This window comes from Bacillus rossius, chromosome 3, assembly GCF_032445375.1.
Source record: "Bacillus rossius redtenbacheri isolate Brsri chromosome 3, Brsri_v3, whole genome shotgun sequence".
Taxonomy (NCBI): domain Eukaryota; kingdom Metazoa; phylum Arthropoda; class Insecta; order Phasmatodea; family Bacillidae; genus Bacillus; species Bacillus rossius.
In genome coordinates, this window is record NC_086332.1 from 15,333,753 (window position 1) to 15,477,931 (window position 144,179).

The following is a 144,179-nucleotide window of genomic DNA, read 5'->3' on the forward strand; positions in this document are numbered from 1 at the left end:
TCCATGTAGAACCTGCCTCAGGCGGGAAACTACACGTCGATTCTCATTTTTTCAACTATTAATTTCGTTAGATAATCTTGCTTGTTTTTTTTTATTGCCATACAAAGAAACGATGAACGCTTCGAGACTCAAACATTCGGAGAAATAGATGGAAACTACGTGACAGTTTTCAGAAGAGGTTCTTATCACACTTTGGGACTTATCGTGGTAAGAAGGACAATTCACCCAAGATTCCAGTGGGTTGTGGTCCCCGTGTACACGACGCCAGTGACTGCGTGTGTTCAGTGCTGCTTCCTAGCTGTTCACGCCTTTTCGGTACACTACACACACTGTCCAAGCACAGTCGACTTGAATGTTCACTCCACTGACAAGGGGAGAGCTCGGAATGAGAGCACTCGAGCGAGGCGAATGTTTCACGCGACTGTTGCACAACAGACGTTACAGTAAAGGTGTCCTTCACTTGATACTATGTGCGAAATTTCAAGCATGTTGAGTTTCAACTTTTACCATTACGGGACTGCAAATTTTCTTGGTTAGAATCCTTGATCGATATTTAATAACCGCAGATATATCTACAACTAGGTTATTTGCTATAAAAAAATGTAACAAGAATTCAAGTTTTTTTTTGCGTAAGACAGTGTCATTAAAGTGAGTACATGAATAAATATTTTATAAAATGAATTACCTTTGCATGTTTACGTAAGCCGGCTCCCAGTTTGAATCCCGAGTAAGGTATGGGTGTAAATTTGCATAATCTAAATTCATCACAAATCGGTCGAAATCAAACTAAACTCTCAATAAGAAGAAAATAAAGGAGGTATTTTTGGCTCGTTGGTAATGAGACATATTAAATTGGTGCAGTAGAATTCCTGGAACACGTTTTTGTTAAGTCCGGAAGCCTTGAAGAACACAGAATGTAAATGTTGATTGATGTTGCACTAGTTTGTTAGCTATGTTCACTGGTAAATGTATGTGATATACTAATTTATTTATTAGTTACAACTACATGATTGGGAATACAGGACCTGTCACTGTTCTTCAGTCTTGATAGTCATTATTCTTTACGTTCCCAGCAATTCAAGAAACAGTGAGAATCCGTGATATTTTTTTTTTGAACACGATGAGACGCAAACCTAGGATCGTTACATATATAATATATATGTGGTTACGTTTTAGTTAAATAAAGTTTAAGGAAGTTCGAGATAGTGATCAGAAATGAGGCATGGCTGAACGTGAAAAGTTACTTGTTTGTGTATATTTTTGTTTTTGTTTTTAGAGTGCCTGAAATGATTTTATATTTTTAAAAGAGTATGAAACAATGTCTGGTTGAAACTCGATCACTCTGTCAAATGACAGTTAGAACAGTAGTACGATCTTGACATTTTCCTTTGTTCCGTATTCATAATATTAAAATTAAGAAAGCTAGAGAGTGAAAAATTTTAAATAAAAATTCGTAAACATATATTAATTTTTGTCGTATATATTGACCGTAGCGCAGCATTACATGGAAAATTGTATGTGTGTGTATTCTGACACTACCTAGCAGAAGAATAGACTAATAGGTCTATTAAATATAGATTTAATAATGGTACTAATCATTAATTAGAGTTTAAAACATTCATTTTCTGGTGACTCCAACCAGTGAGCGGCGGAAATTATTTTTATCCCTAACCTAGATAAAACTATGTGTAGTTGTAGGAGGGGTCCGGGTTAGGGAGGGACCTAGGTTTGTCTCAGGCCAAAGCCTATACGCCTAGTCATGCATTTAAATGCAGGGAAGGGTTGGTTAATGCATCGTGTGCTTGGAGGGGATTGACCAACCATGGCAGCGATTGATGCCATGACTAACTCATTAATCTTATATCTAGAGTAGCTTAAAACAAGCGGCTTTCCTCACAAAATTTTATAGATTATTCCCAAAATCTTAACAATGAAAGAAATGTATGTGATTATTTGCAAACATTTTTACTAAATAAATATATACAATAAATTTGTCAGGCGCACAAAATAATATTTTGATAATAAAACCGTTTAAGAATTATTTTTTTAAGTGGATATGAGTAGGCTTTTTTTAATTGTTAGTATTGTTCAAGCATCTGATTTTAAAACTTCTGTTTTGGAGTGATCGAGTATATATTTTACCTTGATGAAATCACACATTTCATTTCATGAGGCAGACAATTAAAAAAAATGGTTTGACACGCACCTTTTTCATTTTAACTAACACTTTCATTTACTACGGTTAAATCTATGCTTAGAATAATTGAATAATTTCACCTTATTCAAAATAGCTCCAATTATTTGAGGATATTTGATACAATCACATCTTTATTTGAAATGAGTAAAGATATTAAATTTACCATCCAACGTATTGGTTAATTCTTATTTTACTTAGAATAACTTTTAATATCTCAGAAGTTTTTACCTCTCTTCTCTTTTCCCACACGGATGACCATATAAAAATACAGTAGCCTACTAAGCAAATATGGCAATTACCGTTAACCAAAGGAAAACCAAACTTATTCGTTCTTTTTTTCTTTTTACCGCAGATGTGAATTCAAAAATAACTATAACAAATTTATACTTATATTGAGTTTACATTATTCTTTCCAATACTGATTTAATGGATTTCATAACTTTTTTTGTTAACTAATATTTACCTCTGTTACAACTAAGAGGTTATATTTCGGAGATCGTTGAATAAGAGACGGTAGCTAACGGTATGTTTATTTATCATTTCTGACATCTTAAATTTAGTTTGATTTGATCCGAATATGTTATTTTTTAATGTTAAAACCATATTTAAAATATTCACCTTTTAAAAATTAGAAATTTAGCAAATTGTAAAAATGTGTTAGTCGATTTTGCATGTTTATAAATCATACCACATAATTTACACCCTGCTTAATTAGATTCAGAGATAAGAATTATATAATAAAAAATTTTACTGCAGTTCCAGTCTTTTTGAGGTCGATTATAGAAAAATGGTAAAAGTTAAAACATATTAAATCATTATTTTGAACGTTAATCTTGCTCAGAGTATTACCTTAGCCTTAATTTTCTTGAATATGTGACATATTACTATAAATTTAACGTGTCTCTGTTTCATTGCTAGTAGAGTATCAAAAAATACTAAAAGTACTTTATGCAATTAATTTTTAACGTTATTTAAGCTAATTGTATTACATCCAGCTTTGTTTGCTATGGCGATGTGAATTTTTTATGGTAAAACAGAACTTACTCCCTTTTCACATCCTTAAAAGCGACAAAATCCGGAAATTGAAAAACAGAATTTGTAACTCTATATGCTTAATTTTTATTCTTAATTTCTAGCCCTCAGATCTAGTAGATTCGGAAATGTGCAGTTTTTTTTTAAACCAAACATAACACCTTTATCGCCCTTTGGGGTTGAAACTCGAAATAAGTTTAAAAAAAACTTAATATTTTATTATTTTTACCATTAATTACTTTCTGAAATAAAATTTTAAAAAAATAAATACAACTTTTACAACCCCACTAAAAATGAATTTAAAAACGCTAAAATAAGCAATACATAGCTTTAGATTCAAGTTTATTTGGTTTATAACTTCTTATTATAATTTTTTTAAAAACACACATATACCTTTTACCAACATTAGAGTATGAATGTCGCAAACTGGTAATACGTGGTTGGTTATTTTCGTGTTTATTATTCGTACCCAAAATAATTTAGTACACTTAAATTATTACAGAGATATAATTAATAAACATTAAACCTTAATAAACCGGTTTTTAGCTCTGAAGGTTTGCATTTTGCAAAGTGGTAAAATTGTAGTTGGTATATTTCGTATGTTTATTACTGGTAACTATAATAATTTATTATGTTTAACTACATTCATATAGAAATTAATCTTAACATACATACTCTTTTTAACCTATTTGAGGTTGTATTTCGAAAAATGTAAAAATTGTGGTTGGTAGTTTTTGTACATTTGTTATTGCCACACAAGTTTTTTATTATGCTTGATTAAATTCGAAGTTATATTTATTTATCTTAAAAACATATGTATCCCTTTTTCACTCCTTAAGGCTGGATTTCACAAAATGATAGAATTGTGGTTGGTAGTTTTTTGTGTGTACACGATTTTTTTTCAGATGCTGGGAAAAAGCCAAGACAGTGGCGAGAAAAGTGAAGCAAGCAGGAGAGGCAACATGCTATGGCAACAGGTGGTGGTACTGCATTTGTATCGCCACCTGAAGTGCAAGAATTGGTAACTGGTGTTTCCACAATTCAACCTTATATTGACCTGGAAGTAGAAGCATCATGGGACAGTAACAATATACATTTTCAGGAAAGTGAATGTTTAAATATCATGCGTTGAAAATAGACCTCTATTTACTTGTGTTGGTTCATGTCTTCAATGTATTTTAAAAATTAATTAATTGATTTGTAAATACTAATGCATTATACATAACCCTATTGTAAATGTGTATACAAACTGCCACAATTCTAATGCTCACGCCGGATCTAACATCAGTGTTCAGAGTTTAAAGTTAAGAATTACGAGTTGCGAAAGTATACAAACTCATACTAATGTATGCAAAATTATGGAAAAGCTTATGAGAAAGTATGTAAAGGAATAGACCAACAGACTAAAATCTTTCTTTAAAAAATACCATGTTAATCGCATTAGAACGTTTAACTCTATAGAATATTTTGGAAAACTCGTAAATTACAAACACTCTTTTCGTCACAACTTTATGGCATCAATTAACTCACTTGTGAAAATCAAAATGTTAACATTTATTAAAATTATTCATAAAATATTCTGTAATCATAAAGAAAATTACAGGCAGCAGTTTTGTCGCAACTTAATTGCATAAATATGCTTGAACCAGCAAATTAAAAGTAAATTAAATGTAAAGATATTCGTTGTGTTGATTTGTTTCTTAACATCATCTGTCTATTACGGGAAAGTTTTCGGGCAGTTAAAAGAATAAATTATTGAATTTTTTTAAAGTCTGGTTTTATGAGGACCTTGCCGAGAAACCGGTTCGATTGACGTCAGTTGGCTGCACAACCGGTTCTACTTACGTCAATGGCAGAACCAGTTCCGCGCACCCTCTCCAAAGTACACACAACACATGACACGGTAATCATAGAGGATCTTGGAGATAACCGCAGGAAGCAGAAATGGTTACGAACACAGCATTTTTCGTCAAACTCAGATTATTGATTACGTTGTGACAGTGTGTATCGTAATCTTTGAGTACGAACACACATTTCGGACGGTATTTATCGCACCCGTGCCACGTTTTATACCACGTGTGTATCAGTTCTTGGTGTGAAAAGAATATCAGTAATGTAATTTAACTATAATTTTAACATAGATGGGTGTGTTAGGAGGCAAACCTGTTTACAGTGAGGTTTAACGTACACAACATTTGAGGTTAGGAACTGTTACCGCAGCAATTATATCCACGGCCATAAAGATATAGGTTAAGCAACTGTCTGTCCTTTCCCTTGGCGTGTCTCGTCAGCTTAGTGAAGCTCGCTGCAACCTGCGAACTAACGGCGCTAGTAGTAGCTTAACCCATCATTAACATTGTGATAAATTATAGTTTAGTATAAAATATGATGTTCCAAATTCCATCTCAATTTTGGAAATTTGTTCCTAATTTACTATTTAGTCATTTATTTGGGTGCTTGGTAAATGCTTAATCTGAACCAATGCCTTAAAAGATTTCAGAATTTGTTAGTCAAGTGGAAATGTTGTTTCAGGAATATGTTTAGTTAATTTTCAGGACAGGGACGTTGATGCCGACCTCCGTAGCGTAGTTTGGTGCACACCGGCCTACGGTGCAAGGAGTTTTGGGTTCGAGTTCCGGGTAAGGCATGGATGTAAATTTGTAAACGCTTAAATTTACCATCGAAATGTCAAAGTCAATAAAACTGTCTCACTAAACTGTCGAACTATAAGATATAATAAGTAAATAAACTGGGAGTGTTGGTTGGTTGTTGATAAATATCACTAGCCAGCCAAATATTAAAAGAAAAATTGGTTGTCTGTAAAGTCGGTTTACGGATGATAGTTTAACGTGACAACGTCATAAAAAAACATTGATGAAATGATTGCATACTTTTATAAATATAATTGAATAATTTTTATTTTAATAATAAAAGAATAAATACTTGAAATTATACTAGTAATCAGATTTTTAAAATACAAGAATAATTAACCTTTATTGCCAAAATTGTTTTTGTAATAAGCAATGAAAACCACATTAACTTTTCACTTCACTTTATAAACAGTCAACGAAACAGTTCACGTGTAGATGATTTGTAATTAATTTTAAAAACTGGCGTTTAGCTATAAAGTTTAAATATAATTTTGAACAAGTTTTCATATAAATAAACTGTAATCAAATGTATATCATAAATTATATGAATCGCCATAATTTTTTAGTCAATTGTAACATAACCTATTATTACTGCACTCGCTGACAGCGTAACGGAACAATGAGCGTAACGGGACACAGCGTAACGGAACAATGTGCGTAACGGGACACTTTTTCGTGTGTGCAGTCGGCGTTCATCGATTTATTAGACGTCGTCACGTCAAAAATTTCTCAGAGGTCAAACGCATGGCCTGGCGCTCTGTCGGCTCGGGCTCGATACCCACTGGTATTGTTTTATCCTACATGTTAATTTTTTTTTAATTCTTACAATATTAAACTATTAATTGCAGATCGTAGGTATACTTAAGCCGATAATGTATACATTTAAAATTAATAAATTTAACATAGTAATTTTATTTAAATTAGGTTATATATTTAAACAGGAATTGTTTTAAATGGTTAAGTTTTGAATTTAATTTATTGTAGAAACCTCACATAATAATATAATGTAACTGGTTATTTAAACATATTAGAATTCTGTGATTAATGTTCTGAGAAGTAAACAAAAATGAATATGTAAAAAAATAGCATAAGGTATATAACTTTATCCGGCCGAAAGGCAGGCCACGCCCCTGACATGGCAATATTTTAAAACTTATTCCTGAAACATCACTTCAACTTAACAACAAATTCGGAAACAATTTATGGCATTGTTACATATTAAGCATTTACCAAGCACCCAAACGAATGAAGGAAAAAAAAATAGTAATCTGGAAAAGAATTTTCTAAAATATTGAGATGGAATTAGGAATAATATATTTTATATTAAATTCTCATTTAATACATTTTTAATGTTGGGTTCAACTTCTACTAGCGCCGTTAGTTCGCTGGCCACCGCCACCTTCACTACGTAACTATATGACCGTGCTTAAATATATGGTTTTATGTTTGCAACATTGATGACATATATTTTTTACTCTTGGTTTAAATGAAATAATTTTGGAACACAGTTTTAAATGCTTGAAACAAAAATAAAAGGGGGAGTTGTCATTAAAGTCGGTTTACGGACGATAATTTGACGCGATAACGTCATAAGAAAACATGGATGAAAAATTGCATACTTTTTTAATTTTCAAATATTATTTACAGTTTTTGCAAATTTTTATTTAAATAATTTGTTTGAATATAATCACTAACAATTATTTAAAAAGCCCGCCTTAACCTGTTTGATATTACGGAAGATCTTCTCGCACGGTGGTTGGCCGGTTCTTGCACGCTCGGCTCAGGGCCAATACAAAGTAGAGCACTCGCCTCACGAACCCGGCGTCTGGATGTCCGCTCCAGGACGCTGCTGTGGCGAGTAGTCTCGTCGTCGCCTGCCGCGTCACGCGCTACTCGTAGTCGGCGATCCACACGTGTTCCTCGACGGACACTGAAGGCCCCGCAGGAGGCTTGAGCAGCTCAACGAAGAAGGGCCGCAACCCAGCGAAGAAGGGCCGCAACCCAGCTGTACTCGTCAGCTCCCAGGACGCGGCGACCTAAGCACAGGGTCTACGCGAGACACTGCGTAAGTTGTCGTATCGTAGGTGGCACCGTTGGTCGGAATCGCGCAGTCCGTCTCACCCCGAGACTTAAGTCGCTGCTGTGGTAAGTCGTCTGAGTCAATTTTCACAATCTCTGCTCTTCCTTAATTCCCGACTCCCTCCAAAGACTCTCCTTGAAAGTTTTTTTTTTTTTTAACTCGTTTGCTTGAATCCCTGAGTATGTATCATGTTGAGTACCACCGAGAGACTCGTGCAGTTTGATATGGAGTACCTAGTCCACTGTAATTTTACCTCCTGCTTAAGTGATGGAATTTATTATAATCTTATATTTATTTGCTGCTCAGTCTCAAAACCTAGTGTCCTCTTACCATCAATTTGACATAAACCCTTGTTGTTCGGTCTTTTCTTGAACTCGCTAACCCTCTTACTCGCCTGGCGAGTAAAAAAAAAATGTCACAGTCGTCGGCGAAAGTTTTTCACCCCTCAGGCGATGTTTTCCCCCACGCCCAAAGGGAACCGATTCCGCTGCGCGAGTTTTCCCACACAAAAGTCGCCCAGCGAGTAGCAACTCGCTACACGAGTGGCACTAGAGAGAGTATGTTGACCGATACCTGTTACTTTTTTTTCGTGGGGCAAAGTCCGTTGAGCTCTTTGGCTGCTATCGCACCCAGTCCGAACTGACCACTGAAAAGTTAGAGCCCGGCTTACCAGGGTTTCAGGCTAAGTCCGAATCAGCGCGCAGGTCAGACAGCGTGACGGTAGGTGTCGGTGTTAGGTGGGCGAGAGCTTCCGACTCCCTCCAGAGACTCTGCTTGAAAGTTTTTTGACGTGACAACGACTAATAAATCGATGAACGCCGGCTGCACGTACGAAAAATTGTCCCACTACGGATGTCCCACTACGGATGTCCCACTACGGATGTGTTTACGCATGCGTGGCATCTCTCTGGTATGTTGCGGACGGTACAGAGAACTCGGCCGGCACGTGGCGGCGTACTGCTCAGGTCTCACCCCGCCATGCTGCAGGGATAGGCGGGTCGCGCCGGTTGGGACACGCCTGCGCATGTCGCCACACACGGCTTGGGGCAGACGACAACATAGCGGGGTTCGAGGTTATTGTTGTGCACCGCGCCACGGGAGTATATTCGCAAGGAAATGGCGTTCTTACAAGTACGTATTATTTTAATTACTAGTGTAAATCAGTATATTTAAACAGTGTTGTATGAGTATTGTTTTAGCTGTTTAGCTAAATATTTATTGCTGGTATGATACTTTTCACGCTTTAGTTTGACATTGGTAATTATTTGTCATGAGTTATTATTTGATCAACTAAATCACACACCGTATTATTGTTATAAGCCCACGAGCGTGTAAATATTTCGAGTCCAACAGAGAATATGCTAGTTAAAAAAATTCAAACAAAATTCGTGCGTGGAATATTAACAATCTATAACATTTGAAACAGGTGATTACATTATGGCCCCTTGGCTGTGAGGTTAGCAACGCTGATTACCAATCGATAGGTTAACGGATCAAATCCCGACTGCTGATTATTTTTTTTGTACTAGTAAAAATAAATAAGGCGCGCTCGACACTTCAAAAGTAATAAATATAGGTATTTAAATTAATGAATGCAATAAAAGAAAATTTATTAATTAAATTGTAGATTTCATTTCACTCCTTTGTATCCATACAAAATAGTGATAATTCAATAAAAATGATTCAGTGTTATTCATAAAAGTATTCAGATGTATATTTTATCATACAAAAGATAAAAAAAATTAAAAAAAAATTCTTCCTCAAAGAATATAATATATTTAATGCCTAAATGGTTTGGTGGCAAAAACCTATCACGGCTCAGCCTCAGGCCAAATATGATATTTCATTTTCTTCTGGATCAATCATTTCATCAATGTTTTGTTATGACGTCACGTTAAACTATCGTCCGTAAACCGACTTTACAGACAACCAATTTTTGACGTGACAACGTCTAATAAATCGATGAACGCTGTCCTGATTTTTGTTTTTTTTTTTCCCTAGCCTAAGTTAATTCTAAGTGTGTAGAGGAGGGTCCAGGTTAGGGGAGGACCTAAGTGTGTCCCAGGCCGAAGCCTATACACTCTACCATGCGGGTTTTGAACCATGCGGGAGAAGGGCGCGTGCATCGTGCGCTTATTGGGGTTTACTGGCCAGCCATGGTTGCGATTGGCGCCATGACTGACGCCCCATTGGTCGCCTAGCTTAAAAGCTAGCTAATGTGACCCAGGTAAAACCTGCATAGACACAGGGAAAACCCTGGGCCGGGTCATGCGGGGATCAAATATCATGCATTAAAGCAAGCAGGTAACTACTGGACAAGAGGGAAGAAGGGTCCAGGTAAGAAGAGTTGGAGGGGCTGAAAAATTAACCATGCTGGAGTTGGGTGCTTGGGCCTTGCGGCCCGCATTTAAAAGTTGGGTACTCCTGGGTTATTATTAACCAGGGGCGCATTCGCCCCCAGGGGCGGGCGACTTCACTCTTCAGCCCAGCCACAGCTGCCCAGGCAGCCACAGTTAAAAACATAAGTGGGCAGACGAGCCAGTAAACCGGCTCGAACTGCGGGCGCACGGAGCGAAATACAGCCTGAAGTTGCACCATCTTCATCTTCCTTCTTCAGGTCAACAGCAGAGTACTTTTCAAGCCAGGGTGGGGGGAGGGAACCAACCTCGCCACCCAAAATCCCCGAGACGGTTGAAGGTCGCGCCGCTCGAGGCTACTGCTGCCACACCTACAGCAGCCCCAGCTGAAGGTCCCTGATGTCTTCCTTCAGAGTTCCGATGCTGTTCAGTTCCGTTGCGCGCGCGACAGTTCACAGCTCCGCAAGTTCCAGCCCGCAGTTCGTCTACACTTCGCTACTGTGGCACATCGAGCTCCCCTGCGGTGCCTTCGCTGACGAAGCTGCTTCCTGCCACGCGCAGAGCTACATTCAGGCTACCTTTCACCCCGATAGCCGTAATAACGACTCCACAGGCCGGCCATTGGTCCGCGGACTGCTATTGGTTATTCGCAGCCACCCCAGCGAGATTGCAACTCTCGAGCTGGGCTCCCGTATCCGCCACCCGCGGGACGCGGTCGGTAGCAGTTGGCGCTGCTAGGCCGCCTCCCGTACGCACACAAATCCCACACGCACTGCCAGCCTTCGGTTATCCAATAGGGCGCAGGGAACTCCCAGCCAACAGCCCGCGAGAGAGATGCGCACGCCCCGAGAGACGACCGCCGACCACGCTGTCCTGTTTATTATTTTTTTTTTTTTAATTTTTCCTAACCTAAATTAAAACTAAGTGTGTTTGGGAGGGGTCTGGATTAGGGACAGACTCTAAGTGCGTCTCAGGCTGAAGCCTATACGCTCTAATCATGCAGGGGTTAGCCATGCGGGAGAGGGTGCATGCATCGTGTGCTAGGAGGGGATTGGCCAGCCATGGCAGCGATTGGCGCCATGACTAACTCCCCTCACTGCTTATTCTAGACTGTCCTGTTTACGCATGCGTGGCATCTCTCTGGTATGTTGCGGACGGTACAGAGAACTCGGCCGGGGTTCGAGGTTATTGTTGTGCACTGCGTCACGGGAGTATATTCGCAAGGAAATGGCGTTCTTACAAGTACGTATTATTTTAATTATTAGTGTAAATCAGTATATTTAAACAGTGTTGTATGAGTGCTGTTTTAGCTGTGTAACTAAATATTTATTGCTGGTATGATACTTTTCACGCTTTAGTTTAACATTGGTAATTATTTGTCATGAGTTATTATTTGATCAACTAAATCACACACCGTATTATAGTTATAAGCCCACGAGAGTGTAAATATTTCGAGTCCAACAGAGAATATGCTAGTTAAAAAAATTCAAACAAATATCGTGTGTGGAATATTATTAATCTATAACATCTGAAACAATTTTTTCCAATATGGCCTCGTGGCTGTGCGGTTAGTGACACTGGGATCAAATCCCGGCGGCTAAATTAATTTTGTACTTGTAAAAATAAATAAGGCGTGCACGACACTTCAAAAGTAATAAATATATTTGAATTAATGAATGCAAATAAAAGAAAATGTATTCATTAAATATTGTAGATTTCATTTCACTCCTTTGTATCCATACAAAATAGTGATAATTCAATAAAAATGATTCAATTTTTTTCATAAAAGTATGCAGAGTTAGATTTAATCATACAAAAGATAGAAAAAAAATTCTTCCTCAAAGAATATAATATATTTAATTCCTAAATGGTTTGGTTCCAAAAAACTATTACGGCTCAGTCTCAGGCCGAATATGATATTTCCTTTTCTTCTGGATCAATCATTTCATCAATGTTTTGTTATGACGTTGTCACGTTAAACTATCGTACGTAAACCGACTTTACAGACAACCAATTATCTTCTGGATCAAGCATTTTATCAATGTTTTGTTATGATGTTGTCACGTTAAACTATCGTCCGTAAACCGACTTTACAGACAAACAATTTTTTTTTCATGTATTACTTGATTTCACGTTACTCTTGCACTTTGTATTATTATTCTTAGACTCTTATTTTGTGTTACTAGTAAGGTTTTAGTGTGCATTCATGCTACTGTTCCCCTGCTTGATGGTGGCCATGGCGGGCAGAATATTCGAGTTGGTCAGCTCCTACTCCCTCTCCTGGCGGGAAAGGCGGTGGGGAGGTGGATCAGCTGACCTGTCTCGTGATGTCTCCCACCACTGCTGTCTTGCTCCTGCTTCGAGCTGCTCTTCTGGAAACTTGCCAGGAGGCTAGGCAGCCCGCGCTGCCTTGCTGTACTGTGGATGTCGTAAAAATAGAAGTAAACGATCCGAAAACTTAAGTGCACACAGCTTTTAATTTTGTGTGTAAAAAACCACCGTAACAACTATAACTGTTTAAATAATCGTCATTGTAGTAATATTATATGTATGTAAATAATATGATCAATAAAGAAAAATTTACGGAAAAATGTTATAAACCTGCAACGTAAAACTCGCCTACACCACCAAGTGCATATTAATCAAAATATACTAAAGGATAGAGCACTGCAGATATTGGTGTTTGTCCTCGTCCTTTTATCTGGTTTTCGCGAGACAGTTTCACTAGTGAATGCACATATCAACCACCCGACAAGATTTTAACCTCCCTCAAACACTCTTCAAATCTTTAATTCAGTATTTTAGTAATGCTTCAGTGGAGCCTTATCAGAGTATATTTTCTCCTGTCCTCATCCAAACTGTGCAACTTACATATGAGATAGCATGACTATCACACAATCGGGCAAACTTTCTCTACAGACGTTACCATTGACGTTTTCTTTACGTCAGAATGCGCACTGGTCCCAGTTGTTTTAAGATATATTCTATACCAACATATATTATGCTAAACACTGGGCATTATTTCAATCGTTAAAATTTAATTTCAGTTGAAAGCAATATTATTGTTCTGTGCCCAGTAGTCAACATCGGTATATTTTTGCCGTGCGCAAGATGACGGGAATAGAAACCAGTTATTGATACGTCGGAACTGTTTTGTCATAGGAAACTGTGATCGTCGGTGCTGTCATTGGGAAGTTAGGCATTATACCTGCCTATTCGACATCGGTGAATTTATGTTTTCATTTTTATTGCTTATTTTTCATTCTTGAATTTTTGACGTGATCACGTCTAATAAATCGATGAACGCCGCCTGCACGCACAAAAAAGTGTCCCGTTACGCTAATTGTTCCGTTTCGCTGTGTCCCGTTACGCTCATTTTATATTGCTCTTTGCTAACCTGAACCTCCTAGCATTGCGACCGAGTCAGTGGCGTAATTCTGTTTTCATGCATGTCAATGTAACATTTTCATTTCTCTTTGCTAACCCGTTTCTCCTAGCATTGCTGCAGAGTCCGTGGCGCAAATATATTATTTTCGACTGCATTTTGGTGTTGGGTAAGCCATTTTCCTTCACATCATCCTTGAAACACTCCCATTCGTGTCCTACTTTTCCTATCATTGTCCTATCCTTAACAATATCACACAGATTTCAAGAAGTTAAAAAGCAAACATGTATAAAAGTTATAGTTAAAATAATCTGTTCGTTAAAGTAATAAACATATTTGAATAATGAGTGAAAATAAAAGTAAATTTATCAATTAAATTGTAGATTTCATTTCACTCCTTCTTTGTATCCATACAAAATAGTGATAATTCAATAAAAATAATTCAATTTAATTCATAAAAGTATGCAATCATTTCATCAATGTTTTGTTATGATGTTGTCACGTTAAACTATCGTCCGCAAACTGACTTTACAGACAACCAATTTTTTTTTTTTTTTAATTCGTTTGCTTGAATCTCTGAATATGTATCCTGTTGACTACCACCTAGAGACTCGTGGAGTTTGACATGGAGTACCTAGTCCACTGGAATTTTACCTCCTGCTTAAGGGATAGAATTTATTATAATCTTATATTTAAATTAAGTTGGCTTTGTACTTTGCTTATAGTTATGCTAACTAGGCCAACTGATAAGCCACCACACTTTTGAATGGCCAGTTATCCAGCAGCCGATCGTACAAAACACTTATTATATAAACAGACTTGACTTATATTTATTTATATTTTATATTTTTTTAAATTTTTGTTGGTTTTTTTATTTTATTAATTTTTGTTTTAAGTATTTTTAGTTTATTTTGTTAAAATTTTTATGTTAATGCCTTGTTTTGGTTGTGCTTTTTACCTAATTTGGTAAGTGTGTTCCGGTTTTCCTAATCTAGTGTTTTGGTTTATCTTATAATAGGTACTCTTAACTGATATATATATATATATATATATATATATATCACATGTTTTCAATGCCTACCCCCACCTGGGTAATAACTCGCTTAGATAGGGCTTACCTACTGGATTCTAATGGCATCGTCAATACATGATATAATATAACATACAATACACTATAGGATAAAAACATGCACCTTTCTAGGGAAGGCTACCTGCATTTTGCAACTACTCATAACTTTAATTTTTTTCCCTACTGATTCTCCACTTGTCTATGCTTGGTTTTGCTTAAACCCTACTGAATCTCTGTTTGTGGTTATGCTTGGTTGATGTTTTTAATTTGTTGACCTGGTGGGCGTTACCCCTTTTTTAGAATTCCTGACGGGCTCCTCCAGCTAACTTGATTTGATGTAAGCTTTTGGGGATACGCCATTGCTAAAGCACACGTATGTATTTAGAAGAAATTTACAAAAATACAAAATCACAAATTAAGCAAAAAAAGCTATAGTCAACAGGATACAAACACCCTATAATATTCCATAACAGGAATATGGTCAACAAACAAAGAAAAACAAAGTAAATAGACTAACAGAACGAAAAAACCCCCACAAATGATGTCAGCACAAAAATATTGAACCAAACAATTTCAGCACAACAGTTGAAACGTGACCAAACCACAGAAAAACGAAAAGACGAAATAAAAACAATAGTTTTCCAAAAAAACAGAACAAAGGGGAAAAAAACCACAAATGATGACAGCACAAAATATTTAACCCAAAAAAATTCAGAGTGGCGTTCGAGATTGGTATTCACCCCCGCCATGTCTTCCTTGATTAGAGCTGTGTAGAGGTGCGATTAGTTCAGTTTCCTATTGTCCTTGGTTTTGTAGATCCCTGAATTTTGCACAGCAGGGTTGGTGTGTCTTAGGATTGGTGGTAGAATATTTCCATTAGTTATTCGATCCTGTGGCAGATAGTTGGCAATTTTTTAATGTTTTTTTCATGTATTACGTGATTGCTCGTTACTCTTGCAATTTGTATTATTAATCGTAGACTCTAATTCGGTGTCACTAGTAAGGCTTTTATGTGTATTCATGCTGTTTTTCCCCTGCTTGATGGTGGCCATGGCAGGCAGAATATTCGAGTTGGTCAGCTCCTACTCCCTCTCCTGGCGGGAAAGGCGGTGGGGAGGTGGGTCAGTTGACCTGTCTCGTGATGTCTCCCACCACTGCTGAGCCTTGCTACTGCTTCGAGCTGCTCTTCTGGAAACTTGCCAGAAGGCTAGGCAGCCCGCGCTGCCTTGCTGTACAGCGGATGTCGTAAATAATAGGGGTAAACATTCCGAAAACTTCAGCGCACACAGCATTTCATTGTGTGTGTGTGAAAAGACACCGCAACAACTATAACTGTTTAAATAAACGTCATTGTAGTAATATTATATGTATGTTAATAATATCACCAATAAAGAAAAATGTACGGAAAACATATTATAAACTTGCCACGTAAAACTAGCCTACACCTTCAAATGCATATCAATACTAATATCATAAATGCGAAAGTATCTCTGTATATCTGTCTGTCTGTTTGTTTGTTACCTTTTTCCCGGCTGAACGGATCGTAATGAAATTTGGCAAGGAGATAGATTATATCCTGGGGATGGACATAGGCTATCTTTTGTCTAAAAAAAAAAATTGGTTGTCTGTAAAGTCGGTTTACGGACGATAGTTTAACGTGACAACATCATAACAAAACATTTATGAAATGATTGCATACTTTTATGAATAAAATTGAATTGTTTTATTGAATTATCACTATTTTGTATGGATACAAAGGAGGAGTGAAATGAAATCTACAATTTAATTGATATATTTACTTTTATTTTCACTCATGAATTCAAATATGTTTATTACTTTAACGAAGAGATTATTTTAAGTATAACTTTTATACATGTATGCTATTTAACTTCTTCCAAGCTGTGTTATTCTATTAAGGATGGGATATATAGACTTCCGGATCAAGCTGATAGCAGAAGGTTTAATATACCGGCGTGTAATGAGGTTTGTGCTGATTTTACACTAAATGCTGATCAAAGCTTTCCAGAAAATCAAATGATAGTTCACCAGCGCAATAAATACATTGTCTCTTTCAATAATGTTGATAAGCGAGTCGAGCCATTTACTTACCCATTATTTTACCCAGCCGGCACGGATGGTTTTAGCCCAGATTTGCAGTTACAAACGCCTTATGCCGGACACAGTCATTTATCTCGGCTTGGACTGGCACAATACAGACTTTCGTTTCGACCAGAGTTTGCTAAATTTTTAACAGAATCTCCACCAACAGAAGTACCCGATGTACGGGAACATCCATTTAATGCACTGCATTTTGGGGGTCGATTATTTCAACAATATTTAGTGGATACTTACACCCGTGTAGAGCGTGACCGTATTCAATGGATAAAATACAACTAAAATAAGATTTGCTGAACATCATACGGGAGTAACAGTATCATTAATCAACACGCCGAAAGAAAGAAAAAGCCACAGTTGGTGAAAAGATTATTTACCCTTCTCTTTATCTTGTTCGACGAAGTATTACACGGAAAATTTTGAAGATACAATGTCTATTGTTTGACGGCTTGGATCATCTGATTTATTTATCGCCATGACATCGAATCCTAACTGGCCAGAAATAAAACAGGTATTGCAAATAAATTCAGAAGATGGAACAATCTTGCAACAGCTTCCACAGGATCTAACTGATATCGTGGCTCGAGCTGCTAAGTTACAATTTGACCAAATAATAGAAGATTTTGATAAAAATAAAACAAGTCTCTGGAAAGGTATCGGCTTTTTTATACACTATAGAGTTTCAGAAACGAGGATTACCACACATGCATCTGCTTATAATTATGACATCTGATGACAAGATTCATCAACCAAAACAGCTCGATGACTTAATTTCATCCGAAATACCCGGAATAGATGACTTAGAGTTAAGAGAATTAGTACTCCAATGGATGATTCACAACCTATGTGGCGATTTAAATCCCAATGCAACGTGTATGGTTCATATAAACGGAAGAACAAAATGTCGATTTGACTTTCGAAAATCGTACCAAAAGTTACATCTTTAGTAGATGACGGTAAACCAAGGATGGTATACCAATGATAACCCTTCACTCATCAAAAGGACAATTGGTATGCACTATGCAGCGTCACCAATTTCCCGTTATATCTGTATTTGCCATGACTGTCCACATATACCAAGGGAAAACTTTCGAATTTGTTGGGATTGACTTAAAGTCAAGTCCGGTCTTCATGCATGGCATGTTATATGTGGCATTTTATAGAGTTAAGCGACCAATTACGTTAAAAGTCCACCTTCAAAAGGAAAATCCTCGACATACCCGCAATATAGTATGGAAGGAAGTATTAGATTAAGACCCGATTTCAAAATTTAAAACTGTGATGATAAAAATATATATACTTACGTTCTTCATTGATAAACTGTAAAAAATTAAGTATTTGTTTGTAATAAAATATTAAACTAATTGCAATCGTGATTTTTTATTTAAATAACCAGTTCATATTTTATTATTACTGTGTCGGTAAGATCGAAAAATATTATTCATATTTCATCATTTCATCAGTTTGTAATTCGTATTTAAAAATATTTTAAAAAAACACAATTTACCAACAAAAAAACCGAGAAATCTCGGTCATCCAGGTACTACATCATTATCTGTAAACATTCAAGTCAAACATTCAGTTTTTAAGCGTCATCGTCTGAATATATTCCAAAATTACAAAATATTCTTAAAATTGTACACTAATCTCCGCCAGAATCTCTCGTTGCGTCGTTATGTGAGATGTGTCAAGTGTAATGTAGCACTGAACCAGTTACGTGGACGTCAACATGAACCGAAAATGAGTGTAACTAACTGCTGCTCGACACCTGCCTGGTATTGCGTGGCGGCGGCAGCGAGTTCCTACTCGCTCTGCGAGTCGTGTTGTCCGAGCGTACTCGTCCACCGCCGGGCTTCTCAGTCACCAGGTACCATCGTGAGCCCCTGACGAGACTCCGACAGCTGGGCGGATCACCTCGCAGATTGCTGGTGGCAGCCAAGTCCAGCGAATACTGCGCATGCAGACTCATACGAAAGTACAGTCCACTATATGACCACGCATAAATTCTCTTCAGTATTGCTGTTGAAATGTAATCTGACAGTACGCAGTAATTATAAGACTTGCGTTCTCTCTCTTCTCTCTGAGTCAAACAGCCTTACGTAACTATTGTGAACACGGCGGGTGCATTTTCTGAATTCGCTGTAAGTCTTATATTCCCCTGAATAAAGTCATAGAGTCCGAATCTGCATAACGACATTTTCAACACGTTAGCATAACAGTTCTTACGTATGTTACGTAATCTTACGTATTCACCCTAAACATTTCTGATCACATCGGGAAAATACACTAAGTCCATACAGGGTTAAAAATAATTGGTTGTCTGTAAAGTCGGTTTACAGACGATAGTTTAACGTGACAACGTCATAACAAAACATTAATGTTATGATTGCATACTTTTATGAATAAAATTGAATTATTTTATTGAATTATCACTATATTGTATGGATACAAAGAATGAGTGAAATGAAATCTACAATTTAATTGATAAATTTACTTTTATTTGCACTCAATAATTCCAATATGTTTATTACTCCAACGAATATATTATTTTAACTATAACTTCTTCCAATCTGTGTTATTCTGTTAAGGATAGGACGATGATAGGAAAAGTAGGAAGCGAATGGGAGTGTTTCAAGTTTAATGTGCCTCGAAAAAGTCAAATCGATGGTTGTTCCAATCGAGTGGAAGAGAGATAAATGCAGAGAAAGCGTACAATAAGCGTAACGGGACACAGCGTAACGGGAAAAAGTGCGTTACGGGATACTTTTTGTGCGTGCAGCCGGCATTCATGGATTTATTAGACGTTGTCACGTCAATAACATATAATACGACCAATTACTGACAAGTTCAAGGACACAGTTAACATAAACACTCCTTTAGGAGTTAAGTCCAAACGTCATTCCCGATAAACGTAAGTCCAGTCGTGCCCCAACAATCCCCCCATTGGCTCAAGACTAGTTCGGTCTTGGAATATTTCCGCCTTTCCTCATGCAGTGACCAGCAAATGAAAATTTTCTTTCACCTGCAGTATGGAAAATATTCAATCACCAGCAGCTGGACTTAATCTCTTGTTGACATACCATACTTTGACGTGGAGCCGAGGTCGGGTAGTGTGACGTTCTGGTGACTAGTTGTAGCTTCTGGTGGCGTAGCGACGGCGTTCTTCTTCAGGGCGGCTGCTCTTGGCAACAGCTCTTCTTCGAGCGTCCGACGACTCTCTTCTGCGGGGCTTAAATACTCGTCCTGGCGAAAAGACAGACCAGCCAGGACATTCTATCTTCTGGTAGCAGAGATTTCCGCCTTCCTGGATGACGCCATAACAGTAAACATTGGGCAGAAAACTATTTTGGTTTTTCTTGTTTCCTCTCGCGTGCCGCCTCGCAGAGTGCCTGTATTTTAGGCTTCCTCCAGGACACGCGAGTATCGCGGGGTGCCTGCTCCACAGGCTGAAAGAACTATAGACAAGACAGCTCCCATGAGGATGTGCTCTCAGGGCTCAAGAAAGTATTTTTCACCCTAAAATTTACAGTCCATTTGGCATAAAAAAATTTTTTGTGTGTATCCTTAGTTTCACGAAATTGACTATACACGGGTTTATTTTACTAAACGTGGTTCCGCCATCTTTGTCCCACATTTCCGTTCAACGACTTCCGTTCCATTTTCAAGAAATAACTCCTACTAAATGCCGTATACCGAGAGCTAAGATGTTTACACATCAAAAATTGGTTGTCTGTAAAGTTGATTTACGGACGATAGTTTAACGTGACGTCATAAAAAAACATTGATGAAATGATTGCATACTTTTATGAATAAATTTGAATCATTTTTATTAAATTATCACTATTTTGTATGGATACAAAGGAGGAGTGAAATGAAATATACCGTTTAATTGATAAATTTACTTTTATTTGCACTCATTAATTTAAATATGTTTATTACTTTAACGAAGAGATTATTTTTACTATAACTTTTATACATGTTTGCAATTTAACTTCTTCCAATCTGTGTTATTCTGTTAAGGAAAGGACGATGATAGGAAAAGTAGGAAACGTATGGGAGTGTTTCAAGTTTAATGTGCCTCGAAAAAGTCAAATCGAAGGTTGTTCCAATTGAGTGGAAGAGAGATAGATGCGGTACAAGCGCACAATGAGCGTAACGGGACACAACGTAACGGAACAATGTGCGTAACGGGACACTTTCGTGCGTGCAGCCGGCCTTTCATCGATTTATTAGACGTTGTCACGTCAAAAATAAGTGTAACCTTTATTCAGAGAAATGCAGAGCACTCAGTTCACTAGCTGCACGCAACAAATCTACATAAAAGAACGCTCACATCAAAGCCAAAAGTGATCTGAAGGCGGCAGCGAAGCAACGAATCCATGGCCGGTCTCCTCCCGTGAAGGACCACCCCCCAGGGCTGAAACAGTCGCTCAGCCAGCCGACTTACCTTGAGACGTGGACGAGCTTGATTGTCCTGGAGGCACAGCGGCCTCGTGTGCACTGGAATAATCTCGCAATTGCGGCCTCGGGTGAAAGGTCAGGCAAGGAAATATTAAACTGAAAGGTAGACAAGGCTGGGAAGGGGAGCCACCTCAAGCCATCATCGTTCAAAGGGAAGCTGCGTCGTCATTCGCTCTTCACCCAAGCACTACATATTCTTGAAGGGACTCATGTCTCGTATCATTTCTAAGTGTCAATGACGTAATTGCTTGATTTTTTTTTTTGTGAATGGTAACCAAAATATTCATTGCTTTAATTTTATTTATAAGGTCAATAATTTTAACAAACTCCCGTGCTCGTGTAGGCAACAATTTAGGTAGTGGGTGTGTGATATCGCTTTAATATCAATGTTTGAAATCAAAATTAGAATGATCACTCCTTCCCCTTTCATTTTTGTTTAGCAATGCTCGCTTTTTGATTGCATTTTTACGGCTCTTCGCAGTGAGTTCCTTTCAAATTATTTTAAAACAATTTTAGCATTATTATTCACGTAGCTACGGATTGTTGTGGTGACCAATTGCTAACCAGAGCAACTTCAGCTTTTACGTCGTACACAAAGTCCATATATCAATACGTCCTTGGTTCGGTAGTACCATTTGTAAAGTTATGTAGGCAAATTGTAAGCTAATTATGGCGTCTTGGGCAGACGACAAGAATCTGTGTATATCATATCTTTAGTCTGTGTTTGTCCGAGTGATCTGTACACCTAGCTGTTGGGCCAAAGGTCCCAGGTTCGATCATTGATGGGGTCAAAGAGAGTTTTCACTTTTTCTATGTATGTGGTCCTTCACCTCCATTCCGCAGATAAAAATGGAAAACCACCATAATATCACTCTGCTGTGTGTACCACCACCTATAGATGTGAGGGAGAACAATTTCCGAGGAAATTTTTACCTTCTTACATTTTTATGGAAAATAATTTTCTCATATTTTCCAGATTTTTTTTTTCCTATTACCAACATATATTTACGTAATTAAAGAACGATTGATATACGCAATAAAGAATTATTTCCTACAGATTGATAGGCACTTTTAAACAACAATATTTTGTTCCTATCAATATTGGTAGAGGCTAGCAAGATTCCTAACTAACTCTCAAATGTTATGTGAGCCACCAGGTGGTAAAGAAATACAATATGCATGTTTTGTTTTGTTTGTGCAAAAATTTGATAAAATTGAATTTGTGAGTTTATTTTAAAGTATAACTTGGTTGGAAAACAACAGAAAATTTTTCCCAAAATATATTGAAGTCTCTACCACCGCCGTGGTGAGGCTGGGAGACGAGCAAGACAACGTGGTAGTCAGAACACAATGAGTAGCAAATGGGCGGAGAGAAGACACCTAGGCAACACCCAAATGGACGGTATTGCGGGTGGCGTCGAACAGGAGAGAACTGCATTTGTGCAAGCACTGTGCGTTCCGTATAATACTGTTCATGGCATGAACGTGCGTGCTACATCATCCATTTTTCGGCCAATTTCGTCCTCCGGCTGAAACAGGTACGACACGGGAACAAGCCGATGTCCATTTCAGCGAGTAGATAAACATGCGCCATTTGAACGAATATCGCGACTGCATAACATCCGGCTGAGATACCCGATTTTACACTGGCGGGTGGATGATTTTTTTTGGAAAGAAAATTTTCTTTAAGTGATCAACAAAAAAAAACTCATATTTAAATTAATCGTCTGACCTATCAATATTCCATTAGATGGCTCACATATTCAAAATATATATCGCTGTTATTCACGATGTCCTCTTGGTCTGCTGCCATTGGCCAGTCTGCATGGGGATAGGGAAACACTGTGGACGTTTACTCTGTAATAACTTTAATCTACAATCCAATCAAATTTGATCATTTTACTCCAGTTTAAGATTGTTTATTTAAATGTAGTTTATGTCTATCTGAAATAATCAAGCTTTATATCACTGAAAGATTTTTTGAAATATGTACATAGTAGTATGTAAATGGGGCTCCGAGTGCAGGCGCCAAGGTGTGGTGCCTGGGGTCCCGACCGCCATCTTGGATTGTGACGTCACGACGGCCATCTCGGATGGTCGTGACCTTGACATTTGACCTTGACTTTGAATTTGACCTTAAAATTCTTCCAAAATTTGCCCAAAATTCCTCAAAATTAGCCAAAAATCGCCTAAATGTCCATTTTTTTGGAAATAATCCCTCCAAAAATGCTCAAAAATTAGAATATCGAAAATCCTCAAAAGTATTTTTGCCTTAGAAAGAACTCAAAATCCTAAAAACGGCTTAAGCATCCATGTCTAAAGCCTCCGATAAGCAATCTTTTTTAGGAATAAGGATACTATGACCGCCATCTTGGATTATGACGTCACCGTTGCAATTTCCGTTACGGCCGCCATCTTGAAAATCTTTATTTATTATCCGATTTTATGAAAAAAAATTAAATTTTATAAAAAATTTAATTAATAAAATTTTAATAAAAACTATTTAAACATACATTTACGACATGGAGGTCGGAGTCCTCGGTTCGAAACCGACGAGGTCAAAGAAAAAATGGCAACATATCCTTCCCTCACAATGGCTTCTGGCAGACTGACCGCACTAATTTTTTCATAGCATATATACCATCAGGTAGTATGACATAATGTCCGCCACCTTGAAAATCCTTAATTGTTATGTTAGAAAATCAGGAAAAATTTTCAAAATCATTAAAAAAATTAATAAATCGAATTAAATAATAAAAATATTTAAAAACACCGTTGAACTTTTCGTTACGGCTTCCATCTTGAAAATCCGTAATTTCAATGCTAGAAATTCGGGAAAAAATCCAAAATTCATCAAAAAATTCACTCATTAAGGAAATGATTGATTCGAAACTTGGTTAGATTCCTGGGCGATACAAAAAATAATAATTTTATGTAAAAAATACTTCAAAAATGACAGGTTCGAAAATAAAACACCGCAAGTTCTTTCACAGACATAATATATATTACATAATATATATTTTACTACACGGACACTTGCGAAAGCCAGCAATTTTATAAACATGTAGGTACGCATAGGCGTGAATAGGCTAATTCTTAGCTCCAATCGGTTTATACTAGACAGAGACCAACCAGAACCTTTACAGACATAGTCCTCTTCTTGACAGAGTTTCTGGATACCGTTTTTAACAGTTTGCTTCACATCGTCAGAACTGTAAATTACTGCAGCCGATGTCTTGAATGTGACCTTGAAATTTGACCTTAACCTTGGAATTTTACCTTGACCTTGAAATTTGACCTTGGCCTTGAAATTTGACCTTGACCTTGAAATTTGATCTTGATCTTGAAGTTTGACCTTGAAATAAAACCTTGAACTTGAAATTTGACTTTAACCTTGAAGACCAACATGGATCCGACATTTTATGTTCAGAACATGCTACCAGGAGCTACCACCTGCTAGTGGTCATTGCCACCATCTCGTTTTCGTCTGCTGGAGGACACCATCTTGGGTGTGTACTCGTCTTACCATCATTACCATCATGCCAGTTTTATTCTTACCCGCTAGAGTGGAGTAATCATTTATTATTACTGAAGTGCCAGCCATCTTGAAATTTGGGCGCCATCTTGGAATTGTGTAATTATTTAGCTAGAAATGCGGGAAAAATTCCAAAATTCTCCAAAAAAAAAACGTACAATCAATTTACATATTGAATCAATGGATTCCTCTCCTCGGTTCGATTCTTGACCAGTGACATATGTAACTAAATATTAAATATATTTAATATTTTGTTTACCATTACCTTTCGTGGAATTTATCATTCATTCACTCTACGAAAAACAACTCAAGTCAAAATACCTGACTATCTAAATAAATACAGTGCCGCTATGCATTTCATGAAAGTCTAGTTTTGTGATACTTAGATTAACCTTTAAAATGTTCATGTACTAAACCATCCATACATATACACCAAGCGTCTTCGGACCGCAAGATCGGGTCATGAACAATGTCAGACATATAGACCATGAACGCAGTACACACAGGAAAACGGAATTTACACATAGGAAAACGGAATGTACACACAGTACACACAGGAAAATACGGAATGTACACACAGTACACACAGGAAAAAACGGAATGTACACACAGGAAAAAACGGAATGATCACATACAGTAGCGGAAACCAGGCTTAGTTGGAAATCAGAATACAAGAAATAAAATATACATTTTTAAAATATAAATAATTCAATTATTTTTCAATAGTACACACATGTCAGTTAAACAAATGATTATTGTATTGTATTATTATATTCCGCAGTTCTTTAAGTATGGTCGATACTTCCACGATATGCGAGTAGTTTCCTCTATGAACAGATGCCACCAACAGTCTTAGCCGGTCAACCAATATGTTTGGATCTTTCCATGAGGTATAATCAATCTCTTCTGCCACCATCTTCCTTGCACGTTTATATTAAATATTATGATATCTGGTGTCTTCCGTTTTAACGCCAACCTCAGGGTAATTTTCATCATTGAGCCAGTGATCATTACAAGCTTGATCAGATTTATTTAATATATCACGACGTTTCCATCGTTTTGATCTCAGGACACTATCACAGTCTTCGATCTTGCCTGCTTTAGCTGCTTCAGCACAGTCTTAGATCACGTCACCAGCTTCAGAGTCACTGTAGCAATCACCGTAGAAGGCATCGTCTTCACCCAGATTACCGTAAGAATTCGATATCGTTGATGTCGAAGTGTCTTCATCGTCTTCATGCTTCCTTTTTAAGAGTCCCATCATTTTTACAAAGCATGGAAGATCTACTAAATATAGACTTGAATGTATACTCACTTTTCACGGTGTTGATACTTCCATTAGTTTCAGTCTTCCCGAAGCCATTAGCATCCTTCATTTTATGTTCTTCATCACGATCGGGTGAGCTAATACCATCACGCTCAGGACAAGGAAAATTATTGTCGTAAATGCAGATCACTCTTCTTTAGTCTAGTAGATCCATCGATGCCCTCTATGCCGTAAGTAGGCTTGGCTTTACATGTTCTACCATAACATGTGCGTCTCTGCCTGAGGACGGGAGCAGATAGCAGTTCCCGAAACGTCGCTTGTTTCTGTTTTGGTAAAACTATTGTATATTTTTTTGTCTTTTTGTTTTGTCGTGTTTTTGTCTCGTTTCAACTGTTGTGCTGAATTATTTTGGTTTCAATATTTTTGTGTTGTCATCATTTGTGTGTTTTTTTTGTTCACTTAGTACTTTTTTCTTTGTTTGTTGACCATATTTCTGTTTCGGAATATTTTGTGGTGTTTATATTATTGTTGACAACAGCAATTGTTTGCTTAATTTTGTGTGTGTTTTGTCTTTCTTGTGTATTTTTATTTATTTTATTTATTAGTTTTTCTTCAACAGAAAAAGTTCTTAGCAATGGCGTATGTCCAAAAACTTACATCAAGTCATGTTCTACCATGTCTTTTTAATCTGTCAATTCGTGTTAACAACCTGCTACACCGATTACAGCTTAACGTTTTGCGTAGTGGGTTTTTAACACAATCATTCTTCTCATGACTTCTAGTATTCCTTCTTATGACAAAATCCTTGCTGCAGTATCTACAGCGGCTGCCTTCAGATTCAGCAGCAGATAACAAACCATGATCCATGGTAGCTTCTGTGCCTAATTTTAGATGCAAAACTATAAGAGTTTTAAATTGAAACTATCACGGGATTTACTATAAACATAGGAAAACCCTAACAAGGAGGAAAAAGAACATTTGCAGGTGGTTCGTAAATTAGCTGCTAAGTAGAATTCTTTCCAATGATAATTTATTAACAAGCCCAATAACAAACAAGTATTTCATTGAATCTCAAACTGACATGTGTCACAAATAAGCCGGGTCCTTGTGATGTCGAACAGCTGATACATGATCCATTGATCCCACTACAACACAAGACAGACGAATTAACACTCTGTGAATAATTATGAAACATGTACAAACAATAGCCTTAATTCTGTCGAGGCGTGAGCTCGTCACAGCCTACGACCAGTACGCCGTCAATCTAAACTGCAGAGGCTTGCAAACTACAAAGTGTTAGTCACACCAAACATTCATAACCTTAATAACTAATTCTCTTAACATTAACTCCAAGTCCTTAGTCCATGTACATTGTACGTTACAAGTGGTTACATTTATTTCGGTTACCTTATTATAGCTCACAACCCTTGGTTAAGATTAACAACACCCACACTATTACAACGTAACATAGCACGAGACTATGTCTATACAATCAGTTTTATGTTTCTCTTCCGCCGCTACCACGCGAAGCCCCCTACACATTGCTTTCGTAACACTTAATTCTTATCGTGCGCGCCGTCACTTGTGTCCGCAAATAGTCATGCCGTACGTACTATCTTCGAGTCGTTATGGCTACGATTCTTCATCACATGATGTGGAGAGTTAAAGTCCGTATAATAGTTTTTAAGTGACGTGATTGGGTCGAGATAGTTTCACTACACCAGCTCGCTCGGCCCTCACGGAAGTTGCTATCGCGTGCCCTCTTGGCCTTTTCGTTGGACCATCGAAGTAGTTAATAACCACTCTGAAGAATTTTATGCCAAATACAGCGACGCTTCATCTTAACTGTCTAAATTCCGGTTTACAACTCGGAGAGGTCTCACCCAGTCGAAGTCTTCTCGGTCCTCGGGCGGCAGCAACCCCGCGGTTGATGACGGGGTAGGCCGGTGAGCGGAGTCGGAGCAGCGTGGCAGCCTGCCCGCTTGATGTCCCAGTTGTTCTGCTCCCTGGTTGACTTGGCGCATGCCCTTTTATACGCGCTGACTTCCCTGACGAGCTGGATGAAGAACAGTCTCGTCTATTCGGGGGAAGCCAGCCCAACTTTAATTTCCGCTCAGATCCGCGCGCAGCCGACTGCGCACGAACTCGCCCGACGACGGCAGACCTCCTGCCGCAGCGTTTGAACGGCCGCGCGCTCACTGTTGCGCAGGTGGTATTCATTGACAAGTCAGGGGCACTAACCTTTGCATGTGTACGCAGGTACACACGTTACAAAACCATTACTTAAATAGAATTTTTGAATTATTTCGTCAGTGAGAGTTAATTTATCTCATGCAAAGGTACTTGTTCCAAGTAGTTCTGCTTTTCAACAACAGATGACGCCACGTGTTGCTTGCAGATAAATAATATTTATTTCTTTTATGCGGGATGCGGGATGCTCACTAACGATCGCAAAGGAAGGATGGCTTCGCTAGACAACAAGGAGAAGGAAGTTCGTCCTTCGTGATAGTGTTTCTCATCCGTCTTATTACATATTTTTGGAATGAGTAATGTTTTTTTTAGAAATCCACCTTATAAAAATATTGTCAGTTGCAATTATTATTAGTAGCAGCAGTTATCGGAGTTGATAAACTCCGCGAAAGATAATGGAAACCAAAATATAAAATTTATTTAATATTAAGTTACACTTGTCACTGTTCAAGTATCGAACCGAGTACAGGTATCCATTGATTCAATATGTAAATTAATTGTAAATTTTTTTGGAGAATTTTGGAATTTTTCCCGCATTTATAGCTAAATAATTACACGATTCCAAATGGCGCCCAAATTTCAAGATGACTGGCACCTCAGTAATAATAATTGATTACTGCACTCTAGCGGATTAGAATAAAACTGGCATGATGGTAATGATTGTAAGATGAGTACACACACAAGATGGTGTCCTCCAGCAGACGAAAACGAGATGGTGGCAATGACCTCTAGCAGGTGGTAGCTCCTGGTAGCATGTTCTGAACATAAAATGTCGGATCCATGATGATGGTCTTCAAGGTAAAAGTCCAGTTTCAAGGTCAAGCTCAAATTTAAAGGTCAAGGTCAAATTTCAAGGTCAAGGTCAAATTCAAGGTCACGGTCAAATTTCAAATCAAGGTAAAATTTAAGGTCAAGATCAAAGTTCAAGGTCAAGGTCAAAGTTCAATCCCAACAGTTGAGGACAAAGGTATGGTGAACAGAAAATTATACTAACATGGCGTCAGCACACTCTAGCAGACGAAAACAAGATGGCGGTCTCCAGCGGATGAAGACAAGATGGTGGACATGACGTCATACCAGCTGACGATATATATACCTTGGTATTGTTGTTTGGTCAGTCTGTACGTGGCTTCTGTGGGGGAAGGATCTGTCTGTTTTTTTTCTTTGCTCTTAGCGGTTTCGAATTTAAGGACAGAATCGATCTAATCAAACAGTATTCTAATAAGTAAATGTTTTGATGAATTTTGGAACTTTTTCGGAATTTCTAGCATTGAAATTACGGATTTTCATGATGGTGGTCGTAACGAAAAGTGCAACGGTGTTTTTAGAGATTTTTATTATTTAATTCGATTGAATGATTTGTTTAATGATTTTTAAAAAAATTGCCGAATTTCTAGCATTAAAATTACGGATTTTCAAGTTGGCAAACATGATGTCATACTACCTGATGATATATATATGCTATGAAAAAAGTGTTGGGGGTATGTCTGCCAGAAGCCACTGTGAGGGAAGGATCGTTCGCCTTTTTTATTTTATTTTTGCCTTCACCGGGTTCGAACCGATGACTCCGAACTCAATGACGTAAGGTAACATTTTAAAAATATTTTTTATTAAAATTTTATTAAATGAATTTTTTAAATTTTTTTTCATTATATTTGGATAATGAATATAGATTTTCAAGATGGCGAACGTAACGTAAATTGCAACGGTGACGTCATAATCCAAGATGGCGGTAATGGTATCCTTATTCCTAGAAATGGCTTATCGGAGGCTTTAGACATGGATGCTTAAGCCGTTTTTAGGATTTTGTGTTCTTTCTAAGGCAAAAGACTTTTGAGGATATTCGAAATCGTAATTTTTGAATTATCAAATTTTTTGAGAATTTTTTTTCCCAAAAATATGGAAATTTTCGCAAATTTTGGACAATTTTGGCCATTTTGAAGGTCAAAGGTCAAGTTCACACCCACCCAAGATGGCTGCCGTGACGTCACAAACCAATTGGCGGTCGGCACACGGCACCACAGCCAGAAGCCAGTTTCAGGACCGACATTTACATACTCCTGTTTCTAAATTCAAGTAACCACAAACATGTTCTTGTTATGATCACTACTAAACAGCTCAAAGAAGAAATTTCGTATCTTGATGAATGTGATGCCGGCCACAATGTAGAAAATGTTATTAAAAATATTGTATGTCCTCAAATGCACTTTTAAAAAACTACTGTGTGAAAAAGAATGACACTTGCAAGAAAAATCCAAAAAATCGAAAAATTTCAACCCTCACAACTAGTCTTTGTAACCGCTCGTCTGCGCGGGCGATATGGCACGTCGTCCCCTCCTTCCTTCCCCCTCCTATAGTATGCCTGCTTGCTTCTCGCCTCCTCTCCCCCGTTCGGCGCATGCGCGCTGCGCGGCGTTTATGTTATAAAAGCTGGAGATTTCGAATTATTCGGTCTTGTTTGTCTTGTATCTACTAGCTCGTCTGATCTCTTTTAGTCTCTTTGAGAGCTCGAGTAATTGTTAGCCAGCATGTAGTCAGTCAGGCTTTAACTTTGTACGACGTGCGCGACCTCGGGGGAAAGAAAATGTAAGTTAGAGTGAGGCGGTGGCCCTTGCCATAATGTAGACGTTTGTTAAATTTTGTGTATTTTGTCTAAATTCCCTTTCGATCGCCACCTAGAAAATTACGTTTGGATTTCATGTAACTTAACTTAATTTAACTTCACTTTGTTGGTAACTGTTCTCCCCTGAGTCGTCGACGTACGTAAAACGTAACGTAAATAATACATTTTAAGAAAATTTAACTTACTTTTGTAACGCACGTAATGCGCATAAGGCAATGGGTTTTCCCAGCATATTGACAATGTAATTTGGCAGTTTCAATGCGTCTACCTTGTGACGCCCCCTTTTGATAGCCCTTAATGGGACTGCGCATGTTTTGTACCACGTTGCGCCGGCGTAAACTCTCACCTTTTTTGTGGCCTTGATAATGGCTCGTTCACTTTTGCTGTGTATGTTAAACACTTTAAAAAACCACATTGGTTTTTTTTTTACGTAAATGATCACCTTGTTATTTATTTTTGTTTGGCTTTATTAAAACTTTATTACTGTTAAAATTTTGTTGTTGTGTACAAATACCCGTCCTCAATCCTTGCCATGCTATGGCGTCCCACCCCGTCCCAATGCATAGAGGCATTACAGTATGTAGTGCGGATTCAAGACCAACTTGAATCTAAGAGTTAAATGTGCTGTACAAATACCTAATTGTGGTCACCAAAACTAATCTGCGTGGTGAGCTCAATAATTACTCTATGTGCAGTTGAAATATGATATCACATGTGATTTGCATGCAAAAAAACTTTAAATATTTTTATTTAAATAAAAAAGTATATTCGTTTTCACATTCTGAAAGGGGGTGCATTGTAATTATATTTATTATGTAAATACAATATTTAAAAATGATATTCCTTGTCACAAGAGTGTTTTTATACCTACCTCTATTTGCTATGATTTATTTATATATATAGATTTTTTTGTTTAGTTAGTATAATCTACGAGTGTCTTGTGAATTCAGTGTTGTGTTTGTTTTAATTATTTACACAATTTTTCTCCAGTATTTGATTAAAATTTCTACGTTTCTCATGTTTCAAACTGTTTTAAAAAGTAATTTTTCTTTTACGTTTAAATTTATAAATGTATTGGTAGGGTCGCAAAATACTGAAAAGTTAATGTTAGAATTAAGATAAGTAACATCGTAAACAGTTTTCTGCAATGAGTAAATCATATAATGTAATAAATATTATTTGTCTACAAAATCGTTACAATGTATGTGTTCATGTTATGTATATTCATAGGCCTAACGGCCAATTGGATTCCTATCTTTTTTTGAATCAGCGCTATTTTGAAATGATTGGAGTGGTAGTTGACAACATATTCTGTTGAGAGGTCCAAAAGTTGAAAAACATCGCTATTAGCAAATTAATTATCCATATGTGTGTTTGAAATCTTTTTAGCAGGCTTTGTTTCATTTCGATATGAGTCTTTTATAAGTAGCGACAAAATCATTATACCCCTTGTGTTTTGTACCAGATGAGTGACATCGTAAGGAATTCATTGTTGTGTATATTTTAGTAATGTTCAGAATTGTTTACTTATTTAGTTAAATTTTGTATGTTTTTCATATATAAAACTGTTCAGTACCAAACTTGGATGTTATTTGGTACAATATTTATCAGTAACTGCAGTAATTTGTATTGTGTAATTTACACCCCTAGCAATCTTATAATGGTCAAACCTCCGTAAAAATAATACTTAACAATGCTAACCGATTTTTTAATTGTAAAACTGGCCGTGTTGTAATAAATGCATTATTTTCAAACAGTTATTTTCTTTATTTTAAAGTGTGTTATTTGCATTTTAAGTTAGGCTGCGTATTGAAGGAAATAATATGTTACAATTATAAAATTGGGAAACATCTGACTGCTCTCCTGACCCACTCGATATTACGAGATGACGCACTACTAAAAATATGTCCCAAATACCCTACTTGTCTGTCCCAGTCACAGGTGCGAAAGCCCTGAAACTAAAATAATTAGTTTGTTGTTTAATATCCTTTATTTAATAACTTGCCAGTATGATACAGTAAAATATGAGGAATAAGTTACTCGAATTTAAATTATCTTCCAGAACTAATGTAAATAGTGAGAAAACGCACAGCAGCTTAATTTATGACAGTCTTTGAAAAGTAAGATGTAACCATTTTGCAAACATTAGTGTAGAATGTAGGAGTGCAATAAATTCAAGTGTAATCACAAGTAAAGAGTTGCGTCAGCTTACCTAAATACCACAGTTCTATAGTGTGCGGGAAGGTAATTTACCTACTCCTATAAAAAAAACATCTACTGATTTGTTTCGTTTGTTAGAAGGACTTAAATAATTAAAAACCATAAAGTGTGAAAACGGGAAGGGGGGACAAGTTTAGGCTAACGTAGATACATTCTTTTAATCGAGTAAGGAGTTAGCACATGTTCAATTAAACTCAAATTTTTCTTATTCCAATTTTTGAACAGTCTGTCCACTTGGAATTTGGAAAGATAAATTTTAATTATTTCTCTGTAGCTTGAAATTCTCATAATTTGTGTATTCCATTACACCTCATGCCCATAAGATTCTTTTAGGAACCCAGGAATAAATAATTTTGCCTCATTTTTACACAAAAAAAATTTCCCGTTCAACAATAATAACAAATAAAATTTTAATTTCTTGAAACACTACAAAGTAAGTATCAGTTACATACGAGAGAAGAGATGGTTTATTAGTACTTTTTCTCTGGTTGACCAAATTCACTTGAAACCGTATTATGACAACAAAGGTGGATCATCAAGTGCACTTGTTTTATGGTCATTATAGTCTTTCATCGTCGGATGAAGATGATGTTTACATTTAACCATTAAAACCAATTACTGCTAAAATATACTAATCACTATGTACTCTGCTGGTATTGTAACAATATCATGTGAATGATGTTCAAAGTTTGTTCTGTAACAGCAAAACTGTCTTCAGCAATGAATTATGAAATGTAATAAAGTTAAGTCTTGTTATAATATCGTTTATTATGTGTAGGTTTTTTTATGTTATGTAGCTATATTCAGTCATAAACTGAAAGTCCATTTGGATGTTTTTTTCGTAACCGAACTAAAACTAAGCGTATTTGTTTGGGAGGCGTCTGGGTTAGGTAAGACTCTAAATGCGTCTCACTTATTACTGCTGGAATCAGTGTCATTCTAAAATAATTCCAGTGGTAATTATTTTGCTTTATAAACATATTGTCAACATAAGTTTTAAAACAGCCAAAACAGTTTATAGATAATAAATGGAATGAGAGAATTATTTTTAATTATTTCAGCAGAGTTCGTTTGTTTCGATGAGCTTAGATAATCTGAACTAGCTTCTTGACAAGCAACCTAAAATTCATTAACATAAAGAAAATAGAGTTTGCTTGGGTGGCCTGCTGTCTTGATAAAAAAAGTCTATAACTGTGTTTATTAACGAAACTAGCACTGCTGTGAGGAGAAACGTGTTTACAAATCATCCAAAGTATATTTTAAAAGCTCAATTTATAAAATATAATAATTTAAAAAATTACTATGGCTATAAACGTAAAGTCAATTTCTTAAAACCGTATTATAACACTCTGATACGTTTTTGTGATGCTTATCTTAGCCACACATTTTCATTCTCAAAAATATTAGTTATAATAACATTAAACGATTAAATTTTAAACGATTGACGAATACGCTTTAATAAAATGTGTCTAATACTATATTAGACAAGCTAAGATTGTGTGTGTCGATTTCCTCTTCGAGAAATTACTGATTTTGTAATCCGGCTTTTAAATCGCATGTCTTAACTAGTTAAATTTTGATCCACAATTATTTTTAATGTTGTGTGTGACGTCCATATAGTGAGACAGAAATATAAGAGTATTGAAGTAATAAAATAACAGCGAAAAGCAGCTGAAACGCTGTGAAACAGGCGCGCCGTAGAGCGGAGCGAGGGACCACTCTTGATGACGTCACGCGCTTGAAAGCAAGCCTTGTGTCCAGAGGGTGTTGTCTTTCTGAATTTTGTCCTTGAGGAGGGAGGGGAGAAGGGAGGGAAGAGGGACAAGAAAAAGGAGAGGGGGATTGTGTCGGTATATAAATCTGGCTGCACGCACTCCGAGAGGGATATTTTCTTGCCGCGGAGGTAATGGGTCGCATTTTAAGCTAAGTGTATTTTTTATGTAGGCTGTTTATTTGTTTCTCTTGCGCGTGTGTTCGTTTCGCTCGACTACCTACCTGATTCTGATTTGTTGCCATGTCGAGTGCATTTTATAAGTCGCCGTTATTGTATTTTCCATTAGTGTTTCGAGCATTTTTTCATGTGTCACGCATTAAAGTTTAAATTAAACGTAATACGAACAATTTTGGCTCATTTTGTTCCATGAGCTGGTTCTACAGTCGTCGAAGGTGCTTTGTGGCCATGGCTTAGCTGAATTCTTAGGAAAATATCTACACATAAGAAGAAAAGTCAAAAATGAACATGGCCAACGTGTAATCTTTGCTTTTTGCATTCTTTTTTTTTTTCGCGTAAAGTTTACAGTGAAATATGTAATTAGATTTTTTTAAAAAAACCTTATGCGATTCTATAACGTGAGGCAGCGTTAGAAGCCATGTAGGTATAATTATTCATGCTGTTCTTTCATCTTTTGTTAACCTGACGTTACAGGTTATCAAAGTTCAAAATTGTCTACTCGTAAGTCAATATCATTCATGGCGTTTTACATCCCCACTGGCATTTTTCAGTCGTTTTGTATTAGGTGTCATAGGTTCTTAAGCTTCATACTTCACACATAATCATATTGCACTGACGTCATAATCCCGGGAAAGAAGGGAGACCGCGTCCTTTACCTTGATTGCTAGCGAATTAGTAACTTTGAGACCCCTGCAGCGAGTGTAGGACTTTATATAGTGTTAATATGTGCCTAAACAAACACACTGAGTAATGCAGTAGTCAACAATCGGAGATACTAAACATAATGGCGAAATTATATCAAAGGAAAAATTTTCTTGCAGTGTGAATTTCGAGTTGAGTGCAAACGACACTGATCATATTAACAATATAGTTAATATTTTTCGACAAGACAATTTTAACACCGAAAAAATGACTCAGTTTCCTCAAACATTCTGGTATTTTATGAAGAAGGCGTTGAAAGCATGCAGCAGCAAAATGAATATGTGGTGACTGCGTTATCAACACGTGACGAGACTAAATAACCATAGATCTTATCACGAAAAAATGCATACGGTCGATTATAAGACACAGCCCAGCGCGATTTTTTCTTGTTAAATTTTTCTTGCAGAGTAATGATACTTGGAGAAATAATGATATCTAGCCGGCAGTAAATTTGTAGTGGTGGTATTAACCAAAGCCCGAATTAATTCTTATATTTGCGATACTTTACTATATTTTAAAGGAAATCCTGTGTATGATTTAATTTATGAAATAGGATTAATATATCAAAATCAACAACTGGTTTATTCTGGTCATCTTTCATCACTGACGACTTAAGCCTTTTACAAAAAGTTTTTTTTTTCATTTTCAACCCCGAAAAAAATGTCAAAAAGTGACCACCTTCAAAGTCGAAGCAGACCTTTCTTCGGAGTTCAGTTTTGGCTAAATGGTAATAACTATAGAAATAAAGATTTCAATACCGTATCATATTTGGCAAGGTCTACAATTTCGGTTGGAGTCAGGAGCCTAGTCCGTTCGAGAAAATATTTAGGGTTAAAACCCCCAACGGGGGGAGAAATTCCCGTACGGGAATTTTGGAGATGAACTGGGTCTTCCAAATCTTCCAAAAAGTGGGGGTTTCCCCAACGAGCAAAGCGAATGTGTATATGTACCCATTTACATCATAATGTTTAAATGAGAGCTTAAATTAATTTGTATAAATATTTCAGTTGACAGAATTTTAATTTTTCCTGGTCTCACTCTCACAAACGATTGTCTGATTAAACACATTGCAAAGATTAACGAATTGAGTCCACTGGAATTCTGAAGACATTACCCAGAAAGTGGTTAGGTAAGCTGTTACGTAAAACGTTTACGTAATTGTGTTGACACGACGAAGTTTTAACCTTTCCTTATACATTGTTCAGTGTATCTTAAAAACGTGGCTATAAATCACATAGTTAATTGATATTTTGGAGGTTGATGAAAGACTATTTACGAGAAAAGATTTACTACGTATGTGAGCACAATATTAACAATGTGAATTTTATAGACCACTGTGGAAATGCTGTCCAGATGATCGACGCGTGTATCTGAAGGAAAAAGAAAGTTATTTCCATTGAAATTGTTTTAGCTACTGTACGAATTTGCATATGTAATTGGATCCAAGGCCATACAAATACTTGACTCTACATTCAAATATGCGGGATTTTTAAATCTCTTTTGAAGTTAGACTTTTTTTGTTGCGGGGGCAAAATTTTTCGAGCGTTACGAAAGTTACGATTGCATAAAGCAAAATACCTAGGTATGTGTTGGGGGAACCGCTAGAGAAAACGGCAGGGAAAGGTAGAAATTACGCAGCATTCTTCCACGCTTGCACACAAGCACACTTGCGCTCTTGCTATCTTGTTAACTTGCGCACTTGCTTATTCGCGAACTTACACACTTGCGCACTTGTAGACTTGCACACTTACGCACGTAAACACTTGCGTTCTTTCCATCTTGCGCACTCGCGCACTTGCGCCCTCGCGCACATGAACACTCGCGCACTTGCGCACTCACGCACTTGCGCACTTGCACACTTGCGCACTTACGCTAGTAAATACTTGCGTTCTTTCCATCTTGCGAACTCGCGCACTCGCGCACTTGCACACTTGCGCACTTGCGCACTTACGCACGTGAACACATGCGTTCTTGCCATCTTGCGCATTCGTGCACTTGTGCACTTGTACACTTGCACACTTGCGCACTTACGCACGTGAACACTTGCGTTCTTGCCATCTTGCGCACTCGCGCACTTGCGCACTTGTACACTTGCACACTTGGGCACTTACGCATGTAAACGCTTGCGTTCTTTCCATCTTGCGCACTCGCGCACTTGCGCACTTGCGCACTTGCACATTTGCACACTTGCGCAAGTAAACACTTGCGTTCTTTCCATCTTGCGAACTCGCGCACTCGCGCACTTGCACACTTGCGCACTTGCGCACTTACGCACGTGAACACATGCGTTCTTGCCATCTTGCGCATTCGTGCACTTGTGCACTTGTACACTTGCACACTTGCGCACTTACGCACGTGAACACTTGCGTTCTTGCCATCTTGCGCACTCGCGCACTTGCGCACTTGTACACTTGCACACTTGCGCACTTACGCATGTAAACGCTTGCGTACTTTCCATCATGCGCACTCGCGCACTTGCGCACTTGCGCACTTGCACATTTGCACACTTGTGCACTTACGCAAGTAAACACTTGCGTTCTTTCCATCTTGCGAACTCGCGCACTCGCGCACTTGCACACTAGCGCACTTGCGCACTTACGCACGTGAACACATGCGTTCTTGCCATCTTGCGCATTCGTGCACTTGTACACTTGCACACTTGCGCACTTACGCACGTGAACACTTGCGTTCTTGCAATCTTGCGCACTCGAGCACTTGCGCACTTGTACACTAGCACACTTGCGCACTTACGCATGTAAACGCTTGCGTTCTTTCCATCTTGCGCATTCGTGCACTTGTACACTTGCACACTTGCGCACTTACGCACGTGAACACTTGCGTTCTTGCAATCTTGCGCACTCGCGCACTTGCGCACTTGTACACTAGCACACTTGCGCACTTACGCATGTAAACGCTTGCGTTCTTTCCATTTTTCGCACTCGCGCACTTGCGCACTTGCGCACTTGCACATTTGCACACTTGCGCACTTACGCAAGTAAACACTTGCGTTCTTGCCCACTTGCGCACTTGTACACTTTGCGCACTTACGCACTTGCACACTAGCGCACTTACGCACGTAAACAATTGCGTTCCTTCCATCTTGCGCACTCGCGCACTCGCGCACTTGCACTCTTGCGCACTTGCGCTCTTACGCACGTGAACACTTGCGTTCTTGCCATATAGCGCACTCGTGCACTTGTGCACTTGTACACTTGCACACTTGCGCACTCGCGCACTTGCGCACTTGTACACTTGCACACTTGCGCACTTACGCACGTAAACGCTTGCGTTCTTTCCATCTTGCGCACTCGCGCACTTGCGCACTTGCACACTTGCACACTTACGCACGTGAACACTTGCGTTCTTGCCATTTTGCGCACTCGCGCACTTGCGCACTTGTACACTTGCACACTTGCGCACTTACGCATGTAAACGCTTGCGTTATTTCCATCTTGCGCACTCGCGCACTTGCGCACTTGCGCACTTGCACATTTGCACACTTGTGCACTTACGCAAGTAAACACTTGCGTTCTTTCCATCTTGCGAACTCGCGCACTCGCGCACTTGCACACTTGCGCACTTACGCATGTAAACGCTTGCGTTATTTCCATCTTGCGCACTCGCGCACTTGCGCACTTGCGCACTTGCACATTTGCACACTTGTGCACTTACGCAAGTTTACACTTGCGTTCTTTCCATCTTGCGAACTCGCGCACTCGCGCACTTGCACACTAGCGCACTTGCGCACTTACGCACGTGAACACATGCGTTCTTGCCATCTTGCGCATTCGTGCACTTGTACACTTGCACACTTGCGCACTTACGCACGTGAACACTTGCGTTCTTGCAATCTTGCGCACTCGCGCACTTGCGCACTTGTACACTAGCACACTTGCGCACTTACGCATGTAAACGCTTGCGTTCTTTCCATCTTGCGCATTCGTGCACTTGTACACTTGCACACTTGCGCACTTACGCACGTGAACACTTGCGTTCTTGCAATCTTGCGCACTCACGCACTTGCGCACTTGTACACTAGCACACTTGCGCACTTACGCATGTAAACGCTTGCGTTCTTTCCATCTTGCGCACTCGCGCACTTGCGCACTTGCGCACTTGCACATTTGCACACTTGCGCACTTACGCAAGTAAACACTTGCGTTCTTGCCCACTTGCGCACTTGTACACTTTGCGCACTTACGCACTTGCACACTAGCGCACTTACGCACGTAAACAATTGCGTTCCTTCCATCTTGCGCACTCGCGCACTCGCGCACTTGCACTCTTGCGCACTTGCGCTCTTACGCACGTGAACACTTGCGTTCTTGCCATATAGCGCACTCGTGCACTTGTGCACTTGTACACTTGCACACTTGCGCACTCGCGCACTTGCGCACTTGTACACTTGCACACTTGCGCACTTACGCACGTAAACGCTTACGTTCTTTCCATCTTGCGCACTCGCGCACTTGCGCACTTGCACACTTGCACACTTACGCACGTGAACACTTGCGTTCTTGCCCACTTGCGCACTTGTACACTTGCGCACTTACGCACTTGAACACTTGCGCACTTACACACGTAAACGCTTGCGTTCTTTCCATCTTGCGCACTCGCGCACTTGCGCACTTCACACTTGCACACTTGCGCACTTACGCACGTGAACACTTGCGTTCTTGCCATCTTGCGCACTCGTGCAGTTGTGCACTTGTAAACTTGCACACTTGCACACTTACGCACGTGAACACTTGCGTTCTTGCCATCTAGCACACTCGCGCACTTGTGCACTTGTACACTTGCGCACTTACGCACTTGCACACTTGCGCACTTACGCACGTAAACACTTGCGTTCTTTCCATCTTGCGCACTCGTGCACTTGCGCACTTGCACACTTGCGCACTTACGCACGTGAACACGTGCGTTCTTGCCCATTTGCGCACTTGTACACTTTCTCACTTACGCACTTGCACACTTGCGCACTTACACACGTAAACGCTTGCGTTCTTTCCATCTTGCGCACTCGCGCACTTGCGAATTTGCACACTTGCACACTTGCGCACTTACGCACGTGAAGACTTGCGTTCTTGCCATCTTGCGTACTCGTGCTCTTGTACACTTGCACACTTACGCATGTGAACACTTGCGTTCTTGCCATCTTGCACACTCGCGCACTTGTGCACTTGTACACTTGCGCACTTACGCACTTGCACACTTGCGTACTTACGCACGTAAACACTTGCGTTCTTTCCATCTTGCGCACTCGTGCACTTGCGCACTTGCACACTTGCACACTTGCGCACTTACGCACGTGAACACTTGCGTTCTTGCCATCTTGCGCACTCGTGCACTTGCGCACTTGTACACTTGCACACTTGCACACTTACGCACGTGAACACTTGAGTTCTTGCCAACTTGCGCACTCGCGCAATTGTGCACTTGTACACTTGCGCACTTACGCACTTGCACACTTGCGTACTTACGCACGTAAACACTTGCGTTCTTTCCATCTTGCGCACTCGTGCACTTGCGCACTTGCACACTTGCACACTTGCTCACTTACGCACGTGAACACTTGCGTTATTGCCATCTTGCGCACTCATGCACTTGCGCACTTAACCACTTGCACATTAAAATTTTCGCGCGTTTGCATACGCGTATGCGCGGTTGTTTGTTGGGGGTGGACGTCGCGCTATCCCCACTCTGGGGCCGTTGGTGCGAGCAGTGATCCTTGGGAAAGCCTTGAGCGGGCTCCACGTGGCGGCGTGCGGCTCAGGTTTGACCATGCAATGCTGCAGGGATAGGCGGGTCGCGGCGGTAGGGACCCGCCTGCGCCTGACGCCACCCCGACTTAGGGAGTATTTGAGCAGAGGACAACACAACAGGGTTTGAGCTTATTGTTGTGCACCGCGACACGGACCATATTCGCAATAAAATATTGTTCCTTCGTGTACGCATTATTATTTTTATTACTTGTGTGGATCGGTATTGTTAAACAGATTTATGTGAATAATGTTTTAGCTGTGTAACTAAATAATTTTTGCTGATATAATGATTTTCACGTTTTATTTCGACACGGGTAATTGTTTGTCACGAATTATTTTTCTTACGACCTCATAGAAATAGAATTATGTTTCCTATACCTTGTAAGCAAGAAGTTTCATTTCTGTAGTTCGTGGAAGCCACACAAACATATTTTTTTAATTATGAAACTTTCAGCTCTACGCAAACTTACAAGAAATTAGTTCAATTTATTACTTTAGTGCCCTTTATTTCATGAATAAGTGAAGGAAAATCTATTCGCGCCACTTTCAAACCATTCAATTACTAGTACACATCGCAGGCTTTCGCGGCCATTGTCTGGATATGCTTGGCTTCTGGTTTGTAGCCGCGTCCAAGGGCGAAGATATCACCGATGGTTCGGTCGACATCGTTGCAGTCGCCATCTTCAGAGAGAAGTTACCTTCAAGTAACTCCAGACAATGGCCGCCAAAGCTTGCGATCTTTACTGAAGAAGCTCTAAGGGGAGGACACTGCCATCTTAGCTCCTCAGTAGGTAGCTGCTCTCTGATGATGGCGACTCTGTGCCTTCGTCCGGAACGCCGGTGATATAATATATTCTCATTCGAGCTGCTGCAAACCAGTAGCCAAGCAAGTCCATTACAATACTGCCCAAGGGTAAAGTCATTAAATCACTCACATACCAGTACAATGTATATTTATAAGTTGGAAAATAGTTTATGGGTCACCCTAGTTCGAGAAATGGCAAACGAGACAGCGGCGCCCGGTGCCCGCCAATTAGCGCAACTAGGCTGCTACCCTCCCCCCCCTCTGTTACTGTCATAAGCTCCAGTTTCCCGTCCGACATGGGAAACGTTCATTTCACAGACGAGAGAGCCACACCCGAAGCTACCCGAAGTTCATGCTCGCTTTTTTTTCGTTCTATCTCATATCTTTAATGTAGCTATCCTAACCAAATCAACCGTCCACAATGTTTTAAAGTATTTATAATGTAGCTAACCTAACCTAACTGGCCATTAGTTATCATGAGTTACAATGAACAAAAAAAAACGTAGTTACACTCCACTCCACCAGGTTCGCTGACGTCGCTTGTCTCGCGTATTACTTACATGTTTCCTATATCGTTCCAATTACAATATTTGGTTAAACTTCTTTGTACATAGGATTGGCTTCTAACACACCCAGCTAAAAAAAAATGGGTGCGTGTACTTAGGTACGCGCGTGAGAAGTTATACTTCTTCGGCATCATTAAAAAATAGTTTTTAATTGCATGCAAAAATAGTGCGTGGAGTCCCTACGCGCGGAAGAAGTGAAACTTCGTAATGTGGAAATGTAAATAGGAAGGGGTAGAAATTGATTTTTAGTGAAATCATATTGTATCAAATCAAACTAAAAAAATAAAGGAAATAAATTTGTAACTATTCATAGATTGATTTTCAGAGAGAGAGAGAGAGAGAGAGAGAGCGAGAGACCTATTGAATGTCTATAAAACTAACTTTTTTATGAGAGCAGATTTTCATGAAATAAATCATGAAATCATTCAACGATAAAAGCTGTTTATTTAATCAAGCGGACGGGTTCGCCCCAAGGAGAAAATTGACGCGACGAGACCTCGTGGACATAGAGAAATGACACACACTCACTATTTATGTGTCTATGAAACATGATTTTTTTTCTGCAATTTAAATTGTAATATACCAAAAAGGGTATTGAAAATTGAAGCAGTATGGCGACACTACAAACTGTCAGGATCTTTATTTTTTTCTTATTCTCTACTTAGTTCCTTACAATATCATTCACTATCGATCTCTCTCTTTCTATTCCCCCTCGCCAGGAGCGTTAAACGTTTAACGCAACCTTGATGGAAGTCGCATTAGAAGCATAACTTCAAAAACCGAAGATGCACGATTGGACGTTTGGCTCTCTCGTCTGTGGAAAGAAGGCTTCCCGGCCGACATGAGGAGCCGGCATCGCACGGAATGGGATTCCGCCGGCCGAAGGGCGAATCTGTCGTGACGCGGCGGGCCGGCCGGTTATAAGAGGCGGGTTTCGCCCCTCCTCTGACACTGACCGCTGGGACAGCGACGAGTACCCACCCGAGACATGCAGACCACCGCCGCCTCTCTGACCGCCCCACTGCTGCTGCTGCTGGCGGCGGCCGCCGCCTCCGGCCAACACCCCAGTGAGTACCCTGTCGAGCAACTATCGCCCTCAGTTTACGAAGAACTCTGGTTACAAACTATCCACGGATCTTCGTAAAACTCCCGGCTATCTTCGTAAGTTTAACGGACACCTACTTTGAACGTCGAGTCCAAAAAAAAAAAGAAAGTTTTCTGGCGTGATAACGCTGTATAAATCGATGAACGCCGGCTGCACGCACGAAGAATTGTCACGTTCCGCCTGAGCCAAAACGTGCAAGAACCGGCCAACCACCGTGCGAGAAAATCTTCTATAATATAAAACAGGTTAAGGCGGGCTTTTTAACTAATTGTTCGTGATAATATTTAAACAAATTATTTAAATCAAATTTTCGAAACTGTAAATAATATTTGAAAATTAAAAAAAAATATATATGCGATTTTTCATCAATGTTTTTCTTCTGACGTGACGTAAAATTATCGTCCGTTAACCGACTTCACAGACAACCGCCTTTTGGTTATGCTAACAAAACATGCAAAAACTGTTCAAGTCCGCAGCAACAACACTCTTATTTTATCCACGTGTAGCATTTACCTTTGTTTGCAACGAAACATAATACTCTGTAAATCGAAATATGGTCTAGTTTCTACGAAGAACTAACTCTTTGTTTATTTTGAGTTAGATTCTTCGTTGAAAATTCCGTAAATTTATTGCAATATCTAACGGTGTACACGACACCGTGGTGATCATTCCGAAAACATTAAGTCCGGTCGAGCAGTTATACCACGCTAATCGCGAGTGGATGAAAAAAAAACTTTTCTTTACTTGCCACGGCAAATCTGAAAAATAGTACGAGAAGTTAAGTTATTGCAAGATTTAATAATTTTCAAAACAGTTTCAACGTCTACGTCGAAACTTGTGGAGGCAGTGCATCTCATTTGCAATCTTAACATTATTATTTCTTCTTGTGATGTTAATGTTCGAGATTAAATACTCAAGATCACAAGGAAGCACTTCAAAAAAATCTTGTTTATTAATCTAGATTAGTTTCATATTTTACCTGAAAGCAGGTCCAATTTCAGTTTCATTTTGTATTCTACCTCCACATGTCGATGATGATACTTCAAGTTAACTTGTCACGTGAGTACACACACTATAGATATTGACCAAGACAACAGCTACTCCACAGTCGAATTGGTAATTCTCATAAATTCTGCGTTACACCCGCAATTCATGGTTCTAAAGTTGGTATTCTGAGTCTCGGATATATTTCGTGTTTACGATGAAAAATATTACAACAAAATTATTTGTTTTGTGGAGAAACGAACTTGAACATTTTAGTAGTGTTGCTGTAGTTTAGATTTTAATAATTATTATTTAAATTTATTTTAATGAACAAGTAAAACAATAACAAGAAGAAATTAAGGCACTAATTAAAAATATAAGTGTTAATACACAATCTAATAAAAATATGTGTATATTAATTAAAAAGTACAAAGAAGAATTACGTCTTAATATTACTTAAAGTTGAACTACCTGGTAGGTTTACTGATTCCAGTGTAACTAACATCGATTGTTGGGGTGTTTTCTATTGGCCGTAAGATAAATGTAGAATTTAAAGGCTGCTGAAATATTTCCAAATGAATTTCGTCTCGTACCTTCGTCATCAGTAAGCTACAGAGCTTACATAAAAACATGAGTTAAAAATTAAATGTGTTTCGATGCACGTCTTTATTTAGTTTCTCATTATCTAAACAAATATTGTGCAAACTTAAAACATCAAACATGCCTGTAAAGTAATTATTCAATATTTGACCTTCAAAAACTATTTTTCATACTTTTCCAAATAACGTGGTCGTATAAAAATGTTCTTTGCACCAAGGTTTAAGATAATAATAAGAGTGTTTAAAATAAATTCGAACTGATTTGATGATAATAATAAAGTGTTAAATCTTTTAGTTGAACCCATTGTTTTTACGGTGATAATTCGTTTCATCAGAAATTGTTTCAGCCAAAGTTTTGGATAACGTATTTTATAGTATACTTTCAAAACTTTGTTATTTACACCATTTGCTGTAATGGTTGGTTCAATAAAATTTTATTTTAAAAAAGGTTTTAGACCACAAATATAAAGTTAAACAAAAATAAGAATGGATTCAATAACGTACATGGTTGGGTAGTTTTATTTATTTTCTTATTCAAACCCCAGATTTTTTTCAAACCCCTTGCAATAATGGTTTATATTATCAAAAATTGTTTTAAACAATCGTTTTAAATAAAAAATATAAGATTCACAAAAAATTTGAACGGATTTGAAGGTTTTCTTACCAAGGGAGTTATGGATTTATTTCCGTATTTTAATCCCTTTTAATCAACCCATTTCAGTGGTTGGTTGTATCAGAATTCACTCTCTTGTTTACCTTTAATATTCACTTCCGTTCTCGAGAACAAACTCCGTAGCTACAATGTATTATAGTTCTAATAATTAAAAAAATTATAATTTAAAATTATGAAAAAAAATTGTTTCCTTAAAATATATTTTCTGTTTAAAATTTTGCGCAGAAAAAATAATTTAAAAACAAATATTTATTTTCAGACATCTATAATTTTGTACCAGAATTGCGAAATTAATTTACGCAATTCGTGGCTAATTTTGTGACAGTTTCTACGTTATCACAAAAAGGAAACATTATACTGACGAAAAATATTATAATCTCACAAAATTGTCATCTTGATGGACACTTTGTTTATAACTGATGAAACTGGCTCCATAGAATAAGTATTAAATGCCGCAATAAAAATTAGGAATGAGGTATTCCTGAAATAAATAAACTATAACAATTGACTTAGTTATTTAAGTTATACTTCTTTAGGCGCGATATGAAACATTTGATGAGAGTGAATTTATACAGTACGCGCCCAGCATACAACAACAAATTACAGGATCAAAAAGGCTACATAAAAATAAAAATTATACATATTATTTTAAATCATATTGATGTATATTGAATACTGGTCCATATAATTAAAAACATTTATTTATTGTTAATATTAGTGTAAGATATTGTGTTTATAAACCTTTACAAGTGTATTTATATAAGTGAGGTTGTGTTCCCGTATGTAATATTATTAGCAATAGTAGTATATAATAGCCGGAACTAAGACAGGCTTCATGCTGAGGATTGAGAATTGTTTACATTGTGACGTCACGGCGGCCATCTTGGATGCCCGTGACCTTGACCTTTGACCTTGACCCCAGCTGTCATTTTGGATCCGTCATTTTAGATTTGGGCGCCATTATGTTTTAGATGTCATAGCCGTCATTTTGTTGTATGACGTCATTGCCGCCATTTTGTTTTATGATCGCCGCCATTTTGGATTCTGGAACATTCCACTATTTTGAATTATGACGTCACCGTTGTACTTTTCGTTACGCCCGCCATATTTAACTGTTTTTATTTATTAACGAAAAATTTGAAAATAATTATTAAATAAGATTTTAATAAAAAATATTTAAAAAACCGAATTTCACGACATGGCGCTCGGAGTCCTCGGTTCGAGGCCGGTGAATGCAAAAAAGAAATTGGCGACCGATACTTCCCTTACAGTGGCTGCTGGCAGACTGACCCCCACCACCAATAACAAGGTATATATCGTCAGCTGGTATGACGTCATGTCCACCATCTTATCTTTGTCCACTGGAGACCACCATCTTGATTTCGTCTGCTAGAGTGTGCTGATGACATGTTAGTATAATGTTCTGTTCACCATACCTTTGACCTCGACTGTTGACATTGGATTTTTAGACATGAACTTGAACTTTGACCTTGACCTAGACATTTGACTTTGACCTTGAAATTTGACCTTGACCTTTACAACCATAATGGATCCGACATTTTATGTTCAGTACCTACATGTTACATGGAGCTACAACCTGCTAGATGATATTGCCACCATCTTGTTTTCGTCTGCTGGAGGACATCATCTTGTGTGTGTACTCGTCTTATAGAGTGCATTACCATCATGCTAGTTTTATTTTAACTCGCTAGAGTGCAGTAATCATTTATTTTTACTGAGGTGCCCGCCATATTGAAATTTGGGCGCCATCTTGGTAATTTAGCTAGAAATTCGAAAAAATTACATAATTTATTAAATAAATTTATAATAAATATATTGATTGATTCGATCGATTCCTGTTCATGGTTTGATCCCTGGTCGATGCAAAACATTTAATTTAATATAAAAAATAATAAATTCAAATAAATCATGTTCAAAATCCTAAAAGAGGCTTAAAATCAACTACTACCATCATCCTAACTTAACATTGACGATCGCCTCCTACCGAGTTGAATGTACGAGAGAATGTACCTCCTTTTCGTTAAATGAGCTTTCGTTTTGTAGACTGTGCTTCCTTTTGATTGACGGTGCGTCCAAAATGTGCTGCCTTTTAGATTATGCTTCCGAAATGTGCTGCCTTTATGATTGTGCTTCCAAAATATGCTGCCTTTTTGTTGATGCTGCTTCCAAATGTGCTGCCTTTTAGATTGTGCTTCCAAATGTGCTATCTTTTGGTTGATGGTGCTTCCTTTTTGTTGATGGTGCTCCCAAATGTGCTGCCTTTTTGATGGGATTCTTGGTCCTCTTGTAAGCGTAAAAACATGTTCCGTTGGTTTAATTGAATATAATTATCTGTCTATGAAGAAGGTCGTGAGGTTCGGAGATGACTGGTCTATACGTCTGACATTGTTTATGGCCCGGTCTCGCGGTCCGAAGACGTTTGGTCTATATGTATGTATGTATGGCTTTTTACGGTTTAGATATTTTTCTAAGCATCGAAAAACTATACTTTCATGTAAGGCTTATCGGCAACGTATTTAATTCGTCGAACATTGACGTATATTGTCTTGAGTTGTTTTTCGTAGAGTGAATGATTGATACACTCCATGAAAGGTAATGGAAACCAAAATATAAAATTTATTTAATATTAAGTTACACTTGTCACTGGTCAAGAAGCAAACCGACGACAGGAATCCATTGATTCAATATGTAGATTAAAGAGATATTTTTTCGGTGAATTTTGGAATTTTTCCCGAATTTATAAGTTAATAAATACAAATAATCAAGATGGCAGTCGTAATGGCTTATAGGATGATGGTAGTAGTTGATTTTAAGCCTATTTTAGGATTTTGAACATGATTTATTGAATTTATTATTTTTATATAAAATTAAATGTTTTGCATCGACCAGGGATCGAACCATGGACAGGAATCGATCGAATCAATCAGTATATTGATTATTAATTTATTTAATAAATTTTGTAATTTTTCCCGAATTTCTAGCTAAATTACCAAGATGGCGCCAAAATTTCAAGATGGCGGACACCTCATTAATAATAAATGATTACTGCACTCTGGCGGGTTAGAATAAAACTAGCATGATGGTAATGCACTCTATAAGACGAGTACACACACAAGATGATGTCCTCCAGCAGACGAAAACAAGATGGTGGCAATATGATCTAGCAGGTGGTAGCTCCAGGTAGCATGTACTGAAGATAAAATGTTGGATCCATGATGGTCGTCTAGATCTAATTTCAAGGTCAAGGTCAAAGTTCAAGGTCAAGGTCAAAGTTCAAGGTTAGGGTCAAATTTCAAGTTCAAGGTCAAATTTCAAGTTCAAGGTCTAATTTCTAGATCAAGGTCAAAGTTCAAGGTTAAGGTCAAAGTTCAAGGTCAAGGTCAAAGTTCAAGGTCAAGGTCAAGGTCAAAGTTCAAGGTTATGGTCAAAAATTAAATGTCAACAGTCGAGGTCAAAGGTATGGTGAACAGAACATTATACTAACATGTCATCAGCACACTCTAGCAGACGAAAACAAGATGGTGGTTTCCAGTGGGCGAAGACAAGATGGCGGACATAACGTCATACCAGCTGACGATATATACCTTGTTATTGGTGGTGGGGGTCAGTCTGCCAGCAGGCACTGTGAGGGAAGGATTGGTCGCCATTTTTATTTAATTTTTGCCCTCACCGGGTTCGAACCTAGGGCTCCGAGCTTCATGTCGTAAAAGTATGTTTTTTTAAATATTTTAAATAAAATTTTATTTAATTTTTTTTTTCAAATTTTTTCGTTAATAAATAAAAAAAGTTAAAGATGGCGGGCGTAACGTAAAAGTAAAACAGTGACGTCATAATTCAAAATGGCGGAATGTTCCAGAATCCAATATAGCGGCGATCATAAAACAAAATGGTGGCGATGACGTCATACAACAAAATGGCGGTGATAACGTCCTAAAACAAAATGGCGCCCAAATCCAAAATTGGCGTTGGGGTCTAGGTCAAGGTCAAAGGTCAAGGTCACGGGCATCCAAGATGGCCGCCGTGACGTCACAATGTAAACAATCCTCAATCCTCAGCATGAAGCCTTTCCCAGTTCCGGCTATTATATACTACTAGCATTGTAAATTATTACATAATTATTTAAGAAGTAAATAAAATAAATAAATTATTATAAACATTCATCATTTTAATTATTTAGATTATTAGGATTTATCTCGATTATTTAATTAAATTAAATAAATAATTTTATACATGTGTTTATATTAATTTTGAACACTGAGTATTTATTAATTTTAATTTAATTCTATTTATATTTTAGGAATCAAATATATATGATATCTTTCCCGGTCTTTTATTATTTTCTCTTTATTAATTATTTGCATGCAAAACTAAAGTTTTTTTTTTATCACGCCAAGTAAATTAACTTCTAACGTCCGTACATTAAGCACACGGGTCCATCTATTTTCTTTATTATTATTATTATTTAAGCTTCAGTTCTCATCAACAGCGAGGTCGATCAGAAACTGAAAATTTCCAACAACTTTCTCAACACCGGTAAATTCGGTGAAGTAACCCGACTGAGGCCAGTGTTGAGGAACCAGTCCAGCTCACTCCTGGAGTGGATGCGCGAAACCTTTGAACAGCAGGAAAACCAGAGTGGCGAGGCAGCCGTTGGGTAACCGCTCCCGAGCGCTGCTTGCAAGTGCATCTCCCTCCGTCTTGGACGCGGCAGAGAATGAAGCCAGTGGTGGGGGCTCGAGAAACCCAAGGCGACTGCCGGCACGTGTTCCGGGCATCGAACCCGGATCGTTCCGGCGAGACCCCGCACCGCCGAGTCCATAAAAAAAACGTCACTTCATTCGCGCTATAAAGAAACAAAATTCAAATAACTGCACATTAATTGACTAGTCACCATTCAAGAACGAAAGTAGTTTTGTAAAGGTTTAATTGTGTCTGGCTTTGATAGTTCACCAAAAAAAAAATTAAAAAATGTTTCATAAAACGACTAGATATCTGTTTGGAAAAAAAAACAGAACACATAATACACATCATATTCCGCCAAATGTGTACCAAATGTGTTAAAGTTTTTAATTTGTATTGGCAGAAGAATGAAATCTTGTAATTTATTTTAAAATTTATGTTTTTGCAATTAATGCATACATTCAGTTAATTTTGCATCAGGACTATAGGCTCACACAAGTAGATTTTTTTTTTCCACATGGAATATCTCTTACGTCATTTTCAAGCATATAGTAAGAACTATGATTTATTTTTTACATATAGATGGCGTTCATAGAATTACTTGAGTACCAATTTAGTGGTAATTCATCTCATCAATTTCAGGTGTATCGATATGTTTTAGTATTTAAAATTACAGGTATTCTTAAGATAGTGTATGTAATAGAGTACTAACTGTTTTCTTCATGCTATAATATTATTCAACCATAATGCAAAATGTACTCAAAACTAACATTTAATTACTAAGTTACAATGTAGCACTACATTTTACAGCACAAACATGTTAAAGGTAAAAGGTGAAATCTTTTATAATTTAAAAGAAATGAGGAACCACAGATAAAACGATTTTTATGCAATCAAACGATTTTTATGCAATCCTTTATGAAAATATATGGAAGAATTGCATGAATTGAACTTTAAATTTAAAATTTCCAAAATATCATCATAAATTTTAAAAATTATTAAAAAATAATAATATATTCTTTAATGAACTGTCATTGTTTTCCGATACCAGCGATACTACACGTTACTCTAGATGCATGAAGGGCCACCATATTGAAAAGAAAGTTTCTGGGATATTAAAAATCGATCTTATAATAAAGGTAAAGGTTGAAGAAAAATACAACCAACAAATTTTGACTGCAGATTTATAATGAACAAATAAGTTGACGACATGTATAGCGAATGTTTTTTAGTGCCTCCCAAGGCTGCTATAGCATTTAAAGGTGGGGTGGAAACAGCTTTTAATTCGTAAATAATAGAGATAGCATTTCGATGGCACACTGGGCGTTTGAATAATATTTGGTTGAACAAATTTCCACAACAATAGAAAACGTTTTCTATGTCGTAAAATTATTTCACTGAAGTTATTTAATTCAAAACACGTCAAGAAAATGTATGGGAAATGAGTGTGTTACCTCAATTATTTCAGTGAAATTATTTTTCAACAGCAATATATTTAGCGGTGGCTGGAGAATTTTGCTCAGTTTAACAATATACAGAGACTTAATGTTCCATCTACCATACTTTGTCTATTATTTGCAAAAAAAAATATATTATTTAGCTTCAACTTCAAGGACATATATCAGTCTTGGAACCACTTAAGACCAGTGTAGGTTGAATTCAGACTCATTATATAATACTAAGTCTGCTTACGTAACGCTACTGGTGTGCCAAATTCAGAGAAAAATGGTTGAATACAGTCTAAGTAATAATATTAGTGTTTAATTTTACTGGCTGTACTCAAAACACTTAGAAAATAAGGAACTGAGCCGTATTTACCGTATTTATGCTAATACTTATATAAAGTTTAACTGATTCAATTGGATGATAAACGTTCATTTGGCATTTTACAAACATCTCGTAAGCAATTCACACGGATATTTTTTTTTATTTATGTGCAGTTGTTTATTACGTGAATGTCAAGAGCTTATAAGTAACTCACAGATATCAATTCGCAATTATAATTTTAACTTATTGTTGCAGGTACAAAGCTTTTCAAATGCAAGCTGTTAGACAAGGAATGCTTGAAGAACTATTTGCAGAATGACGTCATCCGTCGATTCAGCAAAGGTAAGCACAAGCTACAAACATTTTCCGAATTCAAAAATAAAAATCAAATAGATATGGTGGGTTTTCAACAGCCTTGGGAGCTTTCTGCCCAATAAACAATATATCACGTGCACTAAGTAAGTCTTTTTGACGTGACAACGTCTAATAAATCGATGAACGCCGGCTGCACGCACGAAAAAGTGTCCCGTTACGCACACTGTCCCGTTACGCTGTGTCCCGTTACGCGCATTGTCCCGTTACGTTGTGTCTCGTTACGCACATTGTCCCGTTACGATGTGTCCCGTTACGCTTATTGTACGCTTGCGCCGCATCTATCTCTCTTCCACTCGATTGGCCTATGAATCTACTATTATATTAAATAGGTTAAGGCGGGCTTTTCAAAAGTAGCTTTTAAATTTAGTACTTTAACTAAACTATCATTTCATCAATGTTTTTTTATGACGTTGTCACGTTAAACTATCGTCCGTAAACCGACTTTACAGACAACCTTTTTTTTTATATTAGGTATACTAATCAAGAAAAGGCAGCAGTTAGTGTAGCGAGCAGACGTAAAAAAAACATGTGTGCCAGGAACGTGATATTTGCTTGGTACTCTTAAAAATAGCTTAATATTATTGAAGGTCGTTATGGAAATCAAAATATTTTGTCCGGAAGGTCAGGCTCGAGGGGGGGAGGTGGCACTCACTCGTATACGCGGGCCGGCTGCCCTGCCAGACAGAGACCCCTGGAACCAACCCGGGGAATAGTGAGGTGAGATGTCGGAGTGCACTGGCAGGAGCGAACGGGAGTACCCCGAGAAAACCCCCAAATGGCTAAGGCTTTCCCGCTAGCGGAAATACCAGGAGCCACCCCGCCAGGAATTTAACCAAGAAAGCACCCGGTTGGAGGCGCGCGATTCTATCACTCAACAAACGTGGGCCCCAAAGCATATTTTAAAAAGAAAATTATTCAACGAATAATTTTCCTACCATCTGCTACAAATTTTAATTACATTTTAAACTGGCATTTATGGTGGAAAAAAAAGACAGTGATATTTGTGCCGAGTAGTTATTTTTCCAGGTGTGGCTGTCAATACACTCGATTATCTGTGTGACACTCGTTATCGATGAACGAAAGTTTTGCTCATAGTTCGAACTCGTCCCAGGGAAATGGGAAGGGGTGAAGGCTCCCCCCTCCCCACCCAACCAAAACAGGTGGAGGTCCGTAGTACGTCCTACTAGCCAAGCTATGCTGTAGTGGAAGTATGGTACGTTGCGCCGGAGGCATGTTTTCGTTGTCGCGGTAATTAAGTTACCACGGGCGAAGGTTTCGGAGTATGTAAATATTGCATGCAGCACGTGCAAAATGAAGGTAAGCCACTTTGTTCCCGCAAACCCCCTCCCCCACCCCCCACCCCTTACCACAACCACGAACAAGTTCGTCGATGAGACGCCTGCACGAGGCAAGGTCTCAATAAAAAATATGTTGACTGCAACACGTGTGGACCGGACCGCATCCACCTCATTCTCCTTGACCAAAATATCGGCAGTGCGGTTGCTTCAGCTACAAGGCTGGTCGTCGGTTCGTTGCCTGCCACCAGCAGCAGTGGACCTCCAGAGCTAGGCTGTTCGCTCTGCCAAGAGTACGTCGGAAATATTTTATTTTATCACATTTTCCTTTTCGTTTTCGCTTTTCTGTAATTGGCCCGAGTACTTTGCACTAGGTCGTTAGCTCCGCTTAGAGGTAGGAAATTAAGTATGTCATATTATTTTTTCCACCATGTTGTATGTGGAGCCAGACCAAAAGTTACACTGGCTAGATTACCAAATGTGAAGTAGATAATAAAATTAAATATCGACGCAATATCGTGAAAGAAGTAGCCTATACATGAATTTTTTTTTGTTGTATATTATTGTTACGATTTACTGCGGGTTCGTAAAGGATAGCCCAATTAAAGATTTTTATCACACAGAGTTTTAATTATTGTCACTATTTACATTACTAGCTAATAATCTAAAAATGCCAATTAATCAAATGCACTTTAAAAAAATTTTGCTTCATCCAGTCACTCGTTTCTCACAATCCACACGCCTCGCTGGGCCGCACCTCTGGCGCAACTGTCGCCGCAGCACCCCTCATGGGTCTCCGCCGCGGGAATCCGCCGCCGCACTCCGCCACCGCCGTCGGATTTCCCCTTCGCCGAGATCCCACTCGACGCCTCGCTCGGAACTTCGCTCGGAACTCCGCCGCGCCCGCGACACTATCGCCCGGAACTGAACTCTTCGCCCTGGAACCTTCGTCCAGGGACTTCGCCACTCTATCGCCCGGAAACTCCGCCGCGGGAAAACTCCCGACTTCACTCTGATCTCCACTGACTCCCTGCCCTGGAACCTTCGTCCAAGGATTGCGCCACTCTGCCGCACCCGCGGCACTATCACCCCGGAAACTCCGCCGCGGAAAAGCTCCAGCCTGAACTCCCTCTACTTACTCTCCTGCTGAGGCCGACGTCCTCTTTTTATATATCAGCCGCTATTTCTGGAACTCACGAGCGCGGCTGGGGACAGTCGCGTCATTTCGCGCCGACACGACGGCAGAAATCTCTCGAAACACGTGTCGGCGGCTCGCGTAACTCCGCAGCTGTCAGGTTTCGGATGTCAAACTAACAAAGCCGCGCGGGGAGCTGAGGGCTGGAGGGAGGGGAGCGGCGACCCAGGTGCGCACTGCACATCTCATGTTACGGCGCCATGTGATGCAGCCCAGCTAGCTCTGCACCTGCGCGTGACGTGGCCTTGCTCACGTTCGTAACAATAATATCTGTAATTTTTTTTTACCTTGCGCGCTTGATGGTAGGGCGGGAGACGAATGCACAAAATATATTATATTTTCTAAAGTATAAATTGAAATATTTTTGTATTGCCGCGCCATGTCAAACGCTAGGCCAGGATAAAATAGTAAACCACGTTGACTGAAGTCGACTTGTAGAACAGACGAGGGCTCTAACCTCTAACCTTCGCCTCTCGTCCGAGCAGGAACCCAAGTCTCCCAGCGCCGGAGAGAAATAAAATTATTCTTATAGTTTAAACAGCTCGCTGCCGCCCCCGGGGGGGGGGGGGGGAGACTGGAAGTTTTAAATTGACCTTGCAGACCGCAACGAGGATCGAACTGCTCTCCCCGTATATCCCATCCAGGAGCCTGGCCGCTACGCAGCGACCTCCAAACTGTAGGGGCCGACAAGGACCTCCAAATGAATGTCACTTTCGCTGGCGACCAGTTGTCGCTTCTCGCGTGTCGGCACAGTGCGCGGTGCCAGGCCAAGAAAATGCGTGTGCACTACCTACCGTACCTTGCAGTTTTTTTGCAATAAATTACTCCTTGCAACAATTATGTACGTTTTGAGTAACTAGAAGCATGCCCCGCCCACCGACACACAATGTAGCTCTATGCAAAACTTAATATAAAATATCACTAGTAAAAAAAATCTCGTACAAGAGCCAGGCGTAGGAAAAAAAAAAGCATATATACATATATTTACATATTCAGGAGTTAAAAGGAATAAGTTAAGTGGAAGGTTGCGCATGACTCTTTCACGTCCGCAGCTAATCCCAGTTCATTAATGCGAATAAAAGAAGGGAAAAAAATACAATCAAGAGGCGTTTATGCTTAAGGTATAAAATTATGTGAGACTCCCTCACTTTGAGCGACGGTCCCGCACCAGAGGAATCTAAAACCATCAGGTCATCTATCCCAGCCCAAGAGATGAAGTATACAAAAATATAACATACAGAAATGGAAAATAAAATGCGTACACCCTGGAGGAAACACGTCCTCAGTCTAGACTACCAGATATAAAATAGAAGCAAAATCTTAATACTATACAGTAAAAAAAATAGTGCGTGGAGTCCCTCCGCGCGGAAGAAGTGACACTTCGTAATGTGGAAATGAAAATAGGAAGGGGTAGGAATTGATTTTTAGTGAAATCATATTGTATCAAATCAAACTAAAAAAGCAAGTAAATGAAATAATGAATAATATAAAATAAAATAGAATAATAAAATAGAACAACAAGTACGTATTTCAGCTAATTTCACGACGCTCACACTGTTTACTTCGCTGCATAGCAAGAACACCACGCGCATGTGCTTGGAATATTGGACGCTACTCGTTGCTAACGCTCGCGCTGGCCTGTAACAGGTATACCTACTACGCGCATGCGTTCGAGTGCCACGCATTCACTCTCGCTCTGTCTCTTTCTATTCCTCCTCCCCAGGAGCGTTGAACGTTTAACGCAACAGTGCTTTCATATACCCCCTCCATGGTAGAGTTAAACGTTTAACGCAACCTTGTTGGAAGTCGCATTAGAAGTTTCACTTCAAAAAAATCTAAATACCTTTTCCCTCAACTATAGCAAACAAGAGCCGCCACACTCCGAAACACCACTCAACGACTCTCCTCCAGAGAACAAACCCAACTCATGCCGTCGAACTGCCGTCTCCATACAACACGCCTGCCCTAGCTTCGTCTCCACTGCCCTCCTTCCCTCTAGTACTTATTATCTGCACGTGGAAGAAAAACTTATGGAAGCCCAGGGCAGACCTACACATATCAATATGAAATAGAATATATTTAGGATTTTTTTTTAAAAATATAACTAAAGAAAACCCTCGAGAATTATTTCCACCTAAGCAGCAAATCGGCCAACACTTTATCTCAAAACAGATATCTAACAGATGTAAAAAATGGCCGAAAATAACATTTTTCCTTCGTTAGTAAAATGGTTGGTCAACATTTTTTTCCCGTGTAATTTTGTAGCACATTAATTCATGGGAATAGTACTGTCTAGCATATATTAATGCGAGTAAGATCTCTGTTATAAGAAACACTCTTTGCTAATTTTTTCACATAGCTGCGAATAGTTTTCGATATTTGACCAAATAAATGTATTCAATTTTTTTAAAATTTAAACAGAACCCGACCGCCATGATAACCACTCTACTGAAATAAGTTGCCCCTGTGTTTTGTTTTCTTACTATGCAGTAAGGCATCACCTTCGGGTACGTAGTTGTTTTTTGACACACTCTGTATAACTGTATTACATAACGGCCCTGCCGCATTGCATAACATATCGCTTTCACTTGAATCATTTGTCTTGATAAAAAAATTTTATTTTGGAAACATGACAAGCACCTAAAAAAAAGGCTGCAATTTAATCACTTAAACTTAACGAAGTGGTTAACTCGTAAAACGCTATGCACAACACAAAATTTAAAAAAAAAAATTGTAGGACACTCAGATGAAAACTTAAGCATTTCAGCTGTGTTTTGAGGAATGTAAATTATTTTTAAGACAAGAAAGTTTAAAAACCTAGAATTTGGTTTACAAATATTTCATACTATAAACATGTTTGTACTAATTTGCATGCTGTCACAAGGACATTATAAAAAAAAATTGGCATTTACGATTTGTAAACAGTCCGAATATAATATTATTTTTATTAGTTTTATTGTATAGAACAGGTTGAGAACCGTTTTTTTTTATAAAACTTGTCTATGGATAGCCTGGTTAGTCTAGGGTAAGAGATAAAAAATTTGAGTTGTTGTTAATGAATTAATGAGAATAAAAAAAAACATTTAATATTTTAAAATGGAAAAAAGAATTAAATAAGATAACGTTGAAGAATGCGAATAGCCCACTTCCGGGCTACAGCGAGTGAAGACTGTAGTGGGCGATGCACGAAATCCCCAAGATGACTCCCCGGGAATGGAAGGGGGAGGGTTCGAAGTCTCGACCACCAACTACCTGACACGACTCGAATTTGCGAGTGCTGAGTCGATTACCAAGTCCACTAAAATAACGTTCGAAGTCCCTTCGCTCCAAGTCCCGGCGCGTGACCGGACGAAGTAGCACCCGGGAAGCCTTCTTTTCACAGACGAGAGAGCCAAACGTCCGATCGTGCACCTTCGGTTTTTTTTTTTTTTTGTTCATTGTAAATGTGTTGATAAAATGATACTAACAGTCAATTAGGTTAGGTTATCTACATTATAAATACTTTAAAACATTGTGTACGGTTTATTTGGTTAGGATAGCTACATTAAAGATACGGAAGAAAAAAAAAGCGAGCCTGAACTTCGGGGAACTTCGGGTGGGGCTCTCTCGTCTGTGAAATGAAGGCTTCCCTAGAACCCTGTCGGAGACTATCCTAGGCGTGAGGGGAGGAACCGCCATGTTACAACAGGCACAGAGGCGCGAAGGGGTTCTGGGTTCAAGTCCCGGTTGAGAAAAAAAAGGCATTTGTCTACGAAATTAAGTCTCAAACCTTATCATCATTATTAATATTGTTTTTGTATTCGTGTGTTTGGTAAGGAAACAATTACCAACTTATATATCTGTACTTCGGAAACATGTTTTTTTTTCAAGAGAGCAGTTTAAATGGTTTTAAATGGTGCCTCGCTTATTTACTCAACTATTTTCTGCACTGGACACGTGAATTTTTGACACGTCGTGATTCTTAATGTTGTACGCCAATAGAGAAGCATCAAAAGGTGGTCGAGTTCATGGTTACGAGCGCATTTCGCCCCGAAGAGAGCGTAGCGTGTTATGCCTCCGGGGTGGAGGATCCCCGCCGAGGGTGACCCGGGGGGTGGGGGGGGGTGGGGGCGCGCGCAGATCCGAAACCGGACGGCGTGTGGTTGTTGTTGTTCCCTCAAAGGCTTCCCGGAGTCGGAGGTGAAGTCACTGGACCCGCTGGCCTTCGCCAAGATCGACTTCAGCTACAAGGTCGCGCCCGGCCTGCGCGTGCGCCTGGTGCACACGGATGCTGCGGTCCACGGCCTCTCCGACACCCGGGTGCTGGAGGTCAGGTGAGCGCCCGCCGCGGCGACACACAGCAAGCACTCTTACAGCGGGGAACTAGGAACCACGTGGCGCCATATGTTGGGTGGGCCCGTAACCAAGTACCGGCAAAAACAAACAAAAATTGGTTGTCTGTAAAGTCGGTTTACGGACGATATTTTAACGCGACAGCGTCATAACAAAACAATTGATGAAATGATTGCATACTTTTTAATGAACAATATTGAATCATTTTTATTGAATTATCACTATTTTTTACGGATACAAAGAAGTAGCGGAATGAAATCTACAAATTCAATTGATAATTTTACTTTTATTTGCACTCATTAATTCAAATATGTTTATTACTTTAACGAAGAGATTATTTTAACTATAACTTTTATACATGTTTGCTATTTAACTTCTTCCAATCTGTGTTATTCTGTTAAGGATAGGACGATTATAGGAAAAGTAGGAAACGAATGGGAGTTTTCAAGTTTAATGTGCCTCGAAAAAAGTCAAATCGATGGCTGTTCCAATCGAGTGGAAGAGAGATAGATGCGACGCAAGCGTACAATGAGCGTAACGGGACACAGCGTAACTGCACAATGTGTCTAATGGGACACTTTTTCGTGTGTGCAGCCGGCGTTCATCGATTTATTAGACGTTGTCACGTCAAAAAAAACTTGGACGGGAGGTTAAAATTAAAAAGTGTTAGGGTTTTAAATGTTAATTCAACAACTTGACGACTAATCGCTTGGTAACAGAGATTTAAACTGTGCAAGAATCACTTGATGTTCTTTTGTAATAAAAAATAATGTTCTGTTTAAATTAGTAGGAGATGCAAAATTTCTGGTATGCCACACCAAAAATAAAGTATGTGTCTACCAAAAAGATGTGAATTAATTTTCGCTGGTTTGTTTGGGTGATAATAGCTGATGCATTACATCTCACAATCAATGTAGCTATTTCAGTAAAGTATATTATGAAAGATAATCTCTAACGGGTGGGCCCGAAACCACTTCTTGAAAACTATGTCTCTTTATCGGCAATTATAATTTCTCCCTCATCGCTCCAAGCATACCCCAGGCCGTGGCTAGAAATGACTATGTAGCGCGAGGAAATGTCACTGTTAGTCTCCAGCACGCGTTGCTTCCTGACTCACTCCCTCTGATCGTCTCCTGATTGTTCGATGAGAACGAAGCTGGTGTTAGAGAACATCACTGATTTGCCTTCGCACTGAAAGAAATCCCTTCCAATCGCAAGAGTGGGAAGAATGAAATGTTTTCGTATCATCTCTAGCCACGGCCAATTCAATGTCCCAATATGCCTGGTTTGAGTCGTTACATGCAAGATTTCAAGCCCAATTATTCAATATATATATATATATATATATATATATATATATATAACATACTTGAGAAACATGGAAGTGCGTCTGCTTCAGCCAAGTTCTCATTCCTCTGTACGGAGCGATAATTGGTTGCAACCGTAGGCCCGGATTCGAATTCCTGTCCATAGATGCTGATTTAAAGGGTTTTCCAATCCATTTTGAAGTCTGGGAATTTTCCTCGTCACATGTCAGGCCGATTCTTCGGACATGTGTCGTTTTACCTAAAGGCGTTTTGCCTAATTTTAGGCAAAACGCCGTTTAGCAAAACGCTTTTAGACAAAACGCCGTTAGGAAAATCGCCGTTTGGCAAAACGCCGTTGGCCAAATAGGAGTTAGGCAAAATGCCGTTAGGCAAAACTCCGTTAGGCAAAACGCCGTTAGGGAAAACGCCGTTAGGCTAATAGCCATTAGGCAATTCGCCGTTAGGCAAAACGCTTTTTCCTCTTTTAGGCAAAACGCCATTAGGCAATTCGGCGTTAGGCAAAAACCGTTAGGCATATCGTGGTTAGGCAAATCGCCGTTTGGCAAACCGCTGATAGGCAAAACGCCGATAGGCAAAACACCGTTAGGTTAGGTTAGATTAGGTTAGGTTAGGTTAGGTTAGGCAAAACGCCGTTAGGCAAATCGCCATCAAGCAAAACGCCGTTGGCCAAATCGTAGTTAGGCAAAACGCCGTTAGGCAATTCGCCGTTAGGCAAAACGCCGTTAGGCAAAACGAGATTTTGTCATCATAGTAACATATTAGGCAAAACGCCGTTAGGCAAATCGCCGTTAGGCCAAACGCCGTTTGGCAAATCGGAGTTAGGCAAAACGCCGTTAGGCAAATCGCCGTCAGGCAGAACTCCGTTAGGGAAAACACCGTTAGGCAAATCGCCTTTAGGATAATCGCCTTTAGGCAAATAGACATCAGGCAATTAGACGTTAGGCAAAACACTTTTAGGTGAAATGACTTTAGGCGAATCGCCGTAACGAATTCATGTTTAGGCAAACCGCCTTTAGGCAAATCGCCTGTTACTCGATTCTTCTCGCTGATGACACAGACTCCTGTCGCCGACTCAGGCCTCTTTACCATCGACACACAGTGCAAACACGTCTCATTGATTCGTGAGTTATTTTAATGTGAAATAATTTATGACCGTTAAAAATAGCTGTAAGCTTAAGAAAACTGAAAATATGCGAATTCTGAACACATACAATCTATTCGAACATATTGCTTTGAATTTCCAGTGTACCAATAGTTTTAATAATCGTTGAATTCTAGCTAAACAACTCAACTATCAAGCTTTAGTTTCAATATGTGCGTATTTCAAAGTGAATATTTATTCTAAATTGCTCCAAGACATTGGAATTGGCTACAAATTAGTTGAAACTTCTCTACTTGAATCAGTGATTTCCTATTAATTATACCAGTGAATAAAGCTCACAGATTTATCAGTGGCTTCAAACAATAACTCAGTGAATTCAACAATTTAAAACAGATTTATAGTTGATTTACCAGTCATGAACAACACGTTAGCATAAATTACAGTTGCTTACATTTTTATTGATTCAAATGAATTATGTATTCATATTTTGATTGTAGCTAGCCAAAAAGGCTTGAATACGTTAAATACTCTCATGTTTATTGATGACTGAAAAAAATAAAAATATTTTTAAATTTCAAATACGGTTGGGTGTTATAAAATTTTAAGAAAAAATATAACACTTATAAGCTTTGATTGCCTTGAAACTATTGGTTGTTTAAAAAAATCGGTGTCTCTTAAGTACTTTTTTTAATAATAACAGAGAAATTTTGCAGTTTCAAGCGTAATTAAATACGTACATTGATAAGTGTAGCTTGTTAAAACGAAAATAAGTTTCCAATTGGTAGGATTCGATTAAAACGACTGATTTTGGGTTAAAAAAAGTTATTTTCCACTCAGATTATTTTGCTGTGTCAATCAGGTTTGAGTCGGTGATATTTTGAATGGTGAGACAGGCATGCTAACGAAAGGTATGCAATGTTTGGATGAAGCAGTTTAAAGCTACCCAATAAGGAACAACCGGGTTCCTGAACTGTGTTTTTATACTGGTGGAAATTATAAAAAAAAGTGAAATTATAAAGGAGAAGGTAAGATTTTCAAGGGCACGTGGTTGCAAACGCCCAGAGACTTAGGCGACGGGGTCTACAAAATTATATTCTGCTACAAACCTTTTGGGTGGTGACTCGACGCTGGTATTTTGAGTTGCGCTGGGTTTCTGGGGTCGTGCCCATGACTTACGCCGGGGACGCACCACAACGCCGAAATGCTAAATTGACCACAACGCCGAAATACCATAACGCCGAATATAAAAATTCACCCACAACGCCGACAGCTAGAAAACTGCTGTGTACCACAACGCCGAAATAACAACTGAATGAATTTGTGTGTGTTTCTTAAATGTACCTTAACGCCGAAATACCACAATCAAACTTAACCTTACCTAACCTAACCTAACCTAACCTAGTCTAACCTAACCTAGTTTAACCTAACCTAGTTTAACCTAACCTAGTCTAGCTTAACCTAGTCTAACCTAACATAACCTTTGTGGCAGTCCTGCAATGACATTTTTCGGCGTTAGTGTATTTCGGCGTTGTGGTACACAGCAGTTTTCTAGCTGTCGGCGTTGTGGTCAATTTGACATTTCGGCGTTGTGGTATTTCGGCGTTGTGGTGCGTCCCCATAAGGGGTCATTCGGGAAGTCCCTCAACCTACAGTACCACGAGTAAACAAAGAATTACAATACGAACGTCATACTTTGTGGGAGGGAAATTTTGTTCGCCTGATAATCGCGTGCAATAAAATGGCACAGAAAATTGTTCTTTATTATTTTAGCAAACTTCCAAAGTCTCGCCTGGTTTGTTTAAAACTGTTACACTAAACACTTTCTCACGCCCAGTTTATTAATTACGCTCAAAAATTGCCCTTTGATTACTCGGGGGAGAAATAATATTCTTGAAAATAAAAAAATAAACTTTTTTTTAGAATAACGAGTAGAAAAACATTGATACCACCATTTGATTTTTTTTCCACTATCCGTCATTCTCAACGCAAAATTATCTGAAACTTCCAAGCACGTGAAATAATTCAGAAGTACTGATGATAGTTGATAAAAAGAAAAACAGGAAATAAATATCAGTTGCTAAAATAATACCCTATTTTACTCCCACTGAAAATTTACAGAGTATCGTGGGATAAATGAGCTTTTTTGAGTTCTTGAATTATTTTTATTTAGGCAAATAACTTCTGGCATTAATAAATTAAGCGTACGTAGTGAGAAATCCATAATAATTTCCCTGCAGAAATAACATTTAAATTCAGGGAAAAGGCACTTCCTTCTCTTTGTACCATGCATTATTTATAGGTACCAACACAAGCAAACACAACCATGTCCAACTTCAAAGCGATAGTTATTCAATCCAGTTCATACAAACCTGTTTTTTAGTATAACAAAATGAGTCAGAATTCTAAAAAAAAATTTCAGCTTCAAATTCATTCACGAAAAAAAATTATTTCACAGTATAAAAAGACTTACGATATAAAGCTCTTCGAATGATATAGTCCTTTGAATTTGGAGCTGAAATCTGATTAATTAAAAATAATAGAGAAAGGTTTTAAAATATAATACTAAACGTCTGAAACGTGTTTAACTAAAATAATTCTTCTACCAACCCAGTAATTTTCGCATTCATAAAATTATTCCATATAAATGATAAGGGACAACAGATTTACTTTCAACACATTTTTTTTTGCAGTGAAAGTATTATGTGTTATGTAGGTGTATTGTTAATCAGCATTTACAAATAAAGCTTTTTTTTATTAATTAACTGTTATCTTCCAATTATCTCCATAGGTGTCTACCGCACGTAACAATCATTGCCCCTGATTCGTAGTAGCACTAGCATTCAGGATGCTGTGCGGGTTGCATACCAAACAGACGTTACACACACACACACACGCACACGCGCTCTGACACTACTTATTTGTTCGCGATGAACCCGAAGCCAAATATTTCTGTTGAATGGATACTCATCGGGTGAATATGACTGGATCCTTTGCTACATGAACAGTTGCGGGTGTAATGTCACTTTCCGAATCACCTCAACGGCTTGAACCATGAGTGAAGTTCATATTAAAGCGCGTCAACACCACACGCGATGAGCTGCGACGAGCAGGCACGAACAGCGCAGAACAGAGATGATTGTGCCTGATTGTGCCTGATTGTGCCTGATTGTTCCTGGTGACGGGAACAGATGCCAGTTCCCGAAACGTCGCAACTGTTGTCATTGGAAATCTTCTGTGTTCGTCAGTGCTATCGTCGTTGTGTTGTCCATAGTACTTGTTTATTTTCATCGTTGTGTTTATATGTTTGCTGCATTTTCCAGGTTTATTGTCTGCTTGCATTTAATCTGTCTGGTCGTTGTTAGCTCACTGTATTCGTCGGCGTTGTATTAATTTTTTCCATGACTAAGTTCCATCTACGGAATTCTTGGATGTATTATATTTATTTGTTAAACATTTTTTGTCCGTGCTGTTGTCGTGTTGTCTATATACTTGTTTAGTATCATCGTTGGTTCCGTTTGTTCGACTCAGCTGTTTCAGTCTTGTTTTCTGTAAATTTGTATCTTAATAAATTTTATTTAAATTTTGATTTTCGAAATTTTTCCATGACAAACAGTTTAAACTGCAATGGCGTATGTCCAAAAAACTGCATTAAATAAGATTTTATGTTTGTTACTCAGTCACATCTTCACTAGTGAATTGATTTCTATAAAATATGTAACAGAGGTTTTCCATAAACTGGACTAATTGATAGGTTGTATACAATTATTACAAAATAGCTATGGGATGAAAATTGAGCGAATGGGGTTTTATAATAAAGTCATTGATGTTATGATATTGTCCACCAAGCAAAATATGTGTATCCTTTGAGTTATGCTGTTGTTGTTCCAATAACAATAAATGTGGTAAACGTGACAAATGTTTGTGCTCAACACCAGTCGCTAAATATTATTTTATAACCAACTAAATTTAACTTATATTTAGATTTAAAAATTTTCTAAGCTAATTCTATTAATTAGGGCTATCCCTACTTGCGACAACAAAATGTTACGATTGGGAAATACAGGTCCGAAGTATAGCCCAATTAACTTACTAGGGTTTTATTTATTAACTAGTATTTAACAATTTAATTATATTATAGCAGTCATTCTGTCCACAAATCAAACACACACCTTCGCAAGTCCACGTTTGACTCGGCTCTACCGCTCGTCTCTTAGCGCGCACCTCGGTTCCAACGCACTTCCCCGCGCTACTCGATCGTCCGCCGCGCACACAACACCGTCCCCGATGCTCTCATCTTCGCACTCGAAGCCCGTCGTTTGTCGTCTTCTATCGCTTCGCTGCTCTCACCCAGTCTCGCTCGCCGGAGGACGGAGACGTCTCGCGTGCCTGCCGGGTCCCGCCCTGGCAAGGTCTCGTAGTCCTCCGAAGTGTCGCGTCGGCTGGAACCTCCGACTCGAAAGAGCAAGAACAATGGCGTCCTAATCACGCCGATTCACGCTGACGGTGCCCCTAGGGCCGCGAAGAACGTACCAGGAGAGACAAGAAGGCGCCAGGACAATTTGGAATGGCGGAAAGGCGAGGGGAAGGTGGAGGGGGTGGGGGCGTTACCTGGGTCCCAGCCGGGGGTTTCCGCAGAGATAAGCACGGCCAGAACTAAGTGCCGCTCCAGCCATTGTTAACAATAGGCTAGTTCAATGGGAAGCCTACATTTCACAATTGATGAAATCCCCGTCCGAACAATTTCCGAAGTTCTCCGAAGTTTGCCGACCGCTCGTGAAAGAACACCATATAGCAATTTTTTTTTAAATAACGCTAACCTAACCTAACAAAAATTTTATTGTAGTCACAATAACCGAACCTACCCTCCCAGAAAAGAAAAAGAATTATTATTTATTACCGGTCACTTCCTACATTAAAAAGTTAAAATTATAATTTGAAAAATCGCTCTCTAATACTGTGAAAATGTGGTAGGTTTAATTTTAACAATGTTAAAACAGAAGGAAAAACTGGTATCAAAAATAAATATGATCATACATTTACACTTTCAAAATTTCAACCCAGGATGGTTTCTTTGGAAATTAAACCTTTTAAACGCCATGCATTTTTATTGTTTGTTTTTTTTTGCTTAATTTAAAGATGTTTTAAATTGATCACATACTTTCCTTACAATTTTACAATATTTGCAATGTCCTATAATTTGCGTGAGCAAAGCTAATGGCGGTTAGCTAGCATGGAATATATAAAAATTATTTGTTTTTGACGTGACAACGTCTAATAAATCGATGGACGTTGGCTGCACGCAGGAAAAAGTGTCCCGTTACGCACATTGTCCCGTTACGCTGTGTCCCGTTACACTCATTGTACGCTTGCGCCGCATCTAACTCTATTCCACTCGATTGGAACAACTATCGATTTGACTTTTTCGAGGCACATTAAACTTGAAACACTCCCATTCGTTTCCTACTTTTCCTATCATCGTCCTATCCTTAACAGAATAACACAGATTGGAAGAAGTTAAATAGCAAACATGTATAAAAGTTAAAATTAAAATAATCTCTTCGTTAAAGTAATAAAAATATTTGAATTAATGAGTGCAAATAAAAGTAAATTTATCAATTGAATTGTAGTTTTCATTCCACTCCTTCTTTGTATCAATAAAACAGATTCAATTTTATTCATAAAAGTATGCAATCATTTCATCAATGTTTTGTTATGATGTCACGTTAAACTATCGTCCGTAAACCGACTTTACAGACAACCAATTTTTTTTTACTTACCCGCTTTCTCCTCTGTGAAAAGTAAAATCGTTTAGGGAGGGGGCAAATGAAAGTTGTAAAATTACTCATCACAGGCAGAATTCATACAGAATAAAGGTTTTCGATGTGTCAGTAAATGTACAGTCAAGCTTTCTTGATGTAAAATATATATTTGCATATGAAGTGCTTCACAAAAATATATGGTTGTACGCATGTCTAATAAAGCGTACAGGTTTTAATCAGACTGTTATAAAATGTGTGTTTTTGTAGGCCACAACTGAACGGTTCCCGTTTCTACGCCGATGTGGTCATCTCCGTACCGAAGCTGTTCTACGAGGGCTCATACGCCTCCAAGGCAGAGGTTTTACTCGTTCCCGTCAGTTGGAACGGGGTGTTCAACATGACCCTTGGTGAGTTGGACCCACGGGTAAGCGGCGAATACGAACCCCTGGAACGTACCACGTGATGAGTACTGTCACGGCTATTCTAAACGGCGCTGTCCTTTACACAAAACAAACTTTTCCGTTTGTTCACTCGACGTCAACGCTGATGGGATACATTTTTATCTTCAATTGACTGCGCCCTATTTTTTCCTTTATTTGCTGATAGCTAGGAGTACTTTTGGGCTTACAGCGTAACTTGCAGTGAAATAACACTAACAATAGGTACTTAAAAGTCTAGGCTGACAAGAAAATAATCCACAAATGTATCCTAGCTTTTTTATACGATATTAGCTGCAGTACCCGGCGTTGCCCGGGCTGAACACAGGGTTATATATTGTACGCGAGTTAAAGAAAAATGGATAGCGCTATATGACAGTGTGGTGGACATTGAGAAATGACACAAAATTGCTGTTTGTATGTCCATGACCTATGATTTTCTGTTTACCCATGGCAATCGGTTGAACGGTGTATAAGTTGATGCACTGCAGTGCCATCTAGCGGCGAGATACAAAAAAAATTAATAGCATAAAAACCTTCTCCATTAAAAAAACTTGATGTGCCAACTTTCATGGAGATCGTCATACATTTAAACATCTTATTTTATATGTACAAAATGAGGTCATTGTTTAAAATTTTGCTTTTAAAGCACTGCCTGCTCTTTTCGCTACATTTGACTCGTGTGTTGTGTAAAAATAAAGGGAAACAGTTCCGTAAAGGATAGCCCAATTAATATACTGCATTTTTATTTATAAGCTAATATTTACACTATTAGTTAAATTACAACAATTTAAATGACTTGTCCACAAATTAAAACTAACATGATCGCCTAGTGCAATCTCAATAATTTTCCCGGAAATGTGGTGTCTGTAAGTCAATAGTTTTTATTTTTAGAAAAAAACGTTGCTTGAACAGTTTTTTTCGATCCAAAACAACACTATCGTCAATCCAATGCGTTTTTTAATTAATAAATTAAAATATGTTGGTGATTGTTACTTGTTGTTTCTTGAATTAAATAAGAAAACAATTTTTCTGGAAGTAAAACACAAGCAAATGTGTAATGACTAGCCCAATAGATCGACCACCTGATCAAAATAAACATTTCACTCAATGAAAATAATTATGCGTATTATTTAAATTGCCTTTCAAGAAAGTGTGACCAGTGGCGTAAGTCACTTAAGCATCACGCTCATGTGACGTGGTTGATTTGGTCGATTTCAATCCCCCTTTTTTGACTCAGTTTACGAGCACGGGGTTTTTTGGAAGTTATTATAATTTTAAAGATCCCAACACCTTAATCCTATTTAACATAACTATGTGACGTTAATCCCGTCCCATACCTTTACCTATATGTCTGAATTAGCGAGTAGTATAGGAATGACGGGCCGAGATCTGGCTTCTGGCTGAGGTGCCGAGGTGCCGGTCCACCATCTTGGATTTGTGACATCACGGCGGCAAAAATTCCTCAAAATTCCTCAAAAATGACTCAAAATGACTCAAAAATTCCCGTTTTAAGAAAAAATTTCCCGTTTTCGAGGGAAAAATTCCCATTTCGAGGGAAAATTTCCCGTTTTATTCCTCAAAAATCCCAACGGCTAGAAATGTCCTGATAGAGGCTTAAGCATCCTTAACTCAAGCCTCAGTTAAGCCTCTATCAGGATGTGACCTTGACCTTTGACCTTGACCCCGGCGGCCATCTTGGATCCGCCATTTTGGATGACGTCATTGTGTTCTCGAAAATTCCAAAGACGTGTTTTCCGCCATATTGGATGATGACGTCACCGTTGCAATTTTGGTTACGGCCGCCATCTTTAACTTTTTTATTTATTATCCGATTTTAATGAAATTTTTTTTTAAAATATAAAAAAATTCAAATAATAAAATTTTAATAAAATACTTATAAAAATATACTTTTACGACACGGAGGTCAGAGTCCTCGGTTCGAACCCGGTGAGTGCAAAAAAAACTAAAAATGGCGACAGGCTCCTTCCTCAATGGTGGATGCAGGCAGACTGACTCCTACCACTTTTTTTCAAAGCATATATATCGTCAGCTGGTATGACGTCATGTCCGCCATCTTGAAAATCCATAATTTTAATGCTAGAGATTCGGGAAAAATTTAAAAATCATTAAAAAAATTAACTAATCGAATTAAATAATAAAAAAATCCTTATAACCACCGTTGCACTTTTCGTAACGGCCACCATCATTTAATCAAGAAACTGGAGGTCACCATCTTGTTTTCATCCGCTAGAGTGTGCTGATACCATGTTAGTATACTTAACCGGTCACCACACCTTTAACCTTGACCTTGAAATTTGACCTTGACCTTGAAATTTGACCTTGACCGTGAACTTTGACCTTGACCTTGATATTTTACCTTGACCTTTGACCTTGTCCTTGAAATTTGACCTTGACCTTGAAATTTGACCTTGACCTTGAAATTTGACCTTGACCTGGATATTTGACTTTGACCCTGAAATTTGACTTTGTCCTTGTCGACCATCATGGATTCGACATTTTATGTTCAGTACATGCTACCAGGAGCTACCACCTGCTGGAGTACGCCATCTTGTGTGTGTGTACTTGTATTATAGAGTACATTTCCATCTGGATAATTTTATTCTAACCCGCTACAGTGCAGTAATCATTTATTATAGAGGTGCCCCCCGCCATCTTGAAATACGGCCGCCATCTTGAAATCATGTAATAATGTAGCTAGAAAAGCGGGAAAAAATCCAAAATTCATTAAATAAATCACTCATTAACTTACATATTGATTCGATCGATTCCTGTCCTCGGTTCGATACCCGATCGATGCAATAATGTTTAATATTATGTAAAAAATAATAATTTCAATAAACCATGTTCAACATACGTAAAGAGACTCTAAATCATCTACAACCATCATCCTATCAGACATCAAGACCAACATATTGGTAATTCACAATTTTAATGCTAGAAATTCGGGAAAAAAATCCAAAATTCATTAAATAAATTTGTAATCCATATAATGATTGATTGGATCGACTAAGGTCCTTGGTTCGATCCCTAGCCGATACAAAACAACTTTAATTAAAAAAATACTAAAAAAGTGTTAGGTTTGAGAAAATAAAAACACCACAAGTTCTTTTAAAAATATTATTACATAAATTCAATACACTACTACAAGTACAAAAAAAAACTGACAAATTAGCAAAGCCTTTTGGATTCCTCGATTCAAACAGTCTTCATATTGTACGGACTAAGCCTTTTACATGACTTTAAATGTCTATCCGATCCGGTCATCACCACAGCCACAGACGGACTGAAGTCCATATCACCAGGGTCTCACTTATATAGACTCATCAGCCGGTACAACACAAGAGTCAAAACAATAACCATGTTCATTATACGCGCACTTAACTTTCTCGGAGCATTTTTTATAATGAAGATGTAAGCTATCAAGACGTGAAATTAGTTTTTTGCACTTATTGCACTGAAATTGTATTCTTTTAACATTACTAGAACAACTGCTTCTTTCATGTCTGCGAGCATTTGAGGTGATAGTAAATGATGCGTCACAGTATTTGCACTGACGCAATGTACGCTCTTCATTAGTTGAAGAATCCATTGCTGATGATGAAACTTCGGATGATGGTGGAACAGCACATATCGAAGTCTCCTCCAGTGTTGTCAGAGGCGTTGCCAACGGGATCTGCTCCAACATCGTCGGCGCTGGCGTCATGGTTCCCGTAGTCGATGGTACATCCTCCATCGAGTTCGACGTTAAAGTCGGTAAAGATGCCATCGAAGTCTCAAGAACAGGCAATTACACGACTTATGCACCAGAAGAAACAAACTAGGTGATCCGTACACCGTCGACGGCAGTAACAAACTGAGCGTCCTGCTGTCTAGGACTCGCTTATATACACGCACCGGATGGAATAATACGCTAGTCAAATCAAGAACAATTTATTATAATACTAGAGTCAAAACAACATTAAAAAAATAGAAGCACCATCAACAAAAAAAAGGCAGCACATTTGGAAGCACCGACAACGAAAAAGGCAGCACCATCATCGAAAAGGCCGCACATTTGTCATTGGCTCCAATACTCATTGGCTCCAATATTCATTGGTTCCATCAGTCTATTGATTCTATCAGTCTAGTGACTCCAACAGTCATTGACACCAACAGCCTTTTTCTTCATCAGCTCCAATGATATTTGGCTAGAATGCTACGAGTCTAAGAGACTATGAGGCTACAATTCTACGAGTGTACAAGACTCCTCCAACTACCTTCAAGTGTATAAAGCTCCAAATGCTCCAACACGCAATGTACGCAATGTACGCGCAATACACACAGTACACACACAGGAAACGGAACGTACACACACAGTACACACAGGAAACGGAACGTACACACAGTACACACAGGAAACGGAACGTACACACAGTACACACAGGAAACGGAACGTACACACAGTACACACAGGAAACGGAACGTACACACAGTACACACAGGAAACGGAACGTACACACAGTACACACAGGAAACGGAACGTACACACAGTACACACAGGAAACGGAACGTACACACAGTACACACAGGAAACGAAACGTACACACAGTACACACAGGAAACAGAACGTACACACAGTACACACAGGAAACGGAACGTACACACAATGACTACACTTCGTTCGCGCAGTATAAGCATTTAATGAGAACGAAGCACGTTTGGACGGAAATTCTATAAAACGAAAGCTCATTTAACGAAAAGGAGGCGCATTCTCTCGTTCATTCAACTTGGTAGGATGCAATCGTCAATGATAAGTTAGGATATAATCTCTCCAACAGTCTATGAATCCAACAGTTTATATTTCCATTAGCCATCGACTCCAACAGTCATTGACTCCAACAGTCATTGGCTCCAACAGTCATTGCCTCCAACAGCTCCAAATGGCTCCAACAGCTCCAAATGGATCCAAATGCTCCAAACGACCTCCAAATGCTTGACAGCTCCAAATGGCTCCAAATGCTCCAAACGGCCTCCAAATGACTCCAACAGCCTCCAAATGCTTAACACATCTCCAAATGGCTCCAAATGCTCCAAACGGCCTCCAAATGCTTGACAGCTCCAAATGTCTCCAGCAGCTCCAAATGCTCCAAATGGCTCCAACAGCTCCAACAGCTCCAAATGGCTCCAACAGCTCAAAATGCTCCAAACGGTCTCCAAATGGCTCCAACAGCTCCAACAGCCTCCAAATGCTTAACTCAGCTCCAAATGGCTCCAAATGTTCCAAACGGCCTTCAAATGCTTGACAGCTCCAAATGCTCCAAATGGCTCCAACAGCTCCAAAAGGCTCCAAATGCTTCAAAAGACTCCAAATGCTCCAACAGCTCCAAATGGCTCCATCAGCTCCAACAGCTCCAAAAAAAAGGCTCCAAATGCTCCAACAGCCTCCAAATGCTTAACACAGCGCCAGATGCTTCAAAAGGCTCCAATTATCGCATCTGTCTTCGTCGGCATTTTCTCTTTTGCTCCCACTGCTCCAACAGCATTATGTTATATGATTCCATGGATACTTTGTTACGTAGCTACAGGTCTACGAGGTTCCAATGCATCATGTTTACGAAGCTTCCAGGACACGAGGCTACATGGCTACGAGACTACATGACTCTAACTAATTACAATAGCACCACTCAGTGGTGAGAGTTAGGTTATCTAATGCAAAGCAAATTGATGTAAGTAGTTCTGACTGTCATCAACAGATGTAGCCACGTGTTGCTTGCAGGTAAATATTAATTAGTTATTTTATGTGGGATGCGGGATGCTCACTAACGATCGCAAAAGAAGGAGGGCTTCGCTAGACACCAAGGAGAAGGAAGTTCGTCTTACATGTTAATGCTTCGCTGATGTTTCATGGCATATTATTTGACTGAGTAATGGTTGTTTATTTCTTTAATTCCACCTGGTAAAATTATTGCAAGTGTCAATTTATTAGCAGAAATTCACTAATTAAATGTAGCTCTGAATAAAATGACATGACGCATTAGGTAAATATCCTTCATGCAGAGATCGATTTCACACAAATAATCAGCAGCACTCAGAGAAAATCATTAGATGTCTAGCCAGGAATAACCAGAAGCACTTGGAGAAAACCATCAAATTATTAACAAGAATAATCAGGAGCACACTGAGGAAACCACCATAATATTAACAATAATAATCGGAAGCACACGGAGAAAACCATCATAATATTAACCAAATTAATTGGAAGCACACAGAGAAAACCACCACATGTTTTCTTTGATATCATAAAATTACAAGAAAAAATATTTAAAAATAAAAATAAATTAATAAAAAAATTAAAAAAATTAAAAAATGCATAAATTTCTGGCTTGTACAAGAACTCTATCTTTGATCAACAATGATAAGTTTACAAGCTAGCAGAAACTGTTTATGCATTTTTTAATTTTTTTAATTTTTTTATTAATTTATTTTTATTTTTAAATATTTTTTCTTGTAATTTTATGATATCAAAGAAAACATGTGGTGGTTTTCTCTGTGTGCTTCCAATTAATTTGGTTAATATTATGATGGTTTTCTCCGTGTGCTTCCGATTATTATTGTTAATATTATGGTGGTTTCCTCAGTGTGCTCCTGATTATTCTTGTTAATAATTTGATGGTTTTCTCCAAGTGCTTCTGGTTATTCCTGGCTAGACATCTAATGATTTTCTCTGAGTGCTGCTGATTATTTGTGTGAAATCGATCTCTGCATGAAGGATATTTACCTAATGCGTCATGTCATTTTATTCAGAGCTACATTTAATTAGTGAATTTCTGCTAATAAATTGACACTTGCAATAATTTTACCAGGTGGAATTAAAGAAATAAACAACCATTACTCAGTCAAATAATATGCCATGAAACATCAGCGAAGCATTAACATGTAAGACGAACTTCCTTCTCCTTGGTGTCTAGCGAAGCCCTCCTTCTTTTGCGATCGTTAGTGAGCATCCCGCATCCCACATAAAATAACTAATTAATATTTACCTGCAAGCAACACGTGGCTACATCTGTTGATGACAGTCAGAACTACTTACATCAATTTGCTTTGCATTAGATAACCTAACTCTCACCACTGAGTGGTGCTATTGTAATCAGTTAGAGTCATGTAGTCTCGTAGCCATGTAGCCTCGTGTCCTGGAAGCTTCGTAAACATGATGCATTGGAACCTCGTAGACCTGTAGCTACGTAACAAAGTATCCATGGAATCATATAACATAATGCTGTTGGAGCAGTGGGAGCAAAAGAGAAAATGCCGACGAAGACAGATGCGATAATTGGAGCCTTTTGAAGCATCTGGCGCTGTGTTAAGCATTTGGAGGCTGTTGGAGCATTTGGAGCCTTTTTTTTGGAGCTGTTGGAGCTGATGGAGCCATTTGGAGCTGTTGGAGCATTTGGAGTCTTTTGAAGCATTTGGAGCCTTTTGGAGCTGTTGGAGCCATTTGGAGCATTTGGAGCTGTCAAGCATTTGAAGGCCGTTTGGAACATTTGGAGCCATTTGGAGCTGAGTTAAGCATTTGGAGGCTGTTGGAGCTGTTGGAGCCATTTGGAGACCGTTTGGAGCATTTTGAGCTGTTGGAGCCATTTGGAGCTGTTGGAGCTGTTGGAGCCATTTGGAGCATTTGGAGCTGCTGGAGACATTTGGAGCTGTCAAGCATTTGGAGGCCGTTTGGAGCATTTGGAGCCATTTGGAGATGTGTTAAGCATTTGGAGGCTGTTGGAGTCATTTGGAGGCCGTTTGGAGCATTTGGAGCCATTTGGAGCTGTCAAGCATTTGGAGGTCGTTTGGAGCATTTGGATCCATTTGGAGCTGTTGGAGCCATTTGGAGCTGTTGGAGGCAATGACTGTTGGAGCCAATGACTGTTGGAGTCAATGACTGTTGGAGTCGATGGCTAATGGAAATATAAACTGTTGGATTCATAGACTGTTGGAGAGATTATATCCTAACTTATCATTGACGATTGCATCCTACCAAGTTGAATGAACGAGAGAATGCGCCTCCTTTTCGTTAAATGAGCTTTCGTTTTATAGAATTTCCGTCCAAACGTGCTTCGTTCTCATTAAATGCTTATACTGCGCGAACGAAGTGTAGTCATTGTGTGTACGTTCCGTTTCCTGTGTGTACTGTGTGTACGTTCTGTTTCCTGTGTGTACTGTGTGTACGTTCCGTTTCCTGTGTGTACTGTGTGTACGTTCCGTTTCCTGTGTGTACTGTGTGTACGTTCCGTTTCCTGTGTGTACTGTGTGTACGTTCCGTTTCCTGTGTGTACTGTGTGTACGTTCCGTTTCCTGTGTGTACTGTGTGTACGTTCCGTTTCCTGTGTGTACTGTGTGTACGTTCCGTTTCCTGTGTGTACTGTGTGTACGTTCCGTTTCCTGTGTGTACTGTGTGTGTACGTTCCGTTTCCTGTGTGTGTACTGTGTGTATTGCGCGTACATTGCGTACATTGCGTGTTGGAGCATTTGGAGCTTTATACACTTGAAGGTAGTTGGAGGAGTCTTGTACACTCGTAGAATTGTAGCCTCATAGTCTCTTAGACTCGTAGCATTCTAGCCAAATATCATTGGAGCTGATGAAGAAAAAGGCTGTTGGTGTCAATGACTGTTGGAGTCACTAGACTGATAGAATCAATAGACTGATGGAACCAATGAATATTGGAGCCAATGAGTATTGGAGCCAATGACAAATGTGCGGCCTTTTCGATGATGGTGCTGCCTTTTTCGTTGTCGGTGCTTCCAAATGTGCTGCCTTTTTTTTGTTGATGGTGCTTCTATTTTTTTAATGTTGTTTTGACTCTAGTATTATAATAAATTGTTCTTGATTTGACTAGCGTATTATTCCATCCGGTGCGTGTATATAAGCGAGTCCTAGACAGCAGGACGCTCAGTTTGTTACTGCCGTCGACGGTGTACGGATCACCTAGTTTGTTTCTTCTGGTGCATAAGTCGTGTAATTGCCTGTTCTTGAGACTTCGATGGCATCTTTACCGACTTTAACGTCGAACTCGATGGAGGATGTACCATCGACTACGGGAACCATGACGCCAGCGCCGACGATGTTGGAGCAGATCCCGTTGGCAACGCCTCTGACAACACTGGAGGAGACTTCGATATGTGCTGTTCCACCATCATCCGAAGTTTCATCATCAGCAATGGATTCTTCAACTAATGAAGAGCGTACATTGCGTCAGTGCAAATACTGTGACGCATCATTTACTATCACCTCAAATGCTCGCAGACATGAAAGAAGCAGTTGTTCTAGTAATGTTAAAAGAATACAATTTCAGTGCAATAAGTGCAAAAAACTAATTTCACGTCTTGATAGCTTACATCTTCATTATAAAAAATGCTCCGAGAAAGTTAAGTGCGCGTATAATGAACATGGTTATTGTTTTGACTCTTGTGTTGTACCGGCTGATGAGTCTATATAAGTGAGACCCTGGTGATATGGACTTCAGTCCGTCTGTGGCTGTGGTGATGACCGGATCGGATAGACATTTAAAGTCATGTAAAAGGCTTAGTCCGTACAATATGAAGACTGTTTGAATCGAGGAATCCAAAAGGCTTTGCTAATTTGTCAGTTTTTTTTTGTACTTGTAGTAGTGTATTGAATTTATGTAATAATATTTTTAAAAGAACTTGTGGTGTTTTTATTTTCTCAAACCTAACACTTTTTTAGTATTTTTTTAATTAAAGTTGTTTTGTATCGGCTAGGGATCGAACCAAGGACCTTAGTCGATCCAATCAATCATTATATGGATTACAAATTTATTTAATGAATTTTGGATTTTTTTCCCGAATTTCTAGCATTAAAATTGTGAATTACCAATATGTTGGTCTTGATGTCTGATAGGATGATGGTTGTAGATGATTTAGAGTCTCTTTACGTATGTTGAACATGGTTTATTGAAATTATTATTTTTTACATAATATTAAACATTATTGCATCGATCGGGTATCGAACCGAGGACAGGAATCGATCGAATCAATATGTAAGTTAATGAGTGATTTATTTAATGAATTTTGGATTTTTTCCCGCTTTTCTAGCTACATTATTACATGATTTCAAGATGGCGGCCGTATTTCAAGATGGCGGGGGGCACCTCTATAATAAATGATTACTGCACTGTAGCGGGTTAGAATAAAATTATCCAGATGGAAATGTACTCTATAATACAAGTACACACACACAAGATGGCGTACTCCAGCAGGTGGTAGCTCCTGGTAGCATGTACTGAACATAAAATGTCGAATCCATGATGGTCGACAAGGACAAAGTCAAATTTCAGGGTCAAAGTCAAATATCCAGGTCAAGGTCAAATTTCAAGGTCAAGGTCAAATTTCAAGGTCAAGGTCAAATTTCAAGGACAAGGTCAAAGGTCAAGGTAAAATATCAAGGTCAAGGTCAAAGTTCACGGTCAAGGTCAAATTTCAAGGTCAAGGTCAAATTTCAAGGTCAAGGTTAAAGGTGTGGTGACCGGTTAAGTATACTAACATGGTATCAGCACACTCTAGCGGATGAAAACAAGATGGTGACCTCCAGTTTCTTGATTAAATGATGGTGGCCGTTACGAAAAGTGCAACGGTGGTTATAAGGATTTTTTTATTATTTAATTCGATTAGTTAATTTTTTTAATGATTTTTAAATTTTTCCCGAATCTCTAGCATTAAAATTATGGATTTTCAAGATGGCGGACATGACGTCATACCAGCTGACGATATATATGCTTTGAAAAAAAGTGGTAGGAGTCAGTCTGCCTGCATCCACCATTGAGGAAGGAGCCTGTCGCCATTTTTAGTTTTTTTTGCACTCACCGGGTTCGAACCGAGGACTCTGACCTCCGTGTCGTAAAAGTATATTTTTATAAGTATTTTATTAAAATTTTATTATTTGAATTTTTTTATATTTTAAAAAAAAAATTTCATTAAAATCGGATAATAAATAAAAAAGTTAAATATGGCGGCCGTAACCAAAATTGCAACGGTGACGTCATCATCCAATATGGCGGAAAACACGTCTTTGGAATTTTCGAGAACACAATGACGTCATCCAAAATGGCGGATCCAAGATGGCCGCCGGGGTCAAGGTCAAAGGTCAAGGTCACATCCTGATAGAGGCTTAACTGAGGCTTGAATTAAGGATGCTTAAGCCTCTATCAGGACATTTCTAGCCGTTGGGATTTTTGAGGAATAAAACGGGAAATTTTCCCTCGAAATGGGAATTTTTCCCTCGAAAACGGGAAATTTTTTCTTAAAACGGGAATTTTTGAGTCATTTTGAGTCATTTTTGAGGAATTTTGAGGAATTTTTGCCGCCGTGACGTCACAAATCCAAGATGGTGGACCGGCACCTCGGCACCTCAGCCAGAAGCCAGATCTCGGCCCGTCATTCCTATACTACTACTTTAGCGTTAAGGTTTATATATTGTCAATACATTATCTTTTATTAGCCAGTAATAAATCGTGCCTGGCTCTTTATTCAGTGTTGAAAACCACAATGATATCAAGATTCTTCGACAGTCTTAGACACCTGCTTTAAAAACACTAGGAACTAAATATTAAATTTATTATGGAAGGGAATAAGTCTATTCATATTATAAGACGACAGCATTAAAGCGAATGCGATTTAATGTATGCATTTTCTATGGTAACGACGGTAGCCTTCAGGAAAGGTAACTTCTGGTCCAAACTTTGGTACGCGACACTTTTTATACAATCTTAGGTTAGTGTATTTTTAAAATCACTTATTGGTCATCCTACCAGCAAATGAGACAAAAATAAAATGCTATCCAATAGAATTGTATTTAATTTAAGTTATCTGGCTTATTAACTACCCTGGTTTTTATACCAGTTAGCTAATCAGGGAGCGACTAACGAGATATGCTTACTCCAGCTTTATAACTAACAACTCCACATACATCTGCGCCGTTACTGGAGTCCTGCCCCAGTACCCATCGCACAGGAGTTGGTTCTTCAACCAGCTGTGTTTTGGAGGTCAACCAGAGGGCATTTCTAAACAATCCGCGGGGTGGATAGCACTGTTTGTGCATTGGGTACAACTCATCTGCGCGTGACAACGCATCCCGGAACTCAGCCGTCCGAAACTTTCACGCACAATTCCAGAACAGCAGACCTGCATCATGTTATGGGTCAATGTTACTCGGTGACTGTTTGACACGTTTGACGAAAAAAAAGTAAACAATATATTTAATTATTTGTATTTAATTATTTTAGTCTGCATCCTAATTATCCAATAGCAATAGGAAAAAAAGGCTTTTTAAATAATATTTTTCATAGTTATAAGCAGTCACATTTTTATGAGGAAGAAAATGTTGTCACATAATTATTATTATTATTGATATAATTCCGGTCGTCAACAATAGGAACTCTTTTGACTTTTCTTAAGTTGTGCGTTAATTAAGAAAATCAGTGTCAGTAGCTTTGCAATAAACTGAAAGTGTTATTTCAGTAATAATATCTCTGGTATGTCTTCTGATAACTTTGTTTCTTTCCCCGTCCGACAGTGGTGACTGGTTGCTTGCCTACCAGGTAGGCGCTGTCAGAATCCCTCCGTGCATCTTCTACTGTCGGCTCACCTCCTCTAGAGGTGGTGAAAACGAGGGAGGTCACCGCTTTACTTAAACAAATTCAGCTTTACTTAAATAGTAGTTAATAGTGCAGTCGGAAAACATCAACCTCTGTAACAACACAGCTAAGCTTAAGTTTTCTGCAATCGGAAGTTGTTTTCAAAAATACGTTATATTATTTGGTGCTATTTGGATACATATTTGTAAACCTCCCTACTAAAAATGTAAGCAAGAGAGTCTAAATAATACACATTTTTCCCCCCTGGCTTGGACTTTGTACCCCTGAATGGTTCTACTCCCTCAACACCCGTGTGCTGCGGGTGGCCTATCTTCCAGGAAAGTTATAGCCGCAGGTTTCGCGCGCCTCTGCTGAAGCAGTGGAGTGGTGGGAGTTGACCACGTGGCCATGTGACAGCTTACGTAACTACCACCCCTCCTTGAGTCTTCGCCGAGGCAGGAGTAACACGGACCTTCTGGGCGATTCGAGGAAGAAGGGGAAGCGCGCCCGATGATAATGTATAACCCCGATCGGAACACAGTATACTCTTTTCTACTCTGTCCAACCCTTCTTCCAGGTCCATCCTTTTGTTTACCGTAACCATCCTGCACGCATAAATGCATGATTTTTGCACCCTGCATGTAAGAGCCCAGGGTTTTCCGTGTGTCCATGCAGGTTTTACCTGGGCCCAACTTATCTAGTTTTAGTCTGGAATAGTCAGTGAGGGGATATAGTCGTAGCGCCAATTGCTGCCATGGCTGGCCAATCCCCTCCTAGCACATGATGCATGCTTCCTCTCCTGCATGGCTAACACCCTGCATGATTATAGCGTATAGGCTTCGGCCTGAGACGCACTTAGAGTCTTCCCTACCCAGACCCCTCCCGCAAACTCGTAGCTTTAAGTTAGGCTAGGAAAAAAAGTACAGAGCACAGAGAGTGCAGGAGGAAGGAGCACGAAGCACAACTCCACGATCGTCGTCCTGCCGCCGCCGAGCCAGACCACCAGGAGCGCCACTGTGCCCGAGCGCGCATCGAACATCGAGGGTGGACTTAGTCTCTGGGACGGGTAAGCTCGACTTACATGTTTCTTGGGAAATCGGACTTAGCCCAGTCGTCGAGGAGAGACCCGAAGGCAGTGCAGCGGAGAGCGACTTAGCGAAGAAGGTTTTGCGTCAACTCGTGGATCGAGTTGAGGACTCGTCGGGCGAGTTTTATGTGTAAAGACGCAACCGAGGTCTGAAAATGCTCGGCGTTGATGTGTCACTTTTTGCTCGCCGAGCGAACACGAGATAATGAGCAGAAAATCTGAAGGAAATACTCGTGGTTGGTTTATGTGTGTGACTGCGGTGGTTGATTTTTGGCTGTCAAGTCATGGCCAGTGTAATGATATGCCTGACTTTGGCTTTATTCCCGACACTTACTTCTGAACGCGAGGCAACTAGTATTGACTTTGTGTAAGAGTGTTGAGGTTGTGCAACGAGACTGGTTTTTTTCAAGACCCCTGGTTTGAGTGTGACAGGGGCGGACATGCTGGACTCGGGCGAAGAGGGCTGTCGCCTGTTTGTCGCGTCACTGTGTCGCAGTCGTCGGGGCAACTCGTTGTTCGTGTTGGGAAGCGCGAGTGCTGTTGGGGCAGGAGCATGCTAGTCGGCAGGCGCGCTGGTGGAAGAGACGGCTCGACGAGCGACCATGGGTCAGGACGTCCTACGGACTCTAGGGCGAGTGTGCGGCCAGTGTGCACCCACAATACTCCAGGGGTTCGTGTAAAGCTGGTAGAGGTTTTTTTTTGGTTAAAACATTGAAGTTAAAGGCGTCGTACCACGCAATCTTAATGTTTGAGGATAGTTGTTTTGCTGTAAATACTTGGTTCATTTAAAAGTCATTTTTGCCCTTGTCATTTTAACATTGTGTGCCTCAGATATTTTATTTTTGAAATATTACAACTTGGCTTAGTCTCATTTAACGTATGAAAGTTTTCTATTCATTAAAGTCTTGCTATTGTAATTATTAACTTTTTTTATTTTACAGAATAATAAGATTTCACTATATTTTAAAGTTGATGTATGACTTGTTAGTAATAATCAAAAAAAAATTTGTTGATAGGCACATTCTGTGCGCGTCCTTGAGTAGGTCAAGAAACAGAAAATGTGCGCAAGGCCAATTGAGTGCTCGAGATTTATCTCTTTTGTCTTTGTTAACCACATATTCGCAGAAAATATAATGTGTGACACTCACAAGCCATTACTTTGGTTTTGCTTGAACGCAACCCTTTGTTTCCCGTTCCGGGGGCCATTAGGTAAGTGCGTTTTTTAATTAAAATTTTATTGAAATGGTATTTAAAGGTTTTTAATAAATTAAATATTTTCCTGAATTTTTAGCTAAGTAATTACGGATTTTTAAAATGGCGGGAGTGACGTAATAAACAAAAAATTGACGACAAACGTTTTTTTAAAATTTATTAAATACATTATCTTATTAATTTTCAAATTTTCCCCGATTTTCTAGCATAAAACTTACGGATTTTCAAGTTGGCGGGCGTAAAGATAAGTGCAACGGTTTAATAATCCAAAATGATGGGTGCAACGTAATCATTTTTATATCAATTTTATTTAAATTTAAATTAGAATTTTTAAAATTGTTATATATAAAATACTTTTTACTCTTGCCGGGAATCGAACCAAATACTGAGATGGATTCCGTAACTTAACATTTGAGGTACGCCATTTTTTATATTGTTTGCAATTTGTTCAGAATTTGTTGGTCAAAAATTTATAATTTTCAAGTTTACAGTCAAGGTCTTGACCTCGGTGGCTTAGGGCGGCTAGACGACAGAAATTTTAAGCAGCTGTGAGGGATTTGGGTTATTTCCAAGGAAAAATTATTTTGAGGCATTCCGAATTCTAAATTTTAGAATTTTTGAGGGAAGAAATGGGAAATTTTCTCTCCGAAAAAAAAAATAATTTTTCCCTTGAAATAGGGTAATTTTGAGTCATTTTGAGTCATTTTTTAATAATTTTTTGAGGATTTTTGGGGAATTCGAAACCAGAAATGGCCGCCGCGACGTCACAATTCAAGATGGCGGACAGTGTTTCTGCCACCACACTCAGACTCCAGGGCTCGGACCGGCGAACATATACTACCGGCGGACACCCATTCATTCAAGCTGTACCTGGAACACTCCGAGGGGTCCCCGCCCTGTTGACGAGTGGAAGTGTTGAGCTACTTAAGCTCGGGTACTAGCCTGCTGAGCTAGTAGAGGTTGGATAGGCCTCGGCTGGATCACGAGCAACTGGGTGACCGAGGGGTCCCAGGGATGTGAGAGACATGGTTCTGTGTCGGTGCTGCTCAGATCCCGCAGAGGGGGCTGGCTCTGTAGGTGGTCTGGGGGTTTAACGGCGGAGCTGGGGGCGGGTCGGTGGGGCCGAAGTTGGGATGGGTCTCCTCAACCTCTTGACCTAGCCGTGCGCTCTCCAGTAACATGCTGCGATTGGAAATGGCGAATCTATTTCCCGGTTCTAGGAACCCATGTTTGGCACTGGTAACAGTGTCAGGCATGTAAAAGACCCATCTTTCTCCCTACCAGGATTATGCCCTAACGGGATTACTTGCCCGGGGGAGTATTGATGAATCAATGAGGTGTGAACCTAATGTACATGTACCTGGACAAGGAATGACTAACGTCGGGGCATCTCTCTTTGTTGCAGAGGACATCACCGACACCTGGAAACTGACTGCGGACCTCGTGAAGAAAGGGGACGAAACATTTTTGAACCTCAAAAACTTCTTGATCGACCCGAAGATCTCCGCTTTCCACACGTACGCTACGGGCCTTTTTTGGGGTAATGAAGAAGCAGGTAAGCAGTTACAAAAATGTCCGTGTGATGACTCATTCAAGAAACTTGACATTGTTCAGGTTACATGCAGTATTTCCATAGCTTCAGTCAGTACGACGTTAAAAAAAAATACAACTCTTGTCCAAATCATTTGTCAGCTGGACTATGTGTAGGTCAGGCCCTGTTGAGTTGCATTTTGTGATGAGGTCTACAAGAATGCTTTTTTAAAAGTTGCTTCTAAATGTTAGCTTTTCCAACAAAGTAGGGCGTTGATAGTCGCTCGCTGATATGATACGTAAAATTAATACTGACAACTAATCATTGTCCTTTGTTTCGGTTTCAAGATTACTTAACACAATCAACAAACAACAAACGGCACTTTGTTAAATATTTCAGTCATCTCCTCCTTATTCTTGTCGTCCTGCCGATGTTGATGCGTGGCTGGGTGGTGTCTGAGGGCGCCAACTAACCTTTAACAGGGGTGATTGCTGTGGGCTAGTTCACAGCACGAGACTCCTTTCTCTCGGTGGTCGTGACGTCGCCACGTGGCAGGCAGGAGTGGTTGGACCACACACACGACTAACTTGTCACGTTCTCGGTACGCACACGACTGTCCGGTCCGCACGCGAACGCCGATCGCCGAACTCCGCGAGTCGCACACGACTGCTCGCGCCGAGGGGTGAAGGCCAACTGGCGCGTCCTGGCAGGTCCCGTTAGGGCTCGAGTCGATCTCCGCTCTCCATGACAATCGACCTACACCCGTTCGAGACATTTTCCACCGACCACGAATGCCAACCAGTGAGGCACCGAGGTGGCATAACGACCTGTGCGAGCCACGGGAGCACCTGGGACGACGTCATGCTGCACAAACAAATTAAGTATTTAAACATTATAATGAATCGGAATAATTTAGTTGATTTTTTAATTTTTACCATGGATAAGGTACTTTAAGTTTGCCATTTTTATTTTAAATATACACATTTAATAACTATAACTCCCGTTATTTAATTACAATCACTGTATTTTCATAGAATTTTAAATAGAAATATTATATATATGTATATAGATATAATAGATGATGGTAAGTTTTAACAAGTGAATAAAACATGTTATTTTACAGTGTGCAAAGGGATATAAAACAATAAAAATACTTGAAACCTTTTGATTAAAAAAAAGAAGATAAGTTTTGACGTATTTGAATGAAAACATCTATACATATGGCTTATATTTATATGCATATGCTTAGTAAAAGAGAGCCGCTGCTAGGTTTGACTAAAAGTGTTTTATGACAAAAATCGTGTGATAAAATATTTCAAGCCGCACCTGTGTTTTCGTAACATGTGCGTCTCTGCCTGAGGACGGGAACAGATAGCAGTTCCCGAAACGTCGCTTGTTTCTGTTTTAGAAAACTGTTGTGTTTGTTTCGTCTTTTCGTTTTGTCGTGTTTTTGTCTTTTTTTGACTGTTGTGCTGAATTTTTTGGGTTCAATATTTTTGTGCTGTCATCATTTATGGGTTTATTTCGTTCTCTTCTGTTTTTGGATAACTATTGTGTTTGTTTCGTCTTTTCGTTTTGCTGTGTTTTTGTCTCGTTTCAACTGTTGTGCTGAATTTTTTAGGTTCGGTATTTTTGTGCTGTCATCATTTGTGGTTTTTTTCGTTTTGTTAGTCCATTTTTCTTTGATTTTCTTTGTTTGACCATATTCCTATTGTTGAGTATTGTGTGGTGTTTATATCCTGACAACAGACATTTTTTGCTTAGTTTGTGTTTTTTGTCATTTTTTTTTGTAGTTTTCTTCTACAGACATACATGAGCATAGCAATGGCGTATGTCCAAAAGCCTACATCAAGTCAAAAATTTTAAAATCCCCGTGTGACATAAAGAATCAAAACAACCAAATCGTCACACATGCTGACAAAACGCCGCGAGCTACGACTCTATTCCCGGTGACCAGGTTGCCAGACATTGCGAAGCCGGGTGTACCTGCTGTGCGAGAGCTGGCACCCTCTCGGCTGGTTCCGAATCATTCCCGGCTGAGCTGAGCGGGTCTGGCCAGAGAGTATCCGAATATATTTAGTGTTCCGAGCTGCAAACCTTTAAAAAAATATATTCATTTCTTTTCGTGTTTGATGATCCAATGTGTGAACTAACAGATACGACTGCCGTGTGAAGTTCGTTCCTAACACTTGCACAATTTACATTCCTGAACAGTCCTGGACAAGGAGCAAAGGTCGTTTCCGAATTCGCGTGAAGTGTACACTCATGCGTACTTATATTCGAAAGTGACATCACGAGAGCTGTCCAAACTCGAAGTCAAATACTTATCGCGTACTTCCATGTAAAAACAAGTCACAATTTTGAAAATCATTATATATGAGAGAAAAATACTGTGGAATTAAAATATTTGTCCAATAATTTTCTCTTTTTAATTTGCCACTATTAACGTATTTAATTGAAACAAATACAGGTTTAGGATGTTTAAACTAATAGCTACATGTACATATAATGAATTTCATATACGAAAGAGATTGCCATTAATTCGCACGTTTGTAACTGAGTGTAAAAGTTATCTAGTTTCAGCTAAATGTATATTTATGCTAATAGATTAAATTAATGAATTAAAAACAAATATTAAACTTTTAAGCTTTCTAAAACCCGTGTAGAGATCAAAAGTTACATCCCTGTGAAATTTAGAAAAGCAAACGGACGTTATGAACAAAGTCGTGTTGGAGACGACTGTCAGGGTTGCTCTGGTCGTCCACTTCCACCGCTGTGGTTCGAGGAGGAACAAAGTCGTGGTGGTGACGACTGTCAGGGTTGCTCTGGTCGTCCACTTCCACCGCTGTGGTTCGAGGAGGAACAAAGTCGTGGTGAAGACGACTGTCAGGGTTGCTCTGGTCGTCCACTTCCACCGCTGTGGTTCGAGGAGGAACAAAGTCGTGGTGAAGACGACTGTCAGGGTTGCTCTGGTCGTCCACTTCCACCGCTGTGGTTCGAGGAGGAACAAAGTCGTGGTGGTGACGACTGTCAGGGTTGCTCTGGTCGTCCACTTCCACCGCTGTGGTTCGAGGAGGAACAAAGTCGTGGTGAAGACGACTGTCAGGGTTGCTCTGGTCGTCCACTTCCACCGCTGTGGTTCGAGGAGGAACAAAGTCGTGGTGAAGACGACTGTCAGGGTTGCTCTGGTCGTCCACTTCCACCGCTGTGGTTCGAGGAGGAACAAAGTCGTGGTGAAGACGACTGTCAGGGTTGCTCTGGTCGTCCACTTCCACCGCTGTGGTTAGAGGAGGAACAAAGTCGTGGTGGTGACGACTGTCAGGGTTGCTCTGGTCGTCCACTTCCACCGCTGTGGTTCGAGGAGGAACAAAGTCGTGGTGAAGACGACTGTCAGGGTTGCTCTGGTCGTCCACTTCCACCGCTGTGGTTCGAGGAGGAACAAAGTCGTGGTGGTGACGACTGTCAGGGTTGCTCTGGTCGTCCACTTCCACCGCTGTGGTTCGAGGAGGAACAAAGTCGTGGTGAAGACGACTGTCAGGGTTGCTCTGGTCGTCCACTTCCACCGCTGTGGTTCGAGGAGGAACAAAGTCGTGGTGGTGACGACTGTCAGGGTTGCTCTGGTCGTCCACTTCCACCGCTGTGGTTCGAGGAGGAACAAAGTCGTGGTGAAGACGACTGTCAGGGTTGCTCTGGTCGTCCACTTCCACCGCTGTGGTTCGAGGAGGAACAAAGTCGTGGTGAAGACGACTGTCAGGGTTGCTCTGGTCGTCCACTTCCACCGCTGTGGTTCGAGGAGGAACAAAGTCGTGGTGGTGACGACTGTCAGGGTTGCTCTGGTCGTCCACTTCCACCGCTGTGGTTCGAGGAGGAACAAAGTCGTGGTGAAGACGACTGTCAGGGTTGCTCTGGTCGTCCACTTCCACCGCTGTGGTTCGAGGAGGAACAAAGTCGTGGTGAAGACGACTGTCAGGGTTGCTCTGGTCGTCCACTTCCACCGCTGTGGTTCGAGGAGGAACAAAGTCGTGGTGAAGACGACTGTCAGGGTTGCTCTGGTCGTCCACTTCCACCGCTGTGGTTAGAGGAGGAACAAAGTCGTGGTGGTGACGACTGTCAGGGTTGCTCTGGTCGTCCACTTCCACCGCTGTGGTTCGAGGAGGAACAAAGTCGTGGTGAAGACGACTGTCAGGGTTGCTCTGGTCGTCCACTTCCACCGCTGTGGTTCGAGGAGGAACAAAGTCGTGGTGAAGACGACTGTCAGGGTTGCTCTGGTCGTCCACTTCCACCGCTGTGGTTCGAGGAGGAACAAAGTCGTGGTGAAGACGACTGTCAGGGTTGCTCTGGTCGTCCACTTCCACCGCTGTGGTTAGAGGAGGAACAAAGTCGTGGTGGTGACGACTGTCAGGGTTGCTCTGGTTGTCCGCTTCCACCGCTGTGGTTCGAGGAGGAACAAAGTCGTGGTGGTGACGACTGTCAGGGTTGCTCTGGTCGTCCACTTCCACCGCTATGGTTCGAGGAGGAACAAAGTCGTGGTGAAGACGACTGTCAGGGTTGCTCTGGTCGTCCACTTCCACCGCTGTGGTTCGAGGAGGAACAAAGTCGTGGTGAAGACGACTGTCAGGGTTGCTCTGGTCGTCCACTTCCACCGCTGTGGTTCGAGGAGGAACAAAGTCGTGGTGAAGACGACTGTCAGGGTTGCTCTGGTCGTCCACTTCCACCGCTGTGGTTCGAGGAGGAACAAAGTCGTGGTGAAGACGACTGTCAGGGTTGCTCTGGTCGTCCACTTCCACCGCTGTGGTTAGAGGAGGAACAAAGTCGTGGTGAAGACGACTGTCAGGGTTGCTCTGGTCGTCCACTTCCACCGCTGTGGTTAGAGGAGGAACAAAGTCGTGGTGGTGACGACTGTCAGGGTTGCTCTGGTCGTCCACTTCCACCGCTGTGGTTCGAGGAGGAACAAAGTCGTGGTGAAGACGACTGTCAGGGTTGCTCTGGTCGTCCACTTCCACCGCTGTGGTTCGAGGAGGAACAAAGTCGTGGTGAATACGACTGTCAGGGTTGCTCTGGTCGTCCACTTCCACCGCTGTGGTTAGAGGAGGAACAAAGTCGTGGTGGTGACGACTGTCAGGGTTGCTCTGGTCGTCTACTTCCACCGCTGTGGTTCGAGGAGGAACAAAGTCGTGGTGGTGACGACTGTCAGGGTTGCTCTGGTCGTCCACTTCCACCGCTGTGGTTCGAGGAGGAACAAAGTCGTGGTGAAGACGACTGTCAGGGTTGCTCTGGTCGTCCACTTCCACCGCTGTGGTTCGAGGAGGAACAAAGTCGTGGTGAAGACGACTGTCAGGGTTGCTCTGGTCGTCCACTTCCACCGCTGTGGTTAGAGGAGGAACAAAGTCGTGGTGCTGACGACTGTCAGGGTTGCTCTGGTTGTCCACTTCCACCGCTGTGGTTCGAGGAGGAACAAAGTCGTGGTGAAGACGACTGTCAGGGTTGCTCTGGTCGTCCACTTCCACCACTGTGGTTCGAGGAGGAACAATGTCGTGGTGGATACGACTGTCAGGGTTGCTCTGGTGTGGTTCGAGGAGAATACATGCTTTTTAGTCGTCGCGGCGCGTGGTGTTGCAGGGAGATTCGCCCTGAAGGCGGTGAACGAGTACTGGCGCAGCTTCTACGACCTGATGTGGAAGTTTGGGGAGCAGGACATTACGAGCAAGGTGATGGCTGCGACCGAGGGCATCTTTTCAATGACGCCGATCGCGCGGACCGCTTCCGGAGCCTTCTCTCGGCCCGCCTTCCAGATCATTCCGCCAGGCAGCTACCAGAAACCCGCTCTGCACTGGGCCTATGACCACCACTTCTGGGCCTAGACCCCTGGAAGGACCGCTGCTACCTTGACACTGGCTACAGTCTCTTTGTGTGCATACCACATATGCATTTACTTTTACAATCACACACGACACACAGGATATTTAAAAAAAATAATAATTCTGTTTTCATAGTTCTGAGAATGTTATGCTTACCCGAATGTGTTGTAATGTTTAGAATTATCATGTTATTTGCCAAGCTATCATTTTATTTGGGTCCAGTGGTAAGTTAAGAGTTTATATAGGTATTACAATTTGTAAAGAAAAAACTTTCACTTACTGGAACAAGTATTCAAACTAGTCGAATCTTTTGCAAACGCTGTATTTAACTTTGCGTATTGAGGGCTAGAGAACAGTTATTTGATATAAATAACTTACATACCAGTCAATGTCAACGTAGCAAAATTATTCTCGTGACTAAATAATGTAACTGGTGAAAATTTCCAAAAGTTTTGTAATTGCCGGCTTACCGCAGCAATATGTTAATTTTAATTTAGTAACGTTACGCCTTATTTTTGCCTTTAAGACATAGAAAATAGTCCAAATGCACGATATCATCTACTGCCCATGTTTCAAGCAACAAAAATTACGGTCGTTCTGTTTGAAAGAAAAATGATAGACAAAATATTTCAGTCTTATAACTATTGACTTTAAATATGTGCTATACTTACAAGTATGGCATCATATGATGAAGTCTTTTAAATTATAAGCTAGAATCGACAGCGTGTGACATATAAGGAATAATAACTGGGTATTTAGCGTATTAACAACTGGAGAGAAGTCATTTTAGTGAGATCAGAATTTTTTTAAATAACTTTATCTGCCTCTGTGTAAAGTATTTTTGTATTTTTTATTTTAAATATTATTCTATTCATCGGATATTATGTTAAATTTATTATGCTTAATAAACCTCCTTGGTAAAATATTAGTTTGAATTATTTTATTAATTATCAAGTTTATTTGCCTATGTGAAACCTGAATTTCTTTTCTCGTTCATATAAAATAAAATCCGTAAATCGAATCTAAAATGTAAAACACTGCAGAAGACAATGTTGAAGTTCAAGGTTATTATAACTGGCTAGCATTTATAAATAAATAACCAATTTCTTGTAAGAAAAAATATGTCCATATGAGAAAATATTTTAAAATTCGTAAATTATTTAACGTTAAATAGACTAGTATGTTAGTCATTATAAGTTAGTATTTTTTGTGTTATTTATTTTCTAAAAAAAAGCACTGAATTCATCTCTACTTTCCATCACCATAAAACCCAACTTACGTAAATGGTAGCACCATATTTTACAAAGAATAATGTATGCATTGAAAAACATTGTGGGGTTATAATGTATTACTATTGAAATGCCCTGCAAATTTTATAACCACAGATATATGATAGTAGGTTAATGTAAGTGTATTATTACTAGAACATAATGAACTTATCAAAATCACTTCTCCATGTGTTAATATTCTCTGGTTAGTTGCAATAGTCATATATAAATGAATTTAATTAAATAATAAAAAGTTTGACTTTTAATACATTAACAACCTTTAAATATCATTGATTTGTTACTGAATGGACAGACATTCACAATATTCTTAAATAAATATATATATATATATACTAATAATATAACTGTTCCAGAAAAAACGTGTGTATATTAGATGAAATGACGTAAAAACTATTTTAAATGGCTATTTACATTATTGAGAACTCAAAAATATAGTCTTTTTATAATTTATGTCTGTTTGTCGGTCTGTTTTATTGTTAGTTTGAGCATCAATCTAAAACTTCTTGACGGATTTTGATGAACTTCATGCATTACAAAGGTCTTTGGCTAACTTAAAAACTAAGCTGTATAAAATTACAAAATTTAACCCCCAAGGGGGTGAAAAAGGGATAAATATGTTTCTAAGATGATTACATACAGGATATATCAAAATTCATGTTACAACGCTTGAGGGTAGAAAGCTCTTATTATTTGCAACCATTTTTGCCAATAAACATGTTGCCGGAAACGAGTAGTTAAGCCCCTGTAGCCCCAGAAAGAGTTAGCGTAGGCAACCCGTTGTAGAGTGTTATGTTGTGGATGTGCGGGCGTTCGAGTAGAGAAATAACCTTTTTAATCGTGGTACAGATTTTAATTTCACTCAGAAATCAATCACAGCTTCGGCTTTGTTTCACAACATTCAAGTTGTTGCATACGTTTTAACAAAGTGACAGCCTAAAGCAACGGCTCAAAAACACGCCCACCTTGAGCGACACAGAGGTGGCAACGGCGAATCATGTTTTCACGGATACGCTGGAGCATGTGTGGAGTCGACCTTATGATTTCGAACGCTTCAATGATTCGCTGTGTAAGCTCTTCTACCGTTTCTACTGGCGTAGCGTAGATAAGCCCTTTTACATAACCCCACAGAAAGAAAACTAACGGTGTTAGGTCCGGTGACCTTGGCGGCCATGCGACAGGGCCCGCTCGTCCAATCCATCGGCTTGGAAATGTTTGGTTTAAATACTCTCGCACTTGCAGGGAAAAATGAGGTGGTGCCCCGTCATGTTGGTACCACATCACACGTCGGACATGCAATGGAACCTCTTCAAGAAGACCTGGTAGTTCGTTCTGAAGGAAGTGGAGGTATCCGGCGCCGGTAAGTCGTGGCGGAGAAAAAAAGGCCCGATGAGTACGCCGTCAACAATACCGGCCCACACATTAACTGAAAAACGTTCCTGGCGAGCTGTAACACAAGTTGCATGCGGATTGACATCATTCCAAACATGACTGTTGTGCGAATTGAGAATAGCGTCTTGAGTGAACTTGGCTTCATCGCTGAATAAAACCGCTAACTCGGGGTTCCTCAATACTCTTCGAATGTACCAACGAGAAAAGGTCATGCGAAGAGGATAGTCCGCCGGACCCATGTGTTGCACTTTTTGAAGGTGGTACGGGTACAAGAGTTGCTCATGAAGAACTCACCAAACAGCCATTTTGTCAGCGTCCATATCGGAAACTTCTGCCCTTGTGCTTGTATCCGGACTCTCCTCAAATCTCTGAAGTACATCTTCTTCAAAACTGGGAGTACGAACCCTGCGTGGAGCACCAGCATTTGGTCTTCGTACAGACGACGGGCGACTCGTCCATTTTGTCTAGCTTCCCCGTAAACAAGCAGCATGTCCGTGTACTCACTAAACATGTACTCAATTGAGCTCCACTAAAACGTCGCCCTTTTCAGAACCACAGCGAAAGAAATGACACTAAGAGTTTGCTTGTACGACAGAACAGTCAACGACAGACCACCAGTGATATCAAAACACACTGCGACACTGCGATGTCACGCTGCGCAATGCTATGGCACGGCACGAACGGAAGAAAAGAGGTGAGGCCGCCACCAACGGAAGTAAAAAGGGGCGGGGATCAGCATTCGACATCGTACAGTCCTCTTGAGCGCTGCCCGGCGTCGTAAACTCGTAATTCACCACAGCATCGTCTGTCTCGCACAAAGCCCAACGGGTTGCCTACGCTGACTCTTTCTGGGGCTACAGGGGCTTAACTACGCGTTTCCGGCAACATGTTTATTGGCAAAAATGGTTGCAAATAATAAGAGCTTTCTACCCTCAAGCGTTGTAACATGAATTTTGATACATCCTGTATAACTCTGAAAATAATCAAGCCAACGATAAGATATTCGGTATATATAATTAACATAGTAAAACATCCAAATGAAAAAATTAAATTTTGCGAGAAAAAAAACCTTAAGAGGTGAAAAGTGGTAAGAATATTTTAAAGATAAATAATATCTCCGAATTTAATTAAGCGTAATAAATAATATTGACATAGCAATTGTCAAAATGCATGAAAATAAACATACAAAAACAACCTAAATTTTTAAATTTTGTGAAATTCAACATCTAAGGAGTAAAAAAGGAGTAGTTATGTTTTTTAAGGTTTTTTAAGGTTAATAAAAATATCTCCGATTTTAAGCGTAATAAATAAATGTGGTACCACTAATAAACATACGAATACTACCGTTCACATTTTTTATTTTGCTAAATTTAACCCCTAAGAGGTGAAAAAGTGGTAGGAATGTTATTAAAATTAATATTATGTTTCTGAAATAAATTAAGCATAATAAATTATTTTGGGTACCAATAATAAACATACAAATATTACCAAACACATTTTTTTTCAGTTTTAAAAATTTCAAACCTAAGGTTGTTAAAAGGGGTAGGTGTGTTTTTAAAACAAATACCAACACTTCAAATTCAATTAAAATAAGAAGTTGGAAACTTTTAAAAAAAATGCATCTAGAGCTACATATTGATTTTTTGCTTTGATTAAAATTCCTATTTAATGGAGATGAATCAATGTGTCTTCAATTATTTTAAAAAACGAATCCCTGTACTAATTAACTAAGGCGTAAATGAATTGTAAAAATAATATATATTAAATTATTATTCCGCTCCTAAGGCGTGTAAAGTGGTTAAGTAAGGTTTAAAGAAAAAAAAATCATATTTCCAAATATAATAAAACTAAAGGTTAGAAAATAGGAATGAACATTAAGCGTATAGAATTAAAAATTATATATTTTTTATGTTTTCCTGATTTCGTCTTTTAAAGGTGTGATAAGTAAGTGATGTTTTTTAATAAAAAAATTATCTCTACAGCAAATAAATCTGGATGTAAGTATATTAACATAGATAACGTAAACTATTAATTACGTAGAGTACTTTGTGTCCATTTATTTATAAAACATGTTTGGAATTAGTCACATAATTTTCTTTAAATGGTAAGATTTTAGCAATACTCTGAAATTGCACGAGCAAAGCCGCGGGTTTTAAGCCATTTCCTGGATACAACTGTGTCGATCTTCAAATATTGATTTCACATGAATGCTTTTACAATCACTTCGAATGACGACTCCTATGAGCAAAACCAGTTAAGACTGAACGGTCGCGTAGAGAATGGTATTTGTAGCAATGACGATGGTATCCTGACCTTGGCAGTTTACACCCACTTCCAAGTAGTCCTGGAACGGGGTAGAGGTGAGGATTGTAGTAGTCTTTGGGACATCTGGAACGGGAACTTGGTGTCTGCAATCCACCATAAAAAACCACCGGGTGGCTGTATACTCCTATACATGAAACGAGCTCACCAACTATGTCTGCACAGGACGGTGCAAGTGGGACGACGTCGGAGACTTCACTGGATCCTTCACGCACTGAAGTCGTCATCACCGCACGCGGTAGGAGAATACACCTGCGCCTGACGCGGTATAAGTCAGAAGTCATGACTTCGAAAATTTGTAGAAAATATGACTAACGTCGCCTCCATTGCGGGTTTCCGTAGGAATCCGGAAGACGTCTTGCCCGATGGAGGTTTTAGACTCAACTCTTTCTCATTATTGGGAAAATATTTCTATTTCAATTAAGCTGGCATGCCAAGAAGTAACAGTGCTAGATGAAAGAATGGATGACATGATTGTTACATGGAAAATTTTGGAAAGTTGTAATTAGTATAAGAAAGTGTGTTGGACACAGATAAAGCTAAAAGAATATAGAATATATATATATATATATATATATATATATATATATATATATCCCTTTTGGCACAGCCTACAGGCGTAGGTAGATGTCTAAGAAAATGTTTCTTCTGGAAACGTTCGGGAAACTTCTATAAACTTTTGGAACAATTTAAGTACTTAATGTACATGACATCTCATATGTTGTCCAATATTCCAAAATTATTGATAAAACATTTTCTCATATTGCATGCAGTGGAAATGCTCAATGCATCCAACATTGAATGCCTTAGATTGAATTTCATATTATACCTTCTAAGGTAGTTATGAATATTTTTAATTTCAAACACTATAATTCATCCCTGGCACTACTATCGTATAAATAATTTCCGTGAACCAAGGTCTAAAATAATATTAAGGTGGTTTAAAATATATTGAAACGAATTTTTGGTAAAGAAATTTTGAATTTTTTAAATGTTATACCTGTTTTTACGGTAGGTTTTAGTAAATGTCTAGAATTTTTACAATAAATTATAACGGATTTGATAGTACACCTACTAAATAAGTTATTTCTTTTTTGTCCTGCGACTCTTGTTTTTTTTTCATCCCTTGTAGTAATGGTCGGTTGTAGAAAAAATTATTTAAAATAAAGTTGCATATCATATTTTAAAGTTTAATAATAAATAATAATGGATTTAATATTGTTCGTGGTAAGGGAATAATGCTTTTTTATTTCTACCCTAGTTTTTTTCAACCCCTTGTACCAATGGTTCATCTTATCAAAAATTGTTTCAGGCAAAAGTTTTAAATAAAAATTGTAAGTTTTACCAACAATTTCAACAGATTATATTGTGTGACTATTAAGAGAGTTATGATTTTGTTGTTCTTAAAAAAAAATTTTATTCCACCCCTCGCAGTTTTGGACGTATAAAAATATATATTTAGAGAAAAGTTTTTGGTATTACTCCTATGAGTTATAATACGTTCAAACGGATGAGATATCCATTAGCTATATTATAGGAGTTACAACATTTTTTTTATAAAATCTTTCCCATGTCTACCTTTTAGGCTAAATTTTTTCCTTTAACGAATTCAACCGATATTTTTCATTACTATATTATATATATATTAGTTTGGAAGCGATCTGTGCAAAATTACGGGTGTTATAGTGTCCACAAAAGTATGATTTATATAAACCTTTGAGTTGAACAATGGTTTTGGGATCTATAGACCATGAAACGAAAAACTATATAAAAAATTTCTAGAAATTTCACCACGGTAACGGCTAAAATAGATAGTGTTTCTTCGAAATCTAACTAAAAGGAATACTAAATCTAAATATGTATTGGACAACCAAACTAAATTAAATCACAATTGAGACATCTAGATGAAACGATATAGCTAAGGATTGGGTTACTCACTATACAAAGTTACCAATATTAAAATATAAAGTTACAATTTTCATTCTCTAAACTTTAAATATAGATACTTTGTTTTAAAATAATTACTAAAGATATCTTTTAAACACGCTCAATAGTTACAACACTTAAAACGTATCTAGGTAAAAATCGGAAATACATGCCAACATTTAGTATTGGCAAATTTAAGAGCTCTTTGGTATTTTCCACTTTATTTCCGAATAGTTAGTAATTACTGCCACAATAATTCTTCTCGGTAATAAATTCTTTAGATTCTAAAATACTATTTCTATATATACATATATCAAAAAGAGAGAGAAAGAAGGAAAGAAAGAAAGATCGACGAAAATACATGACAAAAAAAAATTCAGTAAGGTATAGGTGTGGAACATTATTTGAAAGAATAAAAAAATCATACCTAATTTGACAATCGTACTTCTCATACCAATCTTAACAGCGCAACGGAAAGTTTAGGATAAGTTATATAAATATGAAATTCCTTTAAAATACATTTGTTTATGAAAAGTTTTCCTTATGCCAAAATTACAGGAACAGCTGCAAGCAATACATAATTGGTTCATATCAGTATTTTCTTGATTTTATTCAGAATAATAACTATTTCGTCCAAGAGGTATGTACTTCCTATGCACGAACAGAACCCACATATTTGCTTGGTTGGTACCGTGCCACCATTTGGAACTCACCATGCTATATTTTATTTAAACGAAATATTATTTTAACCTTTGATAACTTTTGACGTTTATTTGGTTTCCACTTTTTTTCTGGGCAGTTACTTTGCCATCCTGTTAAGAGGGTTGGCCGCTAATCGTGTCGCCTCGGCCAGAATGTATGCCTGCAACCCGTTGCGCCAGACCCGTGTGCCACCTGTGAGCCAAGTTGAGAACTATTCTCAACCTCCTGGTAATTCTAAGGTGTGGCCACGAAGAAGAGCCGCCTCCACGCGTTTTTACACTAACCTAGCTAAAAACTAAGTGTATTTGGGAGGGGCCTGGGTTAGGGATAGACTCTAAGTGCGTCTCAGGCCGAAGCCTATACGCTCTAAGCATGCAGGTTATGAACCACGCAGGAGAGGAAGCATGCATCATGTGCTAGGAGGGGATTGGCCAGCCATGGCAACGTTTTAGCCATGACTAACTCCCCTCACTGACTATACTAGACTAAAACTAGATAAGTTGGGCCCAGGTAAAACCTGCACAGACACAGGGAAAACTCTGGGCACTTACATGCGGGATGCAAAAGTTTCATACATTAATAACAAGCAGGTTGGTTACAGGAAACAGAAGGATGTTTCCGGAAAGAAGTGTTGGACAGAGTATAAATAAACTACTAAGCAAAGGGCGGGAATTTGAACATTGCTGTCCGCATTTCATTGAGTGGCACTGGTTGTTTCGGGGGCGACTATTGTCGTTTCCCGCCCACTCCCTTGACTAACCTACAGATTACACCTGAGCTCGGCGCGCCATCTACCTGTTCCTTCGACAACTTAGTCTGTAGTTCGCTGAGTCGCCACACAGCGCCACGTTACGGCCCATCAGTTATATCAGGCCCTCCCTCCACCGACCGGTTTCCCCTCCAGCGTTGTGCATGTGCAGCAACCAAACCCTCCCCCTCCCTTTTCAAACTATATATATATATAATATATATATATATATATATATATATAACTTTGGCTACTCGACACAGTCCAGGACTTATCCACTTTTACCCTCCCACGAATTATTTTTCTTCCAGGCCCATACCCTCAGGCTTGGATTGCTCCCCTTCGGGTACTTCTTTCGCCGCCCCAGCGCATTAATACATGAAGTTTGCTACGCCCCTCGGCTTTCGGCGTGACGCAGGAAGAATCTTCGGTAGCATGGTCGCCTCCGAACCCAACTCCCGATACTCGGCTGCGTGCTTGTTTTCCTTGGGGGTTAGGTAAGGACGCGTGGTAGATACGGCATGTAGTCTTACAGGCATGGGATAGCTTTCCCCCACCCACCCCCCCCCCCCCTTCAAAATTTTTTCTCTCAGCTGGAATTTCTTGGTAATTTTTTTTTCTATTGTGCCATCAACTGGCGTTTTGCTACGTTCTCGCGTTCCTACTTGTCCTCACCATGTCCTGAGGACATGACTTCGAACCACATACTTGGTTAGTGTAATCTAATAATATCTTTTGGTTTTACACCCCCCATCTTTTCGTAAACTGAGCGGCAGTTTTTGGTGGTGTTTAGTTTTGGTATTCATTACGCGGCATTATTTTTCTGCGCAGAGGGTTCAACTCTGTCCACGGATCTAACGGCTTCACCGGTTTCTCTTTACCGATGGTTTCCCATCATTCCGATGGGTGCTGAGGACGCCTACTCTTATCACAGTACCTGGAACATCGCTGAATTACTTCAAGGGAAGCACTAAATTGTATTACACGGCATCTGGGTAAAGCACTGAGAATTTTCTGGAGAGATTACTTATAAATCGACTACGTCTAACTCTAAATTCTTGCTTAGAGCACATAATGTTCAAAAATCCTTAATTTTTTACTTTTTTGTCACCTCCATGAGTTTAAGTTAGTAACTTAGTTTGTTTTTCTCCTTAATACAAAAGATACTTTACAAGAAAAAAAGACCAGTAAACGATATAGTATCAGATATGACCTCTGTTTGTGACCTGGGCCATTATAAAGACTCCGATCCATTAAGTAAATAGTAATTGTAATATGTTTCTCAATCTCTGTGATTGTAGTCAGAACTCAGCACGTTTTCCAAGACTATATTCATTCTAGTTAGTTATAAGGTGTCCGTTAGAAGATTATGAATATAACAAACCCTTTAATTTAATACACGATATATTTATTAATACTATAATTTATTTTAATGTTGTGTACATAAAAATTATTTCTGGTAATGATAAAAAAATATTTGACAGAATTGATTTTTTATGAAGAACGTCTTTGCATTGTGTGTGAATTGTCTCTGGTCGTTAAAAAATCTTTAATCAATTATAACGACGTAACCAATAATAAATATTGATTTTCAGCGATAAATTAAATATTTACTTACTTTTCTGTGTTAATAAAACAAATTCTAAAAGTAAAAGAACGATTGGAAACACACTAATTAAAAAAAACTTTTTCTTTTACTTCTAGCGTCATATTTTGGTGAAAAATTGAAATACATATATACAACACACACATAATAAAAAAGATGAAAGTGTTGCTGAGTGTAAACATCAAGTGCGACTACCTGCAGAGTGCCAGCCTGACTCCTGGTGGGCGACTTCCCGCCGCACACTGGTATTCTGCAGGTAGGCGCTATCTCACAGCGTAATCTATCTTACAGTGTTAAACGTACCTATATATAGGACTAGCTGTCCAACCCGGCTTCGCACGGCTATACTAATTGAAAAAATTAAGCCACATCTCCCATTTACAGTAATGGTAAATAAAAAAAATTCAGTGAAAATTTATTACATTGCTGTATAATGTACCGGAGAGAAAATGAATAGCACCGATGGTTTCCCGACTCGAGCACGCAACGTACAACTGATGTACCCGTACTTCGCTACGGCAGTCTACAGGCAGATCACTCTTGCGCCGCTCATTATACATGCCCCTCCTTGTGGGTACGCCACTGCCGCGCGATGCCCTTTGCCATGGAGACGCAGAAGGCATGAACAATGCAAAATCCTGTTCTCATGCAGACAAAGTACCCACTGCTGCCTGGTTTTAACCACCCATGGGATCTAATTTTCGGAAAATGTCATCCTGCGTAACATAAGGGACATAACTGTGAAGTTTCAAGTCTGTAAAATATATACACTTGAAAAAAGGGCAATAAAAAACAAATAAACACAGAGAGAGAAAAAAACAATAGTTTAGGTTTGCGATTTAAAGTGATAAAGAGTATTTAAATACTAATTGAACTCTTATGAGGGTACTGATTGCTTCGTTGTTAATATCACAAGGTTTTTTACTTGTATGGGAAAATTAAGAATGATAATGCATCTAGTGCGTGGCAACAATGTTAATAGGCAATAGGAAATAAACATCTAGCACCTGCGGCATTGTCAACACACACTTCGTACGTGTACTGCATGTTGTATCTAACCCCCTCCAACGCATTTGATTTTAAATTGGACTTTTAGTAAGGATCCCTAATGTTATTGATCATTTAATATAGCCTATAGCCTTCCTCGATAAATGTAGGCCTACTATCCAACACTGAAAGAATTTTTCAAATCGGACCAGTGGTTCCTGAGATTAGCGCGTTCAAAAAAACAAACAAACTCTTCAGCTTTATAATATTAGTATAGATGTTAGCTGCAACAGAAGGATGGTTACAGTACCCAGCGCAGGGTTGCCAGCCATATACCATGTATATATTTATATACAAAATACAAAATTTATTCAGTATTAATCATATAGCTACTATTATTGAAACAGCTCGTTTGTAACAAAAATGTATACATTTCCTTGATTATATTTTATGGGATCATCAATATTTTAAATGCATGTAAAAAAATTAACTTGCGATATATGTATGCTACTGGCATTCACATTTGATCCTGCGTAATATTTTTTACAAACAAATTGTTAAATTTATAGATCCTTTGTAGCTTTGTTAGTTGATGATCGTCTGAAAAACATATCAGGAGTATTTAAATATGTACATGAAGAAAAAGCAAAGGTTTTTGAAAACTTAAAATCAAGTAAAGAGAAATTTGTTTCAAATCAAATGTCATGCCTCATCTACACGCCTGCGCATCAACGATCGAGGACATGTCATGAGATCTTCAAATACGAAGACACTACTTCTACCACATCGCAAGAATATTAACCTTTCAGATGAAAACTATAAATCGGAGAGTATTTGAGTTTAACAAAATTATATTGGTTTTACGTTCAACTTTTAACAAAATGTTAACAATGATATAGTTTAAAATCATTACTGTACCTACCGGTTACTGTAAGACCAATAAATGCACATTTAGAAAAAAAACATATTTAGGTATTTCTATGCCAGTTACTCAAAATTAAACCTGTGTTGCTAAAAAAAAAAGAGGGGTTAAGGTAATTGAAGATCATAGACGACATCTTCATAGTTCAGATATGCTTATTTAGTGTGCCGAATCAGTGCTACTTTAGGCACGATTTTTTTTATTTTTCTTAGTTTTACAAAATTTTAAATTTTTTTATAACTTTAATTTTACGCTTTCGCCCCATCCAAACTTGTTCGGTCGAGTGTACCGGCAGGTTACCTTGTTGAGCGGCATAGTGCTCTCACCGCCGTTTCCCACCAAATTTGCTGGGTCTAGCCGACTACAGGACTATCATCAGCAACGGTATCCACTGGCCGTCGCGTTTCGTCACGAGTTTAGCGCTACGCGTGACGAAAGTAGCCGCCCTAAGCTTCCCATGGTCACCCCCACCCCTTCTCGGAGGTGTGCTGAAGTTTGCGGTCTCTAACACGTTTTGGTGTCCTTTTTTCAAGCTCCGCCGCACGTCCCGACGTCTGGCCGGCGAATTCTCCCAGGGCAGGTCATTCACCGGACATACCCCCCACCCCATCCTGGTCCACAGCGGTCATCGGCCAGCCGCGGCAATGTCCCCTCTCAAGGCCAAAATCCCCCCCCCCCCCCCCCCCCCCACTAGCAAAATGGCGGCCATCAAGTGCCGCGATGGTCTCTGCGAGACTCCGACCTGCATGCCTACACCATCTATCGACGAAAGGACGAACCAGCTGAGAGCGAGAGCACACTACTGACCATCCTATCCCCTCCAGGAGAAACAGTCGACCTCACACTCAGTCGATAGGTCGCTGGAGCCCTTTTTTTTTTTTTCTTTCGGAGCCCTTCGGAGCACTTCGGGGTTCCCGATCCCCTCCTCCAGAGGAACAGACGACCGGACTAAAGTTTAAGTTAGCGTCCCGGCGCCATTTTCAGGGATTTTGAGGGCAGCTCTCGTCCAGCGCGCATCTTTGCAACAGGTCGCAGTAACGACCAGCAGCTATCGTGATCCGCTTTCGGCAATAATGTAGTTGCTTCTGAGCCAGGCCATGTCGCCTAGATTTTTTTTTAGTTTTTCTTAGTAGCTGCCCAAATAGTCAAGTTTAACTTTAGTTTTCTTTGGTTTTCGCCATAACTATTTCTTCTATGGCTACCGCGAGCTCCCGTGCCGCGCATCCCCGGATCACCCCCAGGGACAGCCACTACCTACTTCACCCTGCCAGCTAAGGTAAGCTGCACTTCGCCCCACACAAACCTGTTAGGTTGCCTTATTTTTGGGCTTAACTTCGCCCGTCATAAACTGCCTGCTAACCAAGCTAATCCAGGTGTATTATTGGTTACAGGCAGGGTTCCAGAATCCCAGAGGGTTCCAGAATCCCAGAGTACTTCAAGGACCCCAGACTAGTTCAAGATGGCGGCCCAGTTCCGGCGCCACATTTTGCACCTCAACCTGTAACTCGTGAGCCTCTATAACGGAGTCTCCCTCCATCTTTCGGCACCCCTCAAAAAGAAGTGAAGAACAGTTTATAACTCCGCCAGTTTTAGGACGTTTTCCATATTATTATAAAATATTGTATTTTAAACACATATATTTGTTTGATGAGCCTGCTAGCTGACTGTTCCTAAACAGTTGAACATAGCATAGTATGAAATGGTGTTCCCCCCCCCCCCCCGGCCCCTCTTTCTTCTTTTTTTTATTCGTTAGTTACTCAATGTAATGTATCAAAAATAAGAATCTGACATTGTTAGCAGTTTTGTTTGTAATGGCTGTAATGCCGTAAGATATTTTCTAATGTAAGAAACCTATCAATGACAAGATACTAAAATACTAATCAACAGTAAAAGCCTCTAATGAAACCAAACCATACGAGTGTTTTCATTTGCTGCTACTTGAAACCACAATCCACGTAACCTTTCCTACTGTCAGGGAGGTTAATTTTAAATTGTGTTTGTAAGTGGGCTGTGCCCCTCTGGCAAGTTCTTTTAGATAATTAGCCTGACGCTTCCACCGGACATTTATTATCAATAATTATGGTTTTGTTTTGAGCACAGCACCACGGTTACAAATTGGTAGCAGTTAGCATGGTTACGGTTACAATGTGGTAGCAGTTTGTGTGATATGGTTACTCTTAAATTGTTAACTGTATTTTGGTTTGATTTATGAGAATGCTTTAAATTTATTTGGTATAAATATTTTTTTTGTTTGTCACTAAGATTTTCTATATATAGTATTATTGTAAGTCCTAAAACTGGCACCCAATCTGATTCACCCAAAGTGAGTTAAATTAAAATTTTCTCGTATTTTACGTCCCGCTGTGACTGTGTTTGCGCGCGGTGAGACACCGCGCGGCCCCGTCGGTGCGACGGCCCTCAGGCATCGTGCCTTATCAGCGCGCGTGTCATTCTCCCTGTCATTCTCTTCACCCCTCCCCCTCACGCCTCACCGGCTGGAGGAGGCGAGGTCATGCCGTTGACCCCGTGTCCGGCAGCGTAAATAATGCGTTACAATCTAGTTTGTTCCTCACGGCCGACAGTGCCCTGAGTTTGTCTAAATTCCTCCTTTTATCTGTTTTTTTTTTATAACACATCCGCCTGCAAACCAGGCAATCTTTGTGAAAAACAGATAATAGAAGTCCTTTCGGACATCGTGGTATTTTTTGTTTTGTCTCTCGGCGCCTTGCTCCACATGACAAGGCCGCCAACCGCGCGGAACTCTTCTCTACTCCACCCACGTAACACTTATTTTGTAAACAAACTACCCATGCTTTGTATGTCCTAATAATATTATTTTTATGTCACAAAACAAGCACTATAAATAATCTATACTGCATTAATTTTAGCAGCAAAGTATTTTCTTAATCTAAGGAAACGTAAAATATAACATAACATATTTATATAACTTATAATAATATAAAAAATACAAATAATATGATAATATAAACCTTTCGTTTTAGCTAATGTCAAGACTCTTCCATTGTTTACTATTTCTAAGTATCTTAAAATTAACGATTAAGTATTTTAATAATACATAAAATAAATCTAAAAAAGGGTCCATTCATTAAGTAACATAAAATAAGAATATGCTCATAAGTAATTTTAACAAGTACTCTAATCCTATTGCATCGTTCACAAGCAAAGTGAATATACTTCGACGTACCATTTCATTGTGTCACCATACACACCCATGTGCCTAGCTTTTGTTTAGATTTATTTCGTGATCACCCAACGAGAGGTGCAATCACTCATGCCTTTAAGGAAAGGTTACTGAATTAAATTGTTTATATACACGGGTTGAATCCCCAATACTTTTACGCTAGCCATGAGGTGAGGAATTTATTGTAAGATAGAGTACTAAACTTTTTTAACGTCGAGTTTTCTATAAACAATTTACCAATTAATCTAAGAATACTAAGTAAAGGATAAATAATATTTTTGTAATTATGAATTTTGAGTAAACAATTTATTAACTTTTATATTTTTTTGGATCGGTGTTCATTTCCTTTACAAGGTGGTGTACAGCTAGGTAATTTTAAACATCTAAATTTTTTTCATTATCCATTTTTCATCCAAATTTGTTGATCTTTCGGGTTTCGAACCCGAACTAACTCAGGGGTGAAATTCCCTCGTAAGTCTCTCTGCTTCAGCCTGATGGTCTGATCAACCGTCAGAGCTTGAACATATTGAGCCTATGTGAGTTAATAAATGTAGGTATCCGGGACCGAGGTGTACTTCGCTTTTTAAGCAAGTATTAAATTCATCTATTTCGTCTGATCCATCGTCAGATTGTGCAGAGCTATGTCTCAATGCCTTCGACTTCTTATGGACAGCGAAACAATTATGTACAGGGGTTATATTCCCAATCTAGTTTGTAAGTTACGGGTTACCATACCCATTTACAGGGGTTACAATCCCCATTAGTCACTGAGTGCTCAAGGACGCATTTCCCTTGTTTCGGCCTCAGTGCTTTTCGGCCTCCCTCACAGCGCCCATTTTGGTGTTCCTACACGATATCCAATATCTGAGATCAACAGGATGAATTTCATTTCATTAATATAACAACGGCATAAATAGTTGTAAGCTTACAGGTACTTTAAGGTTAAGCTTTAAATTTAATTTTTTTATTTATTAAATGATTTTAAGGATTTATTTTAAATAATTCAAACCAAGTTTAAATGGACTCTATTTAATTATTAATCTTGTCTTGGACTAAAGTGTTACAGTCAAAGGTCATGGAATTAATTCTGCTTTATTACAAGTAGTAGGGCAACAGACATATTTTTTTTATCTTTTCTTTTAGCTCATTAATAATAATAAAATCAATCATATTAAAATACGTATTCCCCAGAAATTAAGCAGCTACGAGGTGACTAGTCTCATTTTAATATTTAAGGTAATCACCGAGAGTAGTGAAATACTTTCAACCCCCAACGAGAGGTCCACTTAATTAATTTGGGTATGTTTGAGCATCCCGTTTCTAGACTAGCACAAGCTAGGTAATTTAAGATATTTTAATTTTTAATTTTTACATACGTAAGTTCAGTCTTTAACAAGCTACTTGACGTAAATAGTTTTAATTTTTTTTACTCAGAAATACCTCTCTGATATTTTTTGAATCTTCATGAATCTTGTTCCACGATTTCATATATTTAATTTCTGATTACGTTCCTTTTTTTTAAAAACCATAATTCGTAAAGTAAGCAAGAATATGTTTGTAGTGTTTTTTGTACTGATTTTGCGTTAATACTTGTACATGTTTATTTCTTTATTTTCCCTTGCACGTAAATGTGATGTACAGTGACGTACATAGAGTCTGAGCACTGAAGCTGTCACATCTAGCCATTTTTCTTTTTTCTTTTGCATTCTACCCCAAAGTTGTATTTCTTTTACATCGTTATCGATGAGATTGTTTATTTAAGTAAGAGCGACGTGACTTCCAGACGGCAAACTGGTTTCTTTTATGTGTTTTTCTAAAATAGGAGCTAGGTCAAGCTAGCCAACGAGCGGCGCAAAAGTTAGGGTCCTCTGACCCAACGAGCCATGACCAAGGTCCTCTGAGTGAAATATCTCATGACCATTTTCGAGTGTTCTTTGGGTTACATTCCCACCACTCATCTTTGGACGGCCTATGTTCAAACCCCCTCTCAGGCAGTGCGAAGTCTATCAGCAGTCATGGAAGATCTAACCGCTCCATTATAATTTATCCCTTTTTGATTTATAATTGTTGGTTTATTGAATTTTACATTTCTTTAAATAATTTAAATTTGAGTGCGAAGAGTCGTTAATTTATCGTTTTTTTCCAGAATACTTTAAATAATAAATATTAGTTAATAATAATAAACATCAGAGTGGTATGCGCTGAAATTTCTTAATTTGTCGAATATTTAATATTTTTAAATTCATTCTTTCCTACGGATTGTTGATCTGTTGAGGTTTTTCATCCCCAATCATTTAAAATTCCACCAAGGGAATTCCACCCTTAGGTCCTGTGTCACTCCGGGACTGAGGCTCTGTTTCGCCTTCGGGCAAGCAGCAAATTTGACTGTCTTCTCCATCGCCTGACTGTGCAGGGCTAAGTCCCAATGCCTTCGGCTTCTTATGGAAAGACTATTGTACAGGGGTTTACATGCCCACTTTCATTATTTTCAGGGGTACACAAATCCCCACCTTCATAACTGGCAACCGACTGACCAAGTTCCGGTTCCGGCCCAGTGTTTTAGGCCCGCCTCACAGAGCCCATATTTAGAGTTTTTGTCACGTGACACCATTCCCAACATCTGAGATCAACTTTCCTCATGACATCATTCACCGTTAAGGGTAATTTAAATAATTATATACACCTTCGATTTTATCAAAATAGTTTTTTTATAAGTAGTAAGATACAGGCGAACCTGGTACTAGTTTTACTAAGAAGTGTAAGTTTATTTTTTTTCCCTATATGCTCCGCATTCAAGCGGGGGAGTATGTGCCAAATCAGTGCTACTTTAGGCACGATTTTTTTTATTTTTCTTAGTTTTACAAAATTTTAAATTTTTTTATAACTTTAATTTTACGCTTTCGCCCCATCCAAACTTGTTCGGTCGAGTGTACCGGCAGGTTACCTTGTTGAGCAGCATAGTGCTCTCACCACCGTTTCCCACCAAATTTGCTGGGTCTAGCCGACTACAGGACTATCATCAGCAACGGTATCCACTGGCTGTCGCGTTTCGTCACGAGTTTAGCGCTACGCGTGACGAAAGTAGCCGCCCTAAGCTTCCCATGGTCACCCCCACCCCTTCTCGGAGGTGTGCTGAAGTTTGCGGTGTCTAACACGTTTTGGTGTCCTTTTTTCAAGTTCCGCCGCACGTCCCGACGTCTGGCCGGCGAATTCTCCCAGGGCAGGTCATTCACCGGACATACCCCCCACCCCATCCTGGTCCACAGCGGTATCGGCCAGCCGCGGCAATGTCCCCTCTCAAGGCCAAAATCCCCCCCCCCCCCACTTGCAAAATGGCGGCCATCAAGTGCCGCGATGGTCTCTGCGAGACTCCGACCTGCATGCCTACACCATCTATCGACGAAAGGACAAACCAGCTGAGAGTGAGAGCACACTACTGACCACCCTACCCCCTCCAGGAGAAACAGTCGACCTCACACTCAGTCGATAGGTCGCTGGAGCCCTTTTTTTTTTTTCTTTCGGAGCCCTTCGGAGCACTTCGGGGTTCCCGATCCCCTCCTCCAGAGGAACAGACGACCGGACTAAAGTTTAAGTTAGCATCCCGGCGCCATTTTCAGGGATTTTGAGGGCAGCTCTCGTCCAGCGCGCATCTTTGCAACAGGTCGCAGTAACGACCAGCAGCTATCGTGATCCGCTTTCGGCAATAATGTAGTTGCTTCTGAGCCAGGCCATGTCGCCTAGATTTTTTTTAGTTTTTCTTAGTAGCTGCCCAAATAGTCAAGTTTAACTTTAGTTTTCTTTGGTTTTCGCCATAACTATTTCTTCTATGGCTACCGCGAGCTCCCGTGCCGCGCATCCCCGGATCACCCCCAGGGACAGCCACTACCTACTTCACCCTGCCAGCTAAGGTAAGCTGCACTTCGCCCCACACAAACCTGTTAGGTTGCATTTTTTTTGGGCTTAACTTCGCCCGTCATAAACTGCCTGCTAACCAAGCTAATCCAGGTGTATTATTGGTTACAGGCAGGGTTCCAGAATCCCAGAGGGTTCCAGAATCCCAGAGTACTTCAAGGACCCCAGACCAGTTCAAGATGGCGGCCCAGTTCCGGCGCCACATTTTGCACCTCAACCTGTAACTCGTGAGCCTCTATAACGGAGTCTCCCTCCATCTTTCGGCACCCCTCAAAAAGAAGTGAAGAACAGTTTATAACTCCGCCAGTTTTAGGACGTTTTCCATATTATTATAAAATATTGTATTTTAAACACATATATTTGTTTGATGAGCCTGCTAGCTGACTGTTCCTAAACAGTTGAACATAGCATAGTATGAAATGGTGTTCCCCCCCCCCCCCGGCCCCTCTTTCTTCTTTTTTTTATTCGTTAGTTACTCAATGTAATGTATCAAAAATAAGAATCTGACATTGTTAGCAGTTTTGTTTGTAATGGCTGTAATGCCGTAAGATATTTTCTAATGTAAGAAACCTATCAATGACAAGATACTAAAATACTAATCAACAGTAAAAGCCTCTAATGAAACCAAACCATACGAGTGTTTTCATTTGCTGCTACTTGAAACCACAATCCACGTAACCTTTCCTACTGTCAGGGAGGTTAATTTTAAATTGTGTTTGTAAGTGGGCTGTGCCCCTCTGGCAAGTTCTTTTAGATAATTAGCCTGACGCTTCCACCGGACATTTATTATCAATAATTATGGTTTTGTTTTGAGCACAGCACCACGGTTACAAATTGGTAGCAGTTAGCATGGTTACGGTTACAATGTGGTAGCAGTTTGTGTGATATGGTTAATCTTAAATTGTTAACTGTATTTTGGTTTGATTTATGAGAATGCTTTAAATTTATTTGGTATAAATATTTTTTTTGTTTGTCACTAAGATTTTCTATATATAGTATTATTGTAAGTCCTAAAACTGGCACCCAATCTGATTCACCCAAAGTGAGTTAAATTAAAATTCTCTCGTATTTTACGTCCCGCTGTGACTGTGTTTGCGCGCGGTGAGACACCGCGCGGCCCCGTCGGTGCGACGGCCCTCAGGCATCGTGCCTTATCAGCGCGCGTGTCATTCTCCCTGTCATTCTCTTCACCCCTCCCCCTCACGCCTCACCGGCTGGAGGAGGCGAGGTCATGCCGTTGACCCCGTGTCCGGCAGCGTAAATAATGCGTTACAATCTAGTTTGTTCCTCACGGCCGACAGTGCCCTGAGTTTGTCTAAATTCCTCCTTTTATCTGTTTTTTTTTTATAACACATCCGCCTGCAAACCAGGCAATCTTTGTGAAAAACAGATAATAGAAGTCCTTTCGGACATCGTGGTATTTTTTGTTTTGTCTCTCGGCGCCTTGCTCCACATGACAGGGCCGCCAACCGCGCGGAACTCTTCTCTACTCCACCCACGTAACACTTATTTTGTAAACAAACTACCCATGCTTTGTATGTCCTAATAATATTATTTTTATGTCACAAAACAAGCACTATAAATAATCTATACTGCATTAATTTTAGCAGCAAAGTATTTTCTTAATCTAAGGAAACGTAAAATATAACATAACATATTTATATAACTTATAATAATATAAAAAATACAAATAATATGATAATATAAACCTTTTGTTTTAGCTAATGTTAAGAAACTTCCATTGTTTACTATTTCTAAGTATCTTAAAATTAACGATTAAGTATTTTAATAATACATAAAATAAATCTAAAAAAGGGTCCATTCATTAAGTAACATAAAATAAGAATATGCTCATAAGTAATTTTAACAAGTACTCTAATCCTATTGCATCGTTCACAAGCAAAGTGAATATACTTCGACGTACCATTTCATTTTGTCACCATACACACCCATGTGCCTAGCTTTTGTTTAGATTTATTTCGTGATCACCCAACGAGAGGTGCAATCACTCATGCCTTTAAGGAAAGGTTACTGAATTAAATTGTTTATATACACGGGTTGAATCCCCAATACTTTTACGCTAGCCATGAGGTGAGGAATTTATTGTAAGATAGAGTACTAAACTTTTTTAACGTCGAGTTTTCTATAAACAATTTACCAATTAATCTAAGAATACTAAGTAAAGGATAAATAATATTTTTGTAATTATGAATTTTGAGTAAACAATTTATTAACTGTTATATTTTTTTGGATCGGTGTTCATTTCCTTTACAAGGTGGTGTACAGCTAGGTAATTTTAAACATCTAAATTTTTTTCATTATCCATTTTTCATCCAAATTTGTTGATCTTTTGGGTTTCGAACCCGAACTAACTCAGGGGTGAAATTCCCTCGTAGGTCTCTCTGCTTCAGCCTGATGGTCTGATCAACCGTCAGAGCTTGAACATATTGAGCCTATGTGAGTTAATAAATGTAGGTATCCGGGACCGAGGTGTACTTCGCTTTTTAAGCAAGTATTAAATTCATCTATTTCGTCTGATCCATCGTCAGATTGTGCAGAGCTATGTCTCAATGCCTTCGACTTCTTATGGACAGCGAAACAATTATGTACAGGGGTTATATTCCCAATCTAGTTTGTAAGTTACGGGTTACCATACCCATTTACAGGGGTTACAATCCCCATTAGTCACTGAGTGCTCAAGGACGCATTTCCCTTGTTTCGGCCTCAGTGCTTTTCGGCCTCCCTCACAGCGCCCATTTTGGTGTTCCTACACGATATCCAATATCTGAGATCAACAGGATGAATTTCATTTCATTAATATAACAACGGCATAAATAGTTGTAAGCTTACAGGTACTTTAAGGTTAAGCTTTAAATTTAATTTTTTATTTATTAAATGATTTTAAGGATTTATTTTAAATAATTCAAACCAAGTTTAAATGGACTCTATTTAATTATTAATCTTGTCTTGGACTAAAGTGTTACAGTCAAAGGTCATGGAATTAATTCTGCTTTATTACAAGTAGTAGGGCAACAGACATATTTTTTTTATCTTTTCTTTTAGCTCATTAATAATAATAAAATCAATCATATTAAAATACGTATTCCCCAGAAATTAAGCAGCTACGAGGTGACTAGTCTCATTTTAATATTTAAGGTAATCACCGAGAGTAGTGAAATACTTTCAACCCCCAACGAGAGGTCCACTTAATTAATTTGGGTATGTTTGAGCATCCCGTTTCTAGACTAGCACAAGCTAGGTAATTTAAGATATTTTAATTTTTAATTTTTACATACGTAAGTTCAGTCTTTAACAAGCTACTTGACGTAAATAGTTTTAATTTTTTTTACTCAGAAATACCTCTCTGATTATTTTTGAATCTTCATGAATCTTGTTCCACGATTTCATATATTTAATTTCTGATTACGTTCCTTTTTTTTAATAACCATAATTCGTAAAGTAAGCAAGAATGTGTTTGTAGTGTTTTTTTGTACTGATTTTGCGTTAATACTTGTACATGTTTATTTCTTTATTTTCCCTTGCACGTAAATATGATGTACAGTGACGTACATAGAGTCTGAGCACTGAAGCTGTCACATCTAGCCATTTTTCTTTTTTCTTTTGCATTCTACCCCAAAGTTGTATTTCTTTTACATCGTTATCGATGAGATTGTTTATTTAAGTAAGAGCGACGTGACTTCCAGACGGCAAACTGGTTTCTTTTATGTGTTTTTCTAAAATAGGAGCTAGGTCAAGCTAGCCAACGAGCGGCGCAAAAGTTAGGGTCCTCTGAGCCAACGAGCCATGACCAAGGTCCTCTGAGTGAAATATCTCATGACCATTTTCGAGTGTTCTTTGGGTTACATTCCCACCACTCATCTTTGGACGGCCTATGTTCAAACCCCCTCTCAGGCAGTGCGAAGTCTATCAGCAGTCATGGAAGATCTAACCGCTCCATTATAATTTATCCCTTTTTGATTTATAATTGTTGGTTTATTGAATTTTACATTTCTTTAAATAATTTAAATTTGAGTGCGAAGAGTCGTTAATTTATCGTTTTTTTTTTCAGAATACTTTAAATAATAAATATTAGTTAATAATAATAAACATCAGAGTGGTATGCACTGAAATTTCTTAATTTGTCGAATATTTAATATTTTTAAATTCATTCTTTCCTACGGATTGTTGATCTGTTGAGGTTTTTCATCCCCAATCATTTAAAATTCCACCAAGGGAATTCCACCCTTAGGTCCTGTGTCACTCCGGGACTGAGGCTCTGTTTCGCCTTCGGGCAAGCAGCAAATTTGACTGTCTTCTCCATCGCCTGACTGTGCAGGGCTAAGTCCCAATGCCTGCGGCTTCTTATGGAAAGACTATTGTACAGGGGTTTACATGCCCACTTTCATTATTTTCAGGGGTACACAAATCCCCACCTTCATAACTGGCAACCGACTGACCAAGTTCCGGTTCCGGCCCAGTGTTTTAGGCCCGCCTCACAGAGCCCATATTTAGAGTTTTTGTCACGTGACACCATTCCCAACATCTGAGATCAACTTTCCTCATGACATCATTCACCGTTAAGGGTAATTTAAATAATTATATACACCTTCGATTTTATCAAAATATTTTTTTATAAGTAGTAAGATACAGGCGAACCTGGTACTAGTTTTACTAAGAAGTGTAAGTTTATTTTTTTTCCGTATATGCTCCGCATTCAAGCGGGGGAGTATGTGCCGAATCAGTGCTACTTTAGGCACGATTTTTTTTATTTTTCTTAGTTTTACAAAATTTTAAATTTTTTTATAACTTTAATTTTACGCTTTCGCCCCATCCAAACTTGTTCGGTCGAGTGTACCGGCAGGTTACCTTGTTGAGCAGCATAGTGCTCTCACCACCGTTTCCCACCAAATTTGCTGGGTCTAGCCGACTACAGGACTATCATCAGCAACGGTATCCACTGGCCGTCGCGTTTCGTCACGAGTTTAGCGCTACGCGTGACGAAAGTAGCCGCCCTAAGCTTCCCATGGTCACCCCCACCCCTTCTCGGAGGTGTGCTGAAGTTTGCGGTCTCCAACACGTTTTGGTGTCCTTTTTTCAAGTTCCGCCGCACGTCCCGACGTCTGGCCGGCGAATTCTCCCAGGGCAGGTCATTCACCGGACATACCCCCCACCCCATCCTGGTCCACAGCGGTCATCGGCCAGCCGCGGCAATGTCCCCTCTCAAGGCCAAAATCCCCCCCCCACTTGCAAAATGGCGGCCATCAAGTGCCGCGATGGTCTCTGCGAGACTCCGACCTGCATGCCTACACCATCTATCGACGAAAGGACGAACCAGCTGAGAGCGAGAGCACACTACTGACCATCCTATCCCCTCCAGGAGAAACAGTCGACCTCACACTCAGTCGATAGGTCGCTGGAGCCCTTTTTGTTTTCTTTCGGAGCCCTTCGGAGCACTTCTGGGTTCCCGATCCCCTCCTCCAGAGGAACAGACGACGGGACTAAAGTTTAAGTTAGCGTCCCGGCGCCATTTTCAGGGATTTTGAGGGCAGCTCTCGTCCAGCGCGCATCTTTGCAACAGGTCGCAGTAACGACCAGCAGCTATCGTGATCCGCTTTCGGCAATAATGTAGTTGCTTCTGAGCCAGGCCATGTCGCCTAGATTTTTTTTAGTTTTTCTTAGTAGCTGCCCAAATAGTCAAGTTTAACTTTAGTTTTCTTTGGTTTTCGCCATAACTATTTCTTCTATGGCTACCGCGAGCTCCCGTGCCGCGCATCCCCGGATCACCCCCAGGGACAGCCACTACCTACTTCACCCTGCCAGCTAAGGTAAGCTGCACTTCGCCCCACACAAACCTGTTAGGTTGCCTTTTTTTTTGGGCTTAACTTCGCCCGTCATAAACTGCCTGCTAACCAAGCTAATCCAGGTGTATTATTGGTTACAGGCAGGGTTCCAGAATCCCAGAGGGTTCCAGAATCCCAGAGTACTTCAAGGACCCCAGACCAGTTCAAGATGGCGGCCCAGTTCCGGCGCCACATTTTGCACCTCAACCTGTAACTCGTGAGCCTCTATAACGGAGTCTCCCTCCATCTTTCGGCACCCCTTAAAAAGAAGTGAAGAACAGTTTATAACTCCGCCAGTTTTAGGACGTTTTCCATATTATTATAAAATATTGTATTTTAAACACATATATTTGTTTGATGAGCCTGCTAGCTGAATGTTCCTAAACAGTTGAACATAGCATAGTATGAAATGGTGTTTCCCCCCCCCCCCCGGCCCCTCTTTCTTCTTTTTTTATTCGTTAGTTACTCAATGTAATGTATCAAAAATAAGAATCTGTCATTGTTAGCAGTTTTGTTTGTAATGGCTGTAATGCCGTAAGATATTTTCTAATGTAAGAAACCTATCAATGACAAGATACTAAACTACTAATCAACAGTAAAAGTCTCTAATGAAACCAAACCATACGAGTGTTTTCATTTGCTGCTACTTGAAACCACAATCCACGTAACCTTTCCTACTGTCAGGGAGGTTAATTTTAAATTGTGTTTGTAAGTGGGCTGTGCCCCTCTGGCAAGTTCTTTTAGATAATTAGCCTGACGCTTCCACCGGACATTTATTATCAATAATTATGGTTTTGTTTTGAGCACAGCACCACGGTTACATTAACGTAGTTCCTAAGTCTAATACAGAATATGAATTATAAAATTATAATGCACCAGTATGTAAAGCATCATGGGAACAAAACAGTGAATATGTTTGTGTAGAGCCAAAGATCCAAACGAATCGCCTAAAACAGCATTATAGCTCAAATAGTGAGCAGGTTTCATGTAAAAAAATTATAGTGTCAAGAAGCCTAAGCCCTCAGAGCACAACCAGTGATGGGAAAAGCTAAGCTCGTTAATTGTGTAATTTTGTAGTTTGTGTTTGGCTATTTTCAACATAAAATAACGAAGAACTTATTATGCTCCACGTTTTGCATCATTGTTTACGCGTAGGTAGTGTTTATTTACAATCACAGTCATCAAGAAGAACACGATTGTGTGTGCTCAGATGCAGTGACCAACTTAACCACTGAGTGAATGTGTTTGTAACTTCTAACGTAAGTGGCAATACTATAATTCGTGTCTGTCCTCACGAAGTATTTCCGACATTTTGAGACACATGTATAAAAAAAATTCAGAATTGACACAATATTTTTGTTAAAAGTTTATTTTCTATGTAAAATACAAAATAAATACTACCCCTCACACGAGGTTTCAATTACAAACAAAATTATTAATATTTTCTACAGACTACTTATAAGTATTATGAACAATGTCCTACACACAACAGTTTTTATTAAAAAATGTAAAACGGAAATAAAAATATGTTATATATAAATTACACAGATGCTATGGGGTTGAACATTTTCTAAAAGCAATCGTTGGCAGACTTAAGGGTGAAATGTATATCAATCAGGAATGGGGGAATCTAGGCCGAAGGGTTTATTGATGATTGTGCTAGCCTAGTTATTTTTAATGTTACCTAATCAGTATAAATAACTGTTGCGCTATCTAGGGGAGAATGACTCTGCACTTTATTAATGTAACAAAAATTGTTCACATGAATTAACTCATTTATGACTAAGCACATGTAATCATAGTTGATATAACACATATTGCAGTACTAGAAGAATTCACATAAAATTAATATTTCGTAGTCAAATTATAATATTTAAAACAATATTAAATATCTCCAAAAATGCCTCTTTTTAAAAAAGGAACAACATTGCTTACTTTCAAATATCTCACAAACTTTAGAGTTGCTTATTGATTAAATTAATAAAGTTTACAAAACGATAATAGCTATTTTCGTTGTCATGGTTTTTTGAAGTCGTTAACTTCGGAATGGGAGATTCTGGATTGGATTTCGGCGTAAGAATTTATATATACATTGCAATAAAAAGTCAAAGTATACCTGTATTTGTTACGCTTCAATATGCTTGCCGTAACGTGTTAAAGTAGTGACGAAATATTTTAAAACAATGTAAATGTATTTACCCTGTAAATATCTTTGGAACTATGGACATTTCTGTGGCATCAAACTTTCCAAGAGCAAGAACTATATTTATTAAGATTAGTTGAATCGTTAATCTCGTCCGATCAGAAAGCATGTGCGATAAGATGTTTTGAACGTAACGTACATCACGAGTATCGTTGCTTGTTTTCATGGCTACATACCGGGCTACATATCTTGCGCAACCAAGAACCTAGCAGAGACGGATTAGGTTATTTCTTCAGAGAATGCGCAAAGTGTTAGCAAACCCACATATCTGATGCAGTTGTATCTGAGGCGCCAAGCATGACATTTTTGGGTGCAGTCAATGTCTCGACATCGCTGACTCCTGAGGACAGAATGTAGCGCGCAATGTTTCAGTCATACGTACCCGTTGTATTCACGAGACCAAAGCAGAAGCAAGTATGTTTACCACCACAGAATTTAACAGAAACGCGTGCTGCGTGACCAAATACTTTCTTTTTAGGTTTTTGAGGATAAACTCATAAACAAATAAATCAATACCACTAAGTAGTAATCCCATATCTTCAGTTTCGACGCTTTAAAATGCCAACAGAATTAATTAAAATAATCATGAAATGAGGTTCCGTCTTATCAGGAACCATGGAATAATGTTGAAGTACCTACCGGCTTTATTGCTAACACTTGTGCGTGGTTTCATGGTGTTTGAAATCGGGCCCTTAAACATTAACGAGTTTTCTGGAAGATACTTCTATTGAAACGTAATCCTGATTCAGTGTCAGAAGTCTAAACGGGGAGCTTGTTATTTGTCAAAAGAACGGCGGGAGGTTGGAGGAATCACAGATAAAACATTTTCTTGATCGGCGTGTTCGCAAAGATGCCCTGGATCTCATCCACCGTCTTGCCGATGACGGCCGGCTCCACGTTCCTCCACATCACGTGGAAGAAGTTCTTCCAGTACTTGTTGGTCATCTCTAGGGCGAACTTGCCTGCAACACCGCGAGGCACACCGTGGTAGACGTAGTCGGGTATACATCGTTCCCAGGCAGCGCCCCGAAAATTGTATGGGGGTAAGAAATAAGGGAGGTTTCGTGTGCAAGCTTGGCTACGTTAAAACTTAGAAGTCAATGTGTGAACGACCCCTAACTCCATTTCCTATTTTCATAGAAAAACTTTATTTTTGTTATAATGATTTTTAACTGTAATTCCTTGCAGATGTTTTGACATCTTGTTTGTTCAGAATGATTGCATTTTCACGATTCTTCCTAGCGAGTTATTTTCAATATATTAAAACAATTTATAGCATACTAGCTGAAGTACCTGGCGTTGCCAGAAATAAACCACTGCTGATTTTCGTAAAACCTCGAATTAACTAATCGACAAATCCAACCCGAGCTCCAAGCAACCGTTTCCATGGAGACGCCAACAATACAAAAGCCCGTTATCATGTATTGGCATTTATGCAGCTGCGATTTATTTTGCTATCAAATTTTTAACCAGTTGACTTCGAATACATAGAACATACATTCATTCCATAGACTAATAGCTCAATGGAATATTGCGCTTTATGTTTATGGCATTCGTAATGTGGACTGAACGCTTTCTTATCCACAAAACCGAAACAATTTTTTTTTTCAATATGGCGCAACATCTGCATCTCTCTCCTATCTTGACTTCACCCTTCCCCCTTTCCCTTCAGTAATCCAGCTTTATGCTACCCCCTTCCCAACCCGCCATGAGGGAGTCAGAGTGCGCTCTCAGAGCACTCCTGGTTTCCTGCTGAGTCCGTCGCTGAACCGACACTTCGTCACAGCTCAGTTCCTCCCGAGGCCAGCCGGGATTACAGGCCTGGACCATGCGCTCCAATAAGCATGCTGCTCTCATGCCATGGGCGTTTATCCCTCAGACGCTTGCCACACAGACGTCAAACAGGAAAATCTGTACTCCGACTAAAAATGCGACTGGAAATTTTTAAAACAAATATCTGTCCACGTAAATCATTCGTTTCTTTGATTCTAAGTTACGGGAAATTCTATAAACAATAAAAAGTCACATGGGTTAAATTACAGTTCTTGGACTACGTTGACACAACACAATTGTATTTTAAAGTACTTTTAATCTCATCTCGTTGCGAATACATTTAAAACTATTTCTCTTTACAATATGAGAGGCGACGGAACGTAATGGTGTGAGTGGAAAAAATTTGTAGCTTTAGCTACTTATTTCACCTCTGAAACGTTAAAATTATTATTTTGTGTGTAAAGTTTCAATCAAAACCCACTTTTCCGCAGCTCTTCGTGTATTCACCTAATTATTAACGCGGTTTTATTCTGGTTTATAACATAAACGAATACTACAATAGCTAACGTGCTTTTATTATTTGCTGAAAACTTGTTAGACAAACATCACGAAAAGAATACTCATACAGAATAAAAATTAATAAATAATTTCCTTAAAGACTTTCTAGACTTTTGTTTAACGGTCAATTTTCTGTCTACTATAATATTACAAATAAGACAGCTATGATTATAAGATATATATAGCAATGTTCGTGTAAGAATGTGTTTATATTGTGTACGTGAAATAATCTAAGCATTGTCAAATTTAATTAAAGTGACTTCATTATTTGATAAAGTAATGTTTACTTATTTTGTGCAAATCAAACAAACAATATTAAAATTAAATGCAATAAAAACTACAGAATCAAAATATTTACCAATTTTTTACGTTAATAATTTTAAAGCTTTTTAAAGAGATATTGAAAAAATTATAAAAAATTAAATAATGTGTGAGTTTTACATTTTTACGTTTATTTACTTAAAGAAACTATTAATAATATATAATTATAATAATTTATTTCCCATTTTTTTTACACTTTGTAAACAATATTCACTTAATTAACCAGGAAATTTAGCACTCACGAAAGCAAGCTTGTATGTGAGTGCATCTAGTCACTTCAAATTACATGCGGTATTTTAACGATTTTAAACATTTGTAAATGTAAAATAGTTGAGAAATAAATATATAAAATATAACCTAAGAAACTTTACATTAATTATATAAAGATGAAAGTTAGAAAGAGCAATTTATTAAAATTCAATGTTATGTATAAACAAAAACGAATAAATTATAACATTGTTACATGAATAAATGAAAATATAATTACTAAATAAAAATTAGTATTTAAGTAAAGTACATGTACAAAGTTATAACAATATATAAAACTTACTTAAATACTAAAGCCATCTCTTCATCAGTTAAATTATGTAGTCAAATATTAACATATATTTTCATTTGAAAATAATTTTTAGTTTTTAGTTTTGTAGGAAGAATAACAACAATTTTTGGAAGCAAAAATTCTAAAGATCTCTGAGATATTGTTTTATGAAACACTAACACTAACTGCCTGACTGACTGACAGGCAGACAACACAAAACCTAAACCGGTGGACCCAGGGATTTGAAATTTGGATTAAACATTCCTTGAATACATTAGGGACACGTTAATGAGGGATTTCTTTTTAAATTCCTTCCATAAAGAGGTGCAAATAGATATTAAATTTTGTATGAAGCGAAATACCCCTGAATGACTCACTCATCACGAATTCTCAGAAACTATGAAACCAGCAGTCTTGAAATTTAGCAAGTGTATTCCTTTTGCTACGTACAAATCCCTTAAAAAAGGATTTAACCTAAATCAGCTCACAAAAGAGGGTTGCAAGGGTGTTAAATATCAAAGTTTTTTATGCTATTGCATTATTGATGCTTTCTTCGTCACGATGGCAACGGCTGTTACACTGTTGTCGGCTGCATCTCCTGGTGACGTATTTTACGTTTAAATTCTTTATTTACTTTCAGAGGGATGTGGGGACGTTAAAAATCTAAATTTTTCATTTTTCAAGTACGTTTAAAGCCCTGGAAAGCGCTACGTACGTCAACTAGTAGGCTCATAAATGTCAGCCACGCTAGACTGCTAGCGAGAGCGGTCTCGATGCAGGGAAGAATGCTGAGGCTGGCAACCCTGCGCCAAACACCGAGTAGACTGCGCTCTCGAAGAGCAACAGTCAGTCATAGTCAGGCGCCGCTTACCTACTTCCTCCATGTCGCCGAACAGGCCCGAGGCGTACGCCTTGAAGGTGGTCACCTTGGGGTCGAAGGTGACCTTCTCGAGGTGCAGGTGCGACTCGTCTCCCTTCGTCACGATGTTCGCCTTCACCGTCCAAGTGTCGTACACGTCGCCTGCAACCGAGGAAGTCCCGGTGGAGGTCCCTGGTCGTCGTGGCGGCTCAGCGAGTCAACAGCCTCACCTCCACGGCACTCGGCATTCCCTGCACTTGAACACTCTCGAGGGCCTGCTGAAGATGGGGTCTCACACGCCATTCTCTTGTTTTTTTTTTCTTTTGCACTTCATTACTATTAGATAACTGCTATTTTAGGGAAATTAAACACTACACATCTTTCTTTTGTTGTTCTGTCACTTACGCAATTTTTTTAAACCCAATTGTTTAAGAAACATCTGTTCAAAATATTTGTGATAAAACAACAAATGCAAAAGAGTTATAGTGTTACATTTACAGAAATAGCTGTTAACTAATAGTTACACCGAAAACATTACAATAAAATCAAATTGGCTTGTGAGATTCTAACTTAGTAATTTAAAATAGTTCCAAAAAGGGTACATAGATGCTGGAGCACCGGAGGTCGGTGGTTCGCTTCCAGAAGTTCAGTAGTCAACCTGGTGCCAGGGCGCCTGTTTGTTGAAGAGGAAGATTGTGAAAATGCTAAGCCTGCATCCAGGCTCTTGGACCCTGTCTGTGAACAGTCCGAATCAAACATGATCAGAACTAGTACACAGACAGTTAGCAAACTGGGCAGAAAATGCCCGCAAAAGATAAGGGGAGGTTGGGGAATAACGCTGATAGTAACTCACCAGTCAGGGAAGTTGGCTTCTAGTTTCTGAAGCGTAGCAAGTCCGTGTCTGTAGCCCGCGAAAACGCGGGAGGCGCGGACGTTTCCATATTTTCAAAAAAAAATTAAAATAAATAACTATTATGCTGAGTACTGTACAGATGGATTCAACTACTTAAAGAAATTTATAGGGATAACATCCCTTGTATAATCGACTACATTGTCGGTTGCGGCCGGATGGAAGTCTTGTAGTGCGTCTCGTCGATCAGCCGATAATCTCAAACAGTCCGTCTGGAATCGCGACGCGAAGTGGCCGCGGAGGAGCCACATCTCGTAATTAAAAGGAAATGCTCAAACCAAAGTTGGGGGGGAGACTAGTGCATCCGGACAGAAAGGTTCCGAAGTTCTCCGAGTGGGAATCACAAAAAAAAACTCTGACTTCGATATCTAGAAGTTGGTAGCACTGGCCGATTTTAGCACTACCTGTTGAGGGGTGTCTGAAACCAATTGGGATCGACTCTCCCGAGACGTTTGCTACAGCCTGGGGCTAATGGCGCAGTCGGTGCTGCTCTCTGGCGGCCTACAGGGGAAGGTATCTGGGAGGTTAGCAAAGTCGCCACCAGATGTTGCGGGCGTCAGTTCCACCAGCTGGCGACAAGAGAATAAGATACTATATCTACCGCTATATGTCATGTGTGGTCCATCTTTGCACATATTTTTTCTATGGCAAATCGTCCTTGAAGTCGGCCACTGCCTGGCGAGGTTCACGTCATAGCAATGATCATGGGCTAAATTCTGAGAACTAAGGTGGTGGAGGTGGACAAAAATGCAACGATGCTGGGAACGAGCATCCTAACGTGACTTTCTAGGAGTGAACCTAAGACGTATGCATGACGGTACCGCTGTTCTAAGCTCGTCTCTGTATATTTTAACAACTCGTCCAGAGCTGTTGTGTGCAGATTTAGTCATACAGGGAAATAATGTTACAAACCCTGGACGTGACTGTAAGTGGGAGAAATGTCAAACGGGCTGCCAACGATGTCTTAGACTGCAAAAGATCAGATTGGACCCTGAGAAAAGGTGCCTTGTTTCACTGGCGCAAAGTTTAACTAAGTAGAATACACCAGCCTAACAGAGTGTAAATCATCCTTTTGTAACCAAATTTTATAGAAAATAAAATTTCCAAAAATAATTTAAAATTATAATAACAATTTTAAAAAATGTGCCGAAATACCTAATTTCTGGCACATACTCCCCCACTGAAAGGCGGATCCAGGGTAAGCAACCAACAGAGAGTATGAAGTGATTGAAACCTGGAATGCTTACCCTGTACCAGAATTGACTTAGTTAAACTACTTACAATACCTGATTAACTTACTAGGTAACATGGCCATACAAAACAACTTTAAAAACTAAGTGACATTATTATTCATTGTTTACACCTAACTTTATGAACTAGGTATCATTATTCTCTTATGGACTAAGTTACATCATTCCCTTATGAACTAAGTGTCATGTTTCTCTTATGAACTAAGTTACATATTTCTCTTAGGGACTAAGTTACATCTCTCTTATGATTTAAGTGGTGCCACTTAAAATAATCTCTTACCCTAAAACTTTCTTAATACTAAACATCTGAAATGTAAGCACTCTTACAAACTAGTACCATGGATTTTTATTACTTATAATTAGAACCTAGGATTTTTGTATCTTTCAACACTGCGTGTTGCAGATGGCATTCCGAAGCTTTGTTTAAGACTCCTCGAATATGTGTAGAGGGCTGCACCTAATTTAAGTTGGGGTACACCTTCTTTAGATGCGAAATGTGCGCGCGCGTTATGCGCGCACCAGAACTTGGTCGACTAGGGTGACCGTTACTGGGGTTAAAAAGCGCTGGATTTGCCACGGGCCATTCAAACGATAAGGAAGTTTGGCTGATCGCTTGTCGATCGCCTTACTTTGTGGGTGTGATCTGCACAACACCATATCACCTACCCTGTATGGATTAGGCGAACGTTTCTTATTATATTTCTGCCTGCTTGCCGCATGGGCTAAGTTCAGGTTATGCTGAGCTCTTCTCCAGACCTCTTTAATGTTGCGAGGGTTATCTTTGAGAAGCTCTTGTAGTGACCAGAGATTAGAAAGTGGGTTGTTGGGTTTATATGTGAACATGATTTCAAATGGTGTGGTTTTGTGTCCCTCATGTCGGGCATAGTTGAAAGCCATTTGTAACCAGACAGTGTCCCATTTATCCTGCGAGTCCGCATGATACACTATTAAAGCGGATCGGAGGTTCCTATTAAAACGCTCCGCATGTGAAGGCTGTGGATAATAGGGAGAAGTGGTTACATGCTGAATGCCAAGGGAAAAGCACATATTGTTGAAAAGTCTGGATGTAAATAGTGATGCGTTATCTGACACGATTATTGATATTTTAAAAATGTTAATTTGCAATGCTTGTATTGTGGTTTCTGCGGTGGCTCGCCGGAGGGGAATGAGCCATACAAATTTAAAAAAAAGCATCAATAGCTACGAGAAGCATGGTGTGTCCAGTTTTAGAACGGGAAAAGGGGCCAAAAAAATCTATAAATCATTTTTGCATAGGCCTTTCAGCCACATCTGATGTTAAAAATCCAAATTGTGTTTTCTGTGCTGGTTTACTCAAATCGCATAATTTTCATAATTTTACATTCTCAGCAATGTCTTTATGCATTCCATCCCAAATAAAATGACGGTGTATGCCTTCAATTGTTTTGTATTTACCCAGGTGTGCTCCAATGGGTGAGCTGTGATAATATTTAAATACCCTGTCTCTTAAATTCTGAGGAAGGGCTATTCTGTAAGTTTTACACTGTGCTGTTCGTCGATACAGGAGACCTTTTTAAATCTTGCAATATTTTGGCAGTGTACCTGATTTTATTTGCTGAATAATATATGAAATGTAAGGATCTGAATTTTGGTGACACTGTAAGTCTGAAAAAGCTAAAGGAAAATCTGTGAGTAGAGCATGGCATGAAACCGGGGGTTCCTCCTGAAGATTAGATTTGGAGGGATTCTTTAACATTCGAGAAAGAGCATCTTCTACGATATTCTGCATACCTCTGATATGTTGAATAGTGAATTTAAGTGGGGAGATTTTTGCTATCCACCTACCTAGTTTTTCTAGTTGCTTGGGGTGAGCCAAAAGCGAAGCAAGGGCCTGATTGTCGGTCTCTAATAAAAATTCCCTGTGCTCAAGGTATTGCCGAAACTTGTCGATTCCGAATACAACTGCTAGGCACTCGAGTTCATAAACCGAGGACGATTTTTTCTCTTGATGAGTTAGAGTGCGAGAGGCGAAAGCTATTGGTTGCCTGTGGCCATCGAACTCTTGTGATAGAACTGCACCAATGGCGACACTCGATGCATCTGTCTGTAGTATGAATGGTTTAGTGAAATCTGCCATTTGAAGAACAGGTGTGCTGGCTATAGCGTGTTTCAAATAACTAAAGGCTTTGTCTTGTTCAGGACCCCAATTAAATTATGTATTTTTCTTCCGAAGTGCATTTAATGGGGCTGCATGTTCTGCAAAATTTGGAATAAAGTTAGCATAGAAATTAGCCATTCCGATAAATCTTGAAATTCCTTTTGGATCTTTTGGAGGTTGGAAATCTGCTATGGCTTGAGTGCTGCTTGGGTCAATCGTTACTCCTCTACTGGAAATTATGTGTCCCAGGAAACAAATTTCGGAAACTGCAAATTTAAACTTCTTGGTGTTTACTGTCAGCCCTGCTTTACGCAGCCAGGTGAGAACTTCAGACAAATGAGCTATATGCTCTTAAAAAGATTTGGAATACACTACAACGTCATCCAAGTGATTAAATACAAATTTAAATTTTAAATCGCCAAAAACTTGGTCTAGGAGCCGAGTCAGTACCTGTGCGCCTGTGTCTAGGCCAAAAGGAACTACTTTATATTGATACAAATTCCAGGGCACGCAAAAGCCGGTGATGTGTTTTGACTTCGGTGTTAGTGGTATTTGATTATAGGCCGAATTGAGATCAAAAACGCTAAAATATTTGGTTTTGCTAAACTAATAGCAAGCTGAATTCAAATCAGGTAAAGGTACCATTTCTATGTCTATATGTTTGTTAATTTTTCTAAAATCCACAACTAAGCGGTGACCATGACCTTTGGGGACCAAAAATGCTGGAGATGAAAAACTGGAAGTCGATGGTTCAATTACATCCTTTTCCAATAGGTCTTGTATGTGTTCGCGCATGATTTCCATTTTGGGACCCAATAATTGATATGGGTGACACCTGACTGGGGATTAATCCAAAAGTTTTATATCATATTGCACTAAGTGAGTGTGACCTAGTTTTTTTGTCAAGACATCTGGGAAGTTATGACATAGATTTTCCACTGCTTTTCTTTGCGATGTGTCGAGGTGTGTCAGGGATAACTCACATTCGTCCTCGACTTCGGTATGGATTGCATTTACATTACTCTGATGCTGGATTTTAGGGGAAACAAATGGAATAGGACTAACAATAGATTTATTAAATTTGAATTTAAAATTTCTTGCCTGCAAATCAATTACTGAGCCTGTTTTAGATATGAAATCCGATCCAAAAATTAGATCAGTAGCTAAATCCTGTGAAACTAAAAATGGAAACATCCAGATAAATAAATAAATTTTAACTTTAATGACGACTACTTGGTTGACCTTTAGTGGTTGCTCTGATGCGGTGAAACATTTTATTTTTACTGGTTTAATTTCCTTAACAATTTCTCCTTTTGTAAAACATGAAAAAGATTTGCTGAAATAAAACTTCGGACTGAGCCTGTATCAATCAGTCCTGGAATTTCGTGCTTGCCAATTAAAGTGCTCGCATAAGGTAATAATGTTGGTATACCTGCGAAGATATTATGACATGTCCTCTTGCCTGAATTTTTTGGATTTATGCAATTTTCACAATGTGTCCTAGGGTCGGTAGAATTTTTTACCTTTTTTGAATTTGTGTAAATTTTTCGTTTTTTCCTTCTACGAGACTTGTTTGACTTTTGTGACCTATTTGAATTTTTTGTGTATTTTTGTGGTTGTTGCGTAGTGTGATTACTCCTTGGGTGGTAATTAAATTTGTTATTGTATCAACTCGGTGCATGTGGAGTAGTGACGGTATTGCAGAAATTATCTGAAGATGATTTTTGTTTAGGTGGCACAGAAGGATTGCTTTCTGGCCACCTCGTTACTCGTTTTTTGGGTTGTTGTTGTTGTTGTTGTGATTGTTGTAGTAGTAATAATTTTTCTGTCTATACTTAGTGCGGCATAAAAAAATCTAATATGTCAGCATGGTACTGATCAAAGGTTAGGTTATTCTCTATGGCCAACGAGGTTCTTTCGCTGAAAGGGGCGTGGGTAAGGGGAAAAACTATCTCAAACAATTCTTTATCTGGTAGGTTGCATTTTTGGTGTAGTTTGAGTAACTGTCGCAGAAACTCAATTAGTTTTCTCGGATCCAATCCATTAGTTTCCGAGAGATTGGTGAGTAGCCTTTCTGCTGCGTGGGAGATTTTATTGTAGAAATGGGTTGTTTTACTTTGGCCAGGTGGTGGTGGGGGATGGTTTGGTGCAGGATTAGGGTTGTTTCGCGGGAGGGGTGCTACAGGTTCCAGAGGGAGGTACGAGGTTGAATGGCTGACTTGGGGAATGTGTAGGTCTGGTTGGGGAATAGCTGTCATGGCAGTGGACTGTGCAAGCGAAGTCGCGGTGCTAGATGCACTTACCTGAGGTAGGGGTGAAATTTGCGTGCAAACGGCCGCAGAGGGAGTGTGGAGTTCTGGGGTGGTCTGGAAGGATGAAAATGCTGACTGGAACTGGTAGTATGGATTAAACATGCCTGCTATGGTTGGTGGTAGGTACATTGGTTGGGTGAGGTGGGAGGGGAGTGCAATGACTTCGGGATTAGGTCAAGTGTAGGTGACCTTGGTGACTCGCTGGGGTACCGGCCTCGCGATAGAAGCGGAGGGAAACCACATGTGGGGTGGATGGATAACTGATAGTCATGATTGCAGTATGACTTGGAAACAGGATTGATGCAAAGTAAACTGTTAGCGGCGATGAAGGTGGGGGCGGGGGCGATACTGGTAATGAAGACACCAGAGTGACCTTGGGCTGTAGTCCTGGTATTTCTGTCGGTGCCGCTTCAGGCTGTGTACTTGTACCAGGCATTTGTTCCTGAGGACTGGGAATTATTTCAGTAGTACTCTCGAAGGGTGATTCCTGTGTGGTAGTGCATTTTGCACTCAACCTATGTGTGAGGTTGGGTATTTGTTGTCGGCATTTGTCAATTTATTTGGTGTAGATACCATTCAATTAACCTCCTGATAATAAGGACAGGTTATGGAATCTAGTGGCGATGTGGCTAAGTCGCGTGATGATTCGTAATATGTTTGTTTTGCTTGTCTCATTGTGAACATCATTAGCATAAGCGGTTATGTCTTGAAATTTACTACATACAATATTGAACACCTCTAGTGGGTCCAAATTTACATTCCAAACAAATGGCAGTACTTGTTTCTGTCAAACGGCTCTGAGTCGTATCCTGATCTCTTGGGAATCTCCTGAGGTTGGTTGGCCCCGAAGTGTTAGCTCATATTTTATCTCGTCCTTAAGAAGATACTCCAGAGTGATGATGGTTAACTTATTTTAAAACTTTAAAGAAACAGATAACTCTTACTCTAGGCTGACATACAATTCACAAAACACTCTTAACTTTAACTTAAATTACAACATAAACTATTTAGTTGCGCCCTGTCTACACAATCAGTGGGTCGCATACTTATAACATTTTTCATTCCCGCCAACGAAGAGAGCAATGTCCTCTCAGGTGATTGGCGTGGCGAAGAAGGGGGGGCATTGGTAACCTCATGCCAGCACGCACGCGAGATAAGATAACAGCGGTCGATGCTCCGTGCGGCGGCTCTCAGGCTGTCGGGCGAGGTAAAAGGAGGGGGGGGGGGAGAGGTGTCTGTAACCTTGTGTGGGGCACGTCTGATAACGCACCGTGTGATCAGGACAGGTGTTAACTGCTGGGCGATGTCTTGCACGAAACTAAGGTAAATAGTACTGATAAGGATTTAAAATTAAAGTTACTTATATTTGCGCTAAAATTAAAAATATAAATATTCCCGCTCAAATATTTATATAAAAAATCATATATGTAAATATTTATTTTACTTTATTTTATTTTTACTGGGATTGTTTACAGACGAAATCACACACTACATAAAATTGAAACCATGCTCTGCTACCATTTATGTTACAGCTTTGTTCATTAATCTTAACCAAAGCAGACAGAAAGTTAACCACACTAAATGCTACCATTTTTGTTACAGCACTGCATTCTGATTACCATTTTTGTTACATTGAGGCAGTATAGGTAAATAAGATTAAGTACATAAATATCACCATGAACATTATAAACTGCTGTAATGGTGGATCTTTTAGTTTCACAAGGGCATGAAAATTGAAAAGAATCAAGGTGTGATTCCGTCTGAATATAATTACTCCATATTTATTTAAGGAAACTTATAACAGATATTAAAACATGTTAAAATACAATTTCAATAACATAATTAAAGAACTCTCAGATATATTTAAAAAATATGGGCCGGCCCTAAATTAATTATTAAAGGTTTCACTTATAAATAAACAAACTCAATAAAATTAAAGAAAAAGAAATACAAAGTGGTATAAAAATCCCAATGTATATTCTTAAAGTCCAGAATGGAAGTTTTATACAATTAATTTCTTCGAGCGTAGTAATTTAATTAATTTAACTATTTCTACCACTAGATGTCGTGTGTGGTCCATCTTTGCACATATTTTTTCTATGGCAAATCGTCCTTGAAGTCGGCCACTGCCTGGCGAGGTTCACGTCATAGCAATGATCATGGGCTAAATTCTGAGAACTAAGGGGGTGGAGGTGGACAAAAAACGCAACGATGCTGGGAACGAGCATCCTAATGTGACTTTCTAGGAGTGAACCTAAGACGTATGCGTGACGGTAACCGCTGTTCTAAGCTAGTCTCTGAGATATTGTAACAACTCGTCCAGAGCTGTTGTGTGCAGATTCAGTCATACAGGGAAATAATATTACAAACCCCGGACGTGACTGTAAGTGGGAGAAATGTCAAACGGGCTGCCAACGATGTCTTAGACTGCAAAAGATCAGATTGGCCCCTGAGAAAAGGTGCCTCGGTTCACTGGCACAAAGTATAACTAAGTTGAGTACACCAGCCTAACAAAGTGTAAATCACCCTTTTGTAACCAAATTACATGGAAAATAAAATTTCCAAAAATAATGTAAATTATAATAACAATTTAAAAAAATGTGCCGAAATACCTAATTTCCGGCACAATATAACGTTACTAATTTTTTAATGGTTGTCCTATGCACGACGAGAAGACTGCGTGCCAGTACAGAGCCTTGTTCTTAGAGGCGATACCGCGCTAGAAAAAACAACGAAGGTCATACTTGCCTATAACTATGTGGTATAAGTTTTCAGCTTTCTGAAACCTCACTGCTATGGACGAATACGTGTTATATGTTTAACCAATGAAACTGTTATTTTTTTGAACATAGACATGTTGCTGTAAAAAAATGCTGACCTCCATCTCATTTAAGATTACTACTTTTCCTGATGTAACTTACCTCGGTGTGTACCTGACAGTTATAAATTTCATTTTTACCCAGTGTTCATGCATTATTGGTGTGTAAAGTCTTAGCTCTCAGTATGCTGCATTAGGTGGGAGTAATATCGTGAATGCGACGGAAACCAAGCAACGGAAATGTGTAACAACCACGATGCTGCCATCTGTGGAGGATAGCGCGAATAAAACTTCACAAAGCCAAAGGGAAACTTTATTGTATTAACTGTTTAGTGAATTGTAAAAATATTGGCAGTATTTTAATACAATTATTTGTTGAAAATCCAGTCCAAAGCCAGGGTTTAGAATTTTTTTTCAAGTATTTTCAAATTTTATAGCAGCTGTTTCATTATATAGTTAAAATTTCGGTCTGCTAAAAAAATAATTCAGTAGTTGACGTAGATGATCCGGAAGCAAAATCTAGGGGAGGGTGCGAGAACAATGTGTGATTCACGTCAGAAATAATAGTTAAAAAAACACAATTTGCGAATATTTATCACCCTCCACCTTATTTTAAATAATTCTACGTTCAACTTCGTGTCCAAATTTCGTATTATACATGTATATGCAAAGTGAGAACACATGAATCAACTCGCTACCGAGGTCACATGTTACGCTAGTACTGAATAATGGCATGTTTCTAATTGGAAGCGCAGCACTTGAGAGCGCAAGCATCAGTCGGTGCGAAGCTGGAAGCACGCGGCGCTCACCGGTGCTGTTCGGAAGGGACATGAACACTCGCGTTCAGAACACGGCGCAGCATCACAGCCAGACTCACCCAGGGAGATGTTGAACTTGCCCTTCCAGCTGAAAGGCCACAGCATCCACTCGCCGACGCAGGTGTACGATCCCTCGTAGAGGTACTTAGGGGTGAGGACGTGTGCTTGCATGGTGAACTTGGAGCCGCTCAGAGTCGAACTGCAGAAAAAACTCAGCTCTTACACGTACTCGCCATTACACACATCATTTGAAACTCTGGCTAACTCGACCTCCATAAAATAGACTATTGGGAATTTCAAAGTAGGGCTGGGTCCAAATGATCACAAAGTCTCGCCTTAGTCTGCCACATCAGGGTCTGTTCGTGTTGAGATCGACAAAGCCTTATGATACAGTTGCATGCATATGTATTTACAAACTCGTTTCTAGCTACATAATAAAATACAATGCCGTGGCTTTATCAAGTACATATTTTACTCATTGTGAAGACAACCCCAGTTTAATGCCTGAAGCTACTGCAGGGGAAGAAATCGCATGAAGCCAAGACTAAATTCGGTGTTTAAGGTGATTTTTTTTTCATTAGTTTTAGTGAGGTTACGTACTTGATTCCCGAGCTATCTGTAACTCGTGAAATGTAATGCCAGCACTTGAAAGGAAAACAGCGCAGTGGCGAAAACAAGACGGTCCCGCAGGCACACTCACTTGGCGTCGATGACCTTGGTCTGGCCCATCCCGTACAGGATGGGTTCCTTGTGCGTGACGACGAAGCTGGTGCCGACGCCCACCTCGTACTTGAAGGAGATCTCTCCATACTCCAGAGGGTCGAGGGACTTGACGCCGTAGTCCGGGAACCCTGGAGCCAGAGAGCGCGCGATCACCACCTCACCTGCCCGCCTCGTCGCCGCGAGGGATGTCGGTCCACACATCAGTGCAAATCAGTCACGTAAAAAGGGCCTGTCTGTGGTTTTATTAGTCATTACATACTAGCTGAAGTATCCGGGGATGCCCGGGCTTTATGCATCAAGTCACGTCTGTAAGACATACACTTGAAAGACGGGAAATTTTTATCTTTAACGCCTCCACAATCCGCTTTGGTAGTTGATTAATGTCTGAAAGTGAATAAAGAATTTAAAACATAAAAGACTCTTCAGTACACGCAGAAGGCATCATCAATGCAATAGTTGAAGCTAAATATACAAAAAAAGCAATGAATAAGGGAAATTTTTATTTTCATACCCCCGCAACCCACCCCCACCCCCCTTGGGAGATGATTATTATAAAATCCTTTGTTAGCGGCTGTTTATGTATCCAAAGGAATGTACTTGCCAATTTTCCAGTCACTAGGTCTTATAGTTCCAGAGAATTCGGGATGAACTAGAAAGTGAGTGGTATTTCGCGTCGTACAAATTTTACCAACCCTATTCACCCATTTAGGAAAGTTATTTCAAAAACATTTTCTTTAGTGCACCCCTAGAGTACTCGAGGAATATTTCCTCCAAATTTCAAATCTCTATGCTGTGTGTTTGGATGTCATTCAGTGTTAGAGTTTAAAGTAACTGTCCATATTTTGTGTGGGAATTTTTCTGTCCACGCGAATGAAGTCGTGGGTACCACTAGTTTCAAAAATACTTTTAGATATCTAAGAGAAATTAATGCAAGTAACATTCGGGCAGGGCATTCTTAGTGACCAGTGATCCCGAGCTTTGGAAAAGGTTGCCCTATGAAGCTACCTCAATTTTGAAATATAACTAGCTGGATCAAAACTTATCCTATGTATGTCAATATCTCTTAAATATTGTTCACCTTATATGTAGCAAACGAAGTTTTCATTAATCCATCCAAATGTCACACACTATCTTCACTGATTAAGGCGAAATGATCGCAGAATACGTCCCGATTGACAACGTTACGGGTTTTTAATAGAAGTAATGTAAATTTCCTGACTGCGGATCTTCCTCTAACACACAATTCATGTTCATTTCTGTTAATAATTGCGTGAGTAAAAAATAACACACGGTACATTATTACGTAAATAAAAAAATTAAGAAATTTTGGTTTTAAACGTTACTACAATTTATGTAAAAGAAAATTTATCTCTGTAGAAGCAGTATTATACCATTTCATTTTTGAACTTCAAAAGTCTGCAATAGTGTGACCTAGGATGATAGGAGAATCATATTGTGGGCCCTGAAAGTAAGAAATATTCTTTTCTGCGTACTTTCTATTGGCTGCGAACATTTGTCAGTGTTACAACTGTTTACGTCGCTGCAAATACGTCTCGTTATCAGGGTCCTTGACGGCCCTGGTAGCGGGTTCGATCCAAGCAGTCCGGCGCGACTCAAACTCGTGATCACCGAGTCTTTGCAAGTGGTTTGGAGTCCTGAAGGTCGCGAGGCCTTCTTGCTTTAACCGCGCGAAACTAAATTACCCTATTCACGCTGACCCCTTAAGATTCTGACGACGCAACACGGCGAGCACGACTCACCGCCTCTTTGCATACAGATTCAGGGGCCAGTCTGATAGTGCGCCCTGGAGTTTCCAGACACGCACTAGAGCTTCACATTACTTGACTTTGGTCCGAGTGGGCGGGAACCCGGATAATTATACATAATAAAATCTTTTTTTGAATTTTCACTTTACTGTTTCATTAAATTTCTGTGATTATGTACATGCATATAGTTTTCCTTCATTCTGTTTTCTGACAGTAGTTTTAAATGGCAGTCGTAGAATATCATGTGTATGTTGAACATTTAAAAACATATTTTATTGTATATTACACGTATATGGGTAGTGTCCGAAATAACTCGTCAAATGAAGGATAAAATTATTTTTTAGTTATTTTGGAAAATTAATTGCCACTATATGTCTGAATTATTTATAACTCTAAATATAAATTAATGTTAAAAGAGTCTGTTGAAAATTCATTATGCAGGCAGAGACATAGACCAAAACATCCTTCGAGAAAATGTATTGATGACAACAGTTCAAACAAATTTCTACCCGTTTATGTGTTGAAAACACTTAAGTCATTCGTTTGTATATTTACTATCACCCCTTTCAAGTTACATTATTAATCATTCTATTTTCAAACAATAAATACTCAGAACACCTCCATCGTAAATTGTTTGCAAGCTAAGAGCAAACAAGCCTTAATGTATGGAACAAAACTCTCAGAGTACACGTGCCTGGGTTATTAATTGTTTGGAGGAATTTTCACGATTTAAAATTCGTACACTGTTTTTTCCAGTGAGGAATTAATAATCACAGTGAACAGATGCACGAAACCTGAATCGGTGGTGCATTCAACTTACCTTGACTGAATTTTCCAATAAGATCGTTCTGCAGAAAATCTTTTATGCAATCGCTGTCATCCAATTTGCACTTCAAGGTTACTTCGGTATTTTTTCCTGGAAAGAAAAGTGCATAACGTCAAGAATGCATATTTGGGAGTTTTAATACCCTTCTAAATATTAAATAACTGGAAAAGCAAAACAGTGGGTTACTTACAAATTATCATAATACAAACTATGTCCATATACGCTTCATTGATTTAGTAGTTTAGAATGCATAGTTCAGAAATACAGCTAATATGTTATATCACTGAAGTGTTCTTTTGAAAGCCTTTCATTACAAGGATATTCATTAACTCAGAGAACACAACGGTAAGAACAATAAATTAGCTACACGGCTAACTGTAAATTATGGCTGTATAAATTATGAAAAAAAATTATTTCTCTTGAAAATCAATTATAACGAGTCTGTCAGAGAAAAGCTAATTTTTTACCCTCCGCCATGCACGTATGTAAGAGTGTAAATCCTGTAATCCATATTTAACAACCTTGCTTTTTCAAAAAAAATGTTAATTGCAATGTGCTTTTGTAAATTCGTCGATAAAACAAATCGATCCAAAATGAGCAAATAAGGATCGTGTCATCCATTTACCGTATCTCTAAATGTGCTCCACCTTGCAAAAGCATTCAGTGAAAGAGTAAACAAACATTATTTCGCAACTGTAACAAATGTTTTTACAAGAAAGAAACGCTGCTTTAAAAGCTTTATTTCTTTAGTTGTAATGTAAGGAAGATAATAGAGAAATGTTATCCTACTGAACACACTGCACGTTAAAAGACTATAAGTAAGAATAGCCCCACCTTAGCTAATAACAAAGTAACTTACACCTAATATTATTACTTGGCGAAGAAATGCATATTTTTGGCTGAAGTAAATATTTGAATTAAAATATTTTATTGATAAAATATATATATTTTTAAGTAATTATTATTTATAAATATTTTATAAATGAAAGGAAAATATTCATTTTTTTATTTTAATCCTCATGTCAATCCGTCATGGTTTGTGTGAAAATATATTTGCTACAATCAGCTCGGTACATGTAACAAGGTCAATGTTTGCCCAAAGGTAGTTTTCGAACAGTTCATTGGATTTCATAAAATTTGGTAGGTAGACAGGTATGGCCCATATAATATTTTAGTTAATGTATGTGCACAAACGCTCGAGGTGCTTTTGATATGTTTAGTACATTCACGTGTATCTTTCAAAATCAAACGCAATACTTGAATTACTGGTTGGAATCCAAAGAGAATAGGTTCCACATATATCGTGATACATCGTGCCTCAAAGCAAACTAAAGAAAATAACAAGCAATGAAATGCCACTGAATTAAATCTACCCTCTGACATAATGTAAGATTCGTTGCATTAACTTTTAAAAATTTTGCACAATTATTTACGTCTCGTATTATTTAGTGGCATGGTTAAATGGTAAGAGTGTGAAACAGTTTTTTTCTTCTTCTGATAATTGTTTCGCCATTTTGGTTAGACGCCAAAAAATTGGCTGAAGTGTAGTTTTTGCAAGTGGAAACAGTTTTAAAATTACTTTTGATTATTCCAGTGACTGTTTTTTTTTAACGACGGTGATTCTAATTCATACTTAATCAGACGTCAAGCACCATTTCCGCAATGTTTTGGGCGGAACAAAATGGCGATGGTTGAGATTAAAGAGTGACTTCAACTACATCACAGCATGAGTTCCCCTGACAATTCCTAACTGCATGTTACGATTACATTAGTTACGGGGTTAAGAGTTAACAAACGGGACACCGCGAGGCCTCAGTTCGGGCGATGGAATGTGGTATTGCGGGCGGCGCACAGTTCTGGTAAGAGCAGCGTGCAGCGCTACTGGCTGTGCGGCGCGGTTGAAGCATACTCACGAGGGGCCACGTCGTGGGCTGCTATGGAGGCGGCGGCGCCCGCCACCAGCGCCAGCAGGGCTGTCAGGGAGGCGGCGAGGAGAGCCATGGTAGCGGTGATGGGGGTTGCCGGCCGCCGCCTCCTTATATACGCGCATCCTGGCCTGTGCTTGGCGGGACCACGCGTGGCAAGGATCAGCGGGGCAGGGAGGGGGAGGTGTCCCCTCGTCCAGAGTCGCTGGCCGGGTTACGTCACCCCTTCTCCCCTCCTCCGGGTAAGGCCTTGTATGCTTGTACAAGCACCTTCTATTCCAGCACGGACTAACGTCATTGCCTTACGCTAGTAAACAGACATTCTTACGTAACGTGCCTAGAAACTACGTATATTTTCAAGTCCAACGAACATTCATATTTAACCTTTAAAAATTATTGGAGGAACAAATTTAGTATTGTTATTGAACATATTCTGTAGTTAAAAGTTTTTCTTTGCCTAAACATTTTTTTTTTCAGTACTCTCAAAACAATACTTTCCCCCCCCCCCCCCCTCAGTTTGCTCTCACGTATGGTTACGTGTTTCTATTAATTAGGTTTATGTAAGTATTATATAGAGTAAATTATTAACGCGTGATATAAATTTATGGTTTTGGTACTAACAACATTATGTTTGATAATTTTTCGTTCAATCACCCAAGCAAGAAATACCTAACGTGCACACAAGAAAGATGGTTGTGATTTTTTTTTTAAAGTTTATTGTGACTTAAAATTTAATTTGATTCCCTTTTATTTTTAGGTCTATGGAAGGGTCACACGATGGCGAACTAGTGGTTGCTACCCGTCCATAATGCGACTGCATATGAACACCGACTTGGCACAAATGGTTTCGTGTCTACTGAGATAAGAACTGTATTATTTGTCTTTTTATACTACCCCACTCAAAATAGCCAGGTTAACAATGCGAAAACTGCAATTACTTCATTTTTTTACTAAGTGGCAATTTAGTGTTTGCTTATGTATCTTGAACTTATAAAATATCTTTGCGCTGTCTTCACTTGACATGAAAAGTGAATGAGTACAGTATCATGAAACAAATTCGGGGGAATCATAAAACAGATTTATTAGATCTGGCTTAGGAAAATGGTTTCTCGTGTTGGTCGAAGTCTGTATGCTGGTTTTGCTTCTGAGAGTTTCTAAAAGTTTTGCCTTCCCCAGGTGTTGTACTTATCGCGTGTACTTGTGTGGTGCACACGTTATGTTTATGTTACGCATGACACGCCAAATCTAAAAATTAAAAAAAAAAGTTCAGGCAAAGTTAGGTTGATGAATGATTTGATTAATTAAGGCTTGCCGTCTTGTCGACACCGAGGTAATAGGCCGGGCACATGCTGAATGAGACACGACACGAAACGACGCGACACTTTGTCTGATAGCAGTTGCCTTCCCTGTGTTCACGTGCAAGCAGACACGTCACGACACGCTACAAAACTGTCGCGATCAGACAAGAGGCGACAATATCGATTGACCGCTCCAACTCGGTGGCGAGCGGACAGGCTGACCTGACGGCTGCAGTGTTCTGCGCATGCGCGAGTGTAAAACCATATGTCAACACAGGCATGCCGGAGTGTGACCCTTATCTATTCGCTGGAAGTGTGTTTATGGGTGTCTAGTTAAATACTGTTTGTCATTTTTAATTTAAGTAAATATTCGCTTGAAAGTATTTTTATTGTTTTTTGACGTTATGACGTCTTATAAATCGATGAACGCCGGCTGTACGCACGAAAAACCATGACTCATTGTCACGTTCCGCCTGAGCCGAGCGTGCAAGAACCGGCCAACCACCGTGCGAGAAAATCTCCTATAATATCAAACAGGTTAAGGCGGGCTTTTTAACTAATTGATCGTGATTACATTTAAACAAATTGTTAAAAATTAAATTTGCAAGAACTGTAAATAACATTTGGAAATTGAAAAGTATGCAATTTTTCATCAATGTTTACTTATGACGTTATCACGTAAAATTATCGTCCGTAAACCAACTTTACAGACAACCCCTTTTTTTATCTAATTATGGAGCTGGATGCAGATCGTTTAATACTTTTAGTGCAGGAGAGACCTATTTTATGCAATCCACCCTTGAAGAAGTATCGCGACCACTACTTCAAGTCAAGAACGTGGGGAGGAGTGACATGACGGAAGCACGGTGTTGGGCAGCTGCGAGGAGTCGGTGTTGACCTGGCTGATGGCTGATGCTGTGTGCCCCCGGCCACGAGAGGCGGCGTGAGGCGGGGTGGCGGGGTGGGCGGGGTGGGCGGGCGGGAAGGAACGGGAGCACCCCGAGGCAACTCGCCGGGGCACGGCAGCGCTCGCCGGGAACCGAACCCTGCTCGCCTTGCGGGAGGCATGCATCCGCCCGCTCCCCCGCCGAGGCCACAGTTGCCTGACGACACGCAGTCACGCTCACGAGCCACGCCAAGTCGAACCACTGACCCCCGCGTCAATGCGACGACCGTCAGGGTCAGTGGCGGATACAGGACATTTTTTTTCTGAAAAGGGAGATTTTCAATAATTAAAACAGAGAAAATATATTTCAAATTTGAAAACTTTTATTCAAAAAACTTAAATTATTTTTGACACTAACAGTCTGACATAGCTGTGACGTAGCTTCGACATAACTTCGAGAGAGTGGGGGGGGGGGGGTAATAAATCTCCTATCCTTCCCCCTCACTGCCGGGGATATCCTAAACCGATGAGTATTAATGTTTGTTTGTTTTTTTCGCAAGTCACCATGCAGGGGACAATAAGGTAAGTTCAAGACTTTAAGAACTTTTTGAACATGCGTGTGTTCGCGGTTCGAACAACTTTCCGCTTTATTTGCTCGCTTTCCTTCGTAATTTTCAAAGTGAAAACAGTGTTCTTTGCATGACTGAATACTAAGAGTAACTACGCGTCCTTATCCAAAACATACTAAGCCAAACGGTCATTCAATGCTATCGTTAAAAAAAAAAAAAAAATCGTAATTCTCTCGCCGCTGTTGACGCTGAAGCAGTGTGGTTTGTCGATTTGTTTTCTCGAAGTTTCCAAACGATCAAGCGTTCTTCCCCATTGCATTCCTCGAAAGGCCACAAGGACACGGGTGACTCGCCCTTACACGAAATGCTGAAACGAAGATGGATGGCGAATGGGCTAGCGGCTATTCGTACAACGAATACAACTGAACATCCCTTTAGATACATTTTGTATGGTCCTTGTTGAAGTGTTATTTTTTTTTTTTGCGGCACTTCAATGTTTTGTCTGACTACAGACACATTTTTCACTAAGTAACTTGTCTGAAGTTGGTTGTAGTGACAGAACACTAAAATTAATTTTCTTCTAAGGTGGTGGAGAAGGAAAATTTGAGTAAAGTATTAGTTCTAATTTTAAAAAAAACAATAAACTTACAGCGATTCAAATTAAGTAGATATTTTCAGGGCCGTGAATTAATTGCATAGCAACATCTGAACGAAATGAGGTTTCCCACAGCTCTTAAAGTGGAGGCTCGGAGATTTCGTTATTTACGGCAGTATTTAGCAGTCCCGTGATCACCAAGACGTCACACTCGGGCGGCGATAATTGGGAACCGGTTCGAACCCAACCTGCGGCAAAGAAAATGTAAGTACGAGCACACGATATTTAAAATGTTTCGGATTAATTCTATTTTAATGTATTTATTGGACTGGAATTTTAACTTTTAAAATACTTAAAAGATAGCGCCACTTTGGTAATGGTTTAGAGAACCAAAAAAAAATCCTACTAATATTATAAACGCGAAAGTTTGTACGTATGGATGGATGGATGTTTGTTACTCTTTCACGTAAAACTACTGAATGAAATTTGGCCTACAGCTAGCCCATAACCTGGATTAACACATAGACACCATATTAATATGAAATTCCATCCCTCAGGGAGTGAAAAAATTGATAATTTCATTTTATAACAGAAAAAAACATAGGTCATAGACATACAAATAGTGAGTGGGTGTCATTTATCTATGCCTGACACACGATCATACACATAGTAAGGTCTGGCCAATTAATATTTTTCTCCTTGGTGAGACCAGTCCGCTTAGTGGAGCTCGCAGCGGCTAGCAAAATAAAGTTCTTCACTTCGTCAATAGATAGAGTTGCCTTGAATTTTAAACGCACCATCGTTTGATGCGTTTGTCATGTCTTTAATTTTCGTTTGTTTGTGCCTATACCATTCATCTGATTGCGATGAAATTTTGGTGATTTGTTATGCGCGTGCCAATGAAGGTTACTGAGATGGTATAACTATTTTTCAATAGTTGGAGCACGAATCGTGTCAAAAAATGTGTTTATTTCATTTTATATAGCGGCACGTCGTCTGTTCGCTCGGTATCTCTCGTGGTGTACACATCACTGGGGAACAAGCTGACTGCTCTGCCTGGAGGTTCATTGCCTCTGACAGCGCGGAAAGTGCGTGAACCATTTTGTGTGCATGGCGAGAGCCGAGAGGCAGCGACCAACTGCAATCGAACGCGTCCTGTTGGTGGAGAATACAAGGGTCCAGCTGTGATGAGGAGCTGGATTTGTTGGGAATACATAAATACCAACTCGTGGACCATCTGGCGGGAGGGGCAGTTGCTTTCGTGGCTCGCCGAGGATCAAGTGACGGAGGAACTTCAAGTTGGACGGCGCGCTGGGCCTGGAGTGTTGGCACTGCCGGCGATGCGGCAGTAATCGACGAGAGCCTGGCGTTACACACACTTCTAAAGCTGCACATCGTCGGCAGGAGGGGAAGAGGAGTAGTACCCTCGGAACCTCGCGCCATGCATTAAGGGTCCCGGCGCGTCGGCTGATGGAGAGAGAAACCTGAACGAGTGAATCGGTGAGTGACTGGAGAAACAGTCAGCTTCGGGGGCTGCGCAATCGCGCGGGGCACTGGCGGTCTGCGGGAGCGGACTGACAGAATCCCGCGCGGTTGCCTGCTAACTAACATCTTTCCCACAGCGGAACTCTACACTCCTCACGATTATATGCCTCCTTGGCGACTGGCCGGGCACATACCTGTTGGGGGGTCACTGTGCTGTCGCGCGCGGCCTTGGAGCTTAACACTACACTCACACAACGATATTAACTAGACCACTTTTGACACAATACTTTACAAGCCTCTAAATACAGACATCACGACACTTCCATACATCAGTTAGCCAACTAACTGAGGGGGAAAGGGTGACCTTCCCCCCGCCTGACATCTACACTAAATAAATTAGAGTCAAGCACCACAGTGACAGCTACTTAACTACTTTCAGGCCCGTGAGCCACTTTTAATCTTAAAATCGCACACTTCGCGCCCCGCCGTCGTTTCTAATGATTCGAATAAAGTGACGGGGTCGCAATATTTATATTGGCAACCACATAGCGAGTTATGGGAACGTAAGAGTTCCTGGTATCGCTGTCACACGCTCCCGGCCGAGCATATGAAGAAACGGCGGACGTCGTCTGTTTTTGTTGTAAAAGTGCGCACGCATGACACAATTTATTTAAATATAAAAGAGAGACAGAGATAGAGATATATATATAGAGTGAGATAGAGAGAGACAGAGATAAGTTGAGATAGAACGAGGTATAGAGGATGAAATGGGTTGGATAAAGAGATATATAGATGTACTAGCTGCCCGACCCGGCTTCACACGGCTATACTAATAGAAAAAAATAAGCCACATATCCCATTTACAGTAATGGTAAATTTTAAAAAAATCAGTGAAAATTTATTACAATGCTGTATAATGTACCGGAGAGAAAATGAATAGCACCGATGGTTTCCCGACTCGTGCACGCAACGTACAACTGATGTACCCGTACTTCGCTACTGCAGTCTACAGGCAGATCACTCTTGCGCCGCTCATTATACATGCCCCTCCTTGTGGGTACGCCACTGCCGCGCGATTCCCGTTGCCATGGAGACGCAGAAGGCATGAACAATGCAAAATCCTGTTCTCATGCAGACAAAGTACCCATTGTTGCCTGGTTTTAACCACCCATGGGATATAATTTTCGGAAAATGTCATCGTGCGTAACATAAGGACCATTACTGTGAAGTTTCAAGTCTGTAAAATATATATACTTGAAAAAAAGGGCAATTTTTGATATTTAAAGTACCCGCAAAATTTCAACGGTGATGAGGACTGCACTAACAATGACATAGTCGTTGCCATAGAGACGAATGAAGCATCAACAAAGCAACAGCCGTTGCCATGGTGAATTCCTACCAAAAACTGGAAATTTTGATATATTACGCCCCCGAAACTCCCCTTGGGATCGGATTTCCGCAGAATTCGTTCTTAGTGAGCGTCTACATCACAAAATGAGTAACTATGCTAAATTTCAAGTCAATCGGGTGTATAGTTTTAGAGATCTCGTGATGAGTGAGTTAGTGAGTGGCATTTCGCTTTTATATATATATATATATAAGTATATATATATATATTTATATATATAAGTCCTTGTCAGAATTGTAACGGGAAAGGAAAATTATTGATGGACCGAAAAATTAAAATTAATTAAAAATATGTGATATTACATCAGATCACAGAACACTGAAACTTTAATTTAAAATTTTTTATTT

The 144,179-nt window shown here is 39.3% G+C and overlaps 2 protein-coding genes and 2 long non-coding RNA genes across 4 annotated transcripts; 3 read left to right on the forward strand and 1 right to left on the reverse strand.

Annotated features, from left to right (window-relative positions):
• The first annotated feature begins 43,895 nt into the window (after nt 1-43,895).
• On the forward strand, nt 43,896-91,934 carry LOC134530266 (uncharacterized). The gene is made up of 6 exons (XM_063364961.1): nt 43,896-44,095; nt 53,113-53,199; nt 59,885-60,035; nt 68,511-68,650; nt 85,026-85,175; nt 90,771-91,934. The coding sequence occupies exons 1-6, from the start codon at nt 44,017-44,019 to the stop codon at nt 91,010-91,012; spliced, it is 849 nt and encodes a 282-aa protein (XP_063221031.1). The 5' UTR covers nt 43,896-44,016; the 3' UTR covers nt 91,013-91,934.
• An 11,910-nt stretch (nt 91,935-103,844) lies between these two features.
• On the forward strand, nt 103,845-104,810 carry LOC134531407 (uncharacterized). The gene is made up of 2 exons (XR_010074983.1): nt 103,845-104,176; nt 104,292-104,810. It is a non-coding gene; the product is annotated as an uncharacterized LOC134531407 (long non-coding RNA).
• Nucleotides 104,811-115,483: 10,673 nt separating this feature from the next.
• LOC134531408 (uncharacterized) lies at nt 115,484-116,473 on the forward strand. Its single transcript, XR_010074984.1, has 2 exons — nt 115,484-115,839; nt 115,956-116,473. It is a non-coding gene; the product is annotated as an uncharacterized LOC134531408 (long non-coding RNA).
• Nucleotides 116,474-117,207: 734 nt separating this feature from the next.
• Nucleotides 117,208-137,667, reverse strand: LOC134530018 (uncharacterized). The gene is made up of 6 exons (XM_063364545.1): nt 137,580-137,667; nt 135,661-135,756; nt 133,052-133,202; nt 132,411-132,550; nt 122,119-122,268; nt 117,208-119,019 (listed from the first exon to the last, which is right to left on the reverse strand). Exons 1-6 carry the CDS (start codon nt 137,665-137,667, stop codon nt 118,868-118,870), a joined length of 777 nt encoding a protein of 258 aa, XP_063220615.1. The 3' UTR covers nt 117,208-118,867.
• Nucleotides 137,668-144,179: the final 6,512 nt, after the last annotated feature.

Coding starts and splice junctions, on each gene's coding strand:
- LOC134530266 (XM_063364961.1), top strand. CDS start 44,017: ATGCAGACCACCGCCGCCTCTCTGACCGCCCCACTGCTGCTGCTGCTG. Junction 44,096..53,112: donor CGCCTCCGGCCAACACCCCA/GTGAGTACCCTG, acceptor TTATTGTTGCAG/GTACAAAGCTTTTCAAATGC. Junction 68,651..85,025: donor GGTGTTCAACATGACCCTTG/GTGAGTTGGACC, acceptor TCTTTGTTGCAG/AGGACATCACCGACACCTGG.
- LOC134530018 (XM_063364545.1), bottom strand. CDS start 137,667: ATGGCTCTCCTCGCCGCCTCCCTGACAGCCCTGCTGGCGCTGGTGGCG. Junction 122,269..132,410: donor CAAGTTCAACATCTCCCTGG/GTGAGTCTGGCT, acceptor CCTCGGTTGCAG/GCGACGTGTACGACACTTGG. Junction 119,020..122,118: donor CGGCGACATGGAGGAAGTAG/GTAAGCGGCGCC, acceptor GCGGTGTTGCAG/GCAAGTTCGCCCTAGAGATG.